Source organism: Xiphophorus couchianus, chromosome 5 (genome assembly GCF_001444195.1).
Source record: "Xiphophorus couchianus chromosome 5, X_couchianus-1.0, whole genome shotgun sequence".
Taxonomy (NCBI): Eukaryota; Metazoa; Chordata; class Actinopteri; order Cyprinodontiformes; family Poeciliidae; genus Xiphophorus; species Xiphophorus couchianus.
Window position 1 is genome coordinate 41,280,181 of NC_040232.1, and position 129,677 is coordinate 41,409,857.

At 40.0% G+C, this 129,677-nt stretch overlaps 5 protein-coding genes, 5 long non-coding RNA genes and 1 other non-coding gene across 17 annotated transcripts; 5 read left to right on the plus strand and 6 right to left on the minus strand.

The window, feature by feature from the left end:
- The first annotated feature begins 1,107 nt into the window (after positions 1-1,107).
- slc5a10 (solute carrier family 5 member 10) lies at positions 1,108-75,176 on the plus strand. Its single transcript, XM_028018057.1, has 15 exons — positions 1,108-1,417; positions 1,499-1,570; positions 31,920-32,024; positions 32,661-32,720; positions 33,872-33,976; positions 34,100-34,205; positions 34,445-34,525; positions 35,125-35,330; positions 41,638-41,773; positions 65,950-66,057; positions 66,159-66,309; positions 66,425-66,593; positions 71,289-71,504; positions 73,620-73,713; positions 73,795-75,176. The coding sequence occupies exons 1-15, from the start codon at positions 1,310-1,312 to the stop codon at positions 73,980-73,982; spliced, it is 1,905 nt and encodes a 634-aa protein (XP_027873858.1). The 5' UTR covers positions 1,108-1,309; the 3' UTR covers positions 73,983-75,176.
- LOC114144855 (uncharacterized) lies at positions 10,971-18,773 on the minus strand. Of its 2 annotated transcripts, none has more exons than XR_003595559.1 (4): positions 18,455-18,773; positions 12,515-12,650; positions 11,995-12,148; positions 10,971-11,916 (listed from the first exon to the last, which is right to left on the minus strand). It is a non-coding gene; the product is annotated as an uncharacterized LOC114144855 (long non-coding RNA). The 2 variants fall into 2 exon arrangements; XR_003595558.1 differs by lacking the exon at positions 18,455-18,773 and adding an exon at positions 12,902-13,070.
- On the plus strand, positions 19,371-24,689 carry LOC114144856 (uncharacterized). The gene is made up of 4 exons (XR_003595560.1): positions 19,371-19,665; positions 20,537-20,568; positions 22,460-22,552; positions 23,256-24,689. It is a non-coding gene; the product is annotated as an uncharacterized LOC114144856 (long non-coding RNA).
- On the minus strand, positions 36,220-56,565 carry fam83gb (family with sequence similarity 83 member Gb). Its single transcript, XM_028018056.1, has 5 exons — positions 55,328-56,565; positions 53,184-53,351; positions 52,160-52,284; positions 43,876-45,211; positions 36,220-38,104 (listed from the first exon to the last, which is right to left on the minus strand). Exons 1-5 carry the CDS (start codon positions 55,817-55,819, stop codon positions 37,751-37,753), a joined length of 2,475 nt encoding a protein of 824 aa, XP_027873857.1. The 5' UTR covers positions 55,820-56,565; the 3' UTR covers positions 36,220-37,750.
- LOC114144859 (uncharacterized) lies at positions 57,468-61,196 on the minus strand. Its single transcript, XR_003595563.1, has 2 exons — positions 60,186-61,196; positions 57,468-57,662 (listed from the first exon to the last, which is right to left on the minus strand). It is a non-coding gene; the product is annotated as an uncharacterized LOC114144859 (long non-coding RNA).
- On the minus strand, positions 62,056-63,318 carry LOC114144857 (uncharacterized). The gene is made up of 3 exons (XR_003595561.1): positions 63,267-63,318; positions 62,540-62,611; positions 62,056-62,420 (listed from the first exon to the last, which is right to left on the minus strand). It is a non-coding gene; the product is annotated as an uncharacterized LOC114144857 (long non-coding RNA).
- A 1,763-nt stretch (positions 75,177-76,939) lies between the features above and the next one.
- Positions 76,940-91,917, minus strand: LOC114144852 (GRB2-related adapter protein-like). 2 transcript variants are annotated; one of them, XM_028018059.1, is made up of 5 exons: positions 91,600-91,917; positions 91,407-91,504; positions 91,122-91,241; positions 78,483-78,789; positions 76,940-78,395 (listed from the first exon to the last, which is right to left on the minus strand). In XM_028018059.1, the coding sequence occupies exons 1-5, from the start codon at positions 91,675-91,677 to the stop codon at positions 78,216-78,218; spliced, it is 783 nt and encodes a 260-aa protein (XP_027873860.1). In that variant the 5' UTR covers positions 91,678-91,917; the 3' UTR covers positions 76,940-78,215. The 2 variants fall into 2 exon arrangements, with proteins under 2 accessions (XP_027873860.1, XP_027873859.1); XM_028018058.1 differs by having other exon boundaries at positions 76,940-78,398; positions 91,600-91,916.
- Positions 91,918-93,961: 2,044 nt separating this feature from the next.
- brat1 (BRCA1-associated ATM activator 1) lies at positions 93,962-106,966 on the minus strand. Of its 3 annotated transcripts, none has more exons than XM_028017491.1 (12): positions 106,682-106,966; positions 105,735-105,883; positions 105,507-105,654; positions 104,991-105,411; positions 103,034-103,156; positions 102,858-102,949; positions 102,673-102,773; positions 102,402-102,588; positions 99,039-99,112; positions 96,214-96,298; positions 95,850-96,136; positions 93,962-95,760 (listed from the first exon to the last, which is right to left on the minus strand). In XM_028017491.1, exons 1-12 carry the CDS (start codon positions 106,806-106,808, stop codon positions 94,960-94,962), a joined length of 2,595 nt encoding a protein of 864 aa, XP_027873292.1. In that variant the 5' UTR covers positions 106,809-106,966; the 3' UTR covers positions 93,962-94,959. The 3 variants fall into 3 exon arrangements, with proteins under 3 accessions (XP_027873292.1, XP_027873293.1, XP_027873291.1); XM_028017492.1 differs by having other exon boundaries at positions 93,962-95,037; positions 95,460-95,760; positions 102,673-102,949; XM_028017490.1 differs by having other exon boundaries at positions 102,673-102,949.
- On the plus strand, positions 97,211-97,703 carry LOC114144549 (uncharacterized). The gene is made up of 2 exons (XR_003595508.1): positions 97,211-97,441; positions 97,660-97,703. It is a non-coding gene; the product is annotated as an uncharacterized LOC114144549 (long non-coding RNA).
- Positions 106,967-107,104: 138 nt separating the features above from the next.
- Positions 107,105-123,989, plus strand: eif3ba (eukaryotic translation initiation factor 3, subunit Ba). Of its 3 annotated transcripts, XR_003595507.1 has the most exons (20): positions 107,105-107,329; positions 109,353-109,545; positions 109,632-109,751; positions 109,842-109,899; positions 109,979-110,107; positions 110,194-110,351; positions 113,327-113,458; positions 113,533-113,599; positions 113,688-113,734; positions 113,818-114,028; positions 114,104-114,176; positions 116,398-116,520; positions 116,612-116,690; positions 116,889-117,027; positions 117,119-117,244; positions 117,348-117,425; positions 118,856-118,964; positions 119,037-119,149; positions 123,472-123,544; positions 123,942-123,989. XR_003595507.1 is itself a non-coding variant. In XM_028017493.1 (19 exons), the coding sequence occupies exons 1-18, from the start codon at positions 107,230-107,232 to the stop codon at positions 119,135-119,137; spliced, it is 2,043 nt and encodes a 680-aa protein (XP_027873294.1). In that variant the 5' UTR covers positions 107,105-107,229; the 3' UTR covers positions 119,138-119,149; positions 123,472-123,921. The 3 variants fall into 3 exon arrangements, 2 of the variants coding, with proteins under 2 accessions (XP_027873294.1, XP_027873295.1); XM_028017493.1 differs by lacking the exon at positions 123,942-123,989 and having other exon boundaries at positions 123,472-123,921; XM_028017494.1 differs by lacking the exons at positions 123,472-123,544; positions 123,942-123,989 and adding an exon at positions 119,320-119,333.
- Positions 116,731-116,811, plus strand: LOC114145668 (small nucleolar RNA SNORD60). Its single transcript, XR_003595754.1, has one exon. It is a non-coding gene; the product is annotated as a small nucleolar RNA SNORD60 (small nucleolar RNA).
- Positions 123,990-129,677: the final 5,688 nt, after the last annotated feature.

Here is a 129,677-nt window from a genome sequence, read left to right on the forward strand (position 1 = left end):
GATGATCCGTCCCGCTGAGTCTTTGTTGATGTCTAGTTAATATATTACCTGTCAATTACGTCGAGCTATCCAGAACATTGGAAACATCGAGACTAATATGAACAGAGCAATAAACGTGAAAACAGCCACGAATGAACGAGTCCGTAAAGTTGTGCAACTAAATGCCATTATAATTATTAATATTAAGATAAGTGTCACAAATCTGTGCAGCAGCCATCTGAATTGTGGAGCCGCAGGAGGAGCTCTGACCTCTGACACCAAACGCAGGGCCGTAACGCACAGGCTGGGGGCTGGGGAATGGGGGCTGGGGGCCGGGGGTAAAATCCTTCTTAGAGTTTTCCAGACAATAGTGGAAAACACAAAAACATGCACAAATTACTAGCGTTATTTTGTTTGTACTGTAACCATTAAAAAATCTCCCCTTCAGTTCAACCTTATAAGTGGAGACACATTGTTGATGTTACCATTATAACATACTGTAGCTTACAATTAAGTATCGGCAAAGATCAATGTAATTTTCACAGAATTGTTGTTAGCAGCTGCTGAAAGTAACTAAAAAAGTTACTTTTTCAAAGTAACTATGCCATCACTGTTCTTAAGGTCCCCAAATCACTAAGACTAGACACCAGTGGTGTCCCACATCTTTAATTTGAACAAAACACATTGATTTCAATACACCACACAAAGTTATGTGTAAAAACTTGCTTATATAATAATTTCAGTGAAACTACAAACAGTTCTGAGTCTGTTGTTGCACACCTTCACTGACCCTTTTAACACCTTAGCAGAAGATGTGTGTGTGTTTAGGCACTAATGACATTATACTTGTCACCACCAATGATTTACCATATATGTGTGTGTGCGGGGGGGGGGGGGGGTGCTTGCAGGTGTGTGGGGGTGTATGTGTTTGTGTCAGCACGGACTCTGGCCCGCGTGAACATCTGCTGTACTCTAGTGCTCAGTCACACAGTACACTCCATTATCCCCTGGCAGAGTGTGTGTGTCAGCCCTGCAGTTGCTACATTAGGGTGATGTGTTTAATCATCAATTGAGCGAAGGAACTGCCCTCTCCAGCTGTACAGCTATCAGCCTGTGTCAGGGTTTGCATTTACGCGAAGGTCAGCTTGCAGCTCAGCCAAGAGGGAGATATTCACCTAATGAAGAGGGAGTTTAAAGGTTCAAAGTTTACATGCTGCTTGTAACTTTTTTAATCTTAATTCTGCATGTGTAAAGCTTGAGCCCAGGAGGTGCACTACGACGCCAAAAGAAAACATTTCTATCATATTTGTAATTGTTGAGACTGCTGAGGATGCCTAATTTCACCATCAACTTCTACGCCCGGTCCCAGTCCTTCAGCATCTCCGATATTATTGTCATCGCAACATATTTTCTCCTGAACCTCGCTGTCGGTATCTGGGTAAGGGTCATTCTTAGTTGATAATGCTCCTATGCTTTGTTAATATCACACACTGTCCACAAAAATTGTTGTTTCTGTCAGTCATCATGCAGAGTGAGCAGAAATACTCTGAGTGGATATTTCCTGGCTGGAAGGGACATGGCCTGGTGGCCGGTGAGTTTGTCTCTGAGATCCTTTTTGATTATTATTTTAAAAAAGATTATTCCTATTTTTAATTTGGGAAAATTGATGCACTTTTACATCAGCATGTTGTCACATATGTGTTCATTGGTAATTTTTGTTCTATTAGTTTGATAAACTGCTTGGATTTTATTTTGGAACATAACTGAGCAACTACTGAACAGTTAACAGTTTTAATTCATCCACAATAGGAGGTTTGTCAGCATCCTGGGTCTTTTTAGGGTCATGCCACAGCAGATTTTAAATTGGCATGCTAAGTTTGAACTTAAGGTTGTGATTTGATGGCCAAAAATCTGCTGAATTCTGCCAAAAACTAGATTTCACCAAAGAGCTCCTCCATGGACACCATTTTTGCCCAGTTTGAGGCTTATTTAAGTCTTGAACACTGACCTTACCTGAGACATGAGATCTGCTGTTGTTCTGTGTCACTTCTTTAATCTGTGGATAATTCTCCTCACTGTGGCTGGGTGAGTCCTGAAGCTCATGGTTCTGATTCTGTGGTGGGGAATTTGTGCAAATGGAAAACAAAAAGAGCTAGGTTGCTCTTTTCTAAATTAAGCAGTCTATCATTACACCTACTAAAGAAAGCTGGACACTACCCCTACAAATTGCTTAATCATACAAAGTTATGTTACAAATCTTATAAACAGCATTGATTTGTCTAGTCATAACTGTCTTGTCTGCATACTAGCTTTATCAAACAGTGACATCAAATGAAGTAACATGATGAAATGATGAAAGAATAAATTTGAATGGGGAGATTCAAACTGTCTTTGCTCTCAAAACCACTACAATTTTAACTTCTATGCTGTAAATGTAAAGCTCAATTCATTCGACTAAGGTTAAAAAAACATCCCACTCCAAAAATGTTTGGGCATAGAACATAACGGGCTTCAATCTGTCTAGTTAATTAGTTATTTATTTACACAATAAAAAACACCAATTCCCAACAGATCCACCAGGAAATAAATGAAATGTGCTGGAGAGTCAGGCAAACTTCAAAGGGCTTATTATAAATCCTACCACAAAAGTATTAACTTAGTTATTAAGTACATAGCATCATTAGTTTTAACATGTAGCCACACTGCCCTGCTCTGGCAGGTCTCCTGTGAAAACCTGTTCCCCCTGTAGAAACCTGTTCCCCCTGTAGAAACCTGTTCCCCCTGTAGAAACCTGTTAACCCTGTGGAAACCTGTTCCCCCTGTAGAAACCTGTTCCCCCTGTGGAAACCTGTTCCCCCTGTAGAAACCTGTTCCCTCTGTGGAAACCTGTTTCCCCTGTAGAAACCTGTTCACCCTGTGAAAACCTGTTCCCCCTGTGGAAACATGTTCCCCCTGTGGAAACCTGTTTCCCCTGTGAAAACCTGTTCCCCTGTAGAAACCTGTTCCCCCTGTGAAAACCTGTTGCCCCTGTAGAAACCTGTTCACCCTGTGAAAACCTGTTCCCCCTGTGAAAACCTGTTTCCCCTGTGAAAACCTGTTCCCCTGTAGAAACCTGTTCCCCCTGTGAAAACCTGTTGCCCCTGTAGAAACCTGTTCCCCCTGTGAATCAGGAGTGTACACTGCAGCCAGAACCGACCATTTTCACGGCGCTTCTTATTGATTTCTCGGTAAAACTCATAATTATGTCAAGGTTGTGACTTTCAGTTTCATCAGCAGCTGTTGTTACAAAAAGCAGTAACAAAATTGTGAAATAAATAAACTAGGTCTTGTGTGGACGTCTTCTTACACAGTTTTGTGTTTTAATCGCCAAGAGAATTGGTCTTTTTCCAACTTTTGTCACTTAAGCCAGACAAATACAAGTAAGTCACCAAACATAGTTTTCCATCACATTTTGTGTACTGTATTTATAATTGTAAGGTCTTGTTTTTTTCTCCGTGTTAATTTAGGTTTTTGTGTTGTTTTCAGTTAATTGAGTTTCCATGTTGTCCTGTCCACCCCTTGGTTGTCCCCAGCTGTCCCTTGTTTCTCCTGATTGTCTCTCTGTGTATTTAAACCCATCTGTGTTCCTTGTTCTTTGTCAGGTCCTTGTCTTGCTGTCTTGTTTGTCCAGATTTCTATTGTTTACCAGTTGCTACCAGTTTTGAGCCTTAGCCTTCTGCTCATGCTGTGCTACCTGGATTTTGGACTTTGGATTTGTATTTTCACCATTAAATCACCATTTAATTTCTACAACCTGGGTCCACTGCGTCTGCCTCACCTTCATAACCACACTTCTTGACAATAATTTTTCATTGCTGATATAATAGGATGGTAGCTGGTTAATAGCAGGACATGAAAAATAGACTTTCTGAAAAGATGAGAGTGGCTTTCTGGAAAATCCCATTCTAAGGTAAAATATTACAGATTGCGGGATAAAAGAAATTTCTAGTTAATTTTTGGTGGCTAAATCATACTAATGTAACGGGTACCAGAGTTCCAGACCCGTCAGCAGCAGATAAAGCTGAAAAACAACATGTAAATGAGCACACGGGAGACGCAGTCTGTGTTACTCCAATTTCTCTCAGCTTATATTTATTGAACAAACCAGCTCATTTAACTGTCAATACAGCCCAATTTATAGCTCAGTAATTTACTGTACATATTAGACATATTCCATCATTGACATAAACATCAACATTCGCTTTCCTTAAACCAGAAATAATCAAATAACATCATATTTTGTCCCAATTCCCTCAGGTAACATGTACCTTCAATTCACTGCACTTTATATGCATATTTAATCACACACAGTGACATATTTCATGGGCATGTATCTTAAAGTTATTGTAAACTGGCATAACTATCTTAGAATTCAAACTACTTTCATTAAGTGAATGCATTACATCACAATTTAACCTTTCACCATTGTTTAGAACACAAATAAACCCTGGAGCCTGATAACCGTATATTACTCTCATATCATGGAATATATATATCCCAACTTCCTTTATAAGCAAGTACACTTCGCTGCAGCAAACAGAAAGGGGCGGGGACGGACCACTGTCAGTCTCATAGTGATGTGTCGGTCGCTAACGATCCGGCTCTAAGAGCCGGCTCTTTGAAGTGAACGATTGGAACCGGCTCCACAATGGGAGTCGTTTTAGGATCCTATTTGGGAGCCGGGTTTTTTTCTACAGTATATTGCTGTCTCTCCGCCTCCCTGTCATTGTGCTTGTGCTCTGCAAGTGCCAGAGCCGATAGTTTTTCCCCACATCGTTTTTTTTTTGTCCTGCGGTGCCTCGCTGTCTCTCCCCCCCTTCTCCTTCTCCTTGCGCGTTTTGCTCTTCTGCCAGCACTACAGCGGAGAGTTTTTTTCCCTCGGTCGGTCCACTGCCCTCATGTCAAGCGTGTGCTCCACACATCTGACCAATCACACATAACACTGAATATTATTTGATATTTGTATTGTGGCACCTTTTCTGTTATGAAGCTGCTTTGATATTTTTTCGTATTGTGGTGGGTGTTTGTATTTATATTTAACTGTTTAATTTATTTTAAGTTATTTTTGTGGAAGTGGTGCTATTTTGTGATAATTTAATTGGTTATAATAAATGGTTTATTTATAAAGCATTTTTATGCGGCATTTTTACTCATCATAAGTGCTTAACAATGTCAATAATGAAACAAAATATTATAAAATTAGGTTTAAGCTATTAATTAATTAATAATGTCAAAAATATATATGGGGAGCCGTGTGGGGCTCTCCACAGTAAGAAGAGCCACTAGAGCCGCATCTCGAAAAGGAGCCGAAAATCCCATCACTACAGTCTCATACTTTATATGGAAATGGGACTATTGCATTCCGGAAATGAAGGGGGCGGTAGTGACACTATTTCCTGTACCAACCGTGTTATAATAATTATAATAATAATAACGTATTTTATTTGACAACGCCTTTTAAAACATCCAAGAACACTTTTAACATTAAAAATACAAATTTAATAGTAACGAAATGGCTACAAAATGTGATATGTCCCTTTTTTATTTTTAAATCTTTATTTAAAATTATATTAGTAACAATCTAAAATAAGCAACAATAAGGAAACATGGAGATGTATTTATCTATCCTTACAGTCCATGTATCGCAAACAAAAGTCATAAAACATAAATCAAATTAATATTTTGGAGACAAATGTACATTACATTAAGAGCACATTTATCCATCCATTAATTGTCATGAATTATCCCTATAGTGGGGTCATGAGGGCTGCTGACCCTGGACAGATCGCCAGTCCATCGCAGATTAAGAAAACAGATATAAACAAATAGTTGCTGGTGCTGAAGTTCAAATAATATATTTTGATGTTGTGAATGGTACTCTTTTTTTTTTTGTATTCAAACAGTCTTTGTTTAGCAAATTTAACTTTGTCTGTAGTGTTCTGTGTCAGTAATGTGTTCAGTGAGCATCGGATGGCACTGAGCTCCCCCAACTTAGACCGCGAAGGTTTTTTTATATATTCTTCTTCCGCGAGTCTGAGCTTTCTTTCTAATATGTTTTGTTGTTCTGCAATTCTTCGTTTTTTGCTGCACGTATATGATATTATTAGTCCTCTACTAAATGCCTTAGCTGTGTCCCAGAGCAAGGAGGGGCTGCTAGCAGAGGGAACATTGATAGCGAGGAATTGTTTGAATTCTGTTCTAAAATACTCCACAAATTTTTCATCCTTTAAAATTAAAGGATTTATCCTCCAGTGATTTGATTGAACCCTAGCATTTTTAAAGGTATAATTTAGATACACTGCAGCATGGTCAGATATAACAATGTGTCCTATTTTGCACGAAGCAACTTGTCTTAAAATAGTTTTAGGGAGAAAAAAATAGTCAATACGTGTGTGGCATTTGTGGGGGTTGGAGTAGAAAGTGTATTCCTTTCCAGCAGGATGGAGTTTTCTCCATGCATCCACAAACCCCGCCTCCTCAAAAACATCAAAAATCTGTTTTGATTTCCCTGAGATGGGAAGGGGGCTAATGGGGATCCTATCAATCAGTGGATTCTTAAGACAATTAAAATCACCTCCTACAATAACATTTTCAAGAGAGAGACCTGCAAGTTTTGTCATTATTTCCGTTAAGAAGTTAATAGGGTGACCCGGTGGAAAATAAACATTCAAAATGGCAAATTCTTCCCCGTTTATCATTGCTCTAACAAGTACGTACCTCCCATTTGCGTCTTTAATACATTCTATGACTTTAAAGGGCACAGATTTTTTAAATACGAATTGCAACTCCTCTACTTTTGTTAGTAAAAGAGGAGAAAAAAAACATGTTCAAAACCGCATTGTTGTAATTTTAAATGTTCGGAGTCGTTTAAATGTGTCTCCTGCAGCAGCGCTATTATCTACGCCTTCCTTCTCAAGGGATAAAAGGACCTTTTTTCTTTTAATTGGTGAATGACTTCCCTTAATGTTCCATGTACATATTCTTAGCATTTATAATCCAGGGTCATAATGCGATCCCACCCAGATAATGACTACATACAAGGACTGCAATGTGCTGAGCTGAACAGGAACCAAACAAAACCAACAGATTAAAACCAAAATAAAACAGAAAAATGCGCATTCCGGGCGCGCTTCCCCCCTAAACCTACGGGGGGCCATCCCTTCCTTAACCAAGCGCGTGTGTTTCATCTCCCTGATGAAGACACACACAGGTAAACAAACCCAAAGGAAAAAGTCCATCACATATCCATCGTTGCCGCGCACCACTAATATCAGCAGAAAGTACAGCTGAGCAGATCAAATTGAAACGAGTCATAATCACAATTACTCACATCCCTTATCCTTATGCGAGAAGAGGGGAACAAAAAGAATCAGAACATGCTTAGAGATCAAATCCCTGACACCGTCCGGTCCAGAGCCTCTACCTCCATGATCCTCCGCTGGCGTTGTTTCAGCCTAAACTGTCCATGAACTCCACTGCCTTATCCGGCGAAGTAAAAATCTTTGTATCCCCATCGCGTACAATCCTCAACCTGGCCGGGTAAAGAAGGGAGTACTGGATGCCTGCCTCCCGCAGCCGTCGCTTTACCGCATCGAATCCTTTCCGCCTGCGCATGGTGTCTGCCGAGAAATCCTGGAAGAACATGATCTTCGAGTTCTGATACATCAGGGGCTGGTCTCCGCTCCCCGCACGCCGCGCAGCTTCAAGACCCTGCTGTTGATCTCGGTAGTTATGAAATCTGATCAGCACCGGTCTTGGTCTCTGTGAAGGCCCGGGCTGTGGAGCCAGTGTGCGGTGAGCCCTCTCGAGCTTGATCCGGCCACTCTTGGTCTCGACTTGTAGAAATTCGGGCAGCCATTTTTCGAAGAATTTTAGGGCTCCAAGGCCAGCCTCTATGCCCTCTTTTAGGCCGAGCACCCGAATGTTCTTTCTCCTGCCTCTGTTTTCAATATCATCGATTCGTTGTGCCATCGTGAGGACCTCCTTCTCCAACTTTTTTATGCGGGCCGTAGCCTGGTCCAGGCCGTCCTCCTGAGCTGCAATCCTGTCCTCCGCATCTGTAGTGCGTCGGACCAGCTCCTTTATCTCCGTAGCCTGGCTCTTAAGCATTTCAGCCAGGATGTCTACTTTCTGGGAGATAACTGATGAAATGTTCCCAGTGATTTCCTCAATAACTTGGCGAAGAGCAGGATCGAGTGTGGTGGTCCCACCAGCCGCTGGCAGCTTAGCAGCTAGCTCCGTGTTAGCCATGTTACCTGTGCTAGCCAGTTGAGACTCTATGTCGCAGGTCTTGTTAATTTTCTTTAGGATTTTGGGCGGCATTGTGCTGGAGTAAGTCGGAAGAGCGTTTATCAGCGTTGTATTACCACATTTAGTTGGAAAGTCGTAGTAAGAGGGTGGTATTCTGCTTAAATATAGAATATATGGTGCGCCGTTCAACGAAGTCAACCACTTCCTACGCCGCCATCTTCCGGAACCTCGTGAATGGTACTCTTAAAATAAATAAGTTAAAATATAAAATATAATAGCCTCTGGCTTATTAAATAAGAACTAGATGGAAAAGAGGTTTGGTCGGTAAAACTTTTAGTCAACAATTTTGGCCAACTTAGTACGTCCATTCACAGTGCACTTTTGTTGTTTATTTGCCAAATATGTTTCTTATTATTCACATTGTGAATATAATTTACAAACAAACCAAAGGACTTCTGAACTTCTAACAAGTGCCATTCAGAAAACTAGAATATTTTTGGTTGCAGGGGACCTGGCTCAGCTATTATCATTGTTTACCATAATGTCTCATTGGAAACTTTTGCTATGGACTCCAGCTCAACCAGTAAACTGATTGGTGTCCCACTATTCCATTTTTATAAATTCCATATCAATTTTATCAATTGCAATCGATTCATAAAATAAAGACCTTAAATATCCAATTGTTGCAAAACCCAAAGTGATTCATTTAAAACTTTAAATGTAGCTTCAACCTGGAAAGACTCACACAGAAAGTACACTGCTCAAAAAAATAAAGGGAACACTCAAATAACACATCCTAGATCTGAATGAAAGAAATATTCTCATTGAATACTTTGTTCTGTACAAAGTTGAATGTGCTGACAACAAAATCACACAAAAATCATCAATGGAAATCAAATTTATTAACCAATGGAGGCCTGGATTTGGAGCCACACACAAAATTAAAGTGAAATAACACTACACGCTGATCCAACTTTAATGTAATGTCCTTAAAACAAGTCAAAATGAGGCTCAGTATTGTGTGTGGCCTCCACGTGCCTGCATGACCTCCCTACAACGCCTGGGCATGCTCCTGATGAGGTGGCGGATGGTCTCCTGAGGGATCTCCTCCCAGACCTGGACTAAAGCATCCACCAACTCCTGGACAGTCTGTGGTGCAACGTGACGTTGGTGGATGGAGCGAGACATGATGTCCCAGATGTGCTCAATCGGATTCAGGTCTGGCGAACGGGCTGGCCAGTCCATAGCTTCAATGCCTTCATCTTGCAGGAACTGCTGACACACTCCAGCCACATGAGGTCTAGCATTGTCCTGCATTAGGAGGATCCCAGGGCCAACCGCACCAGCATATGGTCTCACAAGGGGTCTGAGGATCTCATCTCGGTACCTAATGGCAGTCAGGCTACCTCTGGTGAGCACATGGAGGGCTGTGCAGCCCTCCAAAGAAATGCCACCCCACACCATTACTGACCCACCGCCAAACCGGTCATGCTGAAGGATGTTGCAGGCAGCAGACCGCTCTCCACGGCGTCTCCAGACTCTGTCACGTCTGTCACATGTGCTCAGTGTGAACCTGCTTTCATCTGTGAAGAGCACAAGGCGCCAGTGGCGAATTTGCCAATCCTGGTGTTCTTTGGCAAATGCCAAGCATCCTGCACGGTGTTGGGCTGTGAGCACAACCCCCATCTGTGGACGTCGGGCCCTCATACCATCCTCATGGAGTCGGCTTCTAACCGTTTGTGCAGACACATGCACATTTGTGGCCTGCTGGAGGTCATTTTGCAGGGCTCTGGCAGTGCTCCTCCTGTTCCTTCTTGCACAAAGGCGGAGGTAGCGGTCCTGCTGCTGGGTTTTTGCCCTCCTACGGCCTCCTCCACGTCTCCTGGTGTACTGGCCTGTCTCCTGGTAGCGCCTCCAGCCTCTGGACACTACGCTGACAGACACAGCAAACCTTGCCACAGCTCGCATTGATGTGCCATCCTGGATGAGCTGCACTACCTGAGCCACTTGTGTGGGTTGTGGAGTCCGTCTCATGCTACCACGAGTGTGAAAGCACCACCAACATTCAAAACTGACCAAAACATCAGCCAGACAGCATAGGTACTGAGAAGTGGTCTGTGGTCCCAACTGCAGAACCACTCCTTTATTGAGTGTGTCTTGCTAATTGCCAATAATTTCCACCTGTTGTCTATTCAGGGGGGCAACTGTGGCTCTTTTTGGTAGAGTAGTCGTCTTGCGATCGGAAGGTTGTAGGTTCGATTCCAGCTTCCTCCTGCCACATGCCGATGTGCCTCTGGGCAAGGCACTTAACCCCAAATTGCCTACCGATCTGCGCATCGGTGTTATAAATGTGCGTGTGTTTGTGAGTGCGACTGGGTGAATGTGACTCTAGTGTAAAGCGCTTTGAGTGGTCAAAAATGACTGGAAAAGCGCTATATAAGTTCAGTCCATTTACCATTTACCATTCCATTTGCACAACAGCAGGTGAAATTGATTGTCAATCAGTGTTGCTTCCTAAGTGGACAGTTTGATTTCACAGAAGTTTGATTTACTTGGAGTTATATTGTGTTGTTTAAGTGTTCCCTTTATTGTTTTGAGCAGTGTAGGTTTTAGAAAGTTTATTTGACAAGAAATAATCTTTGGCGCTTGGACCCCAGCAGTAGACACTGTGCTGGTAACTGCCAAAGAGAATGATCTTTTTTCTATATGAAAACCTTTTTGAATAAAGTCACTGGTTACATAAATTAAACCAATGTGTAATTTCTAACTATAACTGTCTTCATCTCAGCTGCTCAGCCAATCACCTGATCATGTGTCTCCATCCCAGCCTAACGGCGCCGGGCTCATCTCTCTTCATAAAGTCAGGATACCTTTAATCTTATGTTTGTATTATGACTTTGTAACCGAACAATATGTTTCTGTATGTGCTACTTTATTACAAAAAACCCAACAGTTGATTCTGTTAAAACATAAACTTAGCTGTATGTCAGGTTTGTAAAGAAAATTTGTATTGATTCCAGTCATTGTTCAAAAAGTATAGGAAACATTGTATTTACACATATGAAATATTGCAAGTTATTAGCTTTGCTTGCATTTAAAATTTTTAAAACAAGGTTATCCTATTGTTAAACAACGCTGTTACAATATATTTACAACTACTTTATTGGTTCTACTCTCTCCAACAAATTACAGCCACAATGTAACTTTGTGTGGAAACGGCACCATTTCTATGAAAACTAAATAATGTAAATCAACTGAGCTACAACAAAAGGAACATTCAAAAATGTAAATAATATTGAAAGAACACATTATGAAAAAGGATGACTGCACAAGTCAAAAGGCAAATATTCTTTAGCAGAAATGATTTAAAATGGCATGTCACAAAAAAAAACTAACAATGTGTGACAACTGAAATGTGTGAAAGATTGTGGAAAGCAACTAATATTCTCCTTGCATTCAGTATTGACAGTCAGTGTAGTGTCCAGGTCGGCCATCACAGTAGTAACCAGGGTACTCTCCTCGTCTTCCATTGCCAGTGAAGCCCACAGTCTTTATATTACCGGTGACAGGAAAAACACGTTACAACCGCAAAAGGAATCCGGTTTTCTGCCTTGAATGTTTTTGAAAATTTGCCCCAGTTGATCTCACCTGTTAATGAAAAATCGATTTCATGTAGTTGAAATCTAATTTCACATGTTTTAGGTGAAAAAAGTCAAAGGTCCTTACCATCCAGCCAAGCAAAGTGAGTCTTCTTCCTGAAAACTGGGTCAGACTCAACGGCTTCAAAGCACTTGCAGGTCAATGCCAAGGTGAGGTAGGCTGAGTCTCCCTGTGCTGGTATCACCTCCTGGAGAACAGCTTCAAGAACATTTAAAGGCATCTGAAAAAAACAAAAAACCAAACAAAATAAAAAATCACATTGCACATTATGATCAGTAAAACAGTAGTTAATAATAGCCATTTCACCAAATACTTTGTTACTCTTACTAGTGTAGTTTATTGCAGTTACTTACTAAAAATATATTGAAGTAGTGCTACTCATCATTAGAGTATCACATCTGGGTACTACACCCAAATATAATGGCTGCTGTTAGTTTATAAAATATATTAGACTTTCCAGAAATTTAACATTGGTGTACAAAACATATTTAAAAAAAGATTAACCTTTAAAAATAAAATAAAAACACTAGAAAACTGATAAGTATGTAAAAAATATTTTATATTTTTCAAGTGTAGTTATACATACCGTTATGTTGAACCATAGCAGTTTGTGCTATGTGGTTCTGTAGCTTGTATTAGCAAAGGGAACAGCAATATTTATTGTTCATGCAATATGGAAGAATCTTCTCTCCGTTCCGAATGTTGCAAATAGATACGTGGATCTGTATAATGAAAATAAAAAATAAAGTTTGAGCATAAAATACATTTCTCAATTGTACATGTTATCTACTTTTCTATTTTTATCTAATGGTGCCCTGCGGGATAATAACTAGCTATGCTACATGCTAAAATTAGCCTTCCCCTGTATGAATTACGAATTTCTCTAGTTTACAGCTGTTAATTGTATTTTCAACCTAATCTAGAAAAGCGTATTGATTTACTATGTGAAAAAATTTTAAGTAGGTAAAAATACCTTTTGTTGACTTTGTGAGGTTTGCATTGTTGATCGTGTGCCGAACATCAGTGGAAGAACCTCTCAGTCTTTCTTCTTCCTTTCCTCTTAACTCCGCGTCTTAAGGTATTTATACTAGTGATTATGAAAATAGCGCCCCCTTCATTTCCGGAATACAATAGTCCCATTTCCAAATAAGGTATGGGACTGATGGAAAGGTCAGTCCCTGTGGTTGGGGGAGGTTTTGGTGTGAAAGGCGGACAATTGAACACAACAAACAAAGAAGGCGGTAGGAGCTGATTTGGTGGATCACATAAGCTGTGCATTGACTGTAGTAGCATGGCTTCTACATCAGGAGGAAATAGTGGAAAGGAAATGAAGTGGATGATATCGAGGTCAGCAAAAATGAAAAGAGCAATCAGAAAGAGGCATGAAAGGGCAAGAAGTTGGTCGGATGAAAGTGAGCCAGGAGCGGAAGGAAGTAAAAGGACAAAAATAAATCAAAGAGTGAGTTCACGGGAACAAGATAACAGTAAATCAGAAGTGGAATACAAAGTTGTGGTGGAATTTCAGCAAGAAAAGGGTTATATTCATCCGATAAAGATAACCAAAGCAATAGAGGAAGAGATAGGGAAAATTAAAATGGCCAGAATCATGAACAACAGAAAAGTGATAATTCAAGCTATCAGTGAGGCACAACAACAGAAGATAATCAAAATGAAAACTTTGATGGGAGAAAGAATTAAATCATATATACCAGGTTATATGGCAAGGTTGAGAGGAGTAATTTCAGGAGTTCCACTTGAAATGACAATGGAGGAGGTGAAGAATGAAATCAAAGGAGGGAAGATAACAAATGCCATCAGGATTAAAAGTAGAAGAGAAGGGGAACTCAAAGATACTATGGCTGTGATAATACAGTTTGAAAACAAAATGTCAGAAAATATTCAGCTAGGATTCATGAACTATAAAGTTAGAGAGTACATCCCGAAACCGCTCAGATGTTTTACCTGTCAAAGAATGGGACACATTGCAAAAGAGTGTAAGGGAAAAATTAGATGTGTAAGATGTGGAGTTCCACATGAATTTGGAAAGTGTGACTAAGATGCTAAAATCAAATGCTGTAACTGTGGAGGTGATCACAGTGCAGCCTATGGTGGATGTATAGTTCAAAGGGAAGCTAAAGAAGCCCAGAAAATCAAGATAACAGAAAAAGTTTCATATGCAGAAGCATTAAAAAGAGTAAAGAAAGATAGTACAAGAGGAATGAGGCTGGGAGAAACAGATCAAAGTTACACTTCTCGGAACAAAAATGAAGAACAGAGACAAATACTAATGCCAACAACAAATACGTATAATACATGTGTGCATAAATGTAAAGTAGAGGAAAATACAATGATCGTGAAAAAAGAAAACTTTGTAGCATTTATATGTCATATATTATTAATGTTACAGTCCAAATGAAGAAGAAAAGTGATAAAATAAAAGCAATAGTAACAGCAGCAGGGAAGTTCCTAGATATGAAAGAAATTCAAGCAGATCAGATTCATACCATTTTGAGTGCCACTGAAATAACAGAAAATGGTCAGGATTAGGATACAAGATATGCATACAAGAAACATGGTTAAATTCAAATTTAGATTTTAAAATTCCTGGATATAACATAGAAAGACAGGATAGAAGTAATGGTAGTGGAGGAGGATGTGCCATCTTAATTAAGGAAGGAATTGCTTATAAGAACAACTCATTAAATAAAAAATTAGAATGTGTTAATATAGAAATATTTAATTTAAGGAAATATGGAAATATTAAAATTATAAATTATTATAATCCATGTAAAAATCTTGATAGTGAAATATTTAAGGAAATAGGGAAAATACATAGAAGAGAAGTTTGGTGTGGAGATTTTAATGCTCACAATAGTCTATGGGGCAGCAAGAAGACAGATCATAATGGTGAAATAGTGGAAGAATTAATGGATGAAAGGTCATTAGTTTGTCTTAATAATGGAAAAGGTACAAGAGTAAATATACATAAAAATACAGTTTCATGTCTGGATATTACATTAATATCAGACTGTCTTGTTAATGCATGTGAATGGGATGTTAATTGGGAGTCTACAATAGGGAGTGATCATTTTCCAGTAAGTACAATAATTGATGACAATATAAATAGACAAGAAGAGTTAACATTAATAAGATGGGGCTTTAATAAAGCTAATTGGTTTAAATTTAAAACAAAATGTGAAGAAACAAGTCATGTAGTAACATTAAAAGGTAATATTGAAGAATGTACAAATCAAATAACAGAACATATCTTAAATGCTGCAAATTATAGTATACCAAAAATAAAAGTGAAAGGTCAGAAGAAAGTAGTTCCTTGGTGGAATAATGAATGTAGTAAAACAATTAAAGATCGTAATAAAGTTTTTAAAATGTTACAGAAAAATTTAACAATTGAAAACCTTATTGATTATAAAAGGAAAAGAGCAAAGGCTCGGAAAACTATAAAGGATGCAAAAAAGAAAACATGGAGAGATTATTGTTCATCAATAGGTTCAGAAATAAATTTAAAGAATGTTTGGTTAATGTTTAGAAAAATGATGGGGAAAAAGAATAATGTTAATATTCCATCCTTAGTTAGAGGACAGGAGGTTTTGGTTTTAAATAAAGATAAGGCAGCGTTGTTAGGTGAGACATTCGCGGCTGTTCATAGTGGTGATCAGTTGACAGATACTCATAGAAGGCAGATGATTCAAAAAATTGGAAATCATAAAAATTCACTAGAAAAATATCAAAAATATATGTCAACATTAGATATGAATATAACCATGAAAGAAATAAAAACAGTATTGAAAGGGACAGGATATTCAGCTCCAGGGGAGGATCAATTATGTTATGCTATGTTTCAACAGATGCCGGAAGTAACACTGAAATTAATATTAAAATTATTTAATAAAATATGGAAAGAAGGATCGATACCAAATAGTTGGAAAAGGGCAATAATATTACCATTTAATAAGCCAGGTAAAGATCCTACCTGTCCAAATAATTACAGACCAATTGCTCTAACTTCTCATTTCAGTAAATGGATGGAGAAAATAATAGTAAATAGACTAGGATACTTTCTTGAGAAGAATAATCTAATTAATGGATATCAATGTGGATTCAGAACAGGAAGATCAACAATGGATGCTCTAACTAGAGTCAGTAATGAAATAGAGAAAGCTTTAAAAATGAAGGAACTAATGATTATAGTATTTTTTGATATAGAAAAAGCGTATGACTCACTATGGAAAGAAGGATTACTTATAAAAATGAAACAGATGGGAATAGGTGGGAGAATGTATAATTGGATAGCAAATTTTCTGCTAGATAGAAAAATAAGAGTAAAAATTGGGAATGATTATTCAAAAGAATTTAATGTTGAAAATGGAATACCTCAAGGTAGTGTAATTAGTCCAATTTTATTTAATATTATGATCAATGATATTTTCTATGATACTGATAAATGTATAAAATCTGCACTATATGCAGATGATGGGGTCATATGGATGAAGGGGAAAAATATTAAATATGTGGTAGGAAATATTAAAAAAGCAATTAGTAAAGTAGAAAAATGGTCTTATGAATGGGGTTTTAAATTATCAGCAAGCAAGTCTTGTTATATGGTTGTCACAAAGAAGAGAAATATTAATATAGAAACAATAACATTATATGGACAAACGTTAGAAAGAGTAACAGAATATAAATATCTAGGTTTATGGTTGGATAGTTCTTATTCATGGAAAACTCATTCAGATAACTTAGAAACCAAGTGTAAAAAAGTTATTAATCTATTAAAGGCTGTGGCTGGAAATAATTGGGGTGCAGATAGACAGTCATTATTAAGCATATACAGGGCTCTCATTAGATCAATAATAGATTATGGCAGTATAATATATGGAGCAGCAGCTAAAACATCATTACAAAAAATAGAAAGATTACAGTGTAGGGCTTTACGTATATGTACAGGAGCAGTAAAAACAACACCTATTAATGCTTTTTTAATTGAAACTGGGGAAACTCCACTGGAAATGAGGAGAATTAAATTAGCTTTAGCATATTGGATGAAAGTTAAAAGTAATAAAGATGATAATGTGAATTCAATTATTTTACAGAATTGTTGGGAATATTTGAAGTTCCAAAGTAATGGATTTGGATGGATGGTTAGGAAATGGATTAAAATGTATAGATTAGAGGACAAGGAAATAGCTCATTTTAATCCAATTAGCGTTATTCCTTCATGGTTAATACCAGAGGTTAATGTAGATTTGAAAATTAATACAATGAAAAATGATTGGAATTTAAATGAAATAGGGATCAAGACTGATATTTATTTAAGAAATACATATAACAATTATCTTAAAATTTATACAGATGGTTCTAAGAATCTAAAAGGATATGTGGGAATAGGAATATATATATCAGAGTTCAAAACATTTATTTCTAAAAGAATATCAGATCAATTGTCAGTTTTTACAGCAGAAATGGTGGCAGTTATACTAAGCTTGCAATGGGTTGAGGAGGTCCGACCAGACAGGGTGGTGGTGTGCACAGATTCCAAAGCAGTAGTAGAAAGTATTAAGGGAGAAGGAAACGATAGAAAAGATTTAGTATTAGAAATTCATCATATTTTATTTAGATTATATAGGGGTGGCATTGATGTTTGGTTTTGTTGGGTGCCAGCACATGAAGGAGTAAAAGGCAATGAAAAGGCAGATAAATTAGCTAAAAGGGCTTTAGACGGGGAAATAACAATTTCAATTCCTTTTGGGAAAGCGGAAGGGAAATCACTTATTAAAAGTAAAGAAATGGAGAAATGGCAAAAAATGTGGAATGAAGATAAGAAAGGAAGAAGATTATATGAAGTACAAAAGTCAGTTCGAATTCGAAGCATTAATGAAAGAAACAGAAGAGAAGAAATAATAATTAGTAGATTAAGAGTAGGTCATACCTACTTAAATGACATGCTTTATACAATAGGGAGGAAAAATAATGATAAATGTGAGAGATGTGGAGAGAAAGAAAATGTAGAACACATATTGATGAACTGTAAGTCATATGAACTCGAAAGGGAAGAATTAAAGAGAATAGTTAGAAATATGGGGCATGAATGGAATCTTAAAGGTATATTAGGAAATGAAGGAAACATAACAGATATTCACAAATTAAGGAAAGCATTGTTTATTTATCTTAAGAATACAAAATTAAAAAATACAATTTAATAGATGTGAAGTAATGCTTCTACACACTCATGTACAGTAGGTGGCGGTATGCACCTTAAAGTTGCTTGTGATCCGCCATAATAAAAAAGAAGAAGAAGGTCCGTCCCCGCCCCTTTCTGTTTGCTGCAGCGAGGTCCTTCTCAGCATCACGGCATGTTAGCTACTTCCTCTAGCCGCTGCTGGCTCCGAAACACAACAAAACTCTTTCAATATCTTTCACCCATTGACGCATTTCCTTAAACATTTCTCGAACAGTACCAAATAATCAAAAAGTACTTTATTAAAACTAACTTGAAGGTGATTCTCACCTGAAAAACAGCATGTAAATGAGCACACGGGAGACGCAGTCTGTGTTACTGAAATTTCTCTCAGCTTATGAGAAACCGCAGAGCAACAGGCAGCTCAGAGTCTCCATGCGCAACCTACTGGTGAAACACCATTACTACACCCATCGTCATTAACCCCATAAACATTTAAAGAAATGCATGCTCCTTTTTTTTCTATTGTGAGCACACACCCGTGGGCATCACACTAACATACATAACAATCATTGAGAATTTCAAAACATTTTTTCTTTATTTGCCAAAGTTATGAGGGGAGAACGAAATATTTTAAATATTCCAAATATTCTCTTGGCGATTAAAAACACAACACAAAATTGTAAAAAGACGTTCATACAAGACCTAGTTTATTTATTTTTACAATTTTATTGCTTTTTTTAACAGCAGCTGCTGGATAAACTGAAAGTCACAACCTTGACATGATTATATGAGTTGTTTTACCGAGAAATCAATCAGAAGCGCCGTGGAAATGAACAGAAGATTCTGTTCCCAGGTGAAAATCTGCGCCCCTGTGTCGGGAGCGAGCATTACAGCCAGGGAGGCGGATCTGACGGATCTGACCACGGCGCTTCTGATCTATTTCTCGGTAAAACAACTCATATAATTATGTCAAGGTTGTAACATTCAGTTTAATCGGCAGCTGTTTAAAAAAAGAAGAAATAACAAAATTGTAAAATAAATAAATAAACGAGGTCTTCTTACCCTGTTTTGTGTTTTTAATCGCCAAGATTAAAAACTACTTTTTATTTTTTCCTACTTTTTCCCCCCTACTTTTGTCACTCAAGCTTGACAAAAAAGTAAGCCACCAAACACAGTTTCCAACACATTGCGTGAATTTATAATACTATCATATCACAATCATTGAGAATTTGTCAGTGTGATACACTCTAAAAAGTGTATTTGGGCTGTAGTTCATGTTATGGACTTATTTACATTAACCTGACTTAATTCTTTTACTTTAGTTATGACAACTTGCTTTCATGAGTTCAATTAACTTAACAGTCACGCATTTTATCTCAAACGAACTTTTTAATTTGAGTCGAAGTGAAACAATTAAGTTTAATGCAGCTTTACGTCTGACGTCATTACGTAAGCTCCGCCCGGGACAGATCCTGCATCTCTGGTACCGACCGCCATTTCTTCTGAGCATTGACTGTCGACGAGATTCAGATAAAACAGTAAGTATGCTGCCCCACCATAACCAAACATTAAATAAACGGTGTAAAAATATTTAAAACTTTTTCTACCTTAAATTTGAAACATTGAACTGTGTTTAACGTCGAAGTGTCATCAGTTATTTGCTCTTAACACATTTGCTAATTGTAATTAGCCGCGCTTTTCGGCGGTTCAAATCTCAACATGTTTTAACATAACTACTCTGAGTCAGACTGAATGTTTATTTTTTATGTGTATTTTTACGCTAAAAAACCTAACTTGAAATTACAGAGGTGGGGGTGTTCTGTGCAAAACTAATTTAATGTGATGCAACTCCACTGTGCTAATCACTGTTAGCTGCAGCCGGTGAAGCCATTTTTTCCAGTTTTCTCATGCTGCTTACTGGCGACATAATATAAAACGCATAATATCCTGACAGCGCTAAGAATCCATCAGGTGTCATTTCTCTTAAAAAAGCAAATTGTGTCTGTAGGAACATTGTGCAGTGTTCTAGCTAGCCGTTGATCCCCAGGAACTGGGCCGGGCTTAGACGCCCTCGGGCTGGGCTGAGGATTTCACAACTTCACTTTCGGAGCTCTGCATTTAGTAGCCTGCCCCACAAACTCCGCCCCGGCTAGATCGCTTCTTGCCCTGTATTATTTCTCTGCAATTTGCAATCTACCACAGCGCACGGACAGTTCACAATATGCATGTTTGATCTCCCTATGGTCGTCCGCGCCCTTGATTTCACCGGCTACAGAAATCGAAATGACAACCGGCATGAACGCCAGGAAAAGAAAGAAGAAAAATTAAGATCAAATGAAAATTTCAGGCATTAGCATTTCTGGCTAGAACACTGTTGTATTAACTTCTTTTACCCACTTCTCTTTCCAGGCCTAGAACCAAGAATCATCAAACCACATAAGGTGAGCCATATTTTCTTCATAAAGGATTTATGTAATATCATCAAGCTTCTAATTTTAGAAAAAAAGTTAAATGCAAAATGAATATGCTATTTTGATAATATGAAATATGTGTGCTCTAAAATGCAAAGTCTTCAGGATTCACACAAGTGGGGAGGTGGCTGGGGAGAGGGAAGCTGCCCTTGCAGTGGAGAACTGATTATAGTCAAATAAGCATTTTTTCCCACCAATATCTAAAGTTACTGTAATTTTTAACACTAAATAGTGGACAGATATAAAATAAGAATAGAAATGACATTTATTGTCCTTCAGTGGGAAATTTCCAGTGCAACAGCAGAAAGTGACAGGCAATTTATTCACACAAACAGACATGCATATATATTTGTGGATATATATGCACACAAAAAATGTAAAATTACAACCTAAAAATACTGTGGAGTCATTAAAAAAAGCTTACTCCCATCCTAAGGAATATGCAACTGAGAAGGGCAATTTAAGAAATGTGTATTTGTGCATTAAAAAAATTCCTTGCAATACTAACAATATGACATTGATTAATATAGAGTGTTTTCAGTATGGTATTAAAAACAGGGAAATAGTTATGGTAACAAATCCATTCTGAATCTATATTTTACCAAGCAGTAAAACAATCATCTAAAGTATTGCATGGGGCTAGGGTTGTCACAGTATTCAAAATTGACTCTTGCCTCCATATTTGTTTCATCTTCCTTGCCTTCAGATTTGGCAACATATAGGTAACAAAGTTCCTCTCTTGTCCTTCTAGTGTTGCACTTAATGTGGAGATGCAAAGACTGCAAGGGGGTGTTTTCCAGAAGATCTGAATTGCTCAAGCACTACAAACTAGACCACAGGCATTATGGACGGGGTTATTCGTATCCATGCTCATATTTAAGTTGTGCATGTAGATTCAAGACCTGGAATGCTTTACTGAGCCATTTATCAAGAAATCATCCAGTCAAACAAACAGTTACCAAAGACTTAACCAGATTCAAATGCCCCATTTGTGATTTTAATCAACTTTCCACTGAGAGAGATTTTTTTCAACATCTCAAGAACAAGGAAACTGTCACGTGTGTGTTTCAGGACTGTGTTTATCAAACAAATATTTACGAGAACTACAAAAGTCATAAATACAGAAAACATTCTGACATTAGCAATACATTTAAGACTGGGATTACTGAAAAAAAACAATTAGACTGTGGTGAAGAATGGTGTGTTAGTTCTGGTACTGATATTTTTGATCAAGACAGTACTGCACAAGCTAATCAAGATCACACATTTAATGAGACTGATTCTGAAAACTTACAGAGAGATATTGAACTTAAACTTGCATCAGTTCTTCTAAAGTTAGAAAGCAGTTTTCTTGTGTCAAATGCAGCTATTGATGAACTATTGCAGGAGTTAAACTATTTAATTGGTTCTTTGTCCCTGCCAGTTACATGCAGAACTGTAACCCAAATACTACATGATCATCTTTGCCAGTTTGACCAGTCAGTTATTGAAAAACTTGCCAGGGCCCTCTGTGAAACAAACCCTGTAAACAAAGCAATAGGAGATAAAGGCTCCCTTTCTAGTGCTTGGAGACGAAAACAATTCTATAAAAGACATTTTAAAGTGGTAGAACCTGAAGAATATATTCTTGATAAAAAATAAAAAAAAGTCATTCTAGTTTCACAAATTGAGATGTGAAGGATAAAATGTGGCAGAGGTGGACTATGAATAATTTTGAAGTGCAGCATTAAAACACAGTGGACTTGTGGGCTGTACATTATGGCATCTGATAGGTCTTTGCTATTGTGAACAGCCCAAATATATTAGTTATGTCATGAATCTCTTCAGATATGAAATATTGATAACGATAACTTTTCTCCAGGTTGAAGACATTGGGATTCGAAGGGAATGTGTTCTGAAAGGGCTCATCACCTTTCTTGGAGAGGATGCAAAAGACCTTATTAAGGAATACTGTGTAGGTTTTTAAAGGTTTAAAGTTGCATCTCATCCCATTCAAGCAAATGGACAAATTCAATGTCAGTTGTTTTTACCTTCTTAAATGATTTATGGACTGGCTTTTCTAAATGTGAACATCTGTTTGAAAAAATGGGGCAGATTTGGTGTCAGAAATGTAAATTTAACATGGCTGTATCCTGCTTAAATCCAGAAATGGTGAATTTGCTGTTCAGCAGAGCACATCAACTTCATTTCTTGTTTACCAATATGCCAAACAAGTTAATAAGAATATGTTTTAGAGTCATGGTATTTTGATACCAGCTCCAAAATATCTGACAAGCAACACAAATATGCATTTTGTATTGAGTTCCACCCTAAGATGACCATTGGCTGGATCAGTATTCTGCTTTGATATAAAATCTAAGAAATTGGTTTTTAAGCTAAAGCCTGTAATATGATGGAACATATATAAAGCTATATACATGCATTATCTTTTCAAAAAAAAAATTAAAAATCACCCTTTGAGTTATTCAATTTGTAAAGCAACTTTGAACTTGGAAAATTTATCAAGGATATTTCAAATGCCATAAACCACTCTTCAATTCACAAGCTGTACATCTTATACTTGGTGCTTGCATTTACAAGGCTTTTATTTTCCAAATTCTGTAGTGAGAGATTAGTTACAGTGTTCAAGTTTTAACATATTGTTTAACTCATTACAGGGCAGCAGCGGAGATGATGCCCAGATGGAACTCAAACAACTCACCATGGCCATGTTTGTGATTCGGAAGGAGGGAGAGGGATTGAAAGAACCCCCAGAAGACATTGGCATCGTCATTGAGGGAGTGGAGGTGTTGCATGACCTGACTTCAGTTGCCTCAGCATGTGCCCTGCTTCTGGGTTTGATATATTCCCTTAACTTGGCTTATCCAAAGGTTCTGCGCTTCACATTTGAAGTGTTCCAAAAAATCTTCATGCAGCTTGAGCAGCACAAGATGTCTCCCAAAGTTCAAAATTTGTTTGGAAGACTTCAGACCTCACAGTAAAGACACTGGCATGTTGTGCAACAGGACAGAAGATCTTCAGTCTTCTTTGTTTGGACAGAAGAGCGCCATGTTTTGGAAGCTTAACACCCCAAGGAACTGCACTTTGTGAACTTCTTTTGGGACATTGTTCATATTAAAGCCACAAGTAATACAGAGTTTACTGGATAACAATTGACTGGTATTTCTGGAGGATGTTTACTGATGAGGTTGTGATGAACATTATCATTTTGGGAGTAGGTCTTTTTTGTTTTTGACATTTCATAAAGTTACATGGTTCATCTCTTTGGTTTTGTGTGGGGAAAAAAATACAAGTTAAGGGGGAAAAATTAAAGTAGGAAAGTAGTAGGCTGCTGCAGTTTGTGGACATTTTCACAGAATTTTCTTTTTGCATTTTTTAAAAAAATTTGAATCAACAGATTTGTTCAGTGTTTTTTGAAGGAGGTTGAATGGATCTAGATCATAATGTTTACTATTCTGTTCTTTTCTGGTGTCAGTTAAATTAACGGACTTGGTTTAAACTAGGCAGCTATTACACCACATCTTTGTTTGAAAACTTGCCTAAATATTTTTTGGGTATTGCTCTTATTTTCAGTGTAAAAATAGTCACTAGTGTCATCATATTTTATGTCAAAAACATGTTCTCAGCAAATGTTATGGTTTAAGAGTGTGGATTTTCTTTTTTAGGAGGACTTGTGTTAAATCTAAAAAAGCAAAATTTTTTCCTGAGGAATACTTGTGGATTCTACAACCTCACACAGGGGTGTCCAAGTCTTGTCCAGGAGAGCTACCATTGTGCAACTTTCAGATGGACCCTATTTCAATACCACCTGAAGCTAATTTCTGAATTTACACAACAGCAGACATTCAGCTCAGCAGAGGCGTTGTAATGAGCAGTTCATTTGATTCAGATGTATTGGAGATGGGATGCATCTGAAAGTTGCAAGATGATGGCTCTCCACAACTGGACTTGGGCACCTCTGATCTAGCAGGTCGCTGAAATGTAATATCCCTTATGAAGTTTCAAAAGATTTGTGTAGCATGTTTAATGCATAATATTTTGTGAAAAACCTGTAAGTTTGTGATGCTTTCACAATAAAATTTAAAATGTTCCATTTGTGTAGATTTATTATTTTAACCGAGTGGAATTTCTGAGTAGCATGAAGGTATTTTACTCCTATTTTAAAAACTAAAATAACATGCTAAAAAAAACTTTTAAAATGATTTAAATGCAAGCTATATTTTAAGTAAAATGTGAGTGATAATTTAATTTGGGGTAGTTTAGTTTTTTAAGTTGGAACAACTTAAAATTTTGAGTTGACTTTCTATAAAATTAAGTAAGATGGATTTAAATTTTTTATTTGGAATAAAGTAAATTAATTGATTAAGACTGACTTAAATTTGTCAAGTTAACCAAACTTAATAAATTAGGTTGGATAAAATTAATTGAATTACTTGTTACCAATTGAAGCAATTCAATTAAGTTGGATCAACTATTTTCTTTTTAGAGTGTATCTTCACATCCAAGAAGTAGAGTCACTCTTAGCAGTTGTCTTTTTTTAGGTTTTTTTAGGTGGGACACTGGACCTGTGCCCTCTAAAATGATGGCAGGCACCCACTTCGGTCCATGACTGTAGTTACGGACGTACACCTCATCGCCGGGAGAAAAACTTCTCCACTTGCTGTGGTTGTCATGATATTCCTTCTGCTTTTCTTGCTTCTTACGCACCTTAGCCTTTATGTCCGGCAGCAGGAGATCCAGCGTAGAACGCAATCTCCGTGACATCAGCAGTTCAGCAGGTGACAAACCTGTGGTACATTGTGGTGTGATTCTGTAGTTAAACAGGAATCTTGCCAACCTTGTTTCCAAAGTGTCCCCATTAGTTTTCTTCAGGCCTTGTTTTAATGTCTGTACAGCCCTTTCAGCCAGGCCATTAGATGCTGGGTGGAAAGGTGCAGATGTAACATGCTGTATTCCATTCCGTTTCAAGAACATTTCAAACTCTTGACTCGTGAAGCATGTGCCGTTGTCTGAAACTATCATCTGGGGTAGACCATGTGTGCTGAAACACTGTCTGAGTTTCTCTATGGTAACTTGACTTGTTGCACTGTTTGTGGGATACACATCAATCCATTTTGAATGTGCATCTACCACCACAAGAAACATCTTGCCCGAGAGAGGACCGGCATAATCTACATGTAATCTACTCCAGGGTGTCTCTGGCCACTCCCAAGGGTGCAGGGGTGCAGCAGCTGGAGCCTTCCTATTTTCCTGACATGTGCGGCAGGATTGTACTTCCTTCTCTATTTCAGCATCCATCCCGGGCCACCACATGTAAGAACGTGCCAAACCTTTCATTCTCGAGATGCCAGGATGTATACAATGTAGTTGTTTTAAAAGGGTAGACCTTCCCTTTTGTGGAACAACCACTCTGGCACCCCACAGTACACATCCATCTTTCACACTCAACTCTAACCTTCTCTGACTGTAGGCCTTGAACTGAGTGTCCACTTTGTATGGCCAACCCTTTAAACACCATGACAGCACTTGTGACAGAATTTGGTCCTTAGCTGTCCATTGTTGTACTTGGGATGTGGTGATGGGTGGATTATCCATCACATCCAGCATGAAGACTTGTCCCGAGTCTTCCTCCTCATCAGTCTGTGGCAGTGGCAGATGACTCAATGCATCTGCGTTTGCATGAACTTTCCCTGGTTTGTATACAATGTTGTACTCATATGCTCTCAACAGGGTAGACCACCTTTGCACTCTTGGCGATCCCATCTGTGGCACTGGTTTCGTTTCATTAAAAAGGAAGATCAGAGGTTTGTGGTCAGTGTTGATTGTGAATTTCCGACCAAAAATGTACTTGTGAAATCGTTTGATCCCGAATATGATGGCTAACCCCTCCTTGTCGAGCTGTGAGTAACGCTTTTCCGCTGGCGTTAATGTCCTTGACATGAACCCTAAAGGTCGCTCACTTCCATCTTCCGTCACATGTGACAGCACGGCTCCCACGCCGTATGGAGAGGCGTCACATGCCAGCACCAGATCCCTGTCTGATGAGTAATGACACAGTACATTTGCTGATTTCAGCAGCTGTTTAGCTAAGCTGAATGCTTCCTGCTGTTCTTTATTCCAACTCCATGGAACTCCTTTCCTCAGCAGATGATGTAATGGTGCCAAACGTGTAGCAAGGTTAGGAAGGAACTTGTTGTAGTAATTTAGGAGACCTAAAAAAGCTTTTAGTTCAGTCACTGTTGTGGGAGTCGGAGCTTCCTCAATGGCTCTCACTTTGCTTTGTACGGGGTGCAAACCTTCTGCATCAATTCTGTGACCCAGGTATTCCACCTGATCCTGTAAGAATGCACATTTACTCCGTTGCAGTCGCAGTCCAGCTTCCTTTAGTCGTTTTAGGACTTCATCCAGCGTTTTCAGGTGTCCTCTGGTGTCACTTCCAGTTAGCAGTATGTCATCCAAGTAAACTACTACGTTTGGGAGACCTTGCAGCAAGCTTTCCATTGTTCTTTGGAAAATAGCTGGGGCTGATGACACTCCAAATGGTAGTCTGTTATACGTGAAAAGGCCACGGTGTGTGTTTATCGTCAGGTATTTCTTTGAGTCCTCCTCCATAACTATCTGTTGATATGCATGACTTAGGTCGAGCTTGGTAAACTGTTTGCCTTCTGTCAGTGAATTGAACAGGTCTTCCACTCGGGGAATTGGGTATTGTTCCAGTGATGAAACCTTGTTTACTGTTAACTTATAATCACCACAAATTCTGACAGAACCATCTGGTTTTAGAACAGGCACAATGGGCGCGGCCCACTCTGCATACTTCACTGGGGTTATGATACCTTCTTTTAAAAGTCGTTCTAACTCAACTTCCACCTTAGACCTCATGGCATATGGAACTGAGCGGGGCTTGTAAAATGTAGGATGGGCGTCAGCAGAAACACGAATGGTTGCCTGTGCACCTCTTAACATTCCCAATTCTTCTTTGAAAACCTCTTCATGTCTCAAGAGAACCTCTTGTAATCCTTGAGCTTCAGTTCTCACGTGTCGAATCTCATCCCACTTGAGTTTCAATTTCTCCAGCCATCGTCTGCCTAGCAGATTTGGTCCAGTTCCCTTCACGACCACCAGGGGCAGTGTTTTCTTCTGGTTTGCATATCTCACTTCAACCTGAGCTACACCAACCACTGTAATTTTCTCTCCACTGTACGATTTAAGAGAGAGTTTACTTTCTTTAATCTGGGGTCGACTGTCTTTATGCCACAACTCCAAAAAGTGGTTTTCATTCATCAGACTGACACTACATCCTGTGTCAATTTCAAACTTCACTTCTTTTCTGTTAACTTCCACTTTTACTTCGAAGGGCTCCACTTTCTGGATAGACGTTTCCGTTGACAAACATGCTAGAGTGAATGCTTCTTCATCATGATCTGAACTAACTTCATCCTCTTGTTTTCGCATACGTTGTGTGATTTGTGTGACTGTCCTTTGCGCCAGCCGTGACGTGCTCCTTTTTCCTTAAGACTAGTCTCATCTTCCTTTTTATTTTTAGACCTGCACGCCCTAGCAATATGTCCTATTTTTCCACAAATGTGACATTTGGCGTCTTTAAACTTACATCCAACCGCATTGTGACGTTTGCCATGACAGCGGTAACACTCACTGTCTCTATTTTTCCAATCTGCTCTCTTTTCTTTTCTCTCTGCCACCATGCTGTGACACGCCGCCGACTGTTGCAAGTCTGAAACGTTCCTGTTTGCAGCTTCGTCGGCTACAGCCATCTGAAATGCTTTTTCAAATGTCAGGTCACTCTCCGACAGCAGACGTCTTTGAATCCTATCGTCAGCGATTCCGCACACGAGACGATCTCTCAACCGCCGTTCCAGCGTAGCTCCAAAATTACAATCTTGAGCCAGACGTCTGAGCTCTGCCACATATGCACTAACGGACTCAGCAGGTTTACGGGAACGAGAATCAAACTTGTATCTTTGCACAATCTCACTTGGTTTTGGATTAAAGTGCTCTTTCAGCCTTGTAACCAACTGACTGTACGTTTTAGAACTGGGCTTGTCCGGGCTCACGAGGTTTCTCATTAGCTTATACGTGGCTGGTCCCACCACGCTAATAAGTATAGCCCTCTGTTTAGCACTATCATCAATGTCATTTGCTTCAAAAAACTGGTCAAGAATCTCACAGTATTCTTCCCAAGTTTGTTCCTTAGCATCAAATGCTGACAGAGTGCCGAATGTCGCGCTCATGGCGGCCTCGCTAATCACCTCCTTTGGCAATCTCTCCTCCTCGTGTGTCTCCACCCGACAACGTGCGTCCTTTTCTTCCTCCGTCTTGACTCCAGTGCTTCCCGTTTCTAGCCAGTATCCTCGTCGCCAATATGTGATATCTTCACATCCAAGAAGTAGAGTCACTCTTAGCAGTTGTCTTTTTTTAGGTTTATTCTCTCTTGAACACAACTTAACACTACAGGCATCAACGTCTTCTCAGCCTAGTCTTCTTCTCTAGAACTATCCTCTAGGCTATTCCACTACTCCCTCTAGTGGACTGGGGTAATACAACTAAACTCAACTGAGTAACTAACTCAGTATACTACATCAGGATCTGTGTTTTTCTATGTGTCTTGAGTTTTCTGAGTCTCTGTGCCGTCCTGTCTCCCCTTGATCATTCCCAGGTGTGTCTCGTTTCCTTGATTACTCCCTGTGTATTTAACCCCACCTGTGTTCCTTGTTCCTCATTGGGTCCTTGTCAATTCAGTGTGGTATGCACCAGTCTGTTTTGTTGTCCCTTTATTTAGCCTGTTTGCTACCGACGTTGAGCCCTGGCTTCTGCTCAGTCGTGCTGCTTGGTTTTGTGGACTTTTTGGACTTCATTTTTAAAAATCATTTCCTCTCATCTACCTGGGTCATCTGTGTCTGCCTCACCACCTCACACCACCGCAATTCATGACAGATTTTGGAAATGGTTGCTCTTTATTTGCCAAAGTTAAAGGAGGGAACCATATATTTTAGCTGGATGAAATAACTAGTGATGGTGAGATGAAGCCTCATGAGGCATTGAACCACTTGAGCCAATTGGTTCGAGAAAGAAACACCTACTGGCCAGGTGTATAATCACAGCCAGCTGTATCTTAACACGTGTGATGCATTGAATTTTTGTCTATTATGGCTCTTGGGAATGACGTCACAAAAGGTGTAGGACGAAATCATTTGTCTACATAAATTATGTATACACATATGTGTATAATAAAATATTGTTTGAATGTATTCTCTGTGTGTAATTATTCCCAAAATAGTAGTGTCATGTGATATGGCATGTTGTGTAATAATGTTTTTCTATAACTCTAGAAAAATGGCCTGGGCTTAATCAGGCAGAGGACAGTGAAAGTGCTTGTGGAACTAGGGAGGGGGTAGTGAATAGGCTAATGCTTGTGTAACTTGGATGATTTCATGCATTTTTATTAAGAAACAACAATTTCTCCACAGTTTTTGGTTTCAAACGATTTCTCTTTTTTGACACTACATGGATGAGGTGTTATTATTGTACCCCAACTCCTTGGAGCACAATAAACACCTCCCCTTTACAGAAAATAAGAAACAGTGAAAAATACAGTTCCTCATAAGCAAACCTAATGCATCTGCAAATGTTCAGTTCACCTTACCTTACCTTGTTAGGGCTTATCAAATCGAAAGAGGAGGGGAAATCCTCCTCTTTCTCGCCGGCTCCATCCTTCTCCTATCCTGTCCTCGCGCTCCTAAATCTCCTATCTCCTATCTCTCTCTCTCTCGTAAACTCTCCAAACACCAAACTAACTGTCTCAAACTAAATAACCACTATCCAAACTCTGCTATCCAAACTATCAAAACTCTATCCACTCTCTCAACTGACCGCAACTCGCCTACAACAACCCACATTATGAATGGAGCCTGTGGGGTTTCTAAAGCTGTCAAACCCGGCGCCAAACTCTGAGCCACTTTCCGAAGCAGTCACGTGGTACAGCCAGGCAGCGAGGCTTCGGACGTCATCGTTTTCGGCTCCTCCCCTAAATGAAGCAAGCCTCGATACGCGCTTTACGGCAACGCCCCCTCCATTACTCGACACACGCCTCGAAGCCTCGGCACATCACGTTAACATCACTAGAAATAACCTATTCTTTGTAGGGGGAACAGAATATTTCAGGTGGCTAAAATATCTGGTTCCCCCCTCATAACTCTGGCAAATAAACAGCTAATTTTACAAAAAATAACAGGACTTATTGTTGATGATGACAGGAATAAACACAGTTAAAAACTTGCTGATAAATTAATTTGTTCCCATGTTATGGAGGGGGAACGGATTATTTCAAGCAGCTAAAATATGTGGTTCCCCCCTCATAACTTTGGCAAAACACCTGGAAGAATTTTCAAACTTGCAGGATTTATTGGTGATGAAGAGAGGAATGAGCACAGTTAAAGATTTTGTGAAAAAACTAATTAGCTCCCCTTTTTGGAGGTGGAATGGATTATTTCAGGCAGCTAAAATATTTAGTTCCTCCCCTTTAACTTTGACTAATAATGAGCAACATTTTCCAAAATCACATGATTTGTTGTTGAGGATGAGAGGAATAAATACAGTTAAAGACTTGCTGGTAAAGTAATTTGTTCTAATATTATGGTGGGGGCACAGATTATTACAGGTTGCTAAAATAATCGGTTCCCCCAAGTAACCTTGGCAAATAATGAGAAAATCTTACCAAAATTACAGCTCTGTGAAGCTGACACCCCACCCTCGTCAAAAAATCCAGCAAATAGTCTGGGTGGTTAGTGCTCCGTTTGTGGGGCGTCAGCTTCACTCAGCTGATTTTCACAGGGAGACAGAATTTCACACAAGACCGCCTCTCTGGCTGCAATGCGCGCTCCGATACACAGAGGGAACAGGTTGTCAGACAAGATCTCAACACAGAGAGGAGGCTACGCCTTGATTGTTTTCACAAGCACGTAACCTTCCGCTTCACAAAGTAGTGCCAACCAAAATACAACAGTGGCAAACATCGTACTCAACAATTTCTGATTCTATTGTTAACATTTTTTCAGAGCCATAGACTGAATTACAATTTAGATATAAGTATTCCACAGTTATCTGTGGCCTGTATTAGGATTTGTTGTCAATAAGGTTTAAAATGGACCCCTGTATAGGGGTCAGCCAGTTACTTTTATAAATAAAAGCAGCTTAAATATTTATTTTTATGCTAAGTTGTTAGGATCTTAGAAAATCCGTTGTTTGTGTAACAAATGAACTTTAGTAATATTATTTTTAAACCATATTTGCTTGATGCACAGATTGGCTCGTCTCTTTTCGCCAGCTCAGAGGGTTCGGGTCTGTTCATCGGCCTGGCTGGGACTGGAGCCGCTGGCGGAATCGCTGTCGCTGGATTTGAATGGAATGTGAGTAAGAAGCACAGGATCCATCAGTATTGGTCTGGTGACCAGGCACTTTACAACCTGCAATGAAACACATCTGGCCTGCTGATATCTCTGCATGTTGTTTCTTTTGTTATTTAATGATTTGAAAAAAGTTAAACACAGAGCACAAAAACGAATCTCCCCTTTGTGTTTGCAAACAAAAGATCTGGATTTGCAGCTTTTGTATCCATTCTCTCCAAAGACTTGAAATAAGAAATCACCTTCAGGTTTGGTGTAACATGCAGCATACAGCAGGCGGCAGCATGGTGACCCTTTAACCCAGCGGTGTCCAAAGTCAGGCCTCAGGGGCCGGTATCCTGCATGTTTTAGCGTGTTTCCTGGTTCCACACACCTGAATCAAACGATGGTTCATCAGCAGAACTTCATGGCATCCTGAGGAGGCAGTTGCTCCATTTGAGCAGCTGTTAGAACAAAGACATGTCTAAAACTGGCAGGACGCTTGCGCTGTATGACTGGAGCTGGATACTCATGCCTCAACCCAGCCCAGGCTTGCAAACATGAGATTGTTGTCTTATTCTAAAGTGTTCATAGCAGATTTTCATCATGTGTTTCTTTACAGTCTGCTCATCATCATTTCTTTTGTTTGCCCAATTTCAGGCAACATATGTGCTGCTGGCACTCGCTTGGATATTTGTACCTGTCTACATCTCCTCTGGGGTTAGTTTACACACACACACACACACACACCCCTTCACAGGTGTGTGTTTTCTTGTCAAGGCTAGTTCTGCAGGTACATTTAGGTGCCAAAACATTTTTTCAACCAAGGATTCCCCGCCTTATAAATTCTTTAACAGGGTGTTTCACTCACAGCTACTATATCAAAACAAATGTCAAAGGTTACTCTATACCTCAATGTTGTACATTCAAAGTTGAAGTAATGTGAACTCATTAAGCTTGTCTGCTGTCAGCAATCAAAATACTGATATTTAATAACTGAAGTACTCACATACTTTTTTTCTTTTTTTAAAAAAATTCTCAAGCTACAATTACAAGTGGTTAAATACCACATGAAATTGCTGACCCCTTTTTGCACACAACAAATGTGTGTTTGTCTCTATCAGATTTACACATCTAATCTGTGAATAAGAGTCTCGCCACAGATTCTCAGTTGGTTGGACCAGGACTTTAGAGACATTGTCCTGCTGGAAGGTGAAGCTCTGCGTTTTGTCTCTAACAGATTTTCTCTTGTCAGTTTTGGTAGATGACCTTGTCTTGTTAGGTTTCCACTACCATGAATGTTTTATTTGCTCAATGAGACATTCAAAGTGTGGGCTATTATCTAGTAACCTGCTTTATAACTTAACTACAACTTTATTTCTGCAGATTGGTGTTTTCCTTGATTTTTATTCTTCTGTTTTTTCACTAATTTATTCAGAGATGAACTGACCCACATGTGGACTCTGTTTGCCAAATAGGTCACAATTTTACTGTGGCATCAGAGTTTGGGGATGAAGACAACAATGCAAAGTGTACTATTTAGATTTTTATAAAGTATTTTTGAAAATCCTTTTTCTTCCACTTTTACAAGTATACACTCCTTGATGCTGGCCAATCAACAAAATCGCATTAAAAGGCATTGAAATTGTGACTTAACATTCTGTGAAATTGAGCATTATGAATTGTTAATTCCAGTACAATGTAAGCAGTTTTGAAATGTAAACAGCTGTGGTTAGAGGCGGACCTAACCTGTTGGGAGGCACTCATGCCACCCCCATAAGATGCCGCCCAGGGTGGTGGCCTGTGTCGCCCATATCAGAAACCGTCACTGATTGTGGGATCTTTAACAATGTGAAAATGCTTGTTTTCAGATCGTGACAATGCCAGAGTATCTGGGGCGTCGTTTTGGAGGGGAACGGATCCGAACGTACCTCGCTGTCCTCTCACTCCTGCTTTCTGTCTTCACCAAGATATCGGTACAGCAGGAACAAAGTGACATGAAGAAAAGTGCAACAACAGTACAGCTAAAAATAACAACAAAAAATTAAAAATGAACTTTTACTGCCTGCATTAAAAATGTGTTTTGTTTGCTCGGCCAGACTGACTTGTACTCTGGAGCCCTGTTCGTCCAGGTGTGCCTGGGATGGAACCTCTACCTGTCCACTGTCCTCATGCTGGTGGTCACTGCTCTCTACACCATAGCAGGTAGACACAATCATAAAACTGCATCTATTGTATTTTGACTTTTGCTTTTTAGGTTTTAGATCCAAAATATGACATGCACAAGTGTTGTTTTTTCTCCCTCTGATGATGTAATTAATAATAATTATATTCATTTGTTGTTAACAGAGCTGTTTTTGACTGTAATAGTTACTAAAAAGTCGTTTGGAAGACATCAGAAAACAAATGACTGGTGAAAATGTTCCTCTCTTCTCGTTAACCAGGTGGACTGGCTGCTGTCATCTACACAGACACTTTACAGACATTTATCATGATCATCGGTGCAATCATTCTAACAATTACTGGTATGTGCAAATTCTATCATTTCAAGGCAAATTCCATCTATAAAATACATAAACATATACAGTGTTGTCTAAATGTCATTTTCTCCAGGTTTTGCATTCAGGTATGATCATCCTGTGGTGTGTTGAGTGAGCTTAATGAACATGTTTTTGAGGCATTACAAGGATGTTTCAACACTTTTCTTTAGTCTGTTTGTGTTTTCACTCATTTCCAGTCCAGTAACTGTACATTTCCAAAGGACCAGTGAGGTCCAATATAGGCTTCACTGCTACCAGTGACTTCTTATGGTGCACCAGAGAGTACTGCAGAGCCCCTGATCTAGTTCTGTATCTAAAAAAATATAAACAATGACAGCTTGATAGTTGGAACATAGCATTAGGACCACATGGTGATTCATGAAGGGCTACTGGTTGGAAATGAATGTCGTAGGTCTCATCCTGAGCAACATGTTAAGATAAAAGGACTGGACTGAAAATGAAGAAAAAAATAATAAATAAATGTTTCAGGACCACTTCAGCATATTACAAGAATACCTATGTATTGAGTTTTAATTTTTAAAAAGTGTGCGTGTGTGTATGTGTGTGGGTGTGCGCGCATGTAGCTTTTAACAAGATAGGTGGCTACAACAATCTGGAGCAAGTTTACAGCATCGCGGTGCCAAGTAAAATTATCCCCAACAGTACCTGCCATCTGCCTCGGGCCGACGCCATGCACCTGTTCAGAGACGCCGTCACTGGAGACCTGCCGTGGCCAGGCATGACGTTAGGGCTCACCATACTGGCCACCTGGTACTGGTGCACAGACCAGGTACATGCCAAGTACATACAGAGCTGAAATTAGGTCTTCATTTATTAAATATTGTTATCTTTAACAGTGAAATATGTGAGTAAGGAAATTTTAACCAAGAGACCACATGGTTTGAGATTTCTTTTTTCTGAATGCTCCAAAGATTTTACTGCTTAGTTCAGCCCATGTAGAAAGACTTTAAGTTTAATTTATTGTAGAACCAAGAGGCTTTTTTATTGATGGTAAATGTTGATTATAATTAACTTGGTTGATTTACTTGACAAGCTAAACATAAGGTGAGTCAGGCTAAACTATTTTAAAGAAATTCAAAGCCTCTGTGAAGGAATTTCTTCCTTAGGGTCTCTCAGTGGAACCTTAGAGGTCATCAAGTTGAGAAATTTGAAAAAAGTCATTCTTTTTCTAGTGGAGGCAAAACAGACTGAAGTAGCTCACTCTTCTGTTTTAGTGGGAATATTCTTCTTCTATGTTCAGTAAATATTACTTCTGAAAAACACACGGCTGTTTTATCAGTCCTCCAAGAAGTACAGACATGAACGTGTAGACCTCCATAATCCATGGAGGATTATTAAGGTATTAAGGTATTCACTCAATACCTTACGTTTAAGTGAATACCTTAAACTTAAGGTATTCAAGTTTAAGTATTGACTTAAACTTGAATACCTTAACACTTTGTTATGTTACAATCACAAAATTCAATATTAGGGCCGGGACTTTAATTTTTTCTGCAAAAAACAATCTGATGGGATGCTGGAAAAGACTAATATGTGCAGGTTTGTGCAGTGAAGCTATTCAAGCATAAAATAGCATCTCAAACACTTTAAAAACCCTTCTTGAAACATTTAAACTGTCTTTTTCAGTTGGATTCTGGCTGATTTAGTCAACAGTTGGCTAAGAAATATTCTCTCCTTTTATTTAAAACATTAATTTTTGGTCCCGTAACAGTACTTGATATTACATCTACATTTGCACAGGTTATCAACAACCTTTGTCAAATATGTAAAAGTAATCAACATAGCCTTCTGTAACCAATCACAGTGCTGTCAGTGCTAAAGGCTGATTTGTTTCCAGAAGTAGACAATCTCTCATAACTCAAGACACATTTTTATGTTTATGTTGGATATGAACAAACTTAGAAGGAAAAAGAAAAGCAATTGAGATAAGTCCAGGCTCAACATGCTTTGGGGGGAAGTGAAGTGTCTGGTTAGGCAGAGAAGAATGCCGGAGCTCACTGGATGTAGTACCACATGGAGAAGACATTTCAGTCTTTTGGTCAAAACAAATTATCCGTGGTACATTTGCATTTCTGTAGACACAAATATGAACTGCTTTGTCACTACCCCAGGTTCTTCCTCACAGACATTTCTTCTTACCATAAATAGTTCTTGTAAGTAGGCCTGTCACAATAACAATTTTTTCTGGGAAATTAATTGTTTCAGAAAATATTATAAACTATAACATTGTCATTTTGAGACCATTGTTAACTAATAGCATAAAAATTGTCTAACAATGCAAATACACCCTCTAAGGGGTCAATAAACTAATTTCAAAAGACCATTTAACACTGGAACTGTAAGACCTTTCAAATCTAAAAAATTGTGAGGGGTGCTGGAGGGGTTCACATTAAGCACTGTTGATGGCAGGGAAGAGAGGAGTATGTAGCAGCTCTGCAGGTTCAGTGGTTCACCACGGTCATTCAGTTTGAATCCAAAGCCTCCCAGACTGAAGCTGTCAAGTTCGGCTAAACCAGCGTTTCTCCAGCTCGCTCCTCCTCACTGGGCTTTCTGCTGCGCTCTGTGGTAGGAGACCAGGAGCCTGGCAGGTAACTGAGGTAATGGTCGCACAGTGATGACTGGAGACAGCGCTGCTCCCTCTCCATTTATTTCTATGGAGTTTGTGCAGTGAGGCGACAGACACTTGCACTCATCCCGACAAGTGAACAGCGTAATTCATTCATGTGAAATCTCTATCTCGCACACGCAGACTACATAAGAAAGTTGAAAATTGTTCAACATTTGTCATTTTTGCCATCTGTCCCTTGTGTGGCAGGCTGAACCTCCACTCAGGTTCAGCCTGAGAGGAGGAAAACTGAGGCTTTTAACTCCCTGTGTGTTTAGCCGTTACCAAGGAAACCAGAGGGGAGGAGTAACTCCAGGCAGCAGAATTGAGCTTTCTGTCATCCAGTTTCTGGTAGAAAGAGAGAGATGACGAAAACAAACAAGCAATAGTACTGCCCTCATTTTATTATTGAGCTCATTTTAATTTATTGTGCGATTAATTGATTTGTTTATTGCGACAGGTCTAGACTGTGTTACATTGTAGGTCTTAAAATGGAGATGACAGAAACGAGTCCAGACTGAAGTTTCCAGTTTCTAAACTGGAAGTTTTGTCAGCAAAACTCTCGTCTGTTCTGAGCCACTGCTCTACCTAGCAGCTTTATTAGTCTGAGAGGCTTTTTTCTGAGAGCTTCCTGCTCGCCCTTTCAAATTTCTAAAGGAGCTGAGTTTTGACAGAGACACTCCAAACAACCCCATTTGGTCGGCTGTTGGCTGAGGCGATGTCTTCCTGTATCCGGGGCTGTGTCTCCGTGGTGACCTCCCTGAGCGGGGCTCCACCTGCAGCTGGCCCAAGTCGGGCGGCACCAACTGCCCCTGCCAATAACGGTGTCCTCCGATCACGAGCCCAGCGGTCCGGGGTGGGCGGTGGAAACTTCCTGGTTTTGCAAGGATTACTTTGGGTCCCCTGATCCTCACTTCACGAGCTGCAGACCTTGAGGCCTGGAACCGAAGCAGAGACAGAATACAAAGAGATGAGTGACCGACTGAGCACCACAAGGCTTGATTATTGGTGTTATGTCTTCAGGTTTCATAAACTCAAGCATTTAAGCATTTTATTAGTTACATTTTATCAGTGATTTCAACTTAAGTTGAAATTATATAACAAAATAAAGGCATATCAGAAGGTAACATATTTATTTAACTCCAAGATATTTTTTATGTTCTACTAATCAAAGCTCCCCTTGCTATCCTTGTAATAAATATTTGACCTTACAGACTGCTTCACTTTACTTGACATCCTTTCAAAATATATGCAATTTCTTATGATAATTTGGTTATTAGGATAACAATGATTACCAACTAAATCTCTCATGCAAAGAAATTTTATATTAGACAATTTAAGGCCCTGGCAAGTGCAGGGGGGGCTTGAGCCCCTGCCCCTTTTATCTTTGATGCCCCCACTGCCCTTTTTGGGTTTTTTTTTTTTTTAATGCACAGCACATTGTATTAGCGTAGTCTAATGCAGTGATGCCCAAAGTGGGTCCTGGAGGGCCGGCATCCTGCATGTCCTAGTTCTCTCCCTGGTGGTACCAACAACCTTTTCAGCAGGTCAATGTTCTTCTTAGGCCTCTAATGAGCCATCATTGGATCCAGGTGTGTTAAACCAGGGAGAGAACTAAAACATGCAGGATGTCGGCCCAAAATGATCAGGGGCCCCACTTTGCAATAGACAATGTGCAATAGACTATGCTAATGGCCTCTAGTAAATGTGAATATCTAACTGCAGTTAAAGATTTTAAGTTGTGGCTAGAAGGGCAGTTGGAGTGGAGCCACACAGTTTTTTTTACCTCTTTCGTCTCTTTTGTTTTATTCTTTTTGTGGAAAGTAACATTTGTATCGTTTTTATTTTTGAAGTAAACTGCTTAACTTTATCAAGAGGATCCAGTTTGGTTTTTTGTCATTTCGTCATCAAGTGGACCGAAGGGGAAATACAGAGAGCGTCAAGCTTATGGCTTCATTATTATCTACAGAAAATAAGCTATAAAATATGCCTACCTACTTAAAACTCTAGAAGTGTGTCAAACAAAGCTGACTGATTTATTTAGCCACCAAACTTAGTGGGGAAAATGGCAAAAGAGAAAAAGTCTCCAATGCTCTCAGTTAGAGGTCTGCAATGTTTTTCTACTGTGAAACTACACGATTGCAGAAACGGTTTATGTGTTTAAAGAATAATATTTCTGTATGTAATAACTGTAGAATTTCTCACTCCATTTCAACCCTCTTCAGCTTTCCACATCATTTTCTATGCTCTTTATCAGTGTGTTATTTCAGTATCTGGACCAAAATAATTGGAGTAAACTCAAAAATATTTCTCTCTCACTCAAAGTCATGCAGTTTGTCATCTCTTGCACCGAGTGGAGAACAATACACCAACAATCTTATCAGACGCAAACAGAAAATAAACTGAAGCTGCTAAGAACAGTTTCTATAAGTGTAAATGCAAGTACAAAAAGGAATAGGAAGCCAGTCACATTTTTATTTCATCTTTTTACCACACTGCTCCACAAGCTAAACCATGTGATATGCAATAAAACTATGTCTATAGAGATACAATAACTCCCATTGCTCACCTTTGTCACTGTTGATGTCAAACATTGCTAAAATGACTGCTTACCAAAGTCATTAATGTATATGGTGTAAAAATGTCTTATTTTTAACAGATACATTAAAATATATATCTTTTAAATGTGTCAAAACTCACTGCCTTAATTTTTAAGTGTCTAAGATGTCTAAATAAAAAACTACAAAAAACAAAATGGAGCAGCCATATCTATTAAAAATCTCCTAAACATGACAGAACAAAAGTAGCCAGTCATTTATGCTTTAGGTATTTACAAAAGTCACACAGATGATCTTTTTTACTAATTGTTTTGCTCCTGAGTGCTACTGTGAGTTCAAAACTATCTTACTTCTAAACCAAACATGAAAATCCCTCAAATCCTCTTACAACACAATCTAACATTTTAGCAAGCGAGAATATTTTCTAAGAACAGAAAATTATTACAAGTGAAACTTTCTTTAATCTCATTGTAGATGTGCACAGTGTAAACTATCAATTCTAATTCTAACTTCTTCCATGATTATTACCAACCTCAGTAAAATGTAGAAAAAATGTAATCTTTGAATGCATTGACAAAATTAGTAATAAACTTAAAGTAGTTTTCTAATCGTAAACTTCAGGGAATATCTTTTAATCCCTCCCTGTTCACTGTGGGGAAAAACAGCTGGAAAAGAGTGATTTTGACCCAACATACTGACGTGAGGGTCAGTAATAAACCACAACTAGTAACAGCACATTTGCGCTGCCTGAGTCAAATGCTGATGTTTGCATATCCGCACCTGGAGCAGGGGGTGAAGGTAGGTGAAGGGATTTGGGGGACATGGAGAGCCAGCTGGTGGGAGGTGTTAATTGACTCTCGTTTGTCACAGTTTCCTGTTGCTTTTAATGGTTTAGCCGTTGTTCTGACAGCAGGTAGGGGCAAATGTAGGCAACTGGCGTGTTTCTTGACTTAACTCACATCTGCCTTATGTTGCATGTTGCAGGATGACGTGACAAAACTCATTTGTGACCCATTTTTTCTTAAAGTGGGATTTTATTTTAAGTTGGATCTTTCAAATCATATTACTGAAATTTGTTACATGTCTGTTATAGGGGTGCCAATAGATTTGGAGAATGCTGTTTATGAACACTTGAATTGAATCTATGTGGAGAACTGCAAAATCTCTTCTGAGATCGTCAACTTTTCCTGAGTCATTTAGCTTTCAAAAGTATTTACTTTTACTTTTTTAATTGATGGTGGAATATAAAAGGTATGTTATATTTCAATCAAATGTTGACAAGTATAGCATAACAATCAACAAATTCGTCTGATATGAAGTGTTCATCAAATGAAGGAACTAACAGTTGATCACAAGAAAGATTGATTATGTTAAACAAACTCACCTAACGTTGAATACATTTTTTATTAAAATTATTAAGAAATTTATTCAACTGAGGTTATTTCTTTTGTCTCCTGTATAGCATTGCAGTGTAGAATTGGTTTAAACTTGTGTAGTGAGTGGAGAAAAAGGAAAATAAATGACATAAAAAACAGAAATAATAAACAACTGACATTTTTAGTTATTTTTACTTGACATGTAGAAAAAAATGAACTCTTTTGGTTCATTGAAATGATTATCTGTATGATCATTTAAAATTATATTTCTATTTATGTACATTTCTACAGTTGACCTATAAGTTAAAAGTAGGCATTATCAGAGTTTTGTATTACTGTTTAAGACTTCTCTGTTTTTTTCCTAAGTTTGAGTATCTGAATTGTCTCCTGTGAAAAACACAGGTTTGCATTTTATTTCAAAGGTAGTTGACTGGATTTAGTTTTAATGGAGATTGCACCTTATTTCACCCTGTCGGTTCACCCTGTAGTCTCTTGATCTAATCATTTGTTCCTGTTTTATTTCCTTTGAACATGCAGGTTATTGTACAACGGTCCCTATCAGCTAAAAACATGAGTCATGTGAAGGGAGCGTCGATCTTTGCCGCCTATCTAAAGTTGCTGCCCTTCATCTTCATCATCCTGCCGGGTATGATTAGCCGAGCTCTCTATCCAGGTGCGTACACACACAAACACAAACACTGAACAACATGCTGGCACAGATTTTAATTAAGAAAACAAAGGTAAAACATCCCAGGTTTATGCAGGTAGAAACTTGCTTTGCTATCAGAGATGAAATGAACTGATTTTGACATCAGTTTGTAAAACAGGTGTGTGTATGAGAGGGTGTGTGTGTGTGCTGCTTGCGTGTCTGTGTGCTTTTCTTGTCAGTCTATTGCGATTTCGGGGAAGCTCAGGACTTTCCCAGTGATCACTTTAACCTGAAGAGGTTAAAGGTCAAGCAGGATAGCTGTAATTCATCTCGATTATTTTTTAGATCTAAAAATTAATTTCAGCCTTTTTAAAGGAGTGATGATAGCATGCTTTGATTTTTTTATTACACACTAAAAACAAGAAAACTACAAAATTTTAAATTACACAAAATATGCAAACACAACGTCCTATAATTTTTCCTTTTTTGATTGAAGATTTACTTAAAATATACAACACCATAGTATGCCTACTCATTTAAATCTTTCACATGTCACTAAACGTGTTTAATACAATTTTATGTCACTATTTGTGACATAAAATTGCACACCTGTAAAGTGAGAATGATGCATGGTTTGAAAGACGTTAAGGAATAAAAAGCTGAGGGTGTGCTGTTCGCTTGGATCCATCAGAGCTGGTGGAACCTCCTGGCCTCTTTTTCCACAGATAGAAATGTTACCCATTCTTCTTTGCTAATATCTCAATCTCTATCACACTGGATTTAGAGAATCTGAACAGAAATTTTCAAGTTTTGCCACAGATTCTCAGTTGGATTTGGAATTTGACTAGGCCATTCTAACACACTTTAATCCAAGCCTTTCCATTATAGCTTTGGCTATATGTTTAAGGTCATATGCTTGAATCCCTGTCCCAGTCTCAAGTCTTACAGCCTCTAACAAGTTTGTCTTCCTGAACTGCTCTGGATTTAGCTCCATCTTATCAACTCTTATCTCCCTCCTAGTCCAGCATCATGCAGAAGACATGAAGCTGCAGTAAACACGTCTTCTTGTGGCCTCTGGGCTGCTTCTCTGAATGAGTCTGAGCCTGTCAGTTCACGTCAGGGGTCTACAACCGCAGGCTCCAGAGCTACAGGCTCATCATTTTCTCAAAATGTATTAACCTGGATCAATAATTATGTCAGATAATAAATATTTTAATTATATAAACAATATATAGTCAGGCTGGTTTGAACAGTTGCTATATTTTTATGCATTATCACTTTAGATATTTCCCACCAGATTGATCCTAATGGTTTATGGAATGTTCTTTTATATCATTTAGCTTATTTTCTTAGGTGGACTTTCTATTTTTCCACACTTTTTACATGTGGATGGAAAAGACTCTGCTGGCCTCATTTTACAAGAAACCTGTTTTCTTTGCAAAAGTTTAACTTTTATTTTTGAAATTATATTGCATATGGAGAACAAAGACTGGCAAATTACAAAAATGACTAAACAATTTAAATGTGTGAAATTATTATAACTGGAAATAAATCAATTGAATACATTATTTGTGTATTTATTTCCGTTTTTAATAAATTAATGGCATTTAAATAATTTCATAAGTTATTTATTGGAATTTGGCACTCTTCACTCTACATAAATAGAGAGCAATGGCCTTTATTAATTGATTAGATGACTTCTGAAAGCAGATGCTTCAACTGTATTTTAATTTATGGTATCAGTGAAATGGGAGCTGAATGAAAGTACATATTAAATATTGTAAATCATTATATTTTTCTTCTTCTTTGCAGTTTTATGCTACCTTGTGTGAGTCTTTCACACAAAATCTCAAGACAGCACAACAAATTCTGTTGTAACCTGAGAAGAAGTGGAAGAGAGCATGGGGTTAGGTTTTTAAGGCCTTGGATCAAATGGTTCAAACCAAGCAAGTTGTCTTGACTGGTAACTGAAGAACCTAAACTCACACACAGCCAAAAACACAGTAAAGCCACACAGAGTATATGAGATGATCATAGGTCATTTTAGTTCTTTTCTGTGACCAGCTCATTCTTTTAGCACCTCATACAGACTAGCACGTGGGTAGAATTCTGTAGTGTGTGCTCACCTGTCCGAGGTGCCGGTGTGGGGAAGCATGTTCCAGTCCACGTAGTTGCTGGGACTGACGAATGAGGGAAGCGCCTCCCTCCGACTGGCGGGGTTCACGCAGGTCCAGCATGCTCTGAGAGAAGCGAGCCATCATGTTGAGTCCGTCTCCATGGGACTGCCCTCTGCCGGATCCAGTCTGCCCGCCGTTGATCAGCAGGTCACTGGCCTCCTGTTGAGGACAGTCATAAAACTCCTCCTCTGATGCCGTCGATAAACTTGAGGGGTCTTCGTTGACTGCTCGGTCACATATGACCTTAGTGCTGTCTTGGCTCCCCTCTTCATTGCTGCCCGAGTCTCCGCCATCGTTCTTTGAAGTTAACTGGCTGCGGTTGGGAACCAGCTCCTTGTGAGCGTGCTCTGTGTGCAAATTATCAACCTGATCCATTTTTATCAGCATGACCTGAGCCTCACCAGGGTGCTCTGCCGAGGTGGGGTCTATGACTAACTGCAGCGTGCGGCGTTTGGGGACAGGAGGTCCTGCATGTGCTGTATCTAGAGTTTTTCCAGCACTGTGTGTAGGTTGTGAATCAGCAGCAACTTTGGCTTGGGTTGGAGACTTTGGCGGTTGTGGATTATGTTGTGGAGTTGTGGTTGGTTGCTGAGGGGAATCTGGAGATTCTGTTTGCTTGTTTTCTGCTGAAAGTATGGCCGTAGGACCTTTAGGATTGCTATGTTTTTCTGTTTTTAGCTCTTTTTTGTCCTGATTTGAGGTGGATTCCTCAGCTGCCACTGGCTGAGTCAGTGGTGCACTGAAGCGTATAGCCTGACTAACCTCGAACCTTTCTGACCTCTGTAAGTGAACCTGATGCGCCCTCTTTTCATCTCTAATATTGATGAAGCCGATCACGTCACTCGGGGGGTCTGGCTCTGGCCAGGTGGGAAGATAGGGGATTAAGTTGGCTTTCTCCAGATTGACTAAGCCCGGATGTAATGGCGCCTCTTTCATAACTTCCTTAAGACGTCCTTTCGTCACCTTCAGCCCAGCAAGATTCTGGGTGTTTAATTCTTTTTTACTTGAGTTCTGGTCAGAGGAGGTGGGGCTGGTGTGATTTCCCACTGCCACCAGTGCATATTTGGGATTGATGAGCTTCCTTGCGACAGAAGCCGGGACAGGAGCCGGTACCGCCTGAGGGAGTGGGTCAGGGATCGGCTCGTCCTTCAAGGAAACCTTGCTCAGGGACACTCCCCGGGACATGAGGTAGAGATCCCGGAACTGCAGGTCGAAGGTCTCCACTGCTTGCCCTGTGATGACAGTGATGAGGTTCCGGTCCAGACGGGACGAGGACCAGGTGAAACTGGAATGACACATAGATTAAAGCATAAGGTCACAGCGATAACTGAACATGCTTCGGTCTGCAGATTCCTGCACTGTGGGTCATACTGTAATGTAGTTTAATAATTACACCAGATGTCTGTTTGCTGAAGTCAAACATCATCTAATTATGTTTTGATCAAATTGCATAATTGTCTAGGATGACATTTTCTGGAAGAATCAGTGGCGATGCAGAAGGCAGGAACGGCTCAGAACTGAAGACTAAGGTTTCAGTGTTAGCATGCAGGAAATTCAGGCTAATTTACTTCAACTGGCATCAGATGGTGACAGGCGTAATGCATCATGCAGCAACAGATCTGAAAGGAAAACATTGGATAGTGAAACCTTTGCACGGGGTGTAATGGCTCTGAAAGTGATTTGCTTGTACAGAGGTTTCACAATAACTGATGAATTTTACTGTTTTGCCTTCTACTCCTTTATCATATTCTCAGGTCAACTGGCAGTCAAAAAGGAGGACATGATATGATGAACTGACAGTTCTAAAAAATCATTCACTAAGGTCCTTGCATAAGTATTCTTATTCCTTGGACATTTTCACACATGAACCCCCCCAAATTTCTAAGGATGCAGCGATCCACATTGTTCACTTCTGATACAGATATTTCATATCGGCTGCTACCGATCAGTTACAGAAAAACAGCTGAATTGTTGTTTTTTTTTTTATTTCTAACAGTCGAATGTACTGAATTACAAATTCATTTAATAACTCTGCACCAATACACCAACAGCTTCACAAGCTTGGTCAAACATGTACAAATACAACTTTAATGTATTCAGTCAGTGCAATTAGGAGTAGAACAGCCAATGTAAAATAAAGAATAAAAGAAACTGAAACTGACAAAAACAATAGGTTGACTACCTTGGTCAAACATGTAAAAAATAAACTGCAATAGAATAGATCTGCTCTTATAGATCTGGCACATTGTCACCTATACTGATCTGGAATTTCTTTCAATATTGGGATCAATACAGATATTGACATCAGACCGATTCACCTCTACAAAATCTCACGATACCTGGCCCCAGTCATCCTCTCCTTAATAAAGTGCAGTCATCCTGTCCCATGTGCAGAAAAACACCCCCAAAGCATGATGCTTCCACCCCCAAGATTCACAGTAGGGATGGTGTTTTTGGGATGGTACTCATCATTCTTTGTCCTCCAAAGTTCTATTTTGCTCTCATCTGATCACATAACTTTCTCCCATGACTCCTCTGGATCATCTAAATGGTCATGGGCAAACTTAAGATGGGCCTGGACGTGTGCTGATTTAAGCAAAGGAACCTTCTGTGCCGTGCATGATTTTAAACCATGACGTCTTAGTGTACTACCCACAGTAATCTTGTTAACAGAGGTGCCTGCTCTCTTCAGGACATTGACAAGCTCCTCCCGTGTAGTGATGGGCTGATTCCTCGCCTTTCTTAGGTGAGATCTTGAATGGAGCTCCAGTCCAGAGGAGATTGACAATCATATTTAGCTTCTTCCATTTTCTTTTTTTTTTCTCCCCTCCAGGGGGTCTTTTGTGGGCTTATATGGAAATAGGCTGACAGGAAAGGGGGAAAAAAAGGTGGGAAGACATGCGGTAAATTTTCTAATAATTGATCAACAGTTGATCTTTTTCACCAAGCTGCTTGGCAATTGCCCCATAGCCCTGTCCAGCCTGGTGGAGGTCTGTAATTTAGTCTCTGGTGTCTTTGGACAGCTCTTTGGTCTTAGTCATGTTAGTGGTTGGAGTCTGATTGTGTGAGGTGAGCATGAATCTTTATGCAGCTAATGACCTCAAACTGGAGGTGGACTTTTTAGAGGTGAGCTAACAGGTCTTTGAGGGCCAGTCTTTTTGCTGATTGGCAGCAGTAACACACAAATAAATTATTTTTTAAAAAATCATACATTGTGATTTCCAGATTTTTTTTTCAGATTCTCTGAGTGGACATGACCATAAAATGAACATTTCAGACCCCTCCATGATTTCTAAATGGGAGAACTTGCAAAGTTGCAAAGAGTGCTCAAACACTTATTTTCCTCACTGTATATATGCAGTATATTTTATCGTTCTGATATGATGCCCTCAAAGACGGGGCCAGGTTGTTTTGCATGGCTGGAAGGTTGCCATGGAAATTAAAGGATTTCTCAAACATGCATGAAAGAATCAAGGCAACATTCAGGTGTTTTTTGAGGAGAGGATAACATTATAACATGATGTAAAGCTAAAAAAAAAAGTTAAAGTGCATTTTATTTGTTGACACACTAGTTTCTCTCTGGATTTCACTAGCCGTTTGTGCCTGAATGCTCAGGTCAGATTTAAAGTGGCTTGATTTCACTGGAAATAGTTAGGCATTTGTTACGTCCACAAAGGGCACAACATATTGAGGACACGAAGACAAAAATGAGGATTCAAAAGTAATTTTTATTTTCAATTCTCTCGACCTTTTTGTTTAAGATGAGCTTCTTTTGATTTTTCTGTGAAGAAAAAGAGAATTAAATCCTTGGTTCCCCGTGTCCCAAAAAAGAAAGAACACAAAAATCCCAAAGTATAAACAGAAAGTTGGACCTGATGAGCCGATCAAAAAGAACAAAACGGTACAGCAGGAGGCCAACCCTATACAGGGCCGTCGAAGCCCCTGCTAGTACCGGACTACAAGAAAAAAAACACTACTGTTAAAGAAAAATCGAAAACAGGACAACCGGTCCCACCAGGTCAAAAATTACAACAAAAACAAAACATCAACCAGACAAACAGCTAACAAAAACTACCGTGTGGCAGGCTGGAGACGTGCGCACCGCGTCAGAATGCATCCTCGGTGTTGGTTGGGAGTGGGCGTCGCCCTTACCTGGCGCAACCCAGCCTATTTATAGGCGGTCCAACAGCGTCACAAATTAACGGACCAATTACAAGAAAGAATTATCAAAACTCTAAAGTATATTAAACAACAACAACAACAATCATACAACTAACTTCTATACAAAATAATCCAAGTGAAAAAAAAAATAGACAGAAATAACTACAATGTGCCGGAGCACATAACACCCCCACACAAAGACTCTGAATGGGGATTGAGGCAACCTGCAAAAAAAACACTCAACCCATTCAGAAAAAGAAAGGTAAACAGACTAAAGTCGTGAAAGAGCGTCGGGTTGGAATGTCTGCAAACAGCGATCGACAAGACTGGACCAAATTAATGACATCAGCCTGCTTGGAAAAATCAAGGTGAGACAACAGGAGAGGTAAGTTTCCCAACACCTCCGAATTTGGAAACTGTCCTTCTGAGACAACCGGGAAAAAGACGTCACCTTCAGGGTCAGCACTGGACAGCTCCTTCCGTGCGTCCGCACCTGCACCGACGCATGAGACAGCTCGTCCACTGGAAACGCAACTCACCGCCTTAGGCAGAGAGGGCGCACGCTCGATGTAAGGCTCCAGCACGTTAACATGACAGAGGCGTGACGCCCGCCCCCGATCAGGAGTAGAGACCATATAATCTCTACCGCTGACCTTACTCTTGATCACATAAGGACCACTGTAGCGTGCTTGTAAGCCGGAACCAGGGACCGGAAGTAACAACACTTTGCCACCAGGCTCAAAAACCCACATGGCCGCCTTTCTGTCAAATAACGACTTCATTGTAGCCTGTGCAGTGTGAAGATTTTCTTTAGCTACCTCGCACGCACGGCTCAGCTTCAGTCGAAAATCACTGACGTAGTCCAATAAATTTTGGCCAAACTTTTCACACAACCACTTCTCCTTCAAGAGGTTTAAAGGACCACGAACAGTGTGAGCAAAAAACAAGGCCGACGGGCTAAACCCCAGAGACTCCTGAATCTCCTCCCGTATAGCAAACAGTGGTAAACGTACCCCGTCATCCCAGTCCTTTTCGGACTCCAAACAGTAGGTGCGAAGCATCGTTTCCAACGGTTGATGGAATCGCTCGAGTGCGCCCTGACTTTCCGGGTGATAGGCGCTAGAATGACGGTGCTTTATGTCAAGTTGATTTAAAACCTGCGCATCGTTAAACAAAGATGCTAAGCTTTCGTCAGTGTTATGGAGCACCATCAGCTGCTGTCTGAACAATGACAGAGCCTTGACATCAAAAATGACCTCCTCCACACCTTTCCGTAATGGGACCCGTTCGGGTTCAGCGTTGCACAGAAAAGTTTCACTCAAATCCAGGTCATCAGGATCTTCCTCCTGTCGACGCCTAAGTGCTGCGCGCGTAACTGCGCACGACGTGGACACATCAGGGAAGGTAAGAGCAAGCTCATCCGGACAGGTGCGCAACACCGGGACGGGTGTAACGTCTGGAGTAACTAACACTCGACCCCCAGCCAAATCGTTGCTCATGATCATGGAGACGCCGGGTATGGGGAAACTAGGGCGCACTCCAACCACAGCGTCACCAGACCACAGCTCAGACTGGATCACGACTCTGTGCAGAGGAACACTAATGTCTTGCATGCCAAAACCACGAACCGGCACATCTGAACCAATAGCAGTGCCATCATCCAACGGCAAAATCCCCTCCAAAATAAAGGATTGAGAAGCAGCAGTATCCCGCAATATTTTTACAGGGATTTTCTCACCAGCAGGAGACACAGAAACAAATCCGTCCATAACGAAAGGCATAAAATCAGCATACTCACAAGACTTTTTATTGGAATGTGACTGGGTAACGTGATTTACCGTTTGAACCAGAGCGACCGGCTTAGTGTTCTTCTTCTGCAAAACCGGACAATTGGCCACAATGTGCCCCCTCTTCTTACAATAAAAACACGTCACATTCGGTTTTAAATCCGACACAAGGTCTGACTGACATTCGACGCCATTGAGCGCAGCAGGTGTAGCTGATTCAACGAATGAAACAGGTTTTACACACTCCTTCCCGTTATGTTCCGATTCGTCAAATATTTTAAAAACATGTGATCGCTCAAAATTAGTTCTGTGCGTCAACACGTACTCATCAACGAGCACTGCCGCTTCCGACACGTCTGACACTTTATTTTCATTTAAGTAGGTGGTAACTCTGTCTGGCAAGCTATTTTTAAAATCTTCCATTAAAATAAGCTGCTTAAGTTGTACAAAATCCGCAACATTCTTAGCAGAGCACCAGCGATCAAAGAGAAGTTCTTTGTCTCTAACAAATTCCACATAAGTCTGATTATACTGTTTCTGTAACTTACGAAATTTCTGGCGATAAGCCTCAGGCACTATTTCATACGCCCGCAAAATAGAGTTTTTAACTTTGTCAAAATCAAGGCTATCTGCCACAGACAGACGCATATGCCTCTTGCGCTTTGCCACTTAATGTACACTGCAACAACAAAGTCCACACCTCCTTAGGCCATTTAAGTGTGAGCGCCACCCTTTCAAACAACGTGAAATATTTATCAACATCTCGCTCATTAAATGGAGGAACCAAGCGAACATTTTTACACACATCAAAATCATTTGATTGGGATTGCGAAGACGCAGCACCAAACTCAAGTTCCTTCAAACGCAGCTCGGCTTGTATCTCCACTTTCCTCTGTTCCAGATACAGCTCCTTCTCTCTCAAAACAAGCCGTCCTAATTCAACTTCAAGCTCCTTCAAACGAACCGGATTATCAGGCCAAGAAGCCCTGGATGGAGACCCAACAAGACTTTTTGGCAAACTTGTAGCAGGAAAAATCCCAACCTCAACCAGTGCTGCCAACAACTCAGCCTCAATTGTTCCTCTTTTAGCACGTTTATTTACCGTAACCTTGAACTGATCGGCTATCAACAGCAACTGATCCTTTGTGCAGTTACCCAAGGACTCAAACGTGGGCTTTTTAACAAACTCATCCAGGTCAAACTCCATGTCTAGACCACAGAATCAAGCCACACTCCGCGCTAAAAGCCCATGCACAAACAAAAGCGACCAGAAAACCACGCCCACTATCACAATCAAACCACCGCAACGCACACCAGCTGTTCCAAACTGCAGAGAAAAACCACACAACCGAAACAAACGCAAAACAAGCTCAGGACACAACTAGGCGCTAAAGGTAAACCTTGTTTAGACGAGCCCCCATAAATATGTTACGTCCACAAAGGGCACAACATATTGAGGACACGAAGACAAAAATGAGGATTCAAAAGTAATTTTTATTTTCAATTCTCTCGACCTTTTTGTTTAAGATGAGCTTCTTTTGATTTTTCTGTGAAGAAAAAGAGAATTAAATCCTTGGTTCCCCGTGTCCTAAAAAAGAAAGAACACAAAAATCCCAAAGTATAAACAGAAAGTTGGACCTGATGAGCCGATCAAAAAGAACAAAACGGTACAGCAGGAGGCCAACCCTATACAGGGCCGTCGAAGCCCCTGCTAGTACCGGACTACAAGAAAAAAAACACTACTGTTAAAGAAAAATCGAAAACAGGACAACCGGTCCCACCAGGTCAAAAATTACAACAAAAACAAAACATCAACCAGACAAACAGCTAACAAAAACTACCGTGTGGCAGGCTGGAGACGTGCGCACCGCGTCAGAATGCATCCTCGGTGTTGGTTGGGAGTGGGCGTCGCCCTTACCTGGCGCAACCCAGCCTATTTATAGGCGGTCCAACAGCGTCACAAATTAACGGACCAATTACAAGAAAGAATTATCAAAACTCTAAAGTATATTAAACAACAACAACAACAATCATACAACTAACTTCTATACAAAATAATCCAAGTGAAAAAAAAAATAGACAGAAATAACTACAATGTGCCGGAGCACATAACAGCATTGAAAAGAATATGTAAAAACACTCTGTGAAAACCTCAAGAAAATCGGACAAACCTTTAGTCTAAAAAAGTTAGACTTAAACAAAAATCCTACAAGGCAGTCTTGCAATACTTTAACACATTATAATCAGTATGTTAGTGTCAAAGCACTAACTCATGGGCTGCTCACCTGTATGAGCCAGAGATGGCTCTGTCTCCATCTACAAGGAGAAACTTCTCGTTCAAGGAACCCCGCACCTTCTGTGCCGATCGTGTGAAGAATTCCAAGCCTCCACAGCAGCGTACTCGCAGATTCTATGCACACACACGCATACATACAGTGTTAACACTATATAACTCTACAGGATTTGGCATTCATTGCAGAAAGGCCTTTAATGCACAAAGGAAACATAATGGCAACAACAGACTGGAGAGCCCCCCAAAAAAAGCCTTTCCTTGTTGCTTAAGAGTCAGCTTTAATGACCTCCACATGATGTTGAGTGACTGTGCAGGTTAGAGCTTGGACTGTCGTGCTTCATTGACACACCCTGTAGTGTTTGTCTTGGGTTCTGTGATAAGGGTGTGGTTCCTGGCTGAGCAATAGTTCTGTGTGAAATCTCTCAGGAGCAGCTAAAGAAAGGAGCTGGAAAAGCTCGCAATAACAAAGAGGAAAGATAAAAGGGAAAAGTTAAGAGAGGAGATAAAGTTAAGAAAGCAGATTATGCTGTTTGAAAGTAAGAAGAGGAACAGAAAAAGAAACCTATAAGCAACAGCAAATTGAGAGTGTGTGTGGTTTATCTAATTGCCTGCAGCACAGACAGGAATGTATTCAGCATCTTCCTGGCCTCCAGTCTAAAAAAAAAAAACCTGTAGAAAATTTCCGTGAAACGCTAAGTATTTTCTGTTAGTGCCTGAACCAGTTTACCTCAGAGGCAAAAAATAACAAAGGGGTTAAGTGAATGACTGGCTGGTGCAAGTTAGATGGCTGCAGGCAAAAGCTTGCAACTCTAAATCAATAAAGAACTTTGATCTCTAATATTAGTGATGTACATCTAAAAGTGTGATCTTATGGTTAAAAACAGTCATTTTCCTAAGAATATGTTCTCTGGGACATCAAAACTGTTTTAATTATAATTATTGCCATTTATGTGACTCCAGACTTGTTATCTAATCCAAGCTTCTCATCAAAATAGTGTGTGTATGTGCATGCAGACCTTTAGGTGCCCCCGGTGCATATCAGCTCTGCCACACATGGAAAGAAAGCAGGGCACTGCAGCAATATCCAGAATGATGTACACAGGGATTTTACGCTTATAGGACGCGTCCAGAAGGTCTCGAAAGATATCCACATCTGTAAACACGTCCATCCCCACAGCTATCACCTGCGCACACACACACAGGAAACCAGAAGTTGTTAGCGTTTCCTGTTCCAAGGGTGGGTTCAGTTTGTTCTACTGTTATCAACAATATTAAACCCATTAATCTACAGAGGAAGCTGGGCACTTTGGAGAATCTAACAATAAATTAAGAAAACATTTATTCCAGTCCAGAAAGTACAGGTTTCGTCAGATGACTGTTAGAGACAAAACGTGTTTTGCAGAGAGGTGATAAAATGCTGCTTGACTGGACACTGTGTTCCTCTGCTGCACAGAAAAACAACAGTCCCGTTGACTTAACCAAACTAGAAGCTTAAAACTGCACAGCTAGAAGATAATCAAGATGACTATAATTAATCTGCCAACAACACTGCACTGCCTCTCTTAGGTTCATTGGAAAATGAATCAATCAGTAGGAACTTATGATTTTTGGACCAAGTCTAATTATTTTAATGGTTTTTGCTTCTTTTGTAGACTAAACCAGTGAATAAGCATGTACCAAGATTTATGAGTAAGAAAGGTAAAAGTGATGTACATTGTGCAGGCATGTGAACTGGTTCAGTGACGTAAGTGCATTTCTTTCCACTGACACTTCAAGCTCAAACTTGTCTCAATAAAACGCTGTAGGCGTGTCTAAGGCTGGCACATGGATGAGGCGAAGCAAAATTTATGAGACAGAAAATTGTGGCAGATGGTGAGATTTAAACTGAAAAGTCAAAACAGAGTTTGCCAAGTGAGCGGAAACATGGCCGCTGGTTCTACAAAGAGCAAATCAAATATGCTGTTCTGTCACTAAAATAATTTACAGTCAAGTAGTACTTATTATAGTGACTAGCATGTAACCACATTATCATTGTTATAAAAGTATTTTTTATTAATAATTAAGACCTCTAAACTTATTTTTCCACTGCAAGAGTGCAAACACACCAACACCTATCATGTGAAAGGGGAATTTGTTTCAGGTTAGTGACCAGTACACAGGAAGCAGCTTAAGTCACTATTAGTATTATACAAGACATGTATAGCATGTATAAACATAGACATGCTCTATAGTTCCCTGGTACAGGCTGAGCTGATACAGTAGACCAACAGCAGCAGATAATACAGCTCCAGTGAGAAACGTCACACTGGACATCAACCAGATTGGATTCTGTGACTTTCCACTCTCCTCCAGCCTGGGGTTTTGATTTCCAAAATATACTTTGACATAAAAAATAGTACTTTGTCGACTAATCATCAAACCACTGCTTTCTCTCCTTCACCAATGAGTGGTCCAACATGAAGTTTGTGATAGCTATAGCTGTCTGTGTGTGTTGTCTGTGTTTGTGGTGACTCTTGAAGTCCTGATGGGTTTGACTCCCAATTCTCTTAAGGTTGAGATTATTGCTGTTGCTTGTGTGTCCAACTTTTTTTTCTCCACTAAACTTTTCATTGATATACCTGGATACAGCCTTCTGTGAAACGCTAGGTTCTTTAGTGATTGCCTTTTTGGCATTTCCTCCTTATAAAGTTAAGTCAGCAATCTTCTATCTTAACATAGCACTTGCTAAATAAATGATAAACATTTTTTTTTAAAACACTAATCATTTAGTTTATTAAGTTATAAGCTACAATGACCTGAGTTTAAGCTTAGCACAGCTTACTTTGACCAATGAGCCATAGAGTTTACAAGATTATCCTCATTTATTCATCATAGTATGTATCCTTAGTCTTTATCTAATTTTAATAAGCTCAAGACATTGTGCATCAAAGAAAATGTAATTTGATTAGCTTAAAGACAAAATGTGGATATCGTTTAATGGGTTTAAAAATCATGATGCACAGTGTTTTATTGTTTCACAAGAAATATTAGCTGTATTTTGGGTCTCCAGCTATCCTGATTTAGCTCATGTGTATATTCTGTTTTTGGAGGGAAACTTCCGTTATTATTACTTTCTACCAATAAAGTCGTTATTATTGCCATACTCCTCATTACCACCTACCTTCTGGGCTGATGCAATGCTCTTGCGAACCACCTCTTTGATGTGCGTGTGACCCTCAGTGGGAGGCTGCGTGTACACGGTCACGCGCGTGACCCCTCGGTATGAGATGGCTTCAGGCCAGCCAAGGTCCAACTCCGCCACCGAGGCTTCGGACCGGTCTGGCCAATATGCGAGAGACACCTCCCCGTCTTCTGCTTCTTCCCCGGACCCTGGAGTCAAATTCCCCGGCCCTGGCGTCTCTGGCCTCTGGTGGTGTTCGTACCCGGGTCGGTACGCCTCCGCGGTGCGCGTGACTAGCTCCAGCTCTCTTTCCGAGAGGAACTCCCGGACTTCGTGTTTCTGGATGTAGTCCGTGAACGCATCGCGGCCCTTGGTGATGAGAGCTTCGAGGGCCAGTCGTTGGTCCTCGCTGTAGAAAAACTCTGGCTTGCTCTCGCTAATGCGCCAGTTGACGTGGTTCTCATCCAGACACTGGATCTGAGACAACGCCATGACCCCCCAGTTAAAATAAACAGATAAGCACTAAAACTAGTCTGACCCAGTTTCCTCTCGTCGGTCCGAGGGGTCAAGACTCAAATACGTGCTATAAGTTATTACGGTTCACAGAGTCCGAGTGACCCTAGATTTGCTCCAGTCTTACTATTTAGTATCCATTTAGTAGAATTTTAATAAGCTAACAGCAGCTATCAGCTCAACCCGGACCGCTCGGTTAACTGAATCTCTCAGTCAGGTGTAGGCTGAACAAAGCTCTCTCTCCCAGAGCCACGCCTTTCACCTGAAAGGGGCCGGAGAATCCCGGCCGCGGCCCCTTCTCCTCACAACGGCAGCTGCAGGGCTCAGCAGACTCGGGAGACAGATGTCCCGGTCGGTCGACGAGCTTGAATGTGTCTGTCCGTGAGTCAACGCGACGGTGAAAACACACGTCAGACACAGACAGAAGTTATTAATCCCCCGTTGCTAAAACTGCGTGACTCAGACTAACTGTTGCGCTGACGAGTCACATTTCCTCTTTGTTGTCGGAGCTCGGAGGTTTCTGTCCAGGCAGCTGAGGGAGCCGTGCGCTTCATGAACGTGGCACGAAAGAATCTCAGATGACATTACTGTATCCGGGGTCACAGCAGTTCTTGTGTTCTAAACGTCTTATAAAAACTTTTAAAACTTTATCTAATTGATACAGGGACTGTATCTTAATCATTGAATCCGGGAACGGAAGCTCGGCCCCGTGGGCATAAAGGCGGAGTGTACGGCTCGGAAGTTGGTGAGGAAAGAGAAGCGCTAAACCCCACCCTCCTCCAAACCGGACGGAGAAAGAAATATGTGTGGATTTTTTCTACCTCAAATCAGAAACCTTAAGACAGCGTGACAACCAACTCACAAAAAGATTAACTGACTTTGAGGAGCGTTAATGAGAAGTATTAATGGATATACTGCAGTGTTAGAAGAGTTTAGCCTAAATGAGCCAACTGTCAACCCATGAAAAGCAGTAAGTGCAGATTCCTCTCTAAAAGAAAATTGCTGAGTAGACTAGATGGCATGAATTTAAAGCAGGGGTGTCAAACTCAAATCCACAGTGGGCCAAAATTTTAAATTGAACAAAGCCGCGGGCCAAGGTTGAACAAATGAATCTTTTGATATGGACCCAAACAAGTTTTGATTTAACAATAAATATTGAACAAGCAAGGCTTATATAACTTAAAAGTGCAGGCCTGCAAAATTGAGTTGCTAAAAATAATAATAAAACATATAAATGGCATATTAAATCAAATTTAAATCAAAATTGAATGCCTCCTTTCTGAGGTAAATGTCAAAATTAGCTTCGTACACAGACTAATAAATTTGAAAATAAAATAACATAACAACTATGAATAAATCATTAAATAAACTATGAATAAACCATTCAGGCCTTGGAGTAACAAGAAAAGGTACGTAGAAAACGTATTTATTGCTCATTTTGCGACACACTGATCTACTCTGATGCAGCCAAGCCAGATACCTGGCATCTTTTCTTGGATGCCAGTTCATCAATGTTGGGGCTCAGAGTTTGAGCTGAGGAAACCTTCATTATCGAACAAAGGTGTTCGTCAGTCAGACGTCTCCTGTGAGACGTTTTCATCATCTTCACTGAGGAGAAAAGTTGCTCACATATGCAAACAGATATTCTGTCTCCCACCTGTCCAGAAAAGTTCTATTTTCTGTCTTTCTTTTCGCCATTTTTTGGTAGGGTAACACAGTGACAGCTGTAGTTTGAGGTCGCAGTGTGGTTTGGGGGAGAGGCCCGGGGATGCGGGGTGCGCCGGGGCTTTCAACCGAAGGAGTGCGTAAGAAGACGGATCACCTACCTACCACAATGAATCAAGGAATTATTATATGTATCCCCAAACCAGACAAGGACCCTAGATTTATTGAGAATAGAAGACCTATTACACTCAGAAATTCTGATTATAAATTACTAACATACATATTTACCATGCGTCTCCAAACAGGAATCTCAAACATTATTGCAGAATCACAATCTGGCTTCTTAAAAGGAAGGTCAATCCACAACAATATCAGACTGGTGAAGGACCTGATTGAATATAGGGACATGATCCAAGACGATGGCTTCATTCTTTTTCTTGACTTTTATAAAGCCTTTGACTCGGTGGAACATCAATTCTTATTCTCAGTTCTTGAACATTTTGGTTTTGGAGCCAATTTTATTAACTTAATTAGAGGTTTATATTAAAACATTAATAGTTGTGTAATACTATCTAAGGGCACCACAGCCAGATTTAACATTAATGTTGGAATTCCTCAAGGGTGTCCCATCTCCCCATATCTCTTTAATTTGGTTGCAGAAATGTTAGCAATCTATCTTAAAAACTGTGTAGTCATTGAGAAATTAGATGTTTTTGGTACAGAATTAATCATTAGCCAGTTAGCAGATGACACCACCGTTTTCTTAAAAAATCACAAGCAGATTTCTATTGTAATTGATAAAATAAAAAAATTTTCTGAGGCTTCAGGACTAACTAAATTTTTAAAAAATGTGAGCTTATAGCCATTCATGACACTCCCCTAAAAGAAATATCTAGCATTCCAATTAAATCTGAAATTAAATACTTAGGAAATGTTATAACCAAAAACCAAGAATCAACCTTAACTATTGAAAACAAGATCAAAGAATGTAAATCCAAACTTAACTCATGGCTCCAAAGAGACCTCTCTATTTTAGGACGCATTTATTTAACAAAAATGGAAAGTTTATCAAGATTAATTTACTCAACTTGTAGCACTGCTATCCCAAATAGTTTAACTAAAACTATTAACCAAATGAACATGAACTTTATTTGGAGGAACAGGCCACACTACCTACGGAAAAGTCATATGGTGAAACAATTCAAAGATGGCGGTCTGAAAGTAATTGACTTTGAATGTCTTAACGGAACCCTTAAGATTAATTGGTTGAAATCCTGGGTTAAAAATTCTCAGCTATTTTGGTATTGTGTCCCTAATTATGTATTTAACAAAATAGGTGGTTTAAAACTTGATTTCAATATAAATAAATTGCCCATTAAACTAGCAGAGTTCCATAAACAAGTATTACTATACTGGAAAATGCTCTATGTACATAACTACTCGCCTCACTCCTCTATCATATGGAATAACAGATTCATATTACATCGTAATAAATCCTTATTTTACAAAGATTGGATGGAGAAGAATATTTGGTCTATTATACACTTAATGGATGCTAATGGTTGCCTGTTAAACTACGAACAATTATGTGCACAATATCAATTCTTTCCCCCAAGAGCTGAATTTACCAAATTATTTAATGCCTTTCTGAAACAATTTATTAATCAGGTAAAAAACTTGATAATAAATAATCCAATGACCCCACAATTATCAAATTTATTAATTAATGGAATTTCATTGACTGATCAAAAATTCAATAACCACACAATTAGAAACTGTCTTAACGAAACTCTGTTCCCTGGAAAAATTAATAGAAATAACATTCTTTCCAAGTTTGATAATAAATCAATTGAAACTTTAAGAACTCTTTATTTTAAACTCCCCATACAACCAAAAGCTAAAGAAACACACTTTAAAATTTTAAATGCAATTTACCCTTCAAAAGAACTATTAAGAAATCGCTTTAATATCGATGACAATAAGTGCTCATTTTGTGAACGTGATATTGAAACGATAGACCATATCTTCTATGAATGCAACCAAACCAAAACATTCTGGAATTGCTTAGAAAGGTGGATCAGTTTAAAAATCACACTTCCTGAATCTATTTCCAGAGATTTGGTAACTTTTGGAGTGTTATTAATAAACAAAACTACAGAACTCTGTTGTAACTTAATATTTTGTTTAGCAAAATTCTTTATTAATAAACAAAGAGTGCTGAGATCATCCCCAGTTTTTAACATCTTCTTATCTGAATTCCAGTTATATTTGAAATCCTTGAAATGTATTGAATCGTATGAATCCCTGGCTGAAATATTAATGGAATTGCCCACTGATGTATATCAATCCTAATACATGAATCCCCCTTTGCCTTTTTTTTTTTAGTTATTGTTTCACTATTACTTATTGTAATACTAATTTTCTATTATCAATATTACTCTGTATTCCATTTTAAATATGCCTCTTCTATATGTGCCTTATACAGAATTCCACTACTGTAATTGCCTTGTTTCTGATTAATTTGTTTAAAAAAAAAAAAAAAATGTGTTCATGTAACGTCATGGTGATGTACCGTATGTGTCGGTGACACCTGGCAGACATTTCTGTGTTTGTACTGTTATGTATTTTGTATCTCAATAAAGATCCATTAAAAAAAAAAAAAAAAAAGAAGACGGATCACCACCTTCCTAATACATCCATGTCCGCTACCATAAGTGCTACTGACACAGAGGAGGAGGCGTGTCTGCCTCTGTCCTGATTGACGCGCCAAAAAAAACAGCAGAGCATTATGGGATTTGTAGTATAAGCGGTGAATGCGGCGTCACAGCGTTGCCAATGTATAATACCGGCGGGCCGGCTCTAATATTAATTTGAAATTGCCTCGCGGGCCAAATATAATTACACTGCGGGCCAATTTTGGCCCGTGGGCCAGAGTTTGACACCTATGATTTAAAGGGTCTGCTGTTTTTGTTTTTTTGTGATAAAACATAGTAAAACAATTTTTAAAAATAAATTCGGTGTTTGGAGCTTGGTTTCTGGAATTTTAGGTATAACTTCATTAATTGTAAAAGTTCTTAAGATTTTGATATTAAGTATCTTTTTGTATTCATTAATAAAACACATTAAGCTCTACATATGACTTATGTCATGAGAACATTTATAATATATATCATGTTATAAAGATACCTACATTATACCATAAAGGTCATTTAATAAAATAGTTTAAGGAAAGTAAGTGTGTGCTCTGGCTTGGTCAAAAAATTGGTACATACATGTAGAGCCCTGAAAATATTTTAGGAACATGATAATGTTTAAGTAATAAGTATATTGATCTTATTGGGTTAGCATTTATTTCATTTAGTATTTGATTAAAACATTTCTTTTGGTTTATGGCTAAATATGTGCTAAAACTACTTCATCTTTTTATTTCATAGATTTCTGTCCTAATAATGCCCCTTTAAGAACTACATATTGCATGATGGGAGTTTAAAGTTCATGACCTGTGAATGTGTATGGAAAAGAGAAAACTACACGCACTGTATGCTTGAACCGTGGATTTTGTTTAATAAAGTTGCACAAAAGCAAAAATCTGAGTTTTTAAGTTCTTTTTTAGGGTGCAACAAACACAGACGTTGTGTTTTCAGCTAATCTTATTTGCTGAAACTTTTTGTCACTACGTTTAGTGAAAAAAAATCTACACTGTAACAAATTGCTGTATAAAAACGGCCAAAACTGAACAGTATCATACTGTTTCTATTGAAAACGGTACTGCACCGTGAAAAACAATGCATTCTGGGCAGGGGCGCAACTCCATATTTTTGAGGTGGATGCGAAATATCAGGTGTGCAGTCCAGTTCCACTGCAAAGTACTTGGAGGACTTGATCTTGGCAGATATTTTACTCAAAACACACTCTGATATTGAATCTAAAAATTCATTCTGAGTGCACCATGTCAGATATCCAGTGGTTTGTTTGGAGGCAGCCTTTCTAAGATGCTCTGCCAGTGTTACATCATATCGTGCTATGAGCTCAAGGATTCCCAGAAAATTTCCTTTTTTAGGATTTCCTAACTGAGAATTTTTCCCCCTTAGTGGCAAGTTTCTCTCTGCAAGGAAAAGTATGCAGTCGATAACTCTAGTCAACACACTTCTCCAGTGTGCTTTTTCAGCTGCCATGGTTTTCTGCAGTTCACTATCAATAGTCTTACCTAGGCGTAAGCGAGATGCCATTTCTTTCCACGTCAGATAAGCATTTATGTGAGAACTACTGGTTTCATGGTGCTTCAGTGTTTTTGAAAGACATCGCCAGTTATTATACCCCTCCACAAGGCATGTGTCAAGAACTTTAGCTTCACCAAAAAGCTTACATGCAAAACAATAGACTCTGTTAGTATTTTTAGAATACAGTAACCAATCTCGTTCAACTTTCTCTCCATTAGACAGTAAACGAAAACAGTATGCTTTGGAAAAACACCTCTTATTCTTCTCTGATCTTGGATATGGACCATCAGAAACTTTCTGTGGGCCATTTACAACCATGTACTACCTAAATGTGTCCCCCATTTTGTGTGGTAAAGGCCATTCAGATGGTTCTTCTGAATAAAGCCTTGTCTCGGCTCTCTCCTCCGCAGCTCTGTGCTTCTCTCTCTCTTCATCATCTAGTCCTCTCTGCTCTTCCTCTCCCTCATCTGCACCTTTCTGTTTCTCATTCTCCTTTCTCGTGGTTGACTCACCATGACTGCCTGCACTAATTTCCCCCAAAAAAGAACACAATCAAAGATGGTCATCAGAAACTCAAACCATCATGGTATATAGGTTTTTGTTGCTTTCCTAATGCCTACCTGATCTCATCACTTGTCTCCTCTATCACTGACCTCATGTCTGTCTCCTTCATCCCTTGTCTGTGGTGTTCTCCACTAAGTCATGTGGTCAAAAAAGCATTATTAGTCGTAAAAATTACAGATCTTACCGTTTTTAAAAATTTGTGCTTGAGATGGACTAGTTGCTCCCTCACTTCCACCTGCATTAGACCAACCTGTTGCCTTCCCCTGTCTGTCCTGATTCTTCCTCTTTCATCATCTTCTCTTCTTTCTCTCCACCATCACAGCTGAATGACATAAATTTTGTGTTAAATAGGCTTAAAAAATACAGCAGTCAAACTACAATAGAAATTAAACTTTAATTTAAATCATCTCCTTGTTGGATAACAGTTACTGATTGGACATTACATCTGATCTGACTTATCAGATACATCACAACACCACTGTAGTGGTATTGAATAAGACATTTAAACTCAAGTGTCCCCCTGCCAAAAAGGTTGGTAAAATAGGTCACCAACCTTTTTGAGTTTAAGGGCTTTAGTGACTCCGATGACTAATTTGTCTGATACACGCATGAACTTGAACAACTCATCTTTAATTAAAGAATCCATAATATATATGAGTGAAAAAATGCACCCAGGAGGGCTAAGTGTTGGACCATAGCTGGGCACTGCCGCCACAGCAGCTTTAGCTTTCCTGTGTTAATATTTCCTGAGTTTTATTTCGGTCATTCTTACTTAGTGCGCGGTTATGTGTCTGTGACAGGTTTATGTATCAGATATTCATAGAAATACAAAACAAATCGCGTCCCTTAATGGTTTAATAGGGGAGGCAACTTTTAACAGCAAATATGGGACGATTCCGTATTAGGCTAGCTGCTAGCTTTAGCTAACTTGATTATTTACAGCCTTCCTGTCCTGCTAATACACTGACGGTACTTACCTACTATCTTTCAACCACATTGAAAGGCTTTTTTTCATCCCGCCAACATCTTTATCCTTCTCCCTTTTCCTTTTTCTGTTTTGCGCCCCGGACAGCTTTTTTTTCTGCCGCTCCATTTTGTCAAGTGCACTACGAGTGGTAGTCTAAAATAAAAAAAATAAAAAAAATAAAAAAAATAAAAAAAACGCGCCTGCGTACTCTTAGGGGCGCGTGCACAGCCACCTGCATGGGAAAGGAGAGCAACAGGAAGGGAAGGTGAAGGAGCAGAGGGGCGCCTAATCAGTGCTGTTCCCCTGTTATTGATCATTTCATTCTGTTAATTATAGAAAATGCCAACAAGAAAAAAACATTTTTCGAGACGGGGTTTTGGCGCCCCCTCTAGTGCAGCGCCCCTATGCGTTGCATACCCTGCATACCCACTTTTTGCGCCACTGATTCTGGGCAATTATTACTGTTTTTAATAAAATACTGTAATATACTGTGAGTAGCATTGCATTTTGGGAATGATGTTAGATTCAACTGCAAGGAGGCTCTCTTTAAACAGAACGCTACTGTATTTTTCAAGAAGACAAGTCGTTGTGACATGTGGAAGCAACCTCTAGAATTTTCTTTACAAGGACTATCCATTTGAATCCTGCATTTTATGAGCCAATCCGGTAAGTTGGAGCATAATTTATTTGTCAGATGATGTTGTCATACAGTTGTCATTTTTAAGCAGACTGTAGCTGTTTGAAAGTTAGCTTAGTTAATCTGTCATGCTGTAATAAGAAAGCTAGCATAACATTATTTGATATATCTTGACCCTGACTCCTTAAGCATCATATGCTAATCTGAAATTACTGCATTTTCAGGCGCTTTCTTGATATCAACCCTGAAAGAGGGACTAAGGCCAGCTGTGGCAAGATCGTCTCCAAGAGGACAGGAAAAACTGTTCAAAAGAAGTCGGTCACTGTCAACCCCCGTATTTCAACTCTGCTAAAAAACCTCTTGGACTTTGAGTGGAATTTCATATAGGTTAGTGAGAACTTTCTAATCAGGCTATAGATATTGTTGCCCCTCCGCGCAAAAACAAACAAACAAAAAATTATACAGGCATGAAGGCAACTTATCCCTGAACAGGAGTGTTGTTCAGAGATTTTATTTGGTTTAAAGGTCAGCAAAATCTTAGATATCTCTTTTAATTTATAGCATAAATTTTGTCAAGGCTCCCACTTTCTGTTCTTCAGATGTAATTTGTAATTTTGACTGTACAGGCACAATGTTTAACTTATCTTTAGGTTAAAGGCACACATACGTTGTCGTTTCAAAACCTTCTTCTTTGTTATGTGGCCCACTAAAGACTGTGTAGGAGTCAATGTTTGAGTTGGTTCTTTTTTTTTCCCAAATAAATGTTGGTTGACATGATGGAACTTACATTTTCTAAGTGTTTTTTTTATGTTTCTATTTTGTATTGGAAATTTACAGTAGTAAGCTGTATGTGAATTCAACAGTAATGATACCATAGAAAAACTGTAATATACTGGCAACACAGCTGCCAGTAGTCTACTGTAAATCTGATAAAAACAGCAATGTGCTGTAATCAAAAGATTTCTTTTGTGACAGTAATATACTGTAAAGTTGATTACAGTAAGGGTACTGTATAATTAACAGTAAAATGCTGGCAACCCTGCTGCCAGCATTTTACTGTAAAAATACAGGGCAATTTGTTACAGTGTAGTCTCACAATCCTATCTACAAGTAGTACATCAAATTTGTGTAGCATTATTTCTACACAAATAATGCTACACAATGCTACTTACCAACTAATGAACTCTAGTTAGTCTAGACTTCATGTTCTAGACCAATTCCTGACCAGTAGTGAGTCATGATTGTCATTAGTTCTTGGACTTGATCTTATCTCATTGGCTTTTGTCCTGCATTCAGATAACTGTCCACAGGTTTTCAATAGGTATAGGTTCTGTGGAGTCTCCTGGCCACAAGTCATGTATTTTAATGTGGTGACTCTAGATTTGTTCAAGTCTTAGAATAGAAAATGCCTTTATTGTCCCACAAAGGGGAAAGTCAGATGTCACAGCAGCGCCAGATACAAAATATCTACTCTCCATACTTGTCCTTCCTGCTTCTTTATTGTTTTTCTTGAAAAGAAGTGGCTCCTTAGCTGCTGTTCCAGTCACAGAGTCATCAACTAAAAGTCTTAACCTAACTGTATATCCATCATCTAAATACATCTTTTCTTCTGGCAAAGAATTTGTAGCAGCCGTTTCCTTACATGTGGCAGCATTTTGATGAAGATTTCATGCTAATCTTTCAGCTTATTGCAAATTCAAAAATATGGATGTTTCAGGCACAGATTGCTTGTTTAAAGCAAGTAATCTGTTAAATAAATTTCTTCCAGGCTGTCATAATATTATTATACAACAATTAAGTTATCTGCCACTGCCTTTAAGTCATTCCTGCTAATAAAGCTAGTTGCGATAAAGTCATGTGCATCTGATCAGTCTGCACAATAATGTAAAGACAACAAAATGTCCACAAATATTCAAAGTTTGCAAAATACAATTTTTGCATCACTGCCAGTGCCTTTGGCCATGACACCTTAAGAGTTTCCTGCTGGGTGGAAAAAGAAACAGGTTTTGTTTTCCACTCTGTTTGTGACAATATTCAACTATTCTTTGTTTTTCAGACACTGTGGGATGTGTTGATCCAGAGGAGTGTGTACGGGTGTGTGGAGCAGAGGTTGGATGTTCCAACATTGCCTTTCCCAAACTGGTCATTGAGCTCATGCCAAGTGGTGAGTTTTTTCCCCTCTATGTTCATTTCTGAATATTTCAGTCACTTTAAGTTTTTCCCAGCACACATCTCTCCATATGTGTGTGTCTGTTTGGACTGCAGGCTTGAGGGGGCTCATGATAGCAGTGATGATGGCAGCTCTGATGTCGTCTCTGACCTCCATCTTTAACAGCAGCTCCACACTTTTTACCATGGACATCTGGAAAAAACACCGCCCTCGAGCCTCTGAGAGGGAGCTGCTGTTGGTTGGCAGGTACCCTACATCACCTGTACACTTCATCACTAGGATGCTGTTTTATTAAGCAGTGATCCGTAACAGATCAATAACAAAATATCTTTGGATTCTGTTACTGTTAATGTTTGTCCAGGATTGTCACTGTGATCCTGGTGGTGGTGAGCGTGGTGTGGATTCCCATCCTTCAATCAGCCAATAGCGGCCAGCTCTACGTCTATATCCAATCAGTGACAAGCTACCTGGCCCCGCCAGTCACAGCCGTCTTCACACTGGCAGTCTTTTGGAAGAGAACCAATGAGCAAGTACGACTTTAGCACAAACATGCTCACAGTTTGTGCTTTGCAAAACAAATGTTTGCTTTAGCAATAATTTATCACATACTTAACATTTTTCACTTGTTTTTATATCTGTTTTTGCAAAGTTATTATCAAATTTTAATAAATATAGAAGAGAAGCAATGTGTTGTGGGAAAACATATTGATCCATATTAAGCTGCAGTTACCTACAGAAGTATTAAAATTTTATAATAACTTTTCAAAAATAGATATAAAAAGAAGTGAAAAAGGTTATGTATGTGATAAATTATTGCTAAATACTTAGGGCTTAATAACCATGCTCTCTGAAACGGGGTCCCGCTCTCGCTCCTTCAATTTCTTGAATTTTGCAGTTCAAGAAATCTTCAAAGTGGGTGAGTTTCCTTGGAAATGTATTGGAATTTATAAGAATTAACAAGAATTTATGGGCGCATATGTGATTTAAAATTACAGAGGTTGACCTTGGGAAAATATATGTTGTTATAATGTGTAGGCAGTTCTCTAAATCTGTAAAACAGTGCCTAGACAAATCTGTGGTCATATTTAGAATAATGACTGTTGCATATAACTGATGTGTTTTTAACTTTCTCTTCTGCAAAATTTTTGATTTTTCCATTTGAAACCAAGTAATTAAAATCCAATACATGTACAGATGATAACTAGAACATTAAACTATTGTGGCCACATCTTTTCACCCAGAGCACAAGACTACTGTAATTACACCTGTGAGTTTATGTAATACATAAAGTAAGGTACGTTTTGGTCGCCTGCTGGTACCTATCAGCTACTTCCGGAGTCCCACAGGCCAAAAAGGCCCGGTAGGACTCCTTCTTCAGCCTGACGGCATCCCTCACCGAAGGTGTCCACCAACGGGTTCGAGGGTTGCCGCCGCGACAGGCACCGACAACCTTGCGGCCACAGCTCCGATCGGCCGCCTCGACAATGGAGGCACGGAACACGGTCCACTCAGACTCCATGTCCCCCATCTCCCCCGGGACATGTTCGAAGTTTTGCCGGAGATGGGAGTTAAAGCTCCGTCTCACAGGGGATTCCGCCAGACGTTCCCAGCAGACCCTCACAACACGTTTGGGCCTGACCGGCTTCCTCCCCCACCACCGGAGCCAACTCACCACCAGGTAGTGGTCAGTGGACAGCTCCGCACCTCTCTTCACCCGAGTGTCCAAGACATACGGCCGCAGATCCGATGAAACAATGACAAAGTCGATCATCGAACTGCGGCCTAGGGTGTCCTGGTGCCAAGTGCACATATGGACACCCTTATGCTTGAACATGGTGTTCGTTATGGACAATCCATGACGAGCACAGAAGTCCAACAACAGAACACCGCTCGAGTTCAGATCGGGGGGCCATTCCTCCCAACCACGCCCCTCCGGGTCTCACTGTCATTACCCACGTGAGCGTTGAAGTCCCCCAGCAGAACAAAGGAGTCCCCAGGAGGAGCACTCTCCAGTACCCCCTCTAAGGACTCCAAAAAGGGTGGGTAATCTGAACTGTCGTTCGGCCCGTAAGCACAAACTACAGTCAGGATCCGTCCCCCCACCCGTAGGCAGAGGGAGGCTACCCTCTCGTTCACCGGAGTAAACCCCAACGTACAGGCACCGAGATGGGGAGCAACAAGTATGCCCACTCCTGCCCGATGCCTCTCACCTTGGGCAACTCCAGAGTGGAAGTATGTCCAGCCCCTCTCAAGGAGACTGGTTCCAGAACCAGAGCCATGCGTCGAGGTGAGACCAACTACTTCTAGCTGGAACCTCTCAACCTCACACACTAGCTCCGGCTCCTTCCCCACCAGAGAGGTGACATTCCACGTCCCAAGAGCCAGCTTCTGCAACCGAGGATCGGACCGCCAGGGTCCCCTCCCTCTGCCGCCACCCATCACACACCCAAGACACGGGGAAAAGCAGACGCCGACTTCATTTTCCTCGTAGAAGAAGAAACGGAGGAAAGCAGCCGCCGATGCAGCCAGCGGTGCACGCTGGGTTTTGTGTAAAGACCCCAAAATGGCTCCTATTAAGAGACACGCTTACGACGCAGAATTTAAACTCAAGGCAATTAGTCACACAGTAGAACACGGGAATAGAGCAGCAGCGAGAGAATTTAACATGAACGAATCAATGGTGCGGATGTGGAGGAAGCAACAGCTGTTCATTTTGGGAATGAACAGAGTTTTCAGAACGTAATTAATAGATTACAGAGTTTGTAATCTATTAATAAAGTTTGACTGACCTATATGACTATTTTGTTGACATTCCCTTTAGCGCAGTTCCATCTAATGGATGCATAACGTAACCCCAGCCTCTACTGTAGCATCTATTCTATGCGCATTTTAAATGAAAAATTTTTAAAATAGGCCATTCATTGAAAGTGCGCCTTATAATGTGGTGCGCCTTATAGTGCGGAAAATACGGTAATTACTTTCCAAATCAAGTAATCAGTAATCTAAGTAAGTTACTTTTTCAAGAAGTAATCAGTTATCCGATTAAAGTTACTTTGAAAAAGTAACTATGCCACCACTGTCCATAAAGTGGTAATTTGTACTCAAGAATTCGGTAGACTTGATTCTTGATGATGTAAACCTGGGAGAGTTGCAGTCCGCAGTATCGTCTGAGACATTAAGAGACATTTTATTTTGCTTTAAAATCTCAAGTTTTAGAGAGAATTCCTGAAAAACATTCTTTTCATGAGTTTAGTGGAGCTAACGCCAAGCTCCGCTCCCCCTTTAAACTCTCGGAGGTTCACTTAGTCTCTAAGTAAGTGAGCCGAAGTAAGCGGCATTAGAGCCCAAACTGAACCTCCGAGAGCTTGAGGAAGGAGCAGTAGAGAACAGCTGGCCAAAATTAGCGTTCATAAATCAGATCAACTTACACCGTGAAGCGCCAATATCCAATTTAACTAAATTTGGCTGACTTCACTGTGGTATCAACACATGCGTGATCAGATCTCCAAATTATGCCCCGCCTCTTCCGTGATAACTCTCACACATACAAACAATGAGTCTCAAAAAATATGTGCAATCTTAGTCTTTTATGTAAGCATGTGAGAAAAATGATTGTATGCGAGTGTGATATTTTAGTAGTGAATATGCGCAGCTTTAGTATTTTGTGTGTACATCTGAGAGAAAAATTGTATGTGTGTATGACATTTTAATAGTATGTATGTGAAATTTTAATATTTTTTGTGTTTGTATGAGTCTTTAGTAGTGTGCAACAGTATTTTTCCTAAATGGCCCCTCATATGTGTGGGTGTACGTGTGTTTATAAAAAACACTAAGTGGGTTACTATAAAAATCTACAGTGTTGATCCGTGGGGGTCAAAGGACACACTTTGCTGCACAGTTTATGTCACACCTGAGTTGTCTGAACAGAATTGGGCTTACATATAAATATGGCAAGTGTTACATAATCATCTTGTCGTTATTTAATCTTGAAAGCCAAAACACAGCCTTGGATGATGTTACCTGGCAATACTTTCTTAAGAGCCAACAAACAAGACCCCAACATGATATATTTACTTCATATTCCTGGTTCCTCAGTAACTTACCCACCTAGTCTGGACATTGAGCAAATAAGAGACAATCAGCAGTTACTTTACATATTAACGGGATTACAGTGATCTTATTATTTGTCTGTCTGATTCATGATGTGACGAGACATTTGTTCATAAAGAGAGTTAAGTCAACTGGACTGTTTGCATTCTTTCTCAAAGATAATAGGAAATGGATACCTGATTGTGTTGTTGCAGATCGGTATTCATAGAGTCTCTGAGAAGTGACATGAAAGTCTAACATGGTGGGAAAGTTTGAGTGAAACAATCCAAACCAAGAGTTGTCTCTGGAATTAGACTAAGTCTTCCAAGAGGAGGAAGCTTTCCAGTTTATTCAGAAACCCAGAACCATATGCAGCAGTATTCATTCTCCGTATATTTTTTCACATTTTGTAATATGACAGACAGAGTTACAGCTGGAAGCATTGCAGCTGTAACTGGGGGATATCTCAACAAGCTTTGCAGACTGAAAATGTCAACCAATATTCTCTGCAAAGTAGTTTGAGTCTAGTTGATCTGAACATGATTTTTTTACTCCTTACCACAGATTCTCAGTTGATGTACAGTAGGTCTGTAGTTTCACTGGCCCAGCAGGGGCGCCGCCAGGAATCTTGGGCCCCATGACAAAAAAAAGAAATTGGGCCCCGCCTGCACACCTATCTGTCTGTCTGGTTCAGAATGATGTGTAGAATTGTTGTTTTTTTTGCCACATATGGCATTTTACATGTTAGCCCAAAAGTTTAAGTTATAAAGGGGAAGATTTGCAGAGTACAAATGCATATGATTACCTGGCATATGATCTGTTACCAGATTCTCTCTGAGGATCTCTGCTGCTCCAGCAGGGCTAACATGGTGGGGTCTTGTCTGCTTCTTTACCTGACCCATTAGGTCAGGTAAAAAACAATGTCTTGGACTGGGGCCACATTCTTTCTATTTTCAGAGTTCTATGAGATGTTCACAGTTTGAGTAAACATCTCACAGATGGAAAATGCACACTACATTCTGTGTGTCTGTTGTTTTAGTTTGTGGTTTTAATGAGACAAAATAAGAAAATGGTTGAGTGGTGTAGGTACTTTGCTAGAGAACTGTACCTGACCAGGGCGGTTTCTGTTTTTTCAGGGTGCATTCTGGGGCCTCATGGTGGGTTTGGTGGTAGGCGTGTGCAGGATGGTGCTGGAATTCGCCTTCCCTCCTCCCAGATGTGGCGTTGTGGACTCAGCTCCCCTGGTGTTACGTGGCGTTCATTATCTTCACTTCGCCATTCTGCTCTGTGGACTCACTGCTGTCGTCGTAGCCGTGGTGTCATTTGTCACACCGCCACCCAGCCACGAACAGGTTGGCACTCTTGCAAGCATAAAACATCAGATCCTCCAGGGAATGGTTGTGTAAATTGTTTGAAGTTTCATTCCAACAACATGACCTAATTTGTTACGTCTTTCATTGCTCAAGCAGCCTGTGTATGAACCCAAAAGGCAAACATCAGCTTTCTGAACCAACGCCCTGTCTTAGCAGGTTTTAGCAGATTTGTGACAGTCATTCCTGTCTAATACAACCTTTATGCTATGTGCGTAAACTACTGCAGAGTCTCAGGTATTCAAACTGTGACACCACAGTATTTGCAAAAACAGTAAACATATTTGCATCTATTATATCTTTAGACATCCAAACATACTACTGTCCACACTGTGACCACAGTCATATGTATCCTCCCTTTTCCCTTAGTTATTCACTGAGTGGGTTAGTGCAGCGATTTTATGATAAAGAATGATTGCCTAAGAAAAAAGTGCAATAATATAACAGAAAAACAAAGCTCAGCACCCACAGTGGTTTCCATTAATCACAAATTAAAACACAAACTGTCCACAGTTTATGGGGGAACAAGATTTAATTTCTAGTTTTCCCCTCGTACATTTTAAATCTTTATATGACATGTACTCATGTTTTATTTTAACTAGGCAAGTAGCTTAAAATTTATTCTAAACTTGCCCTGTTCAAATAGGTAGCAGCTTACAACAGCACAACTGTGCAAGATGCATCAAAATTTTATGCATTGCACACAAACATATCCACTGACACATGAAAAGATGTAAATAGAGTCAAATTGTCATAATTTAGGTTGGAATATATAGACCCAAATGCAGAGCAAAGATGTGGTTTAAATGGAAAACGAAAAGGTGTTCCAGGTCATGGAACATGAAGCAATCAAATGAACGAGGACCAGGAAGCTTAAATACTGAGGCAGGAGGAACCAGATCAACTAATCAGATGAGAGGTGGTACGACTGTGGCAGGGAGAAAGGAGGGAAACTGATGGAGGAGAGTAATTAATACTGAAATACATGTTCATGAAATACATGAAACTGAAAGTCAAACTGCAAACCATGAGGCCTGTCTGAGATGTTCACTGGCTTTCCACTTCACTCTTCAATTTATAAATTATAATTTGGCTTTTGGCATGTTTACATTTTGATCTCACAACAAAGGTTCATGTGGATGTGTACACATTTTCATAATAATTTCAGAAATCCTACAACATCAGCTAAAAAAATATGAAACAAGAATGCAGGTGGAGGGAAACTAAAACAAAAACAGCCAAGAGAATCAGGCATGCTGACCTACAGGTCCTCACATGCTGACAGACGCCTTAATCCTAGATACACCCACTGCAGTCTGCATGTTTCAATCAAAAGAAATAGTTGAATTTGTTCAATTGTTCAATAAACAATAAAATAACAGGCCAGAAGTGGAATTATGGTCAAGGGTTCTTACTCATAAAAAGTCTTTTATGACTTTTCATGGAAACTTGCCACCATGAAAACACAAAGTTCATAAATACATTGAGGTTATCAGTTAGGGCAGTGGTTCCCAAAGTGTGGGGCGCGCCCCCTAGTGGGGGACGCAGTGCCATTGCAGGGCGGGGAGGCTCAGGAAGCGGTATGGATGAATGAAAAAAAAAAACCAGTTACACAAAAGTATTTGACTGTAAAGATGGTTTGTAGTTTGTTTTGTTGCAACCTGAAGTGTGAAGTAAACTTCAGTGTATTTTGAAAACAAAATGTGTGTATAGGTTTATGTCTGGTTGAACGATGTGTGTGCCCAGTTGATTTTTTTTTCCTTATTTGGGGAGGATTTTATTGTAATCAATAGGGGAGCCCAGAAAATCTTTGGAAACCACTGAATTAGGGTATCTGCCAGTTTCTGCCAGGTTTAGTTTTTTAACATTAGTCAGGAAAATTATTGGTAGTTTACACGAGCTTCCCGACATGGTTTATAAATCCAACCTTTCAGTTGTTTGTTTGGTTTTTATACAGCCAATATGAGAACAAACCCAAATTGTAAATACCTATTTCTGTAAGCTGCTAAAGTCTTTCATGCATAAGCAAGGTAAAGAGCCTGTGGACGGGTTACATTAATTCAACCATTTTTCTTCTCTGTATTTCACCTTTCCCAGGTGTGCAACCTGACCTGGTGGACAATAATTGAGGAGCCAGAAAGAGAGATTCCTCTCCAGAAAGTGTCTTCTGTCAGCCTCCGTAACTCACAGGGTAAGAGTGTGAGAGTATTTCAGGTATTATTTTCAGCGTCATATATGTAACCATGTGGTTACATATGTGTGTGTGATGCAGGATCTGAACAGGCTCGCCGGGCGATGTGCGGACAGGGAGCAGGATTGTGCCGCTCAGCGATGCGGCACTCAGAGCAGACTGCCAGAGTTCCCACGATTCGGGAGAGTGTGTTCTGGTCCAGGTTCTGTTGTGCCAATGCTCTCCTCTTAGTCTGCATTAATATTTTCCTATATGCATACTTTGCCTGAACGGGTTGCCAGGTTTGGTAGTGTTCCTCACCATGCCTCCTGCTGAACTCTGTTCAACCTGTAAACTGCAAACTGGAAGAGGTTATTGACAAGACTTTTTTTTATTTTGTCTTGTTTACCTGTTAGATACCTGACAGGTACAGCTCTGTGGAAAAGTTTTAAATCAACTTAATTTCTTCACACTTTGATCAAAATTAGCCTGATTGTTTCATAAACCCTAAGAGGTTTTCAACACATGGATGTATGAAGGTTTTTCTTCATCAGCTCATTTACAGTGTATCTCTAGTTTAAACCGGTCTGATTTAAATTAATATAAATAAAAGAATTGCAGCATTTAGAACTTTCAAGATCAGTATGAAAGTTCACAAACTGAGCTTTCAAGAATCTGTGTTTAGAGGTGTTTTGTGGTGCTATGATCCAGACTTGATGGGACTAACTTTTGTAAATGTAGAACCAGAGCTGATTATAGTAGGTCCAAATGCAGCCAGAGCAGCAAAATGCCCTTTTAGCACAATCAGAATCCAGCTTCAGCATTGTTGATTTATGATATGCAGATCATGCTAATGCCATTTAGTATATTTTAATATTGAAAATTGGTTAAATATTTTATAAAATACTCATGACTTTAGATATTGTTTGATCTAAAGTCAGATATTGTTTTCTGTTGTTTTTGTTCATTTTTACACATAACAATTTAACAATAAAGGAAAGATTTATTAGACAACAGCTTCTCAAATAAAATTTAAATGTCTCCTGGTATTAACTTTTAGAGATGTTTTGTGAAATATTGTTTGTAGTAAAGAATTAATATTTTTTTGTTTTTCATTGGCATATGTTAAATAAACTGAAAGATAGTTGCACAACAAAACAAACATGGACACAATCAATCCATGACTGGAAATATTTAGCAAGAAGAAAAATGTAAGATTTACTGCTGTGTTTGGACCCGGTATATGCTGGTAACAGCAGGGTTTGTGACCAAAGACAAAATAATAAAACAGATTACAAAGTAAATGTCTTTCTAAAACTCTTTATTTTAACAGGTCACGTTGATTCACTCTAAAGCTGCAACACTTTCATTAAATTAAGAAGTGATGAGGTAAATCTCAGTCTTGTGATTAACTGACAAGTTAATCATAATGCCCAGAAATCAATGTGAGATCTTCAAATTGCTTAATGAAGAACAGAAAAATTTCCAAATATATTGACAGATTACTAAGGTGGATCAAACAACCACGCCTGATACAGTTTCTAAGATTTAAGAACATGGATTCAGGTCTGGCATGAACAAATGGAAATATGGAAAAGCATGAAAACATATGTTGGAGTGGACGGCATCATCTCTTTGAAATACAAAAGAAATTTTGAATCTTTGATGGTGTCTACCAGAAATCTAAAAATGGGTCATTATTGGGCAAATAAGCATAGAAATGGTTCATCAGACACCAAATCAGTGTTTTCCCATGACCCCTCAGTAGCTTAACCTAAACACATACACAGCACACACATAGCCTTGTTTTTCATACTGTGTTATAAGTATGAATGGTTGTACATAGGTTACCTTTATATGTGCTTCAAGAACATTGTTGAAAGTTATTTATCTTGTAAATGGTAAACGAAGCCAGTTAGCTTTAGAGCTAATAAGCACAAACATTCAACAGCGTACAGTTCTGTACATCAAACATACACTTCTCAAAAGTTAAATGCATAGCAGAATAAGTACAGTACATAGATAAACATAATCAAAGCAGATGACCAAGAACAGGTGATTCTACATTGTATCTACCTCTGAAGTTGTAACCTGGATCGAGAAATAGCATCAAATTCAGTTTAATCAGATTTGATTTGCGGCTTGGGAAATCTGTAAGGCTTATTAATCGTTGTGCTTGGTGACCAGGCTAATAACTCTTAGCAATAAAAGTTGTGATCTAAATAAAGTTAAACCCAATATTATGTTTTCATTCAACAAAGAAATGTCTTTCTGACAGGAAATGAGATAGGTATCTCTCAAATGATAATAAAATGACTATTTCAAGTCAATTAATATTTATATCCTTCTCAATAATCAGTGGAAAAATCTTTGTTGGTGCAGTGCAGCTATCAACCTCTTCTTGTAATTGCTGACCAGTTTTTCATATGTTTCCACTGGTATCTTGATGCTTTAGCTTTGAGAATGATCTCCAACTCTTTGAGTTCAGAAGTCCTTCATGCCATGACTCATCTTAAAGCTCCCTCCACACATTTGTTGAGAGTCTGGGGGGGCTGCTTCAAAACGTTAATATTACAAGGTAAAAGAAATAGTGTGGTAAAACAAATAAAAAGTACAACAAATGGGAGAAGTCCACATTCTGTTCTAGTTCAGTTCCAAACTTTTGAGTGTTGCTTGGAGAACTTTGTATTTACTGAAGTGGTTCTTGTTATTAAAAGCTTCAAAAATGCACCTATGGAAGACTTTGGGCAAATAGGAATTGCAAAAGACCTCCTGCATACTCCAACTTGGTTAATGTTTTCAGACAGGAATAAGTCCTGTGCTATTGACATGAAGGGGACATACAGTGTGTTAACAGGAGGTTTACCTTTTGAAGTGTTGTATTGGTTATATTGGTAAAAAAAAAAAAAAAAAGCAATTATTTCTAAACATTTTAATTTATTTTTTATACATGTAACTACTGTATGTATACAGTCATGCTGCTGCAATCAAGGTTAATTTATTATTTATAAGCTTTTAACAAATTTTTACAAGGGTGGTCAAATGTTGAGGATATTATATCATCATACTGGTTATGCATCTGTTTGCATGTATTCATCTTTAAATAACCACACTTTTTGCATTCTTTTGCAAGGACCACATCTACCCAGTTCCAAATATAGAGTGAAATAAATCCTGCTTTTCTTGCTCTGAACTGACCAAATGTTTGTTATTCAAAACATACCAACAAATACTTTTTTTATATATATATTTGTTTTTTATCACCCCGCAAGGAGTCTTTTTTGTGAGCTCTAGTGTCCCTTTTTCAAAGTAGGCTAACAGGAAAGACATGCGTTGTCGGGTCCGGGAGTCGAACCTGCGACAGCCGCGTCGAGGCCAAGTTGCCTCTGAATGTGGGTCGCGCTAACCCCTCCGCCACGCCCCACAAATACTTCTTTTAACAGGACCAATCTGCAAAACCTTTCTTAGGTGTACACGTCTCTTTCCAACAAAAAACTGGCTACTTCATTTGTTTAATAAAACTATTACATTATCAGGTAGGTAAAGAACACATCACAATATAAGTTTTTTACTAACAATATAACATTTCTTGGTCCTTATGTTCAATTTTAACCCACGTGACAAAACGTTTTGACACCCCTGTTCTACCAACTACTCTTTAGAGCTGAACTACGTAACTTTAATAAGAAATATGTTTTTACATATTTGTTAAAACTGTCACCATATGGTGCCAGCATAATGAGATAGGTGATCTGTGAAAAGATTGATCTCCTCCCTGTGCTCTACTTCTATCTGACCAAAAACAACTAATCAGAACCAGAAAGAGGTTCTTGCTGCTATCAATCACCCTCGTGTACGTAGTGCTCAATATGATAAAGGCAGAGAAGCACCTTGTTTTTCCAGAAAAACCATTTATTCACCATCAGGATGAGCAGTGCATACACAAGCATGTTTGACTGCGCCAAAATCCTCCTCCTGGCTCTGATTGGTTGTTTATAGTTAGAACTGGGAGAAGGCAGAGGAGCTCAATTTTTTCACAGATCATCTGTGTCATACCATGGAAGCAGTGTTTTAAATATTTAATAAATATGTAAAAAGATCGTTATTGTATATATAAAAGCTTCATCCTGCTGCTCCAAAGAAATGGAGTCAAGTTAATGTAGGGGTAACAGTTGACAGTGGGGTATTTCCTGACCAGTGGCGCTTTTTGATCTGGGCCATAGGGCAGTGGCCCAGGGCAGCCGTAGGAAGAGAGACCACAAGTACCAGATAAAAAAAAATCTGTCCAAGCACTTTGGACAAAGTTTCTATTTGTATTTACGTGCTGTGCAAAGGAAGACTATCTTACATACCTAGTGTGGTACTGTAATGTATTTGATCTTGTCCTAGAAATGCATTTTCACTAGTTGGGGGATGGCAGAAAGGGGGGCTGCCCAATTTATCATTCACGCAAGAACCACCACCCATCCTGACTGAGAAGCATCAGACATAAACATCATAGACACTAAATAGCTGATATGGAGTTAATGGAGCACTGGTTGGACAAACTCTGGAGGGAAGATGCCCACTCTGCCGCGGCAGCGTCCCCTCCAGCTGAGGGAGCTGGAACAATCCAGCAGGTCAATGATTTCATCGCGCTGGAAGTGGAGGTGAGTGGTCTGGGAGGGGGTGTAGTCGCAGAGAGCACGGGCCACCCGAGGCTTCTGCTGAAAGACAAACCATGGCGTCAGACACACAGGTGTGCAATTATCAGCTGGTGAGAAAAAGTGACTCCTTGTTATGTGTCATACCGCTAAAACTGGTTTGAGTGAAGGTGCGGAGGTCTGCCAGTCTCTGGGAGACGGGTAAGGGCGGCGGTGGGCTGAGTGAATGGACTTCAGCGAGTTGCTATTATACGGGTTGGGGTAGGGGTTGAGTCCAAGATGTGAGTTCAGGTGAAAGGAGGGGTAATCCCTGAGGTGGACCACTTTCTCCATGGTGATGCTGTGTGCTCTGTAGAACTCCACTAGGCGGTTGAGGGAGCAGAATGCCTTATCCCAGATGTAGTACTGACCACCATCCTCCAGGACCCTGAAGTGCTCCACCCTGTCACCATAGCTGCCAAATGAGAGAGGAGCATAAGAGTCAGGTGAAGAAAGGCAGGTATGTGTGCTTTATTCTGCTCCATCATCTCCTTCGCCTTCATTCTGGTGTCTGTTTCTTTTTTGTTTGCAGGAATGCAGTCGAGCCATTCTGTGCATACCTGGTGTGGGGGAAAAAAGAACACAAACCTTTTATGACAGATCATCACCAGGATTGTTTTGTTAAATGAATTGCCTTGAGAAACATTTGCTGTGAAGTGGAACTTTATAAATGAACTGAATTGAATCTATAATCCACAGGGTGATGTGAAAAATGCAAAGACATTAATTTAATAACTGGTAAACAATTTCAGCTCCTAAACACCAAAACGAGGTAACAGTCATTCAGTCGCTACAATAGTTGAGTGGCGACTGAATGACTGTTGTCAAATACTTGTTGTTTTGTATGCATAATAACCTTCAAATTAAGCAGTAACTTAAATCAGGTTAAGCCATTCAGCTATAAATTTTCTAAATGCTGTGGTCACACCTCCACCAAGCAGGTAGGACAACCGCAGTCACAAAGTCTAACGTCACTGAAGCCGCAGCAATGGAGGTACAGAGGCTGAGTGACAGACAATGCTTTTAAAAAGTTGTTCACATTTTGTTAAGTTACAAGCATACACTTTAGATTTTATTGGGAAATAATGTGTTAAGCAAATTAAAAGTGTTGCAAAGTTTTACAGTGGAATAATTTTTCTGTCCATCCGTCCGTCCGTCCATCCATCCACTATCTTACATGCTTATCTTTAGGGAGTGCTGTGAGGGATGATGGTGCCTAGCTCCAGTGGTCAACAGGCAATAGGTGGAGACACCCTGGTCACTAGTCCATCGCAGGGAATGATTTGTATTTACAAATAAAAATCTAAAAATGTACCAGAGTCCTGGTGCCCCCCAAATCAAACTGAGTGGCTTCAGAGGTTTCCTAATAAACAGAATCCAGAACCATCTTCTCCTGCAATTCTACCTGTATTTCTAATAGATTTTTATATATGACGACTGAATTCTGGCCATTTTTCTTTAGAAGGGCAATATTGTGAAAAATCAATTTTTTTGAGCATTAAGTCTTATTATGAAGGGACAAAGAGCAAATTGAAAGGCATTAAATCAGGAAGTAAAATTTATTTTAAGTCATATTTTATATATATAATTTTGATAACTGAAGGTAATATAGTTACTTGATTGTACTATGAAATGGTAACAGTGTGTATGGAAAACATATAACACTGCCCCTTTAAAGAATAGCTCCTATTCAGTCCAATTGTATTGGACTTTGACTGGTCCTAGCAAAGACAAGGATAGGCTTTGATCTAATGGAGTGGTCTCCATCCCCAGGTCTTAAGAGCTACTGTCCAGCAACTTTAAATCCATTGGTGCTCCAGCACACCTGGAATAAATGAGTAATTAGATAAGCTCTTAATTACTCCTTCAAGTATAGAGACCAACTTCAGACTCACTTTAAATTTCCTAATTCCAAACATCCCCTATGCTGTTGACACGATCCATCATATTTAGAAATCATTTGTTTCAGACAAATTCAAGTACAGTAATTTTTGGTTTAACAAAGTGTTCCTGAGCACCTTCACATTTTCTTTGTGCATCTAGTTTTTGGAATAAGTATAAACTCAAACTTACATTTATGATTAATGTAAGCATAGAATGAAGTATAGCACAACTGGGTGGACAGAGGAGGAGTTTGGATGTTCTCTTTGCGGTCTGGTTAAAAGCGATGTAAATTGAGAATTTCATCTGTAAGTGAGCACATATTGCCTCAAGAAATCAAAACCACAAAAAGACACTGAGTTTGTTTACTGATTGTTGTTGCGCAACACCCCCCCCCCTCCCCTTCTGTCTCTACTCTCTCACTCTCGTACTTCCTCTTCTGAGAGGGGAGATGTGCTTCCAGCTCTCCTTCTATTGGGTTAATTGAGTTTCCTAAATCTGCTGGGATTTACCCTGTCCAGAACTGAAGTAAACTCTGTTTAAGCTGGTTTCGAGAAGCGATTCGCCTGGTTTCTGACGGCCAACATCCAGGTGTCCCACCCTTCTTCCCCCTGTGAATTAGCCAGACTGAGCAGCCTACAGCCAACTAGTTTCACAGAGCACACCTGTTAACGGTTGCTCGTTCTCTATTTTACAACTTGCATTTGTTATTGAACCAGGTAGGTTTTAGTGACTCGGGCGAGTCCCAAGCATGATGTTTTACATATGGGCTACCAGCAACCTATAAAACATTTTCCACCTCTTCCTCTCCAGAATCAAACATCACAGCTATTTTACAACCATCAAAGAACTTTAAGGTGACTCATTAACTGAATGTCCACAACATCTTTTAGATTTTCTTTATGCTAAATATTTTATTAGTAAGGCGTTTTTGCAAGGGTCAGTACAGCTTAATTCAGTAGCAGAAATAATCAAATAAGTAAAATCAATCATCTAGTCTATCTTTCCCTACTGCTGACACTGAGAACTAAAAAAGGGAACCTTTAAGAGAGACGGACGGAGTTTGGTGTTTCGAACCCCAGACCTGGCCTGATGATGATGAAGGTGCTGCAGCAGGAGGAAGATGTTGATCGGCGAAGGCAGGGATCTCTGTAGGTCTGATGAGCTTCTTCTCCGCATGGATGCTGAGGTCACACAGGACTTGGTGCTGGCAGGAAAAAAGGCACCAGTTCTTCTTCTTTGTCTTTGCCTTTGTCTTCATCTTTGTCTTTGGGGTCTGAACCCAGCCGATGAGAGAAGTGCGATTCGAAGCCACAGGTTGTGGGCCTGATGGGTTGGTCCCCATGGCAGGACAGTCTCCGGCTCTGTGGCCCCAGCTCTTCTTCAGCTGCAGAGTTCTTTGTCCATCTCGATCTTGGCTCGAAGCTGCCTGGAGGATCCAACCAAAGGTTCCTCTTTTGCACCCACCTTTTATAGGGTTTATCCACCCCCCTGGTGCGCCTGCACTAGCCAGCACCGTTGCTGGGCTTGTTTCATTGGCTGTCTGCTTAGACAGATGATCTCATATCCATCACTGTCTTACAGACATTTCCTGATGTCTGTGCTAATATCTCAGGGTTGCTCAACCTCCTATGTCCATTGCCTGCACAACCTTTTCTCTGAAAGGTTTACGTTGTTCAATCTGTTTCCAAATAAAGCGCTGATCATCTCTGCTCTCCTGTTAGTTCCCCTTTTTCCCTTATCCTTTCACCTTTCACCTACCATCTACCTCCAACATATCAGTGATGTTTAATTGCAGTTACACCTTTTACACCATTTCAAGTTCAATTTCAAAATCACATTTATATCATATTTATTTTCTTTAGCTTCTCTGATTTAGCATTCATTTATGATTTTACAACCATAACTTATTAATTATACTTATTATAACCTTAATGTGAGTTATTACAGATGTTTTTCTGAAAAGAAACCAAGAATAATCCATGATTCTAATTATTTTATACTAAAGTTACAGTTACTTGTTTTTCTTGTAAGTGTTCCCACAAATATAAGTGTAAGTATTATTACAAGTAAACCAATATTAATATAAGTATTTTACTTTGAATCTTATCAAATTACTCAAAATGTTTAGATTTCATTCTTTAAACTTTCATGCTTTAAAATAAGGAATAGTCTCGGCTATTTTTATAAATCTGCAGGCTGGAAACTTCCTCTTTTTCCAGGAAACCTGCTTTTCCTGTTTAATGAATCTCTCTGACTGACTGTGATTTATTATGATTAGATAGAAAAAAGTCATAGAATTAAAGCAAAGTTTGCATGAGACAAAAACAACACACACAACCAGATTTATTTTATTGACACTTAAGTCTACTGCTGGGCCTTGATGTCACTTGAGTGATTCATTTTAAAGATAACTTTATTTATTATTACTGTTAAACTAACTTTATTGACACTTAAGTCTACTGCTGGGCCTTGATGTCACTTGAGTGATTCATTTTAAAGATAACTTTATTTATTATTACTGTTAAACTAAAATCTCCAGCATGGGGAAGTGGGATGAGCTCGGATTTTCTTGACATAATCTTAAAGTGTTAGATTTTTATTCCTGTAGAACAACAGCTCCCTCTGCTGATCACTTTTTATATAAGAAAACAATGCGTTACATGCATTCATACTGTATGTATGTATGTATGTATGTATGTATGTATGTATGTATGTATGTATGTATGTATGTACGTACGCACACACAGAGATATCTATATAGATTCAAATAAAGATATGAAATCTGTTTTCTTATTTATTTGTTTATCAGGAGATTATACATTCATTGACATTACTTAGATTTAGCAAAACTTACATGTCTTCTTGTCATGATTTGAGTTTTCTTTGTGTTCATTTTGTGTTCTCTGTGTCTCCGTGTTGTCCTGTCTCCCCTTGATTGCTCCCAGGTGTGTCTCGTTCTCCGTGATTACCCTCTGTGTATTTATTCCCACTTGTGTTCTTTTTCCTTGTCGGGTCCTCATCTCGTTTGGCATCTTGTCTGACGTTGTGCTCAGTCCATTCGTTTCTCCTGGTCGCTACCTGTGAAGAGCCCTGGTTTCCGCTCTGCAGTGCTGCCTTGGTTGTTGGACTACATTTCTGGATCAGTTCTGTCATTAAATATTCTTTATTTCACTTACCTGGATCTCCTGGCGTCTACCTCACCACCTACACCGCACCGTTCATGACACTTCTCCAAATTTTTTTTCCTTAATGAACATAAATTACCATACTGACATAACAGAAACGCTAAAAAATAAATACAACGGGGGCATTGAGGAGCTAAAAGGTAATAGTATTTTACCTATTTTTTTTTTTAACTTAGTCACATGATGGGTCAGTTATATCATTCTACGAATTATGAAGGTAGAGATTTTAGGTATTCCAGAAAGAGTGTCCATTTGTGAGTAAATTTTGCAGAACTGCTCCTCACTGTTAATGAAATTTTTTCCATCTTCAGAAACATTCTTACAGTATTAAGCATTTGTGATGTAGAAGGAGGTGTAGGAGATTTCCAGAAGAGTAAAATACAGCGTCTGGTAAGAAGAGAACAGAAAGCCCCCATCTCACCCTGCTGGGGGACAGGTTAAGTCTAGTCCCTGGAACTCAGAGGATCACTTTGGATCTGGATTTTAAAAAACCCTGAGAGTATGGAAAAGAAAGTACTCCAAAATTTATGCAAGCTTGGGCAGAAAAAAAACATGACTTAAGTTGCAAGGTGAAGTCCGGCATCTTTCACACTGGTCTAGAATTGAAGGGAACATTTTAGATAGGCGAGATTTTGAGAAGTGGACTCTATTCATTACTATTAAGCTGTACAAGCTGTAATCTGGCACATGGTGTACTTTGACGTATGCTGAGAATAACTTTATCCCACCATGAATCAGACAGTTCATCACCCAATGGACTATATGCCACGAGTAGTGGTAATGTACATCCATTTAAACCTTCGCCACCGTTGCTCCAATTGTTTTTAGCCATAGCTGCAAAATTTGTACCATGAACAAGACGCAAAAGTTAAAATATATGCAAGCTACTGGTATAACAACTGAGTTTTGTTGTGTGCCGTTGTGTTCAGCAATTAGCCGGTACCATCCAGTGCTTAGTTTTTTCATTTTCCTGCTGATATCAAGGTGACAACAGATCATATCCAAAACTTAGCCACTAAAGTGAACACACGGTTTGTAGCTGCCGGGTATTTCAAACTTGAGGATATTTAAGATCCATCGTCAGAAATGGGTAGACGGTGGTTAAAAGGGAGCTGTTCGTGCTTCGTTCACTGGAATAATTTGTGGGAGGAAAATAATGTGGGAGGAAATTCACTGCTATGGGAAAAGGCTGAGAACAGAGGCAGCGATTTGGCACAAAGTAAGTCAATGTGTGTGTGTGTGTGTGTTGATGTATGCGTTTGTGTTATATGGAGTATAAAATAATTTTTAGGCAACTCCTTAGTTTTTGTTTATACAACAGTTATATAAAATACACTTAACACGCAGTCGGAGCGCCCCTCCGATACCGAGCATGGTAATTTAAGCACAGCCAAACGCAGCAAAGCTTCAGCCTGAAAATTATTCAATCTTTCTGTTCTACCAACACCGAGCAACACGATCCAAACCACACAGGTAGCGGTCAAATTAAAGTCCAAAACCTTTCATTTCCAGCTGTACAAGTGTCACCTCTCCACATAAAAAAATCCACAGAACAAGTACAACTAGAAAATTTCTGAAGAAATTTGCCTGCCAAAGTGTGCCCGTCGGGTTGGGCTCGGCGTTGTCATGCTAGAAATTAGCATGGATGCTAAAGAACGCTGCAACGTAATCAATAGCATGTGGAGAATCACAAGAACGTTAAGTAAGGTGGACGTGCACCATTCAGTATGATTTAAAATTTGTCAAGGCTTTTATTTTGGAATTTTTGCTAAACTTCATTTCAAAGGGCCAAACTAATCCCATGTGTAATAGTCATTGGGTTAAATTAGTTATATAATGCTCAAAACACAAGTAGTGGATGTAAAAATATTAAAGGCTTTTATTTTGAAATTTTTGTTAAGCTTCATTTCAAAGCGCCAATCTAATCCCATGTGTATCAGTGCTTTGGATAAAAAAGTGACATAATACCCAAAAGAGCAAATACCTGATGCAAAAATTATCAAGGCTTTTAATTTGAAATTTTCAGTATGCTTCATTTCAAAGGGCCAAACTAATACCATGTGTAACAGTGCTTTGGATGAAAAAGTCAAATAAAGCCAAAAAGAGCAATGACATGATGTAAAAATATTCAAGGCTTTTATTTTGAAATTTTTGTTAAGCTTCATTTCAAAGGGCCAACCTAATCCCATGTATAACAGTCATTGGATAAAATCAGTTATATAATGCTCAAAAGAGCAATAATCTCATATAAATATTCTCAAGGCTTTTATTTTTAAATTTTCAGTATGCTTCATTTCAAAGCGCCAAACTAATACCATGTGTAACAGTGCTTTGGATGAAAAAGTCAAATAAAGCCAAAAAGAGCAATTACATCATGTAAAAATATTCGAGACTTTTATTTTGAAATTTTCAGTATGCTTCATTTTAAAGTTCCAAACTAATCCCATGTGTAACAGTTACTGAGTTAAATCAGTTATATACAGCCCATAGCAGCAAGTAGTTCTAAAGGCCAGTTCAGTCCTGATCTGTTTCAACTGAGTCTTCCTCCATAGATAGAACTACAGTGATGCGTATTTGTAGTCCTAACCACCAGCCAATAGCCTCCTGAGTTCCGTTGCTATGGTAAATAATTTTCTCAGGCAAGTGTGAGCTGTGAGTCATACATGCTGGGGCAGACAATTCTCTGTTTGAGCCAGCCAGTTTTACCCAAAAAAGCATTGGAAACAACTCCTTTCCATTCGGGAACCATAATACATATTCGAAAAGCGTTTGAGGCGTATGAGAGGCCTATGTGTCTTCTGCGATAGTCCCGAGATTCATGTCTCTACCTCAGTCACAGCAATAACAGCGATGAGAGAAAGAAATGCTTTGCCCAGATCTGAAATGTTTGAGAAATATATGGGAGAGAGCCTGAGACCACCTCAGAAAATCCTGTCGCATGACTTTGCTCTGAAGCACCGTGACAGAAAACCGTACTGTCTAGATAAATTTCGAAAACATTTTACCGGAGCAGACATGCGTATCAATGTCAGGACCGATTTTGATACCAATCGTGCGATATTTGTGGGCGTGATGGCGATTTCAAAATGATTTGGGGTGAAAAATTCTCTTCATTTCTCACTCTAGCGGAGATCTAATGGCCCTGACTGTCACTCTAATTTTAGGAAATATTAAAAACTTTGGGTCGCTTAGAGACAACTTGTGGACAAACCGTAATTGGTATCGACGCGCCGTCTTCACTTTCGAAGAGATCACGGACGTATCTACAAAATGAAATTTGAATGGCATTTCTACGTGAATTCATGACGACACAAAGAATCCTCAGAAATACGGTATTTGTAGGATTTGTCCCATTGACTTATAATGGGGTTTTTTTTCGGAGTTTTTTGCGAATTATGTCGCCATGTTAACCCCGAATCCCACCAAAAGTAACAGCTCCAATGGCGTGAATTTTCTGCACGTTTTGATACCTCATTTGTAGGTGTGCACGCAGCGGTATGAGCCGCATTAACGGTTACGGATGAAAAATAAAGAATTGGGAGAATAGTAATAGGGCCTGCCATTGCTTTGCATAGAAGAAGGGCTTATTTCCCGAATCCCCAAAATATGACATTTACCTTAAATGTTTCATAATTATAACCCACATTAGAGTGAATTTTTCCACTTGGCTGCTATAATCAGTTTTTGTGCTACACAGACGTACTTTGACTTTTTTCAATTGCCATAAGTTTTCCATATCTATTAGAAAGGGGTGATTTCAGATTGGGCCTCAAAACTAGAAGGTCGACCCAAAATTTGGAAACAGCAATGAGACACAATGTCTAATTTGGAAATAGAGAAACGGATAAGCAGGCAGGTTAAATTTTGAGTACAATTCTGAAAAACTAAGAAATAAACCATCTTTGTAAAGATCTCTCCTTGTTCTAATACCTCTTTCATGCCAAATTCTATAGGCAGCATTAGTCGCCGCAGGAGTAAATAGATGATTTTTTTAACAACTGCATTTTATTAACAAGAAACACAGATTTAAAATGGGATCTAAATTGTGACCAAATCGTAAGTGTAGAGAGCACAATGTGATTTCCAGTAGCAGAGGATAATTTAAGAAGAAGAAGAATTACTTTATTCATCCCAGCAGGGAAATTATTTCGCAGTTACAGCAAGAATTTTTTTATACACAGATTAACACACACACGACAGGAGCTGCGTCTGCAGGCAGCCAGCTGAGCCGGCGCCATTTTTGAAGGAGGACATGCGGCAAAGGTCGTCGGGACCAGGACCTGCGACGTCCGCGGGTCTAGGGCCTCCAAATGTGGGGCGTGCTAACCCCCTGCGCCACCACAGCATGCCCCTTAATTGGTAGTGATGAATATATAATTGAGGCAGGCGAAAAAGTTCAGAAATTGATTGAATTTCAAGTTTACACCAGACCAGATTAGGTGAATTTAGCCAGTAAATCAATTTATGAATGTGTGAAGACCAGTAATACATTGAAAACCTGGGCAGGGAAAGACCACCATTTGTGGTGAACTGTTGCAGTAGAGAAAGTCTCATCCACTCCACAAAAAAGAAGAAACCATCTGATCCAAGGTCTTAAAGTACTGTTTAGGCAAAAATAGAGGGATACATTTTAATAACATTAATCCTCCCAATTAGAGAAAGAGGGAGAGAGTTCCACCTCTGAAGATCTGATGCGATTTGAGAGACCAAGGGGACAAAATTCTGTGAAAACATTGAGGGCAGAGTATGTGTGATATTAATTCCCAAGTACCTAAACCCTGAGGGGCTGAGTTTAAAAGGAATGTCCTACTACCTAAGTCCTAAAGCTAGTGAATTTACTGGGTAGCATTCACTTTTAAATAGATTAATTTAATAGCCAGAGAAAAGTCAAAATTTTTCAAGAATCTTAAAAATAGGAGGGAGGCTACATAAAGGATCCGAAACGTGTCAGAAAAGATCATCTGCATACAAGGTGTAGGAGCCATTTATCCTTTCCTATGTTTATCGCCACCAGGGGGCATATTTCATTTTGAGTTCTGAGTGTCTGATGGGGGAAAGGGTTATTTAAGGTCAACCATGATTCTGTTCAGGTGTTGTTAATGGGAAGCGGCAACAGTTTTCTACTGTGCTTGGTTTGGATTGATGTTGAATTTATGTGGATCTAAATGGAAATAGTAAGACAATGGACATTGTTCTGACAATAAATGACTTTATTATAAGTCAAACTGAAGATAGGCATTATGAATCTTAACTGAGCGCACGTAAAACCAACGTCTTTCAGGAACAGCAACTAGTAGACAAAAATATAGGATTTTAGCCGCTACACAAGGAGAGTTTAAACTCAACACCAGAGCGGATAATTCCATGAAAAGAAGAGAGGGATCTTAAGGCAACAGAAAGAGGTTCAATGGCTAAAGCAAACAGGAGAGGAGAAAGAGGACCACGACCTAATGCAAATAGTGGACGGGATTAGTGACAATACAAGCCTGAGGAGATGTATAAAGTAGTTTGATCCAGGACACAAACCTATCTCCAAAACCAAACCTATCGAGAACAGCAAAGAGGTACTCCCATTCTACACGATCAAAGGCCTTCTTGGCGTCAAGAGAAATAATCACCTCAGGGGACGTGGGGCAATGAGTTGAAAAGACTGTATTCAATAGCGTACGAATATTAAAAAACAACTGGCGACCTTTGCTGAATCCATTCTGTTCTTGTGAAATAATCTGAGAAAGAACCGTCTCAAGCCAAGTTGCGAGATCTTTAGCCAAAATCTTAAAATCCACAATTAAGAGCGACAGGGGCCTATAAGGCTCACAAGCAGTAGGATCTATACCCTTCTTCAACAAGAGTGAAATTGAGGCCAGGGCTAGGGTGGGAGGCAACAGGTCACGCCCCAGCGATTCATTATAAACATCAAGAAGAAGAGGGGCTAACTTGACTTTAAACCTTTTGGAAAAACTTGGCAGGAACTCCGTCTGAGCTGGGCGCTTTACCGCTCTGCATATTTTTGTTTGATGTAAATATTTCTTCCAATTCAATAGGAGAGTCAAGTTGATCAGAAATAAATGTATTTATTCTAAGACTGTCAATATTCTTAAGAAAGGCAAATAGCTCATCTAAGTCTGATTGTAATTCAGATTTATATAGATCCCGTTAAAATCTCTTAAAGATGTTACTGAAAGATACAGAATCGGAAACGAGATTGCCTGACTGATCTTTGACTTGCGATATTGAGCGAGAACTAGCTTTAAAATCTGGATTATCAAAATTTGGTGCATAAATGTTCACTAATAAAACAGGGGTGTGAAACAAACAGCCTGCTATTATAAGATATCTGCCATTTGTATCATTTATTATTTTTGATGCTGTAAAATGAACCTTCTTATTAAATAATATGGCTACTCCTCTAGCTTTAGAGTTAAATCCCGAGTGGTAGATCTCTCCAACCCATGAATATCTGAGCTTGAAATGATTTTCATCCTGCAGATGTGTTTCCTGAAGAAATACTATGTCAGGGTTTAGGTGCTTCAGATGTGAATATAGTTTAGATCGCTTCACCTTTTTATTAAGACCTTTAACATTCCAACTTAGGAATCTAACAGCAGAAGATGTTGAGGAAGCTAGGGTTAGGGTTGTGAACGGACATGTGACCAGTCGTTTACAACAGAGGTTGAAAAACACTGCCACCCCCCAGAAAAGAGGCTGAAACAGAAAAAGGAGAAAAAGTAAAAAATAAAAAAATAAGGATAATAATAATACTAAAGATAAACAGGTACAACCATCTTTTCCACCCCTTGCTTGCACTCTGTGCTTCCCCAGGTGAAGGAACCATGCAGACTCCAAAAGGAGTCACTGGAAAACTTATACTTACAGAGAAATAGCGCAACAGAAGAAAACACTTCTAAGTACTAAGTGACAAACAGATGTTTCATTCAAAACAATAATGTGTGAATTTTTTCATACACTGGTTGCATAGCATACCTATGCATGATTAAAAAGCTGCCTAGTGTTACGCAGTGCCCTGATTAATGAACACATTTCATTTACCCTCAGTGATTAAATGAGTCCCATGTCACTTTGCTGTTGACCCAAATAACAGCACTTCATCCTCACTCTGTGCTTTATGTGTGTGTCGGAGAGATATTTTTAGTGCAATGAGTTCTCATTGAGCACATTTAAACTCTCCCCGCTCTGATGAATTAACACACATTCAAGTCCTGGTGATAGTGTGTTAGATGTGGATGGAAAACAATCATCAGACTAACTGCACAGTAAACAGGAGATTCTGACAGAACTACTGTCTGAAACTGTTTGATCCATTTGCAAGTTGTCTTCTTACATTTCAGACTAGCTCCTTGGGAAAGATGACCATGTTTTTCAGGTGTAAAAACACAGATTCGAAATGACAACATAGTTGACAACATTTAAAACATCTTAGGGGTTTAAATGGAGACTTCATCAGATAAAGAAAAGCAGTCTCAATGACAACAAAAGGTAAGAAATCCTGCGATTACAATAGGCTTTCAGAGTGCTTCCCTGCTTGGGCCTAATTAATAAATTCTGTCTTTTTGGAAGAAAAAGATGAAAACAATGATATAGAACTATTTTAGCACCATTGCTTTGAATTAGCCTTAACTGAAGAGAAGGTGTTTAGAGGTGTGGCGCATTCACTGACCTAACAGAGAGAGAGAACTCTCCTGGAGCTGATTCACTCGCCCTCACTAGAAATACTCCAGGATCCTGCCAGCACAGTCGTTGTTCAGCCTCCAGTCTTGATATCGCTCCTGCAAACCAGCTAAAGAAACAAACAGAAACTATAAACCTAACTGCAGATGATTCTTAGCTAAATCATAATGTTTAGTTTTAGTCAAAAATGATGGCTGTGACACATCAAATGTAGAAAATCATCAGAAAAAATTAGTGTTTCTTATTAACACAATTTGGATAATAGATTATTTACAGATGAGGGTGCAGAGAGATGTAGTTCTCAGGTATGAATCCACGTTTCCCCTCAATCTCAGCTGTGAACCAGAAAGAGTCTCTCTCCATTTCTACTACCTACAGTGCAAATCCACAAGCCTCCGTTACTCCATGTGAAGATGCAGAAAAACCATTCAAATATGCAGACATATGCAGCATGTCTCCATTCTTACCTTGACGATGTCTCCTTTCTGGAAGCTGATCTCATCTGCCTCTGATGCTGTGAAAGAGAAGAGAGCCACAGCCTCCATCCTGCACAGTAAGCATCCACCAGTTTTACTTCACAAGTGAGTGGAGTGGAGTGGAGTGGAGTGCAGCGCAGCAGAGATGGCAGGGTGAGATAATCAGCATGTTCGTGCTGACCTGCTGCAGCTCTGAAGTTAATCAGAGACGATTCTGAAATGTCTGTCACTGTGTTCGTCCATGCGATGGAGTTGTGGAGAGGCTGTGAGCACATGGAGGTGCTGACTGCCCTCTCAGTCTCCATCTGCGCAGTCTGCATCCTCCAAACACTGGGGATTTGACAAAGAGCCTCTAACCAAGTGACAGTGGTGACACGGAAAGCTTGACACAGATGAAGAAATGAAAAGAACTAAAAATAGACAGAGTAGTGACTTTTTCTTTTAATAACAGAAACCTTGATGCAGCTACTGATATACGTGTGATTGTCTACACACCTTGACCACCTTCAATAATCAAACCTGTTTGGAGTTAATCTGCTGAACCAAACTTGTTTTCTTTTTAGTGACAATGAAATTACCCCATAGATGCATTTCATGCGCTTCAGCGCACAGACCAATGCGTTACATCTTTATGAGACAAAAACTGAGGAAAGTACTATTTACATTCGAGGGAAGTTTTCACATCCTTTTATCTTTTTTTATTATTTTGTGTGCATGTCAGGTTATTGTCTGAGGATAAATGCGGTTCAGTTTCATATTTACGTTTAAACAATCAAATATTAAAATCATGAAAAAACATTGGGTTTGATGCTTCTTGGTCTAAATAACTGAACGGAGTAAGATTTCAGTGTATTTAGGTGAGTTTTGGTGGTTTGTAGTTTGTTATTGGCCACAGAAAAAGTTTGCGTGGCTGCTGCACATTTTCACGCCATGGAAAAAGTGTGCATATATTTACGCAAACTTTGACGCAACGTTCATTTTTATACATGCTGACTTGTGAGTAAAATATGGCACCGCATATATTTTGTGCGTACACACGCTTTAGACATGAAGAACAGAAGCTGTTCTTCTGATGCAAGGTGAGGTGTGATTGTAAAACAGTGTGTTTCTAGCGAAGTGCTCTGACTTGCTGGGGTAATGAATGACACTAAAGAGCAGGATAATACACCATAAGTTAGATTTCATGTCAAGTCTTGACCTCTGAAAGAAAGAATCACAATTAGAGTAATAATAATGTCCTGGGACCATATACTCCTTTCATGCTGTGCAGTTTTTAATATTGTTAATCCCCCAATCTAGTGGACACTTCATTATTTAACAGTCAGAGATGCTTGATTGCACTTGTACAAAATCTCCCCTGAAATAAAGCACCCTGACAAACAGCTTGATGTGGATGTAATTGGATGAATATGCAGAGTAGTGGTGGCCAAGGAGCAGGCACAGGAAACAGAGGGCAAATGGTTGCGTCATGAATGAAGTTATGTGTACAGGCAGTTACAGCGTCCACTAATGAGTACAGTTGATCAGATGTAGAAGATCCCTGTAGAGTGCAATTGGAAGCGAGTTTTGGATATTCATGAGCCTCTGTGACTGTACTGTGCTACTAGATGCTACATAGTTTATACTCATTACAACATGGTGAATTGATGTGAAGTATCACCTTCCTTTTATTGGTTGTGTCGTTGCATGTTCAGATTCTTATTCCCTCTAGTTTGACATGCTTAGGAACTGGAAGAATTTTGGTATTTACTTTTGGACAGTTGCCTTGATGCGCAACTGTGACATCAAAGTATTGTTTTTATAACTGGGAGGAGCTGACTAGCATCTCAAAACTAAAATAATACCTCAACAATGATATCAAATCCCAGAGGAGTTGGAAAGGAGGCTTCATGGATGCAGAGCAGGACCAAAGAGCAGAAAAAGGAGGCGGTTCAAGCTACGTATTCCTAACCATGAGACCAGACAGAGATTTAGAGAGCAGTAGCACAAGCAAATGAGATGGCCTAGCACCACTTACCTGGATGGTGTCATCCAGAACATGTTACTGTGGAACATCTTCTCTGCTGGATAATGAACTGTTAGTTGTGTCTTCAGTCAGGGGCTTCTTCAGATTTACTGCAAAACAAACTGCTACTGGAGATCCTTCCTGCTCACAGCGTCATTATCCACATCGAGTCTGAAGATTCTTGGATATGAGTTACATTTAATTTCTCTTTGAGAAAATAAAGTATTTTTGGATAGAATTTGAATTGAATTATACTTAACAGTTGGCATTAGGCATTTTTTACACATCCTTCATCATTCGTATAACTCCAGGCCCACATGCTGTGTTTCTGGAAAAAAGCAATGCAAGCTATTTTATTGCATACATTTATTAGGCTTTTTACAGATATCTACCAGGATTGCTAATGTATTTGTCAGTGTTTGTACACAAAGATTGCTCTTAGCATGAAAAGGCATTACAAGAGGCTGGAGGTCTGGTCATAGCTGAAAGTTGTGCAAAATCACACATGAATCCAAACCCAGAAAGGTCTCAAGATGCTATACTCCTGCCTCTGTCCATTATATTTAGTTTTTTCTTAAACCATAGGAAAATCTACAAAACATTAGACAAGTTGTATTTTGAGTAGGTAATGAGACACATCGCAGGTAATCCTGTCAATAAAAGATCTAAAACTGAAATTTGTCTGTTTAAAGCTGCAATATGTAACTTAAAAAAAAATCATTTATTTTACATCTTTTTTTCTGTGAAAAGATTGATCTCCACCTCCTCCCTGAGCTACTATTGCAATCTGAAGTAATGCACCACTCCTGACTAAAAACAGGAAAATCAGAGCCAGGAGGAGGGTCTTAGCGCTGTCACTCAATCTCATGTACTTGCTGCTAAATGTTCTAATGGCGGAGAAACAACTTGCTGTTACAGAGAAACTGTTGGTAGCCATGCTAACTAGCCTTAGCATTCACTACAGGCTTTGTTAGCTGCAGCATAGTGGGCAGAAAGGGGGTTGGAGGGATCAAGGCAATGAGCGGCGCCACAATGAGAGTGATTGACATCGCTAAGACCCGCCTGATTGGTTGTTTCTAGTTAGTGTTGAGAGATGGCAGAACAGCTTGATTTTTTCAGATTGTGAAAAAATCTGTGAAAAAAATCACAGATGTTATGTCTCATAACATAATAATATGTTATGAGACATATTGTCTCATAACATACTGTCACCAAACAGTGACAGTTTCAACAAATATGTAAAAAAATTATTTTTTATGAAAGTTATATGCTGCAGCTTTAAATCAGCATGTATGACCTATGTGATTGTACTGATTGAAGATGGTTTGTTTCTGTGTGTCTGGCTGTTAGTAACAGTCCATTACGAGCTCCTGGCGCGGGTCCCGGCCAGGCTGAGAGCTAGCAGCAGCGGCTGTCAGGATGTCCTGGAGCAGAGAGAGGGGAGAATTGTAGATGTGGTCGCTGCTTTGGGTCAAGATGCTCAGCTTCTCATCTAAATCCAGAAGCCTCAACACCTCACACACACCAACACGCTCTGGGTCAACACTTGCACATATGCCTTCCTTGTCTGCCTCACTGCAAGCTTCAGAAACAACATAGGTGTCCTTCCCCATTGCCTGGATCTTTCTGACCTGCTGCATCACACTGCCTTCAGCCAGTTGACAGAAAACTCTGGTGTCTGCTGCGTTACCCATCACAGGGCAAACAACGCCTCGGAGCTTTAGCAGCAGCTGGCAGGCCTTCAGAGCAACGGGTCTGTCACAGTCAACCACACCACACAACAGAGCTGAGACCACTCCCCGATCGACCAAATCCTTCAAGCTGCTGAGCAGGTCTGACTGCTGACCTGCAATGTGAAGTCTGTGGGCTTGGTCAGACATCACAGCATAGGGATGAGATGGAGAAGGATCCGGAAAGGCTTGGTCCAGCAGCAGCTCTGCCAACTCCAGGGTGTGAAGTTTGACCTCCCAGTCCAGATCGTTGACACCCTGAGAGAGGACGGTCGGCACAGACTGCATGAGGAGCCAGCAGGAGGAAGGCGAGGAACAAGCGGAGAGCCAGGCAATGAAGTACTTCACAGCAGCTCTCCTGGCAAATCCCTCCGAGTCCTGGAAGAGAACTTCCTGCAGCCGGGTTACTATGTCCTCCTGGAAGGAACAAATAACTTCATGTCATTAAAAATGTCCCAGTGAGACTGTTGGGTGGGATTGTAAAATCTGCTGTTGTTTCTGCCAACCTGCTCCTGTGTTAATGCTGCCCCCTCCTGCCAGCTGGGTGTCAGTGTCTGCGCCAGAGCAGAGATGGAGCTGGCTCTCACATAGCTCTCTGGATCCTGCAGCGCCTCCTTGAGGAGAGGAACCGTAAAGCTGCAGCCACCCAGGAGAACATCAGATGGTTCCGTCTCCTGTTCAGTGAACGACCGGCATGAGGGCGCCCCCCCCAAGTGACCCAGAAACTCCACCGTGGAGTCTCTGGCCTCCCAGCGCGTGTCACAAGCACGCTTTCTCACCGCTTGGATGAAACCTAGCAGTGAGGAGAGAGCAGATCCTTTCTGTCTATATGTGCTTCCTGTCACACAGGGACAAATCCAAGAGCTGTACCTTCTCTGAGCTGGTCTGTGATGCAGGACAGATCTGGACAAACACCCACCCACTTTATCACAGCCTGGTAGGACTTCTGGAGCACCTGGCACATAAACACAAAGATATTTCAAAGACATAAAAAACAGGTCATAACTGGCATTTCTTCTATTTTAGTTCTCAACTTTGAAAAAATTTTATGTTGTGATACTTTTCAGAGAGCTTTACTAGAGATAAAACCTGAGCAGTCATGATCTGGAATTATCCACTGGAAGGGAACTGGAAAACCTTCAGCTATATCAGCTCTGACTGGTGACCACATGGTCATAAACGCAACAATATGATTTACAGATGGGTCAGAATAAAAATATAGGTTTCAATTTGCAATTCCTCCACCAGTTTCAGAAACAGAGTAAACAACATTTAATCTAGAGACGAGTAAACCAGCAACAGGTATTGGGAGTTGAGTTTCCTCAGGGACTCTGTCACTGATCGGATCCGAACATCACTAAGATAAAAACAAAAACAGATCCAACTCGAGCCTCGCGGAACACCATAACTATCTTCAATATGCAGAGAGGAGCATGTTTGGGTGGTGCAAGCTAATTGTTAAATAATCTATTCCTCTAGGAATCATTTGTGGATAACATCAACCTGCCAAGGGACAAGGTATAAAAATGAATCAACAAGTACAGTAGAATCCAGCATAATTACATGTAAATATTCAGTTATGTGTCACTAATATAACAAATTAAACTTAAAATCCTTTAAGTGTTTTCTGAAATACAGGGGCGCCGCCAGGAATCTTGGGCCCCATGACAAAAAATTAAATTGGACCCCCCCTGCGCAGCAGCTGTTACAGTTTCTTGAGTCTATTTGACCCATAAAAAGCAACTGCTTTGCTTTCTTTGGTCCAATACTGATACTAGCACAATATTTATTGCTCATGAATTTTACATGCAACAGTCCGCATACAGTATGCAAATAATTTAATTGAATTTTTTTATTATTATTAGCTTTAGCTTACTGAAATGTCTCTCTCCACCAGCAACAGTCATAGGCAGTGTGGAAACAAACTGCCATGCTGAGCCTTTAAGGGGCGGGGCTTAGAGCAGCTGCAGCATACAGACGAAAAAGAGAGAAAAAAAAGAGTAGAGTGTAAAGGGAGTATAGTTTATGTTCGCATTTTGTTTTAACTTGCTGTTTGCCGTTTATTGATACTCCTCGATGTGTGTGCGTGGAAATACAAGTGATGTTACATATTAATAATATTGTTTATTTAGCAGAGTATTTTAGTTTTACCCTTAATTAATAGCATGCTCTGTTCACGTGCACACTGGAGAGTTATACACGGTGGATTTTGTTTGTGTCGTGTATTTATGTAGAAATGTGCAGTTATTCAGTATGTGTGATGCTACTTCAGTCAGTTTATTCAGACATTGACGCTGTATTGTTGTTTAATTTCAGGAACCACACACAATTACCTAAATAAACCGCAAGTACGAGTTGAATCACCTGGAGTATGACTCTGCGTTCTTTGGAGTTCTGACCGACTCACCACAGTGTTCTGCATAGTCACACCAGCAAAATCAGCCTCTAATTTTCAGGCAGCATGCAAAATATACATGAAGCAACCCAGACTTCTAAAAAATGCTATGAAGTTGCATTTTGTTCAAGCTGCAGTATATAACTTTAATAAAAAATATGTTTTTTTCATATTTGTTTAAGCGATGACCATGTTGTGCCAGTTTGTTATGAGACAGATAATCTGTCAAGAAGATCAAACTTCTCCACCTGCTCCCTGAACTACTATTACTAGCTAAAGTAATGAAACATTCTGACCCTAAACAACCACTCAGAACCAGGAGGAGCGTCTTAGTGCTGTCAATCTACCTCATTCAATCACTGCTAAATGTGCTAATGGTGGAGAAACAACTTATAATTACAGGAAAAATGTTTACATGCCGTCATTGGTAGCTATACTAAATAGGCGGAGCATTCACAACAGGCTGCACTAGCTACAGCATAGCAGCCACATGAGATTGTGATTGACAGCACTAAAACTCTCCTGCCACTGATTGGTTGTTTCTAGAAAACACTGGGAGAAGGCAGAGAAAATTATTTTTTCACAGATTATCTCTCATACCAAACTGTCACAACATGACAGTTTTAACAAATATGTGAAAAAAATTCTTTTTAATAAAAGTTACATACTGCAGCTTTAATTTCACTTAGGAGAGGACAGGTCAGGAGGGATGTGGGTTAAAGCTGCTGCTGACTGACTCATCTGTTGTTAAGTGTGGTAAAAGATATAGGGACAAGTTAAATATATGAATATCTTGGTAATTCTTTCCCTTAATTCATTAAATGCTAGTGAAACGGAGGCAAACAGTAGTTTGTAGCTAAGCTAACTATGCTAAATGGTTGATAATCTCACACAGTCTACCTACCTATAGGAGAAAAACTATGTTACAAATTGACACTCTTACCTTTTTCTCTCTCCCTCTCTCTATTTTTTATTTTATTTTATGAAAACCTGATTTTATCATTTTTCTTAGCAGCACAATAACCGCCACAGTCGTTCTTGTCTTCTACTGACTGCTGCTGAACATCGTCACCTTCAAACCTCCAAGCAGGAACTAACCATTCCATACAGATCCAGGGGGGTTCAGGGCAAACATGGATGTGTGTTTTTTGGTCTGGGAGGGGGAACATTAAATTTTACTGCTAAAAAATATTTTAAAAGCATGATATGATTAATTTTGTAATTGACAGGGCCCCAATTTTTTGAAATTTCTATGAGCCCTTGCTGAAATGTGACTAGTGTCAAACGTACACAAACTTACAGATGGGTCAGATGAAGGACTATTTAAATATTCAGTCAGAACTTTGAAGACGTCAACCAGAACCATCTTCACTCCTGAGAAAAAACAAAAACAGGAAGAATATAAAATAAACCTAAAGAACTCAGTCAGCTTTTGTTTTGCATGAAGTACCAGAACATTTTAAAATATCACACAAAGTGCTTCAAAGATCTTACAAACAAAGGAACAAAACAACCAAACAACCACAGCAGAAAATACCAGATTAGATATTTAAAATGTGAATAACCCCAAATCAAGCTCCTTATTTGCTGTATCCCCTTTCTGAATAGAATAGAATAGAATTACTTTATTCATCCCAGCAGGGAAATTATTTTGCAGTTACAGCAGCATAGAGACAAGACACACAACATCCACCACTGAGTAGCAATGTAGACAAGATAAAATAAGAATAAAATATAACATGCTGTCAATATAAAAAGCAGCTTAGAGCAGTCCTTGCAAAGATTCAAAATGCAGAACAGAATGTATATGTAAATTAGCTTTTTAGCGCTAATTGTCTTTATTTTGTTTTATTTGTATAGTATATGGTTGACTTCCAGTTTTTGATTTTATGCCTTTCTTTTGATAAGATAACTTCCGCTGTTTATAGGAGGGCAGCTTAACAACAGAAAAGAACGGACGACAAGTTGCAACAACATTGCTAAAATGTATCTTGTCATTAGCGACCCCATTGATAGAGGCACAAGGTATGTTTATTTTATAAATAAGGACATTTCTGTTATGAGAGGCCCAATAGGCCAAAACTTACTAACTCTCTCACGTGTACTATCAAACTCTCTTACTGTCATTTCCGAAGCCGCCTCTTCGGAAATGACAGTAGAGCCAGCCTGCACTCGAATTTTGACGTGCGCGACGGCACCAGTTACGGCGCCCTTCTTTACAAGCTCCTTTCAAAATAAAGCTCACCTCCGGTTTATGTTTCATTCACTTCAAGTTTCTTTCCAGCGGCTGTAAAAGTTACCAGCGACTTCTCTCTCTTCAGGGTGACACTGGGACACCTCTAGAAGACACCCAGCAATTGCTATCCACATCTGAAGTGTCATTTCAAATTTAAAGCCCTTCAAAAGAAGAAATTTGTAATTGGTTTATCGTTAAGTTTTCTCTTTTTATTAACTTTGTGTTTTTCTTCAGCTAAATAATTAGTGCATGCATTAGTTTGATCTGAACTTCAGATTTTGATTACCAAGAAAGAATGAGAGACTTAGTCATTTTTCTTTTAATAAATTTTTGAGGCAACAAAGCTGAATTTGTAAATTTGGCTTCACCCGGGGCTTCCAATTCCAGAAATAGCTAAAAGGCCACTCCACTTGATTTCACACTATCCTGAGCATCTTTAATTTGCTCTACTTTAAAAACCACAACCACAGACATTTCAAACTTGGACTAGAATATTCTAAACTAGCAGAATATATATAAACAAATGTGTGATTTATTAAATCTTTCTTTGATTTATGAAACTTCATGGAAAGTTCATATTAGTACTATATATCTTTGGAACGCATTGAAAGCACTCCAGTTCCAAAACTAGTACAACTCAACAAAACAAACATGGGTTTGATTCTTACGTATTAATAGCTGAATAATTAAAACAGTTTGTGATTTGGGAAAACTTCATCTGATTTATGAAACTTCAATAACTGGCCAAATTAGTTATTTTTGTTTCTTCTCCTATACTGCAAGTCTAACATCATCAAATCTGGATGGCATTTGGTGGGTGTCTTCTAGAGCTGTCCCAGTGTCATCCTGAAGTGAGAGTAGTCACTGGTAACAAATTATTTATGGAATCAGAAAGATCTTTTGCCTGTCAAATGTCACCAATTTTGATTGAGGTTGCACATTTGTGGTTTACAGGATTTTTTCTCACAACAATATATTTTAATTTATTTTCAGATACATAATTTTCATTTCCAAATTAATTAACACAAAACTTTAAACTTTTACAGCCGCTGGAAATAAACTTAAAGTGTGAATCAAAAACAAACAGAGGAGCGCTTTTATTTTGAAAGGCGGTTGTAAACCTCAGGCCATAGGCCTCTTGTATTCTATTATTGATTGGTTGAAATTGTAAATTTGTTTTATTGTATATGAATACTGGTACAGTTTTTGAATAAGAGTTGATATTTTATTAGTGAATGTTATTTTTTGGTTCAAACGTTACGGTTATAAAGGCATGTTTTGGTGGCTTACGTTGTCTTTTCTTTGTGTGTCTGTACATACAGCTCTTATTGTGAAATTCAGGGTTTACTTCCAATAAACCTCACTGTTCATCAGTAAAGCCACAATCCTTCATTTGGGGGATCTGCTACATGAAAAAATAATTAAATAACTAGAATTAAATGTTATATGAAATGTAAAAATGAACAACACCGATGTAAAAATAAAAAGTACTGGTAGAAATATTACATTTTAAAAATACAAATGAATTTACTTTAGCTAAAAGCAAAATAAAAATAAGCAATATTTATAAAGCAATGTAAAAATAAACAAACATAAATAATTTAAAATAAAATGCCTGCATTTTAAATTGTGGGCTTAGTTGCCATTATTTATCTAAAAAGATAAATAGTAATGTGGAGAAAATTTAAAATACAATAGCAACAGACAAAACAAAACTTACAAAACTGTTCAGCATAGAATAAAATGTAAAAACATGGATTAAAAATACAGATTTTAATTCGATTTAAGGGGAAAGTATTATGCAAGATTTAGCTTTACATCATGTTATAGCATTATTCCCTCTTCAAAATTATACCTAGTGTTGCATTGATTCTTTCATGTTTAAGAAATTCTTTAATCTCCATAGAAACAATTTAGCTGTGCACAACTCTTGGGTGGACCTTGCCCCGCCTTCAAGGCTCAGCTCTGAGGCTGTGGTAGCTTCTGATCCCTGGAAATCCCCTCCCTAACGCCCCCTCAATCAGCTCCTTCAGACTAGCCAGAAGCAATTAGCAAACACCTACTGGAACTACACGTCAGTTGAGCTCATAGGAACTACTTTTCAGTGAAATGCTAAGAAGTTTCTGAAAATATTGTTAAAGGCCTAATCGAGGAGCCATGTTGTGATGACTTCCTGTAGGTGGCGTTTAAGAAAGAGCAGGAGTTTTTAAAGAGACAGAGGCCCAATTTCAAGGTGTTACAATGTCAAATTTCTTTTAAGTCATATTGGAGATTTACTGCATTTTTAATAATGGCACAATGTGCCTAGAAAATACACAATACTACCCCTTGCTGCTTTTCCTGTCAGACCACCCACCAGCTTGTACACAGAGTGACAGAGAAGAGATGTTGGATGCTTTGCTGCGTTTGGAAGAGTCAGAGTTTTACCTGGACTCTTGCTGAGCACTAACAGAGCCTCCAGGGCACATTTTTGAACTTTGCTGTTTCCTGTAATGAATCTGACGACTTCAACACAGCCAGCAGATGAAGATGAGGAGTCCACACAGCACAGCCTCAGTAACATCAAAACTGCAGTAACAATTAGCCTCTGAGGACAGGGGAGGTGGTCCGAAGCCTGGGGGGGAACAGATCCAAGTATGACAATTTCAACATGGAATAAAGATAACTGATGCTCCTTTTATCTGCTGATTTTACTCACCATTAGTGTGATCTGAGGTATGTTTGATAGACATACACAAATCATGGAGATGCAGCTTTTCCTCTTAAGCTGCTCAGTTATTAAAATTCGAAGCTCTTCTTCTGCAGGATTCGACAACATGCTCTTAAAGGAAGTTAATAAACATTTATTACACATGTAAAAACACACCAACATCATTTGTTCACCTGTGGAGTTCTCATCCAGTAAGGAGACACCAGTAACGATGTCCAGGGGTAGCAGCAGGACTCGAGCAGAGTGGGCAGAGAAGGCGGGGTCACTGGACACAGAGGAAGATAGACCAGATAGCAGGTTCTGCTTTAACAGGAAAATCAAAGGTTTTCTAGCTTACTGCTACACTCACCTATGGTGGCTGTGTAGCACAGCAGCTGCAGCCTGCATAACAATGGCAGGCTTCTTCATGTTCAACATGACCCACAAAAGTCGGATGAGTCGCTGCTTTGGGACAAAATCGTCCCTGAGACCACTGTGCAAATAAACATAATCCATTCATTAAAATTTAACAGTGACGGACATTAGTTTCAATAATCTGTTTCTTCTTTATGAATCCTGCAAAATCTCTGCTTAAAATAAAATTATTCATTTTTAAGCACTTTAAAGTTTGATGTGGAGATGTTAATACAGATTTATAGTCAGAATTAAAAGTCTGATGTTTTTTTGTGTAAGCTTGAGTGTGGAAAGAAACTGGTCCAGCTTCATTCATTCCAATTATTTTTTTTAAGAAAGCTTTTTTTAGTTGAAAAAATGTTTTCATATTCTACAGTGACAAGTGATATTAGATATAGTTATCTTGCAATCCATGTATGCAATATTTAAATACACTAACAGGTGACTCCCACTCCCCTCTAGGAGATGCAGTTCTACAGCCTACTTGAGGTTTTTCAAGTTTTTTTTTCTTTGGACTATTCCTTTTTGCTGCTTTTTCTCACACCACCATATCTGACTAATCTTATTTAAACTCTTTAAAACAAGTTTCAAGGTCTTCACTCTCTAAAACTGTGAAAATTAAAAACTATGTTCCCCCAGAGTGCTGCAGAAAGCCCATAGCATGCCTTTGTTACTTCAAAGCTGGACTATAGTAGGACTACACATTAAGTCTCTAAAATATCTTTATCATAACAGCCCAGCCAGTATGCATTTCACAAAGAACTGCTTTGAGTGCAATAAATGTTAGCTTATAGACTCAGCCTCACTATGCCCACAACACGTTTGATTGCAGCATAGAACGTTTTAGAAGGTAAATGAAGGATCTGTACTAATGAAGGATCTGATGAAATTACAGAGAGATCCTTTTTCTCTGATTTTAGCTTCCCATCCCTGATGTGACTGATCCATATGGTCCTAACAGAGCACTTCACTCAAAGTCTGCTGGTTTACTGCTGCTTCCTGGATTTTCTAGCAGTAGAATGAGAGGAAGATCTTTTAGTTCTCAGACTTCTCTCCTCTGGAAGTAGATTTCAGTTTTAGTCTGTAAGGCAAACTCTCTGAAAACTTTTAAGACTAGGCTTAAAACTTTCCTTTTTGATAAATCTTAGTCTAGTTAGAATGGCTTCAGTTATCCTGAGCTATCCGTATTTATGCTTCTATAAGCATGGGTGCCCAAACTGTATTTTTTAGTTCACTCCCTGGTTTAATGCACCTGGATCCAATGATAGCTCATTAGAAGAACACTGACATGCTGAAAAGGTTGTTACTACCACCAGAAAGAGAACTAAAACATGCAGGATGCCGGCTCTCCGGGACCCACTTTGGGCACCACTGTTCTATAGGCTTAACTTTTTAAGGATTTTTGATATTTAATTATTTTATCATTTTTGTTTCACTGTTTTAGTGATACTTTGTTTCTCAGTTTTCTTTTATTTAGCTCACTAGAGGCAAGGTATAAAGAAATTAAGGGAGGATTGAAACCTTTGCACAGTACCCTGCACAAGAGGTTGACAGGCATGAGATTTATATATATATATATATATATATATATATATACAGTATAACACATGGATAAAAATATTCATTTCTATATTTACGCAGTAGATAATTTTCCTTTTTTGGTCTGGTATCAGAATTTAGGCAATTGGTTTAGCTAGATGAAATACATGTGCTTCAGTGAACTGTGCTTATTGACTACCAACTATCTCAGTACTGTACAGCATAAAGCTTGCCATTAGCTTATAGGACACACTAGCAAGTTAGCTACTGGGCTAAAACAAATCTAAGGTAGATCTAATGCTGCTGCTTTAATGCTAGAGCAGAGACTGCTAGCTGATTTAACAGCAGTTTAACACCTGACTAAATGATCTCACCTGTTTGCAGCCAGGATGACATCCATGAGAGGAACTGTGAGCTGACTGCAGCTTGTAGTCACCAGTTCCTCCAGAGAGTTCATGACAGCGAGCAGCAATGTGTCCCTCAAAGGAGGCCTGACCTGGACCAGGAGCATAGCCAGTAGCCTGAGGATCTGCTGGCATCCAGGAAGCTGTGAAATTTCCTTCAGAACCACTGACTTGTTCAGATATTCAGAGACCCTTGTGATGATGCCACTGTAATTCTGGGTGGTTTCTATACTCACACTGTTGTGTTCTAGGTATCTATTTTTTGAACAATTATGACCCACAGAAGATAGAGACTGACAGAGAAGCAGGACCTGAGCGAGTGTCTGATTGGCAGCTGAAGCAACAAAAAGGCTTGAGTCTGTCTGAAGTTGAAGGAGTGGTTCAATAAGATCTGCAGACAATAAAGGAACACCGCCAGTCTCTTTGTGAAATTCTTATTAAGCAAAGTGAACAAAAGAAGGTCAAATGTCCTACATGATGAATTACCTTCTTGCGCAAAAAAACTGAGAGCTTCTGAGTGCTGCAGAATCATCTTTAGACCCTGGATCCAGCCAATCCGCAAACACGGATCCTCCCAAAGTCCTGCCTCTTGCCAGTGATGAGGATTAAAGACCAGTTTCAATACAGAGCACTCCTGCACATTAGAGATAGTGATGGAGGGATGAAAAAAAGCAATACCAGGTTGGGGGGGCTGTTTGGATTCGTTAGTCGTACCTTCAGAACTTTAAAACCATCTTCAGAAGCACCGATCAAGCCAGTGAGCTTCAGAGTGAAAGAAAGGATGCTGGAGCCTGAGGCGTGGTTAAAAGCCACCTTGGAGACGAAATCAACCAGACATGGACACGCCTCCAACAGTGATGCCCCTTAATGAAGTGAAAACACAACAAGTTGAAATTGAACAGAAAACCTCTTTTGTGACACTACAACCAAATGCATCAATGATTTTTTTGTTGAATTTTATGTGATCGATCAGCACATTCCCTGCCCCGACTCCCCTCTTTGATTTTTATTGCAAAAAAATTACAAAAAGAATCGGAAAATTCTGAAGGGACTGATCAATGTAAAAGATGTTCAATATTATTTTATCTTAAGTAGTACTTATTGAATGCAGTGACTGTTATCAATATTTTAATGGTTTGTTAATGGATTTGATCAATTCAAAGAGAATATTCATGATCTTAATGTGGCCCAAAATGAAAATGAATTTGATGAATCTGATCCTGCCTGTATGTTTGGGATTAAATCGTGTAGCTGGAAGTGTGGTAGGTGAGTCTCAACGTTAGTCTCAATACCTCTCTGTCTCATACGAGGTCTTGCTAACTGCAAACTGTGTTTTTTCATGTCTTTTTTCCAACATTCACTGTTTATATAGACTAGATTTTCTCCTGAAAGATTCTCCCTGCCCAGCTGTGGATTTCTGAATATATTTTGATGGAATCCATTTTCTAATCAGGTAACTTTTGAAGCCATTTTAATTAAGGGAATAAAAGTAAAGGGAGCTAGATACAAAATACCACACTTTTCAGATTTATTTTTTATTACTACGATCAACAAAAGAAGTTCAAGGGGTACAGACAGTTCTGGAACTGAATGACAACTTTAATTTTATTATGACATTTTTATATAGATAGGTCGAATAGGAGAATGTTGGTCTTACTGACCAGTCTGCGCGATGGTTGTAAACCAGTCCAGTAGTTTCTCCAGACTGGTGTCATCGGGGAGAGAGCTTCCTGACTCCAACAGAACTCCACAGACGCGGGGCAGGGTGGAAACACACTGGGTATCCATGTCTCCAGCACGTTATAAAATCTATTAAAGTTATACAGACTTTCGGTTTAACTCCAAGAGCTAAAGATAGCTAAAATACGTCTTCGTTTGATATGTTCATTCAGTCTAAGCTCGACTTTTTCTCGCGGGAACTGAACTCGCAATGACCAAAAGAACAGCGAGACACTTTGTAGATCTATAAGTAGTTGGATGGGTTAAACAGTCAAAGTACAGTATGTGGCTACCTACCCATCATTTTAATTTACAGATCTGGGTTTTCTTCGCAGCGCTCCCACGCGCCTCCGAGCCGCTTCCGGCGCTCTGTTTCCGCCTCTTCGTCCATTTTCGCACATGGTGCCGTACCGGCCGAGCATCGTTAGCCTCACGTTTTCCAGAAATTCCGTTCCCTTTTTGACAGACATTTGATCTCTTGCCCTGGTAAATGCAAGATACATTGGCTATGGTGGACGACCCTGAGTACGAGGAGGAGGAGCCCTCCTTCAGCGACCCGGAGGACTTCGAGGATGACATCGAGGATGAGGGTGAGCAGCGGCAGGAAATATGCCGGCTTTCTGGCCTGTTGCTAATTGTTAGCTGAGAGATCAACTGTGTTGCTACCTAAATTTTCAGACACCTCGCTATATCACATTTAATTTACTGGAACTTAATAGTTATATTTTTATAATAATGTTCAGTCTTGACTTATTGAACTGAAACGTCATTCTCTTTGAGGACTCACTCCCTTAAACGACCGTTTTAGCCTCACGCAGACCCCACACAGCCCCTCGCTCTGACGTTGTAGTTGTCTTTTTTTATTTAAACCCATTATACGTTATATTTGTACATCTTGATAAATCTTTGATGTAGAAATCAAGGCCAAAAATAAAAACTGTAACTTTCCTTTCATATGATGTAATGAAACATCTGGTGACACTTCAGATTGCAACCCTGGGGTTTGTTCTGCATGTAAAATGTGCCCTGACCTATTTAGTTAAAACTGTGAAGGGTTTATAACCAGCCGTTTACGCAGTACATGAAATATGCTAACTTAATTTTAATCATTCTAAACTCGGTTGTTCTCCATCTATTTACACCTGTGACATCTTTGTGTTTGGCAGTAGGTGTTATTACAGAAAAAAGCCTTCAATATCATCAAGCTGTTGAATCATTAAATCTCTTAAATAGAGCTATAGTAAAAGAGTCTCACTTGGACTTGGGGCAATGGTATTTATGCATTAAGAGTCTGTTTTTAGTTTAAGTGTATTTATAGAATGGATATGTAATAAATTATTGTGACTGAAAATAAAATTGCATAAGAATAATTTTCTTCCATCCATCCATTTTCTTACACCCTTGTCCCTAGTGGGGTCGGGAGGGGTGCTGGTGCCTATCTCCAGCGAACGTTTGGGGTGAGAGGTGGAGTCACCCTGGACAGGTTGCTAGTCCATCGCAGGAATAATTTTCTTATAAGAATTTTTCTATTGGATTTTTGCTAGAGATTCGGTGTTTAAGGATTTTCTGGCAGCGACTATGCTGCAGGTTCCTTCTGATGTAGGGAATTATAAGATTATCATATTGTAAATCAAGGATCAAATAATGTTTTCCCAGCATTTAGCTAAAATGCATTAATTCATTTGTGCATGAAAATACATGCTGTTGGTTGCTGCATTTCTCGACTAAAATCTAGTTTTGGTGTATAAAAAAAAGATTTTTATGCTTGACGTATTGACCGTTGATCAATGTCAAACAATGAAAAAAATATGTCAGTTGATTTGTGAATCCTTAAAATTTCACCTTAGTTATGAACTTATAAAGTAAACTTAGCTTTATGTTGTTTACTTGATTAAATTTCAATCCAGCCTTTCTTACCGTGTTTAAGTCTTTTTATACCCAAGTTTTGAGTATGAAAATGAGCCTGGGCCACCAGAATAAACACTTTGATTAAGATAATTTAAAGAAGTTTTTCATAAAGTAATTAACTAGCTTAAATAAATTATATCTGCCAGCAGGAGGTTGCTCATACTTATTTTGGTTTTATTTGCTGTCATGATTTCTATGTCATAGTCAGAAGGCCCAAACAGAAATCAGAACTGCAATTCAAAGAAATTGGATTATGAGATTTTCTGAATCGTAATATACTGTCAAACTAAAACAAGAATTTAACGTTTCTTTGATTGGTTCTTTAATGAATGCTCAATATCCTTGGTAGTAAAATAGTACTTGATTGTTGAGTACTTGGAAATGGAAGTATGTTGGTATGAAACGGGAATGAGGAAGCTTAAAGTATGGGTTTGACCCAATTAGCTTTTGGGAGTAATATAGTTTTAAAAAACATTGTAGATATGATATTTATTAAAGCTATGCATATTTAAATGGTGGCTGTCAAAAAATACATAAAAATCTTCATGTTTGTTTTGTGGAATAAATGAAAAGTCAGCAGGTTGTGAAGCAGCAGGCTGAAGTAGTGCAGATGTTTTCTGCCTGAACAGATGAGTCAGTCCTACTCCTCTGTCTTTCTTGCTCTCCAATTATTCTTATTCTTATTATGTTGTGTCAACCTGTCAGAACTTCTGGAGGACATTTTACGGGAGAAACCCCAGGAGGCTGACGGGATTGACTCGGTGGTAGTGGTGGACAACGTCCCGCAGGTGGGGCCGGAGCGGTTGGAAAAACTCAAGAATGTGATACACAAGATCTTCTCCAAGTTCGGCAAGATCACAACTGAGTTTTATCCGGAAGCCGACGGCATGACCAAAGGGTATGACCCCATGAGCTCCCTGCTCTGCCTGATTTGTTGCTTTTCGTGCCAGTTGAAGACATGAAACGCTCTCTTGCTCTTTGTAGATACATCTTTCTGGAGTATGCTGCCCCCACTCAGGCTGTGGAGGCGGTGAAGAATGCAGATGGCTACAAACTGGACAAACAGCATACATTCAGAGTTAACCTCTTCACTGACTTTGACAAGTATGTGACATCAGTCAATAGAGTGGCAAGCAGAGATCTATCATTATAACATTAATTAAAAGCCCATTCTTTTTTTACTTTTGGTTTCAGGTACATGAACATCAGTGATGAGTGGGAGGCTCCAGAGAAACAGCCCTTTAAAGATTTTGTGAGTTTTACTCAATTATCTCTCGATCTCAGTTTATTTGGAAATGAATTTGGTTTCTTATCTCTGGTTTCCTGTTCAGGGTAATATGCGTCACTGGATTGAGGACTCAGACTGCCGTGACCAGTACAGTGTCATCTATGAAGCTGGAGAGAGGACAGCCATCTTCTCAAATGATGCTAAAGATCCCATCTTGGCTGAGGAGCGAGCGGTGAGTTACCCGACAGCTTCATGTAAGGTGGAGATTATCAGGATGTGGAACATGCAGAAGCCTTAACTGTTTGTGTTTGGATGCAGCGCTGGACAGAGACATACGTTCGCTGGTCTCCCAAAGGCACCTACCTGGCAACCTTCCACCAGCGAGGCATTGCATTGTGGGGTGGAGAGAAGTTCAAGCAGATCCAGAGGTTCAGCCATCAAGGCGTATCTCTCATTGACTTCTCACCATGCGAGAGGTAATCTATATAGGTTCAGAGTTGAGTCTCTGAAATCTAATTTATCTTTTTACGGTGCCAGCAAGGCCAAAATTAATAGTAAATAATAAAGACTTTGTGCTATTCTGATTTAGTAATGTAATTAGATTAGTTGTGTTACCATCCTCACGCCACTAGAGGCAGTATCAGGCCCGAAAAGATGCGACTAGGGAGCAGATTTAGAAGTTCACCGAAAGCTACAGAATCTGTTAAAAACTGTGAGCTCTGCTGAAGTAAATAAAAGAGAGAAGTTCAAATACATGCTGAGAGTGAAAATCCTTCTTAAAGGTGAAGCTGTATCACAGATTAAAAAAAGAAAACGGGAGACCGCGGATAACATAGGAAATAGCGCCCCCTTCACTTCCAGAGTGCAATGGTCGCATTTCCAAAAAAGGTGTGAGACTGACAGTGGTCCGTCCCGCCCCTTTCTGTTTGCTGCAGCGAGGTGTACTTGGATTAAGTAGAAATAATCGAACCCTGGGTTTGTGTCAGTCACTTTTAAAGGCGTGTCTCTTAACAGTGTTACCCAGAATGTTTGCAACCTGAAGCTTTATTCCCTTAAACCCTTAATCTCCTCTTAGCTGTGATCAGCACATGCATTACATTATTAAAATCATCCAATTATAGTGCAGATATTACCTAAATGATGAGACTTCTATAAATTATTGTGAAATGAATGGCAAGCTAGTCTTATTTCACCATTCTTTAACCCACTCTAAAGCTGTTTGAGGTTGCACCAACGACCAAGTTTAAAGATTGTTTGAAATTCTCATCAATTATTCTCACTAGGGAATCATTACAGCCCAGCTAAGTTAGCAAGGGCTGTAATGTTTCCTCGAATGATTCGAGTACCTCGATTATTAAAATTCCTCGGGGAAAATTAATCTGCCTCAAAGCTTTGTTAAACTATGTTTTATTATGTAGCGCACCATGTTCCGGCCGGGTCATTATTTGTGTTGCTCAGTGCTCTCATTTCCGCCTATGAATTGTTGATGAAAACTAAGTGTTGGCAGCATAACAACCATCGAAATAAACAATCCTGAGTTACTAAATCATAACTGGCCAGCTGATTAATGCTGGTTCTGACTGGTTGTTTCTGACTGAGCTGAGTAATTCTGCAGAATGCCAGGAGGAGACAGAGGAGATTGATTTTTTTTTTCAGAGATTATCTGTCTTGTATATCATAAGTCTTATGTTAGGACAGCGAAAGTTTTAATACATATGTAAAAACTTAGTTTAAGTTACATGCTGCAGTTTTAAGCAGACATTCGGTGTGACTTCACTGCCGGGTGAAGCTTGAGCAGCGCCATGTGTGTGAAATGTTATGTCCCAGTAGCGCGTAGCAACAGGGGGAGCAGAACCAGCATCTTACACCGCCAGCTCGAAGACTTAAATTATTTTTTGGGTTATTTGTTTAGCTTTCTGACCGTCATGCTCTTCCGGGTGAGTGTTAGTAGTTGTGCGCTGCTTTACCTGCTGCCTGGCCGCTCCAGCTGTCCTTTTGTCCTGAGCCTCGATGTAGCCAAACTCTGTCAAGTGCTTGTTTTTTAAATGTCGTATTAGATTCGTTGTGTTGATGCATTTTGACGTGCATGCACCGCCGAGGTAATTTTCCACCTCAACACGCAAACGTCCCCATTCACTCTCAGAGCGTTATAGTTCCACACGACATTGCTTAGGATTTGCTGCCGTACGCTGGCGCAGTTTGAGGGAAAGAAGAGATGAACTGGACAGGCAGGCTGCAAAGTGAGATACAGGTGATCAGTTTGTGTGATCGGCAACAAGAGACGGTGATTGGCGATCACCGATCGTACACTTTTTCACGAAAATCGGTCGATTATGATTGGTGACCGATCGATCGGCACACCTCTAGTCTGGGAGGAATTTTTTGATTGATGATAAGGTCTGTGTTTTTGTTATTTTTGGGGGGATTAATAAATTGACTTAAATTGACTGGCGTGATGCCTGGAGTACAGCAGCCTTTCTCGTCCCAGAGTTGCTGCCTGGTGGCAGCGAGGAGTGCTGCAGGTGTATTATACAGGTGAGCAGATAGACTGAATACTGTGGGCGGCTGTTCTTGTAGTTTATGTTTAACGTAAGTGTAACTTTACGGACAAACCGCAAAATAAGGTTCATTTCATTTCATCGCACAAATGGGTGGCGGAGCGCATCATGGCGGTACGTAGCTGGTAGATGAGTTTCTGTGTGTGACAAACGAAGAAGTCAAATCCCGTCACTAACATGGACACAAAAGCTACAGATGGCTGGACAAGTTGAAAGTACATATGTTAAATTGACTGAAAATGAATACATAAACTATAGACCTTTTGTGTCTGTGAGCCTGCCTCTTTATTATTAAATTGAATATAATTTCAGATTTTTGTATAAGTTTCCTTCAGGTTAACTTAGAAAGAGGGCTTCTATTTTTACAGGTTAATTTTCTAAACTACATAAAAGTAATTGTTTGGGAAGCTCAAGTATGAGAATTGGACTCATGTTGATATCCAATAGTAACACTGCTGTTAGATTTACCAATATTTTATTTTCAAATTTTTCTTATCCGATTACGCGATTAATCGTTAGAATACTCGATTACTAAAATATTCATTTACAACAGCCCTAAAGTTAACAGATTAATAACTTATCAGAAAAATAATATTTGTAGTGCACAGTCCATTTGGCAGAAATATTCTTGGATTGCAAAATCGAGGAGGATCAACATGCACAGCATCAGCAGATATCCCTTCTATGAACAGCATGTTGAGGCATGGGAGATTAAGCAAGGGATTCTAGGTACTGTTGGTTTTTAATAGCATTGTGGAACCACACCTTTAAAGACTCATTTCAGTAAATCTTTGGAGTCCTGTGTGTTTGGGCCGAGCAGGTATGTGAGATTCTTCACTGTAAACATGATTGGTGGTCTTAACCTTTACTTTGTGTGTATTGCTGCCTGTCAGGTACGTAGTGACCTTCAGTCCGTTGTTGGACACTAAGGAGGATCCACAGGCCATCATCATCTGGGACATCTTGACAGGACAGAAGAAGAGAGGCTTCCACTGCGAGAGCTCAGCTCACTGGCCCATATTCAAGTCAGTACAGCACTTATCAGGCTGCCATCATTTCAGCAGGAACAGTTGGGCTAACTGTAGATTTCTGCTTTCAGATGGAGCCATGATGGGAAGTTCTTTGCAAGGATGACTACAGACACACTGAGCATCTATGAAACTCCAGTAGGAAATCTCAAAATAAGGGGTTTTATTTTTAAAATATTTTTAGATGTGATCCTAAAGTATTTATTTATTTATTTTATTGTTTTAGTCAATGGGCTTGTTGGACAAGAAAAGTCTCAAGATCAATGGGATCAAGTAAGCTTTCTCTCTTTTTCAACTATTTGGTGCTGTTGCAGATTTTTGACACGTATTGAGAGTGTGTGTGTGTGTTTCTGCAGGGACTTTTCTTGGTCTCCTGGTGACAACATCATTGCATTCTGGGTACCGGAAGACAAGGACATCCCTGCAAGAGTGACTCTGATGCAGTTGCCTTCCCGCCAGGAGATCCGTGTCCGCAATCTGTTCAACGTCGTGGACTGCAAGCTGCACTGGCAGAGGAATGGCGATTACTTGTGCGTGAAAGTGGACAGGACTCCCAAAGGAACACAGGTACCTAAAAAGAAGGCACCTCCTGTTTGGATTAAAAATAAGCTGAAAAAATCTAAATCTGTCTTCACGTTACAGGGCGTTGTTACCAACTTTGAAATTTTCAGAATGAGGGAGAAACAAGTTCCTGTTGATGTGGTGGAGATGAAAGGTAGGAACAAACGCACAAACTCCAGGGGTTGGAAAAACTTCTTTCCAAAAAATCAATTAACACGGTTTCCTAGTCAGTAAAAGTTTATCCTGGTAAAAACCTCTTATTGTATTCTTTGCTTCGTCCAGACGGATATGGGCTCTCTGCTGTTGACAAATGATTTCATCCTGGAGGCATGGCCTCTGTTGAGGTTCTAAATTTTTCTAGTGTTTGCCCGTGATGTATGTAATTTGCCAGTTCAACACTAAGAAGCTTACCGGACATTGCCTGCACTGTAAACAACCGTTCTCCACAGTGGAGAGAGAAAAGCCGATCCAAACTAGGCGTCTGTTCATTTTAATTCAATATTTAGAAGCATGGTCTACACGGACTGAACGGCTTCCTTCACTTCCTCTACTAACCCTTTGCTAGAACTGCAAGCAGACAACAATTCTAAAACATCATTCTCAATTTCTCATTTTATTCACTGATTGGTCTGATATAAATTCTATTGGAGACAATCTAAGTGAAGGGAAGAAAGCTAAACTGTGCTGTAAGTGAGATTTTCTTTTTGCGGAATTGCACATGAAGGGTTAGGGTTAGGGCAGGCTAATAAAAGTTCTTAAATGTTTTTCTCTTTTGGATAAGTTGAAAATCAAAAAAGCCTTTTCAAAGTATTTGAATTTCTAAATGCTTTTCCTTTTTCAATTATTTCTCCATTCATTTTTCTGTTTGTACTCTCCATCCATTGGTCTGTCCACGTGTCGGGGTCAGCAGCTCACATGTGCAGATTGTCAGGGTTGACTGAAGGGACAGTGGCTGATTCCAGACCTGTGTGGAAATTGATTAGGTCTCCTTGAAATGTATCAGCCGATCACCCAAAATTAGGGAAATCAAGGACGATTTACTGATGCACCTTGACAAGTTTCCACCTGTAGATATTTAAAACTATTATCATAAATTCTGGACTATAAGCTGCTACTTTTTTCCCACACTTTGAACATTGCGGCTAAGGTGCAGCTAATGCGTGTTTTTTCTTGCTGGCAAAACAGTAGTCAATCAAACTGATGAGTCGTTCGATTGAAATTGTGTGACAACTCAAGAGCACTTTTCAATGATCGGTATTGTAAATCCAGTAGTGCCTGCAGCTGTATGGCTATAAGCCTTGAAATTTTCTTTTAATTAAAGACAAAGTTCCTTTATTTTTTTTATTATCTAACCGCCTTTACTATTAACAACATTGCAGATAAAAACTGTATTTTGTGTCAAAACATCTTGTACGTAGCCTGCATCTGTGTGAGTCTGTGGGTGTGGGCACATGTACGTTCTAATCCTAAATGTTATTGGTCAGTTTACGTATGTTTATTTGGCAGCTTGGCACTCTTTCTGTTAGCTAAATACTTTACAGAAGTCATATTTAGCTACAGTGAAGCTAGCTATAAACAATAAGCTGAGTTTTAACCCTCCCGTAGTTTTAAGAGTAGTTGAGTGAATGCCCCTTTGAAGTGGCAGGGTTGCAGCTTTTTATGTATGCTTTTTACATTGGCAGCTCTGTCTTTCTGAACAAATTTGATTTAGCTGGAGTGAGAGTCAGAATGGCACTGTGGCTTGTAAAAGTGCAGGCCCTGGTCTGTCTATTCCTTTATATTCCTTTATCCTGCTTGTCTTTTACCCCTCGCAGTTTGAGGGGTTTGTTCAGATAAGGTTTTAAAGCGTGATAGCTGCAGACGTATTTCATGTCAGTCTACAGTGTAGTCATGAAGCCTAGGCGCAAATTCAAACTGGAAGACTCTTTTATCCCCACCGGGACCCGTTAATTGAAGCAACCTGCCCACAATCGTCGACCTATCAACGCCGGACCAAGCCACGTCACGTCCAATCATCGACCAAGTCCCAGCTGATAAGGACCTTCATTCATGGTGTCCTTCGCTCTCCAGCCGAGCTCAACCCACCACCACCCCTTCTCCTCCATTCGCCCGGTCCTGAGGCCCGCACCCTTCTTCAACCTCCACCACCAGTACCGGGCCCTGGGGGGATGACGTTCCTAACAGCATCGGGATGCTCATCTGAAGCCTATCGCTAACGCTGCGATAACCGTCATCCCCAGCCGGGGCCCGAGCGCCAAAGACTTTAAATCCTGTTTGTCAATAAACTCTTCTAATTGTCGTCTTATCTCCGTCTGAGTCTCTCCAGATTGAATTTATATTTATACTTTGATGTGTGAATCTTCTGTTGTTTGCAGAAAGCATCATTGCATTTGCTTGGGAACCAAATGGCAGCAAATTTGCCGTTCTCCATGGAGAGTCCCCGAGAATCAACGCCTCCTTCTATCATGTCAAAAACAATGGCAAGATCGAGCTCATAAGTGAGTAAATACAACAGATGCGCAGAAGAATGCTGTCTATTCTTATCTAATGTGTAAAGCTCTTTGTGTTTTTGTTCTGTTTTGTCTGCAGAGATGTTCGACAAGCAGCAGGCAAACAGTATTTTCTGGAGTCCACAGGGACAATTCATGGTGCTGGCTGGACTTAGGAGGTCAGAGGTCAAAATGTTTTTGTGTGAAACAAACTCAAGCAGCCGCTGATGAAAAAGCAAACATTTTTCTGACACCTCATATGAGAGCTAAGCTCCTGATTCTAAATCTGTTCTGAGGCTTGCACCCCTGCTCCTCCTCAATGCTGCTGAATGCCTCCAGATGTTCTCACCTTCCTGTCGGTGTGTGTGTGTGTTCAGTATGAACGGGGCTCTGGCCTTTGTGGATACCTCCGACTGCACCATGATGAACATCGCAGAGCACTACATGGCCTCCGATGTGGAGTGGGACCCCACCGGTCGATACGTCGTCACCTCCGTCTCATGGTGGAGCCACAAGGTTGGCAACGCCTCCTGCTGGCAGACCAGGGGACACGTCCTCAGGTCTAGTCCTGTTTTCCGCTAACGTCCCCTTCACTCTCTGGGCTCAGGTGGACAACGCGTACTGGTTGTGGACCTTCCAAGGACGTCTGCTTCAGAAGAACAACAAGGATCGCTTCTGTCAGCTGCTGTGGAGGCCCAGACCTCCCAGTTTGCTCAGTTCAGATCAGATCAAGGTTTGCTTCCTCCTCAATTGTAGATCTTCTTCATGCAGACAACACACACCTGCTAAACCTTAGTCGAGCCTTCTGTTGATTACAAATGTCAAATTTCTTACAGATGATAAAAAAAGATCTGAAGAAATATTCAAAGATCTTTGAGCAGAAGGATCGTCTGAGCCAGTCCAAGGCCTCAAAGGTTGGATTTTTTTTCATTACTGTTTCTGATGTTTATGCTTATTGCAGGGTTTGTAGTATTAATTTCCTACTTTTTAGAAAAGCATCAAATTTGATCCAAGTATTTCCAGATTTGGATATGAGTGGAGAAGCAGTAGTAGTTGCTGTTTAAAAACCCTAAGGAAACCTAACAGATTACATCAAGTCACTGATTTGCAGCATTCACTCCTCCTGGATCAGCAGGGGGCGACAGTGGAGAGGAAAAACTCCTTTAACAGGAAGGAAGCTCCAGCAGATCCAGAAGTGGGCTCAGTACCAGCGGCCAGCTGCCACCACCAACTAAAGAGTTGATGATAGTACTAGCTCCTTCAGTTGCTTCTTCTAGGAAAGACATGGCTAAACAGAGTAGCTTTGAGCCATCCGACTCTCTCTGTGCATCTGATTATGTATGCATTAATCTAGTCTTCCATGAATCTGTCTTTCTCTCGGATCGTTTTTGCAGGTTCTATTTTTAAAACGGCAGTATGTAAAATGGACTTTTCTGACCTTTCCATAATGTTATAATGTTATTCCCTTATCAAAAACCTTCCATAGAGTGTTTTCTTCATTTTTTCATGCATGTTTGAGAAATCCTTTCATCTCCATGGTAATCTTTCAGCTGTGCAAAATACCTGGGTGGACCTAGCCCACCTTCAGCTCCTTCTTGGAGCTGCCGTGTCCAAAAAGGACACTTATTGTTAGTGTTAAAAGAAATTTTACTTCCTGTTTTAAGTCAAATTTTATATATACAGTACAACCAAAAGTTTAGACAAACCTTCTAATTCAATGAGTTTCCTTTATTTTCATGACATTTGACATTGTAGATTCACACTGAAGGCATCAAAACTATGAATAACACATGTGGAAATATGCACTAAACAAAAAAGTGTAAATAGCCCTTATATTCTAGTTTCTTCAAAGTAGCAACCTTTTGCTGTGATTACTGCTTTGCACACACTCTGCATTTTCTTGATGAGCTTCAAGAGGTCGTCACCTGAAATGGTTTTCACTTCATAGGTCAACCTGCCCTGTCAGGTTAATAAGTGGGATTTCTTGCCTTATAAATAGTCATGAAAATAAAGAAAACCCATTGAATTAGAAGGTGTGTCCAAACTTTTGGTCTGTACTGTATAATATAATATAATTTTTTAACAATTGAAGGTAAGCAGTTACAAAATAGCACTATATGCCTGGAAAACAAATAATACTGCCCCTTTAAAAGAGTGAGTTTTACAATTAAAAATGTCCTTATTTGAGTAGTGCAAACCATGCTGATGCATGCAACAATCCTAAAGAAATCAGGCAGGTTGGTAATGCCTGGGATGGTCGATTGTGAAAGTCAAAAAAAAGTTTAAAAGTTCTCATAAAGCTGCGTGTGTGTGTGTGTGTGTGTTTACACGCATGTGAGAGCAGGAGCTGGTGGACAAGCGCAGGGCCATGATGGAGGAGTACCGTCACTACCGGGAGGCAGCTCAGCAGCTCTATCATGAACAGAAGAGCCTCCGCCTCGAGCTCAGAGGGGGTCAGAAATCACTGGTATTTTACTGAACCCACACTCAGATTTTCAGTGTTTAAAATGTTGCCATGTCTTCAGGTGTGGACACCGATGAGCTGGACAGCAATGTGGACGACTGGGAGGAGGAGACTATTGAGTTTTTTATCAACGAAGAAATCATTCCTTTCGGAGATCTGTAGTCCGCTACACAGGTTGGTCCTGTTCATTCAGCCCAATATTATGAACAGTATTGATAATCCTGGAACCAATATTCCAGGATTATTTTTCTGGAATATTGATTTAGGATATGAATACTATATAATCCTAACGATGCATTTTTCTGGTTGAAAAGTTTCATCACAGGTTTCTTCTTATATCTTAGGTTGGGAAAGAATGGAAAATAAAAATGAGTAAAAATCAATACAACATAATGTTGCTGGATCAGGCACAGATGACATCTGGAGTTGTCTTTGCGAATAAAAAAGGTTTTATTTACCTTCACACAAAAACTCAGTGTGTCACACTCGGTGCCTAACGCTCCTCAGCAGAACGAAACAGCACTGCCTCGCAAAAAGACCCATTCCAGGAAAACACCTGAACAGTCGCATTCAATGACATGTAGGAAATATCAGTACCAAGGGTCAAGGCAGGAGACGTACTTAAAACCGAGTTCTGAAGGAATGGACAAACTACAATGAAGAATAAATGAACTTATAATAAACAAAACAAATTGAGTTGGGTATCTGAACTACAGTATAATACACATAAACAGTAAAATAAATAAACTAATACATTTGGTGTCTCAGAATAATTTTTAAATTGATGTGGAATACTGCGATGTAATGTCTAAAAGTGGATACAAATATCTTAAATGATTTAAATGGTAATCTGTAATGTATGAAATGATATAGAAAACCCAGATTGTAAAGTAATATATCAATATGCAAAATATAAAATGTCAAAATAGACCATCTCCTCCATGGGCTGCCACCTTATCGTGGTGGAGGGGTTTGAGTGCCCCAATGATCCTAGGAGCTATGCTGTCTGGGACTTCATGCCCCTGGTAGGGTCACCCAAGGCAGACAGGTCCTAGGTGAGGGACCAGACAAAGTGCAGCCCGAAGACCCCAATGATGAAGGAAAACCTTGGACTTGGTGTTCCCTCGCCCGGACGCGGGTCACCGGGGCCCCACTCTGGAGCCAGGCCTGGAGGGGGGGCACGATGGCGAGCGTCTGGTGGCCGGGCTTTTACCCATGGAGCCCGGCCGGGCTCAGCCCGAAGAGGAAACATGGGCCCCCCTCCCATGGGCCCACCACCCGTGGGAGGGGCCAAAGGGGTCGGGTGCACTGTGTGATGGGTGGCGGCCAAGGGAGGGGACCCTGGCGGTCCGATCCTCGGTTGCAGAAACTGGCTCTTGGGACGTGGAATGTCACCTCTCTGGTGGGGAAGGAGCCGGAGCTAGTGTGTGAGGTCAAGAGGTTCCGGCTAGAAATAGTCGGTCTCACCTCGACGCATGGCTCTGGTTCTGGAACCAGTCTCCTTGAGAGGGGCTGGACATACTTCCACTCTGGAGTTGCCCAGGGAGAGAGACGTCGGGCAGGAGTGGGCATACTTGTTGCTCCCCATCTCGGCGCCTGTACGTTGGGGTTTACCCCGGTGAACGAGAGGGTAGCATCCCTCCGCCTACGGGTGGGGGGACGGGTTCTGACTGTCGTTTGTGCTTACGGGCCGAACGACAGTTCAGATTACCCACCCTTTTTGGAGTCCTTAGAGGGGGTACTGGAGAGTGCTCCTCCTGGGGACTCCCTTGTTCTGCTGGGGGACTTCAACGCTCACGTGGGCAACGACAGTGAGACCTGGAGGGGCGTGGTTGGGAGGAACGGCCCACCCGACCTGAACTCGAGCGGTGTTCTGTTGCTGGACTTCTGTGCTCGCCATGGATTGTCCATAACGAACACCATGTTCAAGCATAAGGGTGTCCATATGTGCACTTGGCACCAGGACACCCTAGGCCGCAGTTCGATGATCGACTTGTGCTGCTGACCTCTACTCGGGACATTGTGGGCCAGTGGGCAGAATACTTCGAAGACCTCCTCAATCCCACCAACATGCCTTCCATTGAGGAAGCTGAGCCTGGAGACTCTGTGTTGGGCTCTCCAATCTCTGGGGATGAGGTCGCCGAGGTGGTTAAAAAGCTCCTCAGTGGCAGGCCCCGGGGGAGGATGAGATCCGCCCGGAGTTCCTTAAGGCTCTGGATGTTGTAGGGTTGTGTTGGCTGACACGACTCTGCAATATCGCATGGACATCGGGGGCAGTTCCCCTGGATTGGCAGACTGGGGTGGTGGTCCCCCTGTTCAAAAAGGGGGATCGGAGGGTGTGCTCCAATTATAGAGAGGTCACACTCTTAAGCCTCCCTGGCAAGGTCTATTCAGGTGTCCTGGAGAGGAGGGTCCGTCGGATAGTTGAACCTCAGATTCAGGAAGAGCAGTGTGGTTTTCGTCCTGGTCGTGGAACACTGGACCAGCTCTACACCCTCAGCAGGGTCCTGGAGGGTGCATGGGAGTTCGCCCAACCAGTCTACATGTGTTTTGTGGACTTGGAGAAGGCGTTCGACCGTGTCCCTCGGGGAGCCCTGTGGGGGGTTCTCCGGGAGTATGGGGTACCGGGCCCTTTGATACGGGCTGTCAGGTCCCTGTATGACCGGTGTCAGAGTCTGGTCCGCATTGCCGGCAGTAAGTCGGGCTCGTTTCCGGTGAGAGTTGGACTCCGCCAGGGCTGCCCTTTGTCACCGATTCTGTTCATCACTTTCATGGACAGAATTTCTAGGCGCAGCCAAGGTGTTGAGGGGATCCGATTTGGTGGCCTTAGGATCTCATCTCTGCTTTTCGCAGACGATGTGGTCCTTTTGGCTTCATCAGATCGTAATCTGCAGCTCTCGCTGGATCGGTTCGCAGCCGAGTGTGAAGCGGCCGGGATGGGGATTAGTGCCTCCAAATCCGAGGCCATGGTCTTGAGCCGGAAAAGGGTAGAGTGCCTTCTCCGGGTCAGGGGGGGTGTCCTGCCCCAAGTGGAGGAGTTTAAGTATCTCGGGATCTTGTTCACGAATGGGGGAAGAAGGGAGCGGGAGATCGACAGGCGGATTGGCGCAGCGTCTGCTGTCAAGCGGGCGCTGTACCGGTCCGTCGTGGTGAAGAGAGAGCTGAGCCAAAAAGCGAAGCTCTCGATTTACCGGTCGATCTACGTTCCCACCCTCATCTATGGTCATGAGCTTTGGGTCATGACCGAAAGAACGAGATCGCGGATACAAGCGGCCGAAATGGGTTTTCTCCGTAGGGTGGCTGGGCTCTCCCTTAGAGATAGGGTGAGAAGCTCAGTCATCCGGGAGGGACTCAGAGTAGAGCCGCTGCTCCTTCACATCGAGAGGAGCCAGTTGAGGTGGCTCGGGCATCTGGTCAGGATGCCTCCTGGACGCCTCCCTGGTGAGGTGTTCCGGGCACGTCCCACCGGGAGGAGGCCCCGGGGAAGACCCAGGACACGCTGGAGGGACTATGTCTCTCGGCTGGCCTGGGAACGCCTCGGGATTCCCCCGGAGGAGCTGGAAGAAGTGGCTGGGGAGAGGGAAGTCTGGGCCTCCCTTCTGAAGCTGCTACCCCCGCGACCCGACCTCGGATAAGCGGAAGAAGATGGATGGATGGAAAATAGACCATATACAGTGCTATGGAAACTAAAAAATATTTAAAAATTGTCAATTTATGTAGAATATTATATAAAATAAAAAGGAAACAAATCAAAGATAATTGAATAAAAATATTATCTATGAAGGTAACAATAATACAACTAGTAAAGAAAAATAGTAGACAAAGATAATAAAATTGGATATAAAAAATCTGCATATTGAATTATATATACTATATAACTAGAATGTTAAGGAAGTTAAAATAATGAAAAACATTACATTTTTTCACTACCTTTTTTTCATTTCTAAAAGAAAAACAACTCTAAAAATGCTTTCAAAAACATATTTCTATTTAAATTATATTTATCATTTCAAATATTCTGATCTGGTTTAGAACTCGGATAAATAAATGCTCAGTTTCTCTTCAGAAAACTAAAAGGAGCAGTTCTGTGAGGAACTTGGAAAAATCTGTGGTGCTGAAACATTTTAACAGAATTTGTGCAAGCTTATAAAATTGTTGTTTTTAACATTTGTTTTATCTATTTATTATTTATTATTATCTATTCTATCAAAATGTAGAATAATTGAAGCCTAATCTGAAAATTGGTACAGATGTTGACCTGGAGCTGATCTACAGTAGATCTGTACAGTTTAACTTAAATGTTTTGCACTGAAATGTCTAAAATATTTTAGTTGTCACTGAGTTTATTGGTACCAACAAAAAATGAGAATGTAGGAAAGAAACGCAAATATTCAAGGTAATTCCATTATTTTATTTTTCTATAGGCTTAAAAAGTTCTAACCTGAGCGTTGTAGAAGCGCAGTAGATAAGCAGTCTTGGTATGTTGTGTTTTGCAGTTGATCTGTTTGTGTGGAAGGAGTGGAGAGCAGCAGTGCATCTGACTGGAGAAGGACGACGGCCTCACTGTGAATCTCAGGTTCATCTTGAGCCTTGATTTTCAACATCATAGCAACACGCCTTGTGGATCAGCAGCCACTTGAGGGAAAAGAGAAAATATTTAAGCTGCATCTTTTTGTCCCTCAGAATCTCTTTACCCCATTCTCTTTTCTGTGGAACTTGATATTTAGTAATAATGCCTATTTTTTCTGGACTCACCAACTTTGAACCTCAGCTTATTGGACCTTGTTCCTGCTGGAGTTTCGTCAGAACTGGCCTCATCGTGCTAGTGTGTTACTTGGAGACCACACAGAGTGCCATACCAATGCAGAGTGAAGGTGTTGAGACTAAACACGTAGCCTTGTCAATTAATGTGCTGATGTGGCGTTATAGTGGCCTGTTTCCTCCTCCTTTCAGATTAGGCTTTCACATAGGGAGGGGGGTGCGCAGCGGGAATAACAATAAACATTCAAACGACTCGGCTCCGTCTCTGGTTCTTTATTATTCATGCAATTCTCTGCTTTCATTTTACTCTTTCCAATTAAAAGGCTCTTCTTCAAAAAACAGAAGTGGAACTTTAAATGAAACCATAAATCAAATATATAGAAAATTATTCCATATTTAACCTTTTCCACATTTAGTTTTTATTAATTCTAATTTTGAAAAACTGGAATTTCTGAAATATGCACTCTGCATTTATAAAGAATATTTGTAGTTATGTTCACTTTGCTACAATAAAAATTAAGAAGTCTCAAAAAAAAAAGTAAGCTACTCTCATACTGTCTAATCTCAACTTTTAAAAAAGTGATTTAATTGCACTTTAATACCAAGTGTCAAAATCCACTAAGCAAAAGTTAACTTGCTTAGAGGTCATTGTCTTGTTATATGTTCAAGTTCTGCTTCAGTTTTATGAATTTTAGAGGTTTTTTATTTCCCTCAAATACCCAGTAGATTCATGTGCACCTAAGCTACATATCAGATGTTCAAATAGGAAAACCTCTTAAAATACGGAGTTATCATATTGTAACCATGTGCAGCTAATGTCAGGCAGTGTAAATAAATGAAAGTCTTCAACTCCTCACTGGAGCTTGGAAGGAGGGCTAACAGAAACAGAGAAATTATAAGATTGGGCTGTTAATGAACTGAAAAACTAAAAACATGAAGTACTTGATGTTTGGATGCAGTGTGTGAGATGGGAATTGCAATTTTCCCTAAGGAATTAAAGTATCTATATGGTGTCCCAATTTAGTCTCCATCAGAAATTGCTTTTTTTGATTTGTATTGTGTAGAAAATCTTTTTTTTCTTTAATTCTTGCTTGTTTCTATTGGTAATTCTTCAAAATTGATCAAATTGAGTATTAATGTGTCAGAAAAGCACAAGTTTTATTCAATTAAGGATATTCTACCTTTTCTGATTTATTTAGGAAAAGACTAAATTCAACATTATAAACTGAAGGAAGACATGGCACTGTCATCTGATTACAATAGTTATCTCTGAACTTTTTCACATTTTGGGGTTATGTTACCCACATACAGTGGCGGAGCTAGACTTTTTTTCAAAGGGTGAGGCAAGGCTTTATCCGAGGGGTCCATATACAAATGATGAACAAAAGGAAACAAATATTTTCTCACACACACTCAAATTAAAATGGTTTATTTAACAAAGATTTGCCATGACCAAACAAGACGTTAAACAGCACTATGGAACAGTGTACATGTAAATGTTCACTGTTCCATGTAAATGTAAACTCAGAGCCCAGAATATGACCAAAAACAAATTCTCAAAAATAAATAAATAAAACTGGCTCCAAATAGTAAACTGCAAGACAATACCACCAGAGCTGGCCAGCATCACCCTGGTGGTATTTATAAAGGTTTGAGAAACACTGCTATGGTCAAATAAGCTTTGAATGGGAACAACATACTGCAAACTCAAAGCCAGGATACACTCAAGAGAGTATAATTCTCCGATTTTGGTGGGAAGAAGCAAAATGTTTTACAAAGTCATCCATGTTGAGGGTATGTGCCCTCCTTGACTCAACACTGAGAATGCCAAGATGACTTAACCTGTCATCAGCCATAGTTGTTCTAAGGTGGTTTTTGATCAGTTTTAGAGCAGAAAAACTTCCCTCACAGGACGCAGTACTGACTGGGATAACAACTGAAATCTTACAAAATCTAAGCAGCTCATGAAAAACCTTTTTATAAGGTTCCAGGAACACAACAAAGTCAAGTAAAGTAGGGGGTCTCTCTAACCCACCTTTTTCTCTCCTCAGAAGAAGCCGTCTGGTTTGGTGAACCTCATGTTTAAGATCTTCTAGATCTGACTCAAATGTCTGTCCAAAAGCATACAGTGTTTCCTCTTTCAAGAATAATGGGCTTTTTGGGACTAGAGACTGAACCCCTAGCATTATCTCACAATTCTTCTGTGAAAAACGCCTCTCAAGCTCAGCTGTGAGACAGTCAAGTATCTGATAAAAGACACCTCTGTTAAAATCCTCATTACTTTGGTCACTGTGCCTCTGTCCTACAGTAGTCATTACCAGTGAGTCCAAAAACCTGGAACTGGCCTTAGGCTGTCTCTTGCTGAGTGGCAGGGTGCTTATTTTGCAGCGTTCTACTAGTTCTTCAGTGTCCCTCAGTAGTTCACCAAAGCAAGCTTCACTTCTGTAGCTTTTCAATGTGTCTGTCAGGGAGCCGACTAAATCTACGGCTTTTGATAAATCAAGATTGCTAGATTGAAGCATGTCAGACAGGATTTTGATATCCCCGAGCACTTCACAAAAAGTAACTAAAAGTGCTATAAACTGAAAATCAATCTGAGCCAAAAGACCCTTTGCTTCCACTTTTCTATCCCCACTGTTATTTTCAAGGGAAATATCTTGCAGAAGCCTCAAAACCGCTGGAAGCCTGTCTCTCACATTGCGACATGCCAGGTATCTACATGCCCACCTAACATCTATTAGTCTCTGGAGCTCCCTAGGCTTCTCTTGTGGATGCAGCTCTTTTTGGACAGCAAGCCACTTGGTGTGAACAGCAGAACCAGTTATAAATTTATAAATATTCTGAAGAAGAGAAAAAAAGTCTTCAGCTTCAGGCACTGACTTTACCACATCAACAAGAACGAGATTCAAACAGTGTGCGTTACAGTGTACGTAAAATGCATACTTGGCATAGTTTTTAATGCGTGCAGCAACACCTGAATGCTTCCCACTCATCACAGAGGCACCGTCATAACCCTGTCCTACAAGGTTGTTTCTGTAGTCCAGACCATGCTTCTCCATACACCCCACTATCATTTTGGTCAGACCCTCAGCATCCAAGCTTTCTGCCGACTGAAAGTGAAGGAAGCTTTCATGTATGGCACCACTGTAATAGTAACAAACTACTAAAGATATTTGTTCTTTCTTTTGTAAATCTCTAGTCTCATCTGCCAACACACTGAACACCTCACTTTGTTTAACTGTGGGGTACCCCGGTTCGGAGGGAGCGTACTCCTCTGTGCTTCTTACGGATCTGGCTTCCGGTGCTCAGTTATGGAAGTCAAAAATCACCGGCTATGGTGATTTTTGACTTCCATAAAAATGTTTAAAAATGCATTCCTCCGGGGAAAGCCATATATTGCCAGAAAGGCCAGAGTCTGCAGAATAAATGGTGTGGTTCTCTGGTTCCTGGGAGGTCCGTAGCCGGAATTAAAAATAGAAAACCATAATTGGTCAAAACGGTCAAAAAGGCACTTTCCCGGGGACCAGCAGCTTCGAAACTAGGATCAATAAGCCCAGAATAATGCCCTGATCACGGCTATGTGACCCCCGTATTCCTGGGATGAAGTAAAATTTTCGGACCTCCAAAGCATTTCCCATCCCCGCTAAAATCGGGTCTTCACCAGGGTTTCAGCGATAGATAGGATTTCGAGACCTTACGGAGAAAAATACCACCGGCGGGATTTCAGGAGAGAGTTGGAAAAGAGGGCTTGGAGCGAAAAATGACAAAGTGTTTTGATCCAGGGCGGTTCTAGGGGTCTTCTGAAGCTCAGATAAGGCCCCTTTAGGCCCCTTTTTCGGCTTTTTCCAGCATTTTAAGCCGTTTTTCCAGATTTTCTCTCTGGTTCTCTGGATCTCCAAGACAGTAACGCTGTGGGCTCTGGCCGCTCCGGTGAGTGTCCTCGGTCCTTCTGATGGGCCTGGCGCCTCTCTGGGTCGGTTCTGAGCTCCGTGGAAGCGAGGAAGCACAGTCAAAGGCGGACCGGGCTCAGGCCGAATTCGGTGCGCTGTGAGCAGCTTCAAAGCTGTTCCAGTACCTCTGCAGGAGGTCTGAGCTCCAGGTTTGACCTTTCCATACACCACACAACTGTACACCGGACCGAACAGCACTCGTGGCTTGCCATGGAGGGCCCCCGTCGGCCCCGGCACTCCGTGTCGGCGCTTCGATGGACGGTTCCTCCAGCCTCGCAAGCTCGCCTCCAGGCCCGGGCAGGGGTGTTTCGGGGCTGTCTGCCCCCGCTCTCAGTCCCAGCCCGCGGCCGTCCTATCGGTAGCGAGACCGAGACGCCCCGTCTCCCCCAGCGGCTCTACACTGTCGGCCCACTGCAGGCGGGCAGGGGGTGGTGCGTCCTCCGCTCGGAGCCCAGAGCACCTCCTGACCCAGCTAAGCAGCAGTGGGTCCCACAGAAGTCATGTGATTTCTCAAACCCTGCCTGTCTCTCCGTTGGCCTATAAGCTCTTGGATGTAGGGCTCGCAGCTGCATTCTCCAGGGCTCTCCCCCGGATGTAGCCCACTGTTTCCACAGGGGCACTGAGGCAACCTTGGAGGTGCTAGCTCAGCGCCGCCCTCAAGTCAAAGGGCTCTACCTGGTTGATCCTGCCAGTAGCATATGCTTGTCTCAAAGATTAAGCCATGCAAGTCTAAGTACACACGGCCGGTACAGGGTTAGGTGTGGGGAAACTCTTGCCTGCCCGACGACAGGAGAGTGATGCACGGGCCATCCCGCGCCCCCACACAGCCTCCCGCCACGCCGTCTGTCTCCAACTGACACACACAAGCCTTCCGTTCTCTTCCTCGTCCGTTAAATTTGAATTTGAGTTTGTTACTCTTTGTTGCCCCCTAGTGCTCAGTATACGACGTTTCGACTTTTTCTGTGTCTTCATCAGGTATGTATTTATTTCTTTCTGTTTCTGTTTCTTACGGCCCCCTCTTTAATATTATTCCTGCAACTTAAATTTTGTTAGGCACCCCCTGTGATACTGTTCTTCATTCTTTTTAAATAAAATGTTCACATGGACTTACAAAAAATGCAGAAATTATTTGAATTGACACACCAGGATTGGTTTGAAACAAAAGGTAAGTGACGTTGCACAAGCACGTAAGCATCCACACACATTTAGGATAAGGACACATCAGGTAAGTACACACACATATATTTAGGGTGGGGTCAAAGGTCAAGGGTTAGGTTTAGGCATCACACATACACTCATCCACGTATACAGACACTGAGGTTAGGTTAAGGGAAAACACAGAGGGTAAGGATATAGAATAAAAAAATATATAAAAAAATAAATAAAAATAAAAAGAGAAAGAAAAAGTCAGCTGGATACTGGACAGCGGGCAGGTGAACAGTGCGGAGGCTCGTGAGGCACTGGCCGGTTAGGTGTGGGGAAACTCTTGCCTGCCCGACGACAGGAGAGTGATGCACGGGCCATCCCGCGCCCCCACACAGCCTCCCGCCACGCCGTCTGTCTCCAACTGACACACACAAGCCTTCCGTTCTCTTCCTCGTCCGTTAAATTTGAATTTGAGTTTGTTACTCTTTGTTGCCCCCTAGTGCTCAGTATACGACGTTTCGACTTTTTCTGTGTCTTCATCAGGTATGTATTTATTTCTTTCTGTTTCTGTTTCTTACGGCCCCCTCTTTAATATTATTCCTGCAACTTAAATTTTGTTAGGCACCCCCTGTGATACTGTTCTTCATTCTTTTTAAATAAAATGTTCACATGGACTTACAAAAAATGCAGAAATTATTTGAATTGACACACCAGGATTGGTTTGAAACAAAAGGTAAGTGACGTTGCACAAGCACGTAAGCATCCACACACATTTAGGATAAGGACACATCAGGTAAGTACACACACATATATTTAGGGTGGGGTCAAAGGTCAAGGGTTAGTTT

Excerpts from the sequence above, each read along its gene's own strand:
- fam83gb (XM_028018056.1), bottom strand. The coding sequence starts at position 55,819 with ATGGCGTTGTCTCAGATCCAGTGTCTGGATGAGAACCACGTCAACTGG. Across the intron at positions 53,352-55,327 it reads GCATTGCATCAGCCCAGAAG|GTGATAGCTGTGGGGATGGA; the intron begins GTAGGTGGTAAT and ends GTGTGTGCGCAG. Across the intron at positions 45,212-52,159 it reads GCCATCTCTGGCTCATACAG|TTTCACCTGGTCCTCGTCCC; the intron begins GTGAGCAGCCCA and ends GTGTCATTCCAG.
- eif3ba (XM_028017493.1), top strand. The coding sequence starts at position 107,230 with ATGCAAGATACATTGGCTATGGTGGACGACCCTGAGTACGAGGAGGAG. Across the intron at positions 114,177-116,397 it reads TGATGTGGTGGAGATGAAAG|AAAGCATCATTGCATTTGCT; the intron begins GTAGGAACAAAC and ends TGTTGTTTGCAG. Across the intron at positions 116,521-116,611 it reads TGGCAAGATCGAGCTCATAA|AGATGTTCGACAAGCAGCAG; the intron begins GTGAGTAAATAC and ends TTTTGTCTGCAG.
- slc5a10 (XM_028018057.1), top strand. The coding sequence starts at position 1,310 with ATGCCTAATTTCACCATCAACTTCTACGCCCGGTCCCAGTCCTTCAGC. Across the intron at positions 32,721-33,871 it reads CTGTCTACATCTCCTCTGGG|ATCGTGACAATGCCAGAGTA; the intron begins GTTAGTTTACAC and ends GCTTGTTTTCAG. Across the intron at positions 66,310-66,424 it reads GAGCTGCTGTTGGTTGGCAG|GATTGTCACTGTGATCCTGG; the intron begins GTACCCTACATC and ends ATGTTTGTCCAG.
- brat1 (XM_028017490.1), bottom strand. The coding sequence starts at position 106,808 with ATGGATACCCAGTGTGTTTCCACCCTGCCCCGCGTCTGTGGAGTTCTG. Across the intron at positions 102,950-103,033 it reads GTGCTACACAGCCACCATAG|TGACCCCGCCTTCTCTGCCC; the intron begins GTGAGTGTAGCA and ends CTCTGTGTCCAG. Across the intron at positions 95,761-95,849 it reads CAGCATTAACACAGGAGCAG|GAGGACATAGTAACCCGGCT; the intron begins GTTGGCAGAAAC and ends TGTTCCTTCCAG.
- LOC114144852 (XM_028018058.1), bottom strand. The coding sequence starts at position 91,677 with ATGGAGGCTGTGGCTCTCTTCTCTTTCACAGCATCAGAGGCAGATGAG. Across the intron at positions 91,505-91,599 it reads AGAAAGGAGACATCGTCAAG|GTAGTAGAAATGGAGAGAGA; the intron begins GTAAGAATGGAG and ends TTTGCACTGTAG. Across the intron at positions 78,399-78,482 it reads CACTCAAACCAGTTTTAGCG|CAGAAGCCTCGGGTGGCCCG; the intron begins GTATGACACATA and ends TTTGTCTTTCAG.